Source organism: Lepidothrix coronata, unplaced genomic scaffold, assembly GCF_001604755.1.
Source record: "Lepidothrix coronata isolate B3197 unplaced genomic scaffold, Lepidothrix_coronata-1.0 Scaffold271, whole genome shotgun sequence".
In the NCBI taxonomy this organism is placed as follows: Eukaryota; Metazoa; Chordata; class Aves; order Passeriformes; family Pipridae; genus Lepidothrix; species Lepidothrix coronata.
This window is the reverse complement of record NW_016690451.1, coordinates 563,166-696,191: the sequence shown is the minus strand read 5'-3', so window position 1 is coordinate 696,191 and position 133,026 is coordinate 563,166. Positions and strand designations below refer to the sequence as shown.

The 133,026-nt window shown below is 38.2% G+C and overlaps 1 protein-coding gene and 1 long non-coding RNA gene across 3 annotated transcripts; one reads left to right on the top strand and one right to left on the bottom strand.

Moving 5' to 3' along the window:
* The first annotated feature begins 40,112 nt into the window (after positions 1-40,112).
* LARS2 (leucyl-tRNA synthetase 2, mitochondrial) lies at positions 40,113-126,654 on the top strand. Of its 2 annotated transcripts, none has more exons than XM_017836154.1 (21): positions 40,113-40,242; positions 43,127-43,377; positions 45,210-45,338; positions 54,595-54,686; positions 58,085-58,145; positions 65,865-65,954; positions 69,257-69,400; positions 80,263-80,370; positions 81,880-82,039; positions 85,397-85,501; positions 88,222-88,337; positions 89,307-89,590; positions 92,845-92,943; positions 95,770-95,907; positions 104,251-104,354; positions 105,522-105,704; positions 109,245-109,414; positions 110,400-110,477; positions 112,398-112,509; positions 120,826-120,953; positions 126,283-126,654. In XM_017836154.1, the coding sequence occupies exons 2-21, from the start codon at positions 43,144-43,146 to the stop codon at positions 126,460-126,462; spliced, it is 2,715 nt and encodes a 904-aa protein (XP_017691643.1). In that variant the 5' UTR covers positions 40,113-40,242; positions 43,127-43,143; the 3' UTR covers positions 126,463-126,654. The 2 variants fall into 2 exon arrangements, with proteins under 2 accessions (XP_017691643.1, XP_017691644.1); XM_017836155.1 differs by lacking the exon at positions 40,113-40,242 and adding an exon at positions 40,488-40,607 and having other exon boundaries at positions 126,283-126,643.
* LOC108507846 lies at positions 95,437-108,677 on the bottom strand. The gene is made up of 3 exons (XR_001878280.1): positions 108,217-108,677; positions 101,077-101,172; positions 95,437-95,530 (listed from the first exon to the last, which is right to left on the bottom strand). It is a non-coding gene; the product is annotated as an uncharacterized LOC108507846 (long non-coding RNA).
* Positions 126,655-133,026: the final 6,372 nt, after the last annotated feature.

Genomic DNA, 133,026 nt, shown 5'->3' with positions numbered 1-133,026 from the left:
ATAAAAGCCAGCCTCAGACATGCACTGACAAATGTTGAAACTCTTTGTAACAACTGAGCTCTGAATGGGCCCTCTGTATTCTGTCCCCAGCACAGTCTAGTGGAAGACCATATAAGGTCCTGGAGTGAATCCTAATTCTTTGATCAACCTGTCTGGTAACTCGACAGAACAGGTTGCTTCCCTCTGCCACTTCTTCCTTCAGCTTTAACCTATGATTCCAAGCACCTGGGAATACATCCTGCATTTGGTCTAAACAAGCAAAGAATAGCTAAGCACAGAATAGTTAAGTTAGAAGGGACCATTGGACCACTTTGTCTGACCCTCCCACTCCAATCTGGGTCATCTAAAGCAGGTTGTTCAGGGCCATGTCTGGTCAGGTTTTCAATATCTCAGAAGATGGAAACTCCACAATCACTCTAGGCAACTTGTGCCAGTCTTTGACCACCCATATTTAAATGGAATTTTCTGTATTTCAGCATGTGCATATTGCCTCTGTCCTTTAACTGGGTAACACTGAGCTACAACTCGGTGGATACCACTACAGTACTGAGCACAATGAGAACTATTTGTGGGGGTGTTTGTAGGTGGCCCTGTAGTCCAAAAAAAAAAAAAAATCAACACAGAGAAACAGCAGCAACAGTCATTCAGGATTTCTCTCCCCAATATTCCCAGAGGGTCTAGCTTCTTAATTAAATTGAATAAATAATTCATCTGACACCATAGACATTGCTCAAGATAAGCTCAGTGTTGATGGAGTGGGAACTAGGAGAATCATCACACAAGAACAATGTGAATCTCCTTGGTTGCTGGAGCTCCTTCTTTGCAGGAGAGGGGAGGCAGGGAGAGAAAGACAAAGTGAGCCACTGGAGTAACACTACCTGCATGAGACAGGAGACCTTCTGCTGGACACTTGCACCCTACTTTGGGAGCTGGAGGCTCTGCAGAGTGTAGGGCTCAATGTTCTTCTCTCCCATCCTTTGCCTGAAGTTTGTCATAAAGGTGAAACTGAGCCTTATTTGTCAGGAAAGAGTGAAATGATCCCTAAGGTTAGCAAAGCACTCAGAGACCCTTTGGGAAGAAAAGTGCTATGTAAATAGAAGCTGATTCCTACAGGTTATTAATAGATGTATCTGCAAAAGTAATGTGAAAACTACAAAGGAAAGATCATTCTGAATTAAATTACCATAATTTTTTCCATTGCTGTCTCTTTTCAGGAGACCTGGATTATACTGCTAACAATGACAGGTTTGAATAAGAGACAGGGTTTGTGTGGGCCAGAGGTGGGAACAGAGAAGGAGACTAATTATATCTTTTTTAACCTTTGCATACAGCTGGGCAGGATAAAAATGAATTATTCAACCAGCAACTGAGCTGTTATCCCAGTGGAGGCTGCAAAATGGTGCCCAGGTCATCTAGAAACACAATCTAACCTGTCCCATTTCTTTACAAATCATTAAAATCATTAAATAAAATTGGTATTTTCTGCATGCTTCACCTGAGGCTCATGTAATTATCTTATGGACAAACCAAAACAGATTTATCTTACTTGCAGACAATGCAGAGGGTGAAGAGCAAGCTCTGACACAGTCTGGGAGAACTAAAAGTAGCACTCTTCAGTGCACATTTGGAACCTAGGTTTAATAGGCTAAAGATAATGACACTGCTTTTACAGTCACTCAGTTGTATCACTTGAACACTTTATTGTGTGGTATTTATTCCACTTTTAATGCATTTTGTGACATGAAGCTTTGTTCCAAGGTCACAGATGGATAGGAAGGTGTACAGGAGCCTTTGATGCATGTATTGCTCAGTAAAGTGGCAGGTGTCTGACCAGAAAGAAAAAAGAGCCTCTTTGCAGGCAGAAATTATGGAGAAATGGAGGAATATGTTCCCATGGAATAAGAACTCTTTTCAGTCTACTTCTTGGCTTTCCTCCCAAAAATTCAATACAAACTACAGGGTAATGGGTTTATTTCTGATATCCCGTAGCTCTACCCCTTTAAAGGTGTTTTGACATAAATTGGAGTCATATCCCAAGCAAAGTATTTGACCATTCAGTCCTGAATTTTTCTGAATTCTCTTCCCATCATTTTGCAGTATCACCTGTGCCCCACAACAAATTAAAGCTCTCTGTATGACACAAAAGTCTTCTTATGAACAGAGCTTTTTATGTTGCTCCATAACACTTCAGCCTTATTGAATTCTGGAGGCTGAATGAAGTGTCTTTGAGAATCTGAACCATAACTTTGCTATGTTTTGTAATAGTTCCCTAGTGCTAATTTGCTCCAGTACAGTATTTATTAAGACTGACCCAGGACACTAAAAGGCTTTAAAACTTGCAGCTTGAGCCAATTTACCCAATTCAAGAATTTTGGCTGCTTTTTTTATTATCACTCTTTGTTGTCTCGAGCCAATAGCATAACTTATGTGTGTGTTTTGAAAGGAGGATAAAGAATATGTTGTATTTGATTGCTATTGACTTAGAGAAAAGAGCAATATATCACTGGAATAGCTATGCTTGATGGTATATGAAAGACTCTCTTAGCTTAAATCTTCATGTGGATAATCTGATAACTCGAAGATGAGTACAGGCCATTTCTTTGTCTTAAACAGGGTAAAAAGGCAGAAAATGAAGTGGAAATACTGTACTGAATAAGTTACAAGACAAGTTCTGTTCCTGGATGGTCACATTTTACTGAATTGAGATTTCCCCCCTTTCTTCCCTTTTATAATATGTGGCACATTCCAGTATTTACAGTCAAGAACCTGTGATATTGTAATTATTTAAACACAAAATTCTAGGTAACCTACTGCCGCCTGAGTGACTGAATGCATCCTCACTAAACTGCAAATAATGACCCAATTAAGCAGTAGTCTGTGCCAGTATCTGTAAGAAGGCTAAGTCAGTTTTTGTACATCATCCCAACACACCAGATCTCTTGATAATTTGGATATAGTGTATACTATCAATGCTCATATTAGGAATTTACCAGTTCTAATACCACAGTTGCTTCTCTAGAGGTATCTGTCATCCACTTGCTGACTTTTCTGAAGCCCTCATCAGTACACACAAGCATCCATGACAACATGGAACAGTCTTCAGTACTTATGTCTCCTAGATTTGACTTCAGGTCACACAGTTTGTGTCATCCTAGCATGTTTAGTACGGAGACATGAATGTGAATGGAACTTCTGAGCTTGTGAAGATCCAGCAGATTAAATACCTGTAGCTTATTTGTCAGACCAAGCAAGTGAATACAATGTAATGCTGCAATCACTTATGACACCTCGTGAGAAGTGAGGTCAACGTTTTAGTTCCTGTTTTTTGAACCCTCTCATTAGGCTGATCTTACTTTAGAAACAACCTTGGGACCTTCTGTGATAGCAGTGTTCTGATGGATGTGGAACCAGTAAGCCTTAAGGGATGGGATGTAATGCAACTATCTCCTCATCACGTGAAGGGGTTTGTGTTGCACATCTGTGGCCACTGATGCATTCATTCCTAGTCAAAGGAAGAACCAATGCAGTAAGCATTCTTATCACAAATGTAATCACTACTGCCCACAAGGATCAAACTTTACATAAGCAGGAGGAATCAATCAAGGAATCAATCTAGGAATCAGTGCCCATCCTCAATGCTATGGAAGGTTACCACAGTCTTGCCCCAGTAGAGAGGAATTGTGACTGTTTGCATTATATATCAAGAAACAGATGATAGCAGCAAAGCAGAATTAAGACAGAAATCACTGAAAACATTTTGAGGAACTAAGAAATTTGACATGTGTTTGACATTCTTGAAAGGGGGGAAAAAAGCACAGCAGTTGCCTCATATATGTTTATTTAATTTCTTTAGGGATCTTTTGGGTAAAAGTGTTGTTGTCTCTACCAAACCAGTACTCAGGGTGTGCAGGATTGTGCTGCCCATTCACCATTCCCACACAGATGCTTGTACACAGAAATACCTCATTTATTATACTTGAAGAAAATGATCCCCAAATAAACGAAAATTAAAAAAAATGCATGTATTTCACGTGACTTCGGCAGGAAGTTGCACTGAAATGAAATCACTGGATACTCCTTGCAGCACAGGTGCCATGTCCAAAACCAGCTCATTTATTCCTGAGCCTGGTGTTGATTTCTTTGCAGTAGCCAGCTTGTCTCAAAGGGACAGTGTAGAATGCACATGGACACAAGGCCTTGACTCCAGTTGCAAATGGCACTGCAGAGTAGGAGAAGGCCATGCAGGTGGAGCTGGATGTACATGCTGGGAATGGCAGGAATATCTTGCAGCCTTGACAACAGCCACTTGGTGATGTAGGGGCTGCTTGGGGACCAGCACCACTTCTCCCAGCCCCTGGAACGCTCACCATGGCTGACAGACAGTGGCTGCTCGTTGGTATTTCAGCAGTGGGGTTTTTTTCTGAATGGGAGGCACAATTCTGAATTTCTCCTTAAACTAACTAAATAAATATAATTCCAATTTATCGTTGCAAATCAAGACAGAGAAAGTAATACACAGACTATATGTGCACAGTTTCCCTTTAAGGAGACAGACTTTTTCCATTCTGGGCACCAACAGAGGCTGTGCACTTCAGCCATCTTCCTAGGCAGCATTTTTAACTAAAGTTGTAACTTATCCCAAGGAAGAATCCAGAATATATCTGAATCTTTCTTCCTTTTGTCAATCTTCTGCCCTGGGCAAGGAGGTAATGAACTAGTCACTTCAAAATAGTGCTCCCCATGAGCTAATTTATTTTGTTGTATTATGGAGCTTGAGGGTTAGTACAGACTGGGGATTTTTCCCGGAAATGACAGAATATTTTGAGCTAACTGATTTGAGACCTCAGTGGCTTTAGCTTTCCACCTGTTTGAAGGCTTTCTTCCTGCTGGAGAAACAAGTACAAGGCAAGGGCACTGCAGTAATGGATTGCATTAGAGAGACACACAGCGACATGAGATCTCACATGAGGGATGTGTTGGTCCATGAGATGACAAGACTCATAGCAAGGCTCCTAGGAGCATGAAGCCCCACCAACAAGCACCCCGTGCATATGGAGCACTGCTGCTGCATTTCTCTCTGCTCAGAATGCCAGAGCAGCTGTTCTGCTCAGCTCCAACAGAGCCAACCTGGACATGCAATGGTGGGGAAAGGCTGTGCAGCTAAGGAGATACCTGAGCCTTCAGCAGAAAAGGGGGAACATATTACATGAGGACTGACAGGTCTGGAGTAAATAACAGGAGATGGAAATAATCTCTTGTAGGGTGATGACTGTGAACTCATCACAGATCTGTTTGCTTGAAAATTATTCTTATAAATGAGCTAAATAGAAATCTGTTTTGCTAGGAAAGTCATCTGAAGTTTAGCTCCTCTCATCTCAAGTTTAGCTCCAGATTTACAGACAACAGGGAACCTTTCTACTAATTGGAATCTAGCAACAGTTGAGGCTAGCAGAATTTTTATACAAGATTTTTTAAGGAAAGCCTGCGCCATTTTTACCAACTAAATTTTTTGTGTGTTACTTGAAAGTATGTGAAACACAAAGGGTGAGAGTAAACAGCAGGTATCATCTGTAATCAATTCACTTCCATTTTTCAGACTTGGGTGCTTGTGGAACTGAAACTTTAGGCAAAGCTCATAAGGGCATGTAATCAAAGACATAAAAATGCCTGTAGGAATCTCAAGATTCCTTAGAAGAATCACAAAGTAGTATTATGAAGTCTACTTTTAGTTTGGGAATATGGGGAAAGTTTGTGAAACCCGAGACAGTTTTCAGGGTACTAAAATTGATGTCAAACCTCCTAATGAATTCAGGCTTCTCATTTCCATTCATTGATATTTTTATTTAGACCCACTCCTAAACGTTAATCCCTTTCTTCAGAGGAGGAAAGTCCTATCTACCACTGAACACACCTGCTTGTATCCCATCAGAATCAGCCACAAAGAGATAATCTAATTCTTTATTTAGATTTATGTAATCTAATGCCTATGTTTTTTCATTTCTTGATGGGCTCATATAGATTTTTTACATAGTGATTCTCCTGTTGTATATTTATATCAGACTATCCTGGTGTATATTTATATCACTCTGTATATCATCCACTAATACCAGCAAACATTCAGCCTTGAGCACTTACAGTAACTGCACAGGACATGGAAAGGAAATCTCTCTATTTATAGTTTAGTAAATCGGAAACCTACACGGTAACACTTGTAATTCAACAGTGGATTTCAAAAAATGCAAACGTCAAACCAGAGGAATCAAATCTAAAATTACAGATTATTTTGATTAAAGGAAAAATATGAAAAGATATCTCTGATTCACCTAGGTAGACTTAGTTTTGGAAAAAAAACCCCACAAACCCAAAATATTCTATGACATGCTTTTTCTGAGTGGAGTATCATACTAACTAGAGCCCCTTTTTATTCAGTAGTGGTGAGGTTCACGCAAGTTCTCCATCTTTCTTCATAGATTGGCAGCTTGATTTAATAGATAACTACAAATACTGCAGATTTGACTTGGAGAGGTTTTCTAAACAGGATCATTACTGTTGGGTGATCAAGACACTGTCAGCTGTACAGGGAGCTCCCAGTCTTCCTCTGTGCCAAGGTGTCCCATATAGGCCCATGGCGCTGGGCAATTGTTCTTTCTCGGTTCCAGCGGTGCTACCTGAAGACAACATTGATTCTACTCATGGCTGGCTTGAGGTTCACAGCTGCCCACCACCTGGAAGGGACCTGTTTGCCTGCCCCCTGCTCTTCTGTGTCAGCTCTGTTTTATATGCCTGTGACTATTGGCTCATATTCATCCTTAAAAACAAGAAGACCCCACCAAATATTTTTTCCTGAAGCGCGTGAGGGACCATTTGTAAGGTCTCTTCCTCTGGCAGAGCTGGAACTCTGTGACAACCAACACAGATGGAGTGACAGGCAGCTGGGAATGGTACTGCTGTTTGCAAAGTGAACTTCCATGTGCATGTATGTGCATATATGTATGTACATTTTATGGTCGGAGCATTTCTCCTTCAGAAGAAATATGTTCCATTGTCTGCAGTGAGCAGAACTCTGTTATCTAGTAAAGGGACTGTTTCTGCAGCAGTCAGAGGAAAACAATGGCTCTTTTTCTAAAGAAGATCTCTTTGAAGCCAATCCACTGTGACTATTCAGAAGGGTTAAGGAGCTTATTCTGTTTTTTTAACCCAAGACAAAGACTTCCCTGTATGAATCACCCCACCCCACACCCTAATATTTTTCCTACAGGATATCTGAAGAATGAAGAAGGATTCAGTTTTTATTTTTAAAATGTCCATTTCCTTTGGCTGAGCTGGGAGTTGAAAAACCTTCATTTGTGATTTCAATGCTGTAGGGCAACTAGTTTCCTCTAATTCTGCAAAAGCGAGAGATTTGCAGTCATACCTTATTTTGTATGTTTGTAACATGTTTGTAACTATACTTAGGAAAACTTGCATGACCCAGAAATATTTGTCAGTATTCAAGGGTATTTGCCAAACATCAAATGGATCTCTCTTACAATTTCATGACGATTTTCTGAAGTCCAGATACTGCTTTTTATGTTGGTTCTTGTAATAAGACATCTCACCTTCACTACTTCTGTAGTAGTGTGCATAAACACTTCTTTAGTATACATGTTACCAAATACTGAATGATTAAATTGCTAAGTTGGATAGATTCAGTAATAAATCATTTTACCAATTGACTAAGTCCTGCATTTATTTTCATATTCCATTCTAAGAGTACTTGTTATACTTATTTTTGGCAGTACACTGAAACCTAAGCCAGTGTTACTTAATTTATAACATGTCCTTGATATATTCTGGTCCATTAAACAAAGGAATGTCTTCACAACCTCTTCCACAGACAAATTATAGCACTATTTGAGTGTCTGCATTTGAAATATTCTTTCGCTGTAGCCCACGTAGGACATTCAGTTCCTCTGATCACACTCCCATGTGGTATCCAGATCACACTCTGGGTAGCTATGCCGCAATGGTAAATCCCGTGCTTGCTTTACAGAATAAGCTTGATTTTGAACTTCAACACATGAAAGGTGCAAATCTTTTCCTGTGCGTACAATCCTTATCTTTGGCTTGCAAAAGGAGACACAACCAAGAAATGCTGAAAGCAGGAAAATTTGCTAGATGCCAAATGTATTACTGCCAAGATCCCAAATATGTAAAATGCAAACAATTGAATATTCAAGGACATCTTTTCATAGCTCACATAACTCCAAACTGTTTCAATGTCTTTATTTTTCTATTATTAGGAACTTGACCTGTGTAAAATAGTGTAAGTTATTTCTACAGAATAACTGTAGGAAATATATAATTTCTTTAAAATCTTATTATTTTGATCAAAATGTGTAATAGTCATAACTATATGTTGAGAGATATATGTCCTTATCATAGAATATAAAGAAACTTAATTTTTACTAGTGAATGGGGCATTCAATTCTATTTCCACTCCTTTCCTAACAAATAGACATTTTCTTATTCAGTGCAGGCAAGTTGCATTGGCATTCTTGTTAGAGGGTCACTTCCTCAAAGGTATTTAGGCAACTCTGATATCAAAGGGAATCTGTTACCTAAAATATCACAGAGGATCTGGGGATAAACTTCTCACAAAAAAAATACAGGATAAAGCATGTTTCAATTCCACTAAATTTGGTGCCATTCCCCCATTTACGAATGCATTTACTGATTGCTATTTGCATAGTTGGTCAAAAAAAGCTTGAGGGGGGAGAGAAAAGGAAAATAGGGGTGAGAAAAAGCAGAGAACAAGAGCAAAGAGTCCTGGAATTCTGGAGAAAAAGGGAATCAATTCTTTGAGGATTGGAGAAAGCTGAAGGAGGAGTAGGAAGAAACTCCAGACATAGTCAAAGAAAAGTCCCTACAAGACTAAAGCTGAAAAACAAAATTTCAAATGTTAGCAATTACTTTCAAGGTGTTATCAGCTATCGCTAGTGTGTTGTCATGGGGAGAAAAAGGCGTTGCAGCATCAAAGGAAACAAGGAATGTAAAGAAGAAAGAAATTAGAGCAGTAATTTGCATCTATTTTGTGGAACAATCTTCAGAGGCACTTTTGTTAATTAGAAGGTTTGAGCTGCACATATTAGAGTACTGAGAGGCTGGTGGAAGTCTCCAGACATATTTTGAGGCTGCGATTTGTATGGTCACAGAACATTTTTATAGTCTCAAATTTATCAACAAAATGAGTTATTTTTCCTTCATCACTTGAAACTTGACAGTCAGAAGGGAAAATGACCAACCTCTTGCCCATTTCTCTGAGCAAACATAATACTGAAAAGCTCATACTTTCTTCCAGAACTTTTGGTAAGATGCTGGTAATGGCATCCTCCCTCTATCCACTGGAGTGTGACTATGAGTGTACCTAGTCTTAGTTGTGACCATTTGTTCTTCTCTTGTGTGGTGCGTTTTATTAACTTCTTATTATAGTTTTGTGAGTGTTTAGAGGTTTAGATATCTGTTCTGAAAAATCTAAATAAATAAAAAATACATAAAGGGAGAGAGAGACTAATTCCCTGCTCCACTGAAGTAAATGGAGACAGAACAGCAAGCAAATTTAGCGTACTTTCTGGTAGTGTTTAACACTTCAGATGTTACTCAAGTGGACTTTTTTATCATTAGCATCTAAACTTTCCAATTACAAAAGCTGAGTTCTTAAATCCATACATTTTATGAATCAAGAAAAAGTCTTGATTTACAGAGACTCCTTTATGTATAACAGTTACTGTAAAGCTGAGGTTTGAGTGAACCCAAATTTGTTTTTCTATATACTTTTTTAACCATAGACATAGAACTTTTCATCCCTTGTAAAGGAACTCCCCAAGTATGAATGCTTTTTCCTTCCTTTCTACCTTTTATTTCCTTTGTCTGGGACTTCCTCTGGTCCCCATGTCGTCCTTTCCGGGGTGTGTCTCCTGCTTCAGAATATAACGTCTCTGCCCCTTCCCTGTGTGCCCAGCTCCATTCCTTAGGTAGATAATTGCCTGCAACCATTTCACCTGAAAACAATAACTTCCAGTCCAGTCTCATATCCTTGCTGGAGTCAAATTGAGTCAGAGCCTGAAAATATCCCTGAGGTCAACTCCACAGAGGTAAATACAGGGGATTTAACTCTGTGTTTTCCTTATGTTTCAAACATGATATCTTAAAATTTTGGTCTTGTGTATGTTTTCACAACATATTTTCATTGAAAAGTATGAAGGTAAAAGCTCATTCATTCCCTTTGACTAATACCTATTCTTTGCATCCAGTAGCTATAGCAAATACAAAAGTCTTTTTTTTTAAATCCAAACAAGCTTTCACAGTTTATTTGCTTTTCCCCTCATTATTGATCTTTTGCTGTAACCATGGATCTATCTGTAATTCTATGTTTTGTGTGTATTAAACATTGTATTGCTGAAAGCACTGACCAAACTCATCTGGGAGCCTCAGCTGAAGATTGTTCAAAGGATGTGGCTGAAACAAAAAGGTGTTTCCACCACTCCATAAATAAATCCTCCTAAGTGTAAATTGTGACCATTCCTCTTTCCATCAGAGCAATTCAGGTTTTTCAGAAAGCTGCTTTTATGTAAGATTAGAGAGCTGTCTCCATGACATGATGCTCTGCTTCTCTTCACCATTAGTTGGGCGTTAGTTGTTCTGGCTGTAAATAGACAGGCACAGATGGTACCACGACTCTCCGAGCCTCCACACATCTTGCACTGCAGGGATTTTTGTCTTATTCTTGCTATATCTCTAGCAGCTCCTACTCTTTCCTAACAGTTTGTTGAGAAGAAAAAGGGAAGGCTAAAGAACAATCAGTCTCTTTCCTCTCTAGGATTGCTGAGGTGGCTTTAGACAGGACAGCAACATTCATTTTGATTTTTTTTCTTTGCTAGGGGAATGCAGTCATGGGCTCATCAATGAAGCAAAATCTCTGCCAGCTTCACTAGGTGAAGTCAGTCCTCTCCGAGACAGCTGAAGTGCCTGAGACAGACTAGATGCCCCAAAACCATTAAATTGTGAGACTATAATGGTACGTCCTCCCTCAGTGCACTACAGCTCTGACCACCATAGTCTAAGAACCATGACAGATATAAGAGAAGCTGGTAACTTGAAAGACTACATCAGTGCATAGGAATAGCATTTGCTGGAAAACAGGCTGGAACAATTAGCAACACTGAATCTGGAGAGGGCAAGGATAAGAAGGACGTGAGAGATTCATACTTCCCCCTCCCCACGCACTCCGTGGAGAAGGTAAAATGGGTGCTGCTCTTTAGCCTTTCATATAACAGAAGAACAAGATGTTAACTTAGAGGCAAAAAATTGAAATCTAATAAAAGGAAGTCAGTTTCATTGACAGTACAGTTAACCTGATACAATAACCATTGTATCCAAGAATTTAGCAAGGCTACAGAAAGGATGAGATGTTTGTATAAATTATTAAAGCATGAATTTAATATTTTCTCTTTCTCATCTAATGTAAGCATCAGTAATTATAAGCTTTTGTGTCTCTAGAAAAGTCAGGTTACTAACATGAGGATAAGAAGTAGTCTACCTTCTTACAAGCAGGTAAATCTCCTATTTGTTTACTATTTGGTTTTTCATCATCTTCCTATACAGTCATGGGGAATGGAAGAATCAGTGACATGGTAAATGGGTGGACCATTCACCTGCTCCTTGACAGCAGTTCCTGCATTTTCAGCTATGAAGCTACTAATAAGAAGAAAACTGGTAAAAGTTAATCAGTGTGTTCATGAATAGCTCCTAACTCCTGAGACACATTTGTTTAAATCTGTGTAACGTTTTTTGGGGGACTGTCCTAGTTACTGGAGCTGGGACCAGTTTATCACTGGGTTTGGGTATAACCAAAACTGTGTATTCTACACCCTCTATGTAATTTCTGATGGACTATTAATAAATGGATTGTTTGCAGCAGCTGCCCAGGGCACACCTGACACCTCAGGCTACAAGCTGGGTGTTAAAAAAAAACACTGCAAGACAGGGGAATGTTCTTTTGTCTTCACACCAATGACTCAACTGTGATAACTCCCCTCTGGAAAGGCATTAGCACCTTCACACCCAGCCTGAGGGGTCATCTCTGCTAATGGGCCACAATGAACTGGCATAATAGGCAGCTTCAACATCTAGACCATAAAAGATTCCAAAAATATCCCATGACTCACAGAGTTAAATCACCCATTGTGAAACTCCCCATCCTGGGGGACGTATTGAGCATTACCACCTGAACTTGAGCATACATAAACTTTGGGGGTTGGGACTTCTGGCACCACTCATTGGATCCAGAGGAGGACCAGAACTTCAACAGGACTGCTACTGCCACTCTCAACAAGAGTGTGATCATTACTTCAACAGGACTGTGACCATCATTTGGACCAACAGGTTTTCATTTCCTTTTCCTTTACACTCAGGGTGGCCATGTGGTGCTCAGCACAGGGGCCAACACTGTTCTGTTCTTGTCTCAGGGTGCTGGGTTATACATCTGTCTTTGGGAGGTTAAAACCAGTTTTTTCCGTATCTCTGTATTTATTATAATCTTTTTAGTAAATTGTAACTCTGACTTGTAATCTCTCTTGAGTTGGGTTCATTTCTCCTGCAGGTTTACTTTTAAATGAGGACAGGGACTAAGCTTTTTCAGATGCACTAATGCCACAGGAGTAGATATAGGAGTAACATCTGTAGATGCAGAGCAAATCCCTCTTCCCTGCCCCCCGCCCCAAAGAAAGACACTGAAATAGCAGCAATGCAGCCGTGAGCTGGCTTTGGTGAAATACAAACCTAATCCACTGGATTTCACGATGAAATGAAGGAGGATGATTTCCTTCCTCTTCATCCACCTCTTTGGTATGACTGCAAACTCATCCACCAAAACCCTGTAATGATACTGCTTGTCTTTATATAGGCACTGTGTAAACCAAAAGAGCCCTTCTCTTACAGGGAGACATATCCATGTACACCAGCCATGGGTGGTCCCTTGACACCCCCATGGGCCCAGACCACCACACAGTGGGCTCCTCTTACATGCTGCTGCTCTGTTCAGGGGAGTTTATCTACATCTATATTTATCACCCCATCACTAGTCTTATCTTAATCAAGACTGCAATATCCTGTAATAGGGGACAGGCTTGCAGGACAGAATAGTGTGATGAAAATATTGTGAGAAGGAACATCACAGCTCACCTCTTTTTAATGAAAGGATTGACGGAGAACAGTCCATCAAAAGGGTTAGACACCTAAGTGATAGATGAGTTTTCTAGAATTGCAGTGTTTTAACAAGAAAAATGAAAAGCACCTAATATTAAATAGAAACTGTGACTGTTGTATAGAAATAAATCTATGACAATCTGCAGAGGAAGCAGTTGAAGGCATGAAAAGACTGATGAGATTATAAATAATATCATATATTGCATTACACCATGCTCACACAATTTTTGTTTCCTCAGCTACTCAGTATAGACTGCTATCCGTTCACCCCTTATCTGCTGCAGACTTTGGCAATCTCTTAGCTCCCCCACAAATGAGACAGTTTGGATACTGACATGTAGAAATGGGAGGTTTCTCATTGCAGATCTCAATGTATATGGCAAATCTGTGTGAAATCCTGACTGCATGAATGGTTCAGGATATGCTAATCTGTTGGAAAAGGCAAGTGAGTTGCAGTTCTTTGCAAATGTGAAGACAAATAAATATTTAATTCACTTTCTGGAATCAGTGGTGATGACTTTTACGTCTATGGAGCAGTTGGTTTGTTCAGGCTTTTCTGCATTCTTTTTCCTAGAGACTGTGCAGCCGCTCCCAGGGAATATTGCAGACATCCTGCTGTGGAATGCAGGAGATGATCGATTCCCCTGTGCTTAGTGCCTTACAGTTAAAACCAGCTGCCTAACTAGAACATGTGCATTAGCTGGACACATGCAATTAGGATCAATACAGAACTGAAAAGGGAAATTTATGGGCATTGGCATCCAGTGTCATCTAAAAGCTACCCTTGCAGATCTATGAGACACTCACTCTACTCTCTCGCTTGGTCTCACCAGCATGCCCTAGGTTGCCTTTCAGAGTTGAAGAAAGAGCCTGTCATCTACCATGCAGTACTGCAACAAGGCTGGCACCCAGAGTGGGGGGGAGGGGGGCTTTGGGGGCTACTATGGAGGTTCTTTAATAATATTCCCATCTTTTTTCTGTTTTCTGCCACTGAACACCATGTTCTGCCAATGAATAGAGCAGAGCGTTAGAGCCAGGTCCACGTCTGCCACTTAAACCCTAATGCTTTGCCGCTGAAGCGAGCTGCTTGCGGGAGTTGCTAGGTAACTGTAACCTGCTCGCAGCGTATGCCAGCGAGCAAGATGCTTCTGATGATGTCATGATTCAGATTTGTATTTCATCTCTTAAAAGAGATGAAATTTCCATTTCCACAACAACAGGTGCTTGGGGGAGTTCTTCAGTGAGGCAAAACTTCTCTGGTCCAGCATGCTTATGCACCTTAATTTCACTCTTGTAAACACTATAATAAAGCAACGTAGGCCAGGGCTCCTCAAAGTGTAATTTTAGGGGAGAACTTATAGCTGTTCTGGCCTCTTTTTATCTCCTAGACGCTAATTCAGTGGAAATACAGACATCTTCATTGGCTACTCCACAGCCTGCATCAGAACAAATTGATGGCTTACTTTCTACTATTAGAAGAAAGATAACAGGAATTTCGTGATTATGCTTTTCAAGAACACAAAACCCCAAATACTGTGTTCCAGAAATAAACTGAAGCTGCTCCTCTCAATATGAACTACTAACTAAACATTATTTATTACTGAAAGTCTAGTTATGCCAATATGTGACAAATGTGTATAGCACATCATTGACAAGGCAGGTGAGAAAAGCTTCTCAAATGAAATGCTTTGCACATGCTGTGGTGAGTATAGGATTCATGAGCAGGAAATCTCAGAATTGTGGGAGATCTAGCAAGTCTGGACTTGAGAGGCTTCAGCCCTAAACCTGGGCTGAACAAAGCCTGCAAAGTGTGTATGTGTGTCCTCATTCCTAAGTCAACAGGGGATGCACTTGTAAAGCATGTTGTGTCTGAAGACCTTCTAGTGGCTCTTTGCCCTTATGGGAAGGCAGGGCATGAAGGCAGGGGATTGATTGTGGCTGTGTATGTTTGGCACCCACTGGGGCTCTGCAGATGCATTTCTCATTTTTCCTGGTTTCCTCCCTCAGATTATCAGTGAGAAACCTATCCATTTATCACTGAAAGCCATCCATTTACCTGGAAATCCTCTTAGGTTGGAGACTCTGCTGTTGTCTCTGAACAGGCCAGTTTACCAGAAGCATCACACTGGAGCAGTCGCTGGTACAAGCAAGGAGAAATCAAACCCTTTGTTTCCTGTCCTCTAGATTGTAACACTCATGCATCCTCTGGGAGCTATTGCCTTCATCCCTGATGCTCCTAACTCTATCTGCTGGTCATTCTCTCCCTGTTTGCCTGTCTGATTAGATCTTCTTTCTCTCTACTGCTGTCCCTTGCTGTCCTTCTCCCCCACACTCTTCCCTGTGTGTGCGAATTCCTAATCAGTGCAGAGCCGAGGTCCCAGGCGTGTGCTGTGCCAGGCTGCTGCGCCAATTAGCTCACGTTTGGAGAGTGCTGAGCAGCACTGTCTCCAGCGTGCTATTTTAAGATGCTCAGTCTTGATCACATATAAGGGTTTACCTGGCAGAAAAGGAACTGAGATAGAGCATACGGCTGACATTCACATAGGCTCGGGGGGGATGCCAGTGTTAAATGTACTGTTTAGCACGGGGAAGACCATTTTCTGCAGAGAGAGAGCAAGCAGGCACTCATTAGGACAGGCAGAGTCCAATGGGAAAGATCATATACCCCACTGTCAGCAAGTGCCTTAGTATCTTCACTTATTCAGGGTGATCAGACAAGAACTCCCCTCTCTCCCAGATGAACTGTAGGGAATCTTTCTGCTTTGTGTCACTTCCACAGAAATAATCAGGATTATTTGCATAAATATGCAAGTGGTAATCAAACCTGGGGAGTTCAGCTGGTTTATGGTACACTTTTTGTACATGCTGTGCATACAAAGCAAATAGATTTTTCACTCTGTTTAAACTGCAGAAGGTCATGAATTGAGCAGGGGACCAAAATAATGAAAAGCACATTTTTATCCCTGCTTCTTGGTATGATACCTCTCCTGTGATGTAATATGGTTACCGTCATGGCCAAAGAGCACAGCAGACCTGCTGGTCGCCTGGTATCTGTCCTGTTCTTCTGCCTGCAATTTTTTAACTAGCTGAAAAGAAAAAGTAAATGAGGACAATTACAATTGCCGATCCCATTAGGAGACTTTTCTTTTCATGTATATTTTACATACTGAGGCACTCTACTAAATCTGATTTACAAACAAGAGTTTATGAAGAATTAAGTGACTGAGATTCCTCACTCTTGACGTTTTCATTTTTGTTTTTTTGCTTGATTCCCTGCTTGTTCTGTTGTTCAGGCCAGAGATTAGCACACACTTCACAGAAGTTCCTGGTATTTTCCCAAGGTTTTCGTACAGCTATCCAACAATGGCAGAGCAGAGGGCTCTGGAGCTTTACAGAATGACCACATATATAACTGCAGCCATGTCAGTTTGCATATCATTAAAACTTGGAACTAAAGATTTGGTGATTTTCAGAAGAAGTGAAGTAAATGAAGACCAGCATAGGAACTGAACCAAAATGAGGATTTAAGTATCGTTATGATACAATTACCTGACACAATCCTGTCGTTTTTGTTTTCATAAATGACTTAAGTGCCAGGTAAAAGGAAGTCAAATACCTAGAAAACTTGTAATCATCTATTGAATTGTCTAAAAACCAGCACTTCCCAGTTACACAGTGTAATATTTATGACTTATGACTAGTGGTAATACTTTCTCAAGACAGACGATCAGATTGAACATAAAACAAATCAGGCATCAAAAGTTTAGGAGGGTATCATGAAAGTCCACAGTTTTGAGAGTCTTGTAACTTTCTGATGCAATCACTTTGGGGAATGAAGTTTTTCAATTTTGTCATTGCTTAGTTCCTTCTCGAAGACAATTCCTTCTAAATGTTCATAATCCTTCTAGCTTCATATCTACATTTGAAGAACACATATCAGCATAATGTTTTGTATGATTGACAGAGGTATCTGCTGATGAAAAAGTATGGTAATACAGAATAAGGGGTAGATTTAAGAGGGTACAAGTAACTCAGCAAATGTTGAGGGCCAACAATAAATGCTTCACTATACAAGTTGATGATAGCAATCTGATATATTCACAGAGGAAAAACATTTTTCATTGAAGGCAATTTATGCTATGTTGGTTTGAATAATCTGATTTTTCTAAACAAGTGGCATGTTAATAAATGTTTAATAAAATACCACAGAAATTATAAGCAGTGTTTGAGTACCCTTTCTTGGGAGTAAGGTTTTGAAATTTTTCTCCTAAGTTTTGTATTCTGTTCTCATCTTGTCATTCAGAGACAGCTTGCAGAAACAGCTATAATTTATTGTGCTCTAAAGAAAACAGCTTACCCAGATGAAGACATATTAGGATCAGCTGGGTTTAATAGTTCAATTTGAGTTTGTATTGTGACAGTTAGTTACCCTTTTGTTTTCGTAGGAAAACCCATGTCTGCCCTGGCCCATATGACATGATTTTCAGCATTTCTGTGGCAGCTGTCTCCCAGTGCTGAGGACTCGAGTCAGATCACCTCAGGCACGGAGCAATTCAGCCCTGCTCTGCTCACTTCTGACAAGGAGACTGGAAGCATGATAAAAGGTGCTTCTCCCCAACCTGCATGGATACTTTACACTTTCAGAAAAACAATTCTGTATGATAAAAACAAAAGTAAGTACCCTTCATTCCAGCTCCAAATATTGTTCATAGCTGTTTATTTAATAGCAAAGTTCTTCCAAACAAATCCTTTCCCTAGCCTGTCCCCCAGCGTACATCCCTCCAGGGAGCTGAAAAGCAGTGACAACTGGGCAGTCTCCCCAAAGATGCCAGTAGCCACTGCACTCCCAAACGCCCTCCACAAAGGCAGTATGGGCATGCCACTGCTCCTCCAGGCAAGAGCCACTGCTGAAGTTGGCTACAGCCTCCAAGGAAAATGATGAACAGTTGCATTTTATTTTTATACCCTGAGCTTTCAGTCTTTATACTGATAAGGGAACAGCTGCCTCTAATCTCTCTTCTAAATCCCAGGCCTGGTATGACAACCTCTTGGGCATCATGAGGATGCCATCCTGAACTGGCCAATGAGACCCAAATGCCATCTATTATCTTTATGGCAACTATGTGTGGCATTAGTTGTGGGTCTTTTTTGCTGCCTGTTTAATTTTCACAGTAGCAGTTGGGTCTCAGGAGTCAGCGTCACTTCTATTCCTAAATGCTAAGATTCACTCACCAGCAGCACGTGGAGGGTTGTTTGGGCCTGCTTTGACATTAAAGGTTTCATTTCCAGAGACTGTCACGCAATGATGCGAACTGCCAGGGAAATTTAAGCACAGATGATTAATGCATAGTAAGGTAATCTGTGGACCAGCTGAGCTGCTATTCCTCCAGAAAGGCTATGTTGTAATATCTCATTTAGATAAGAGCAGCGAGACACTATGGCCTTGGAAGTGCCATGGTTTGACTTCACCATTGCCATAAGAAATGTGAAGGAGAGATTTCTCAGCAGGGTAGGCAAAATTCAGCTCTTCCCACTATGGATGAGACTCGGCAAAGGCTGCACGGTGATCCTATGAGAAGGTGGTCTGCTCTGTCTATATGTAGATCTGGTCCTGCAAGAAAATAGTCTCCACACACATCAGCCTCTTAGTATATTTTTGCCTCTTGGAAAGTAAAGAGGGGACCTGCATTTCGAACGACTATAAGAATGTGGAAACAGATCTATCATGTGTGGAAATTCTATCAATTGGGGAAAATCTAAACATAGTGAAAGAAAAATTATTTCCATCTTCCCTGAGATTGGTAGTTAAGTATGAAAAGGCATTCCTTCTTCCTTTTGCTAACTTTTACTAAAAGTGAGGAATTCCAAAAACTTGCCCACCACATAGTTCTGTATGGGTCAGTGGAGGCAACACTGAGTAAACCCAACTCCTTTGGTGGATGAGTCAAGGCCTGGAAAAGAGATGAGAAGTATAGAGCAAGTGAGGTACAGCAGACTGGGAAGAGGTCATTTTCTCTTTTTGTCACAAAGCGAGTTTTATAAAGGGCTCCGCAATAGGTGCTTGTAGCCAGATAAGATTCAATACATAGTCTTTCTGATGGTGATGAATTACATTGGTCAGAAGAGATCCTTTTCCACTTATGCAATACAGAAGTCTTGGAAGGAATATTTTCTGTTAAAGTGACTGGAGAAGTACTAAAGGTGCAAGCTGACAGCATGTCTTCAGAGCTAGTGGTTTATTCATTTAATATTCCTCTTCCAGGGAGGCTGGTGTGCTAAACAAAGACCAGGCATTCTTCCTGCTCCTGGCTGTGGGCTGTGGTTTGCTCAAACACAGAGAGACCATTTTCACGTGTCCCCTTGCCCAGCCTTCACCCCTCAGAGAATACAGTATGTTAAAATGTGAGATATCCTGGTGATAGGAAGAAGAGAGATTGAGAAGAGAGATTAATGCTTAAAAACTGAATTCTCCTGACTTAGATTCACCAGCCTTCTAGTCTGAGTCTACAGCCAGAACTGCTGAACACAAGCAGTTCATTTGAAGATGGTTCTCTTACATAAACAAATATAAGCACAGATGTATGCAGGGAGACATCTACAAACGTTTGCAATTCACTGGAGTGACAGAGGACATAATTCAAATGATATGAGGGATGTTGAAATTATTTTGCAGTGAAAAGTGCAATAACTTCCGCCTCATAAAATTCCTACATATTTCACATGACCTCAGTTGTTGTTTAATAACTCACAATATGAATACTTTTAAGAATTTGTTAAAAGGTTCTTTATCTCCTTTATCAGACTAGGTAACAGAAATTAAAGCAGCTTCCATCCCATGTACAAGCAGGGCACCAGTCCGTTCCAAGTAGCATAACCTTGAGATGTCTGGTTTTCCTCAGGGCCATGCTCCAGTGATTCATCCACATTGTTCGGTCCATCCTACCTCCCTTCTCTCCCAGAGTCATTAGCCATTCTGCTCTACTGCAGGCACAAAGGAACTTTCCACTCACCTACACTTCACCTAAAAAAAAGCCAGGAGAGCCTTTGGGTCATGTATTTTCTGTGCTGAATATACTGATTTGTATAAATATATATTAGTTTTATTTCCTCTGCCAGCAGACTGTGCTGCCAAAAGTTTTTACTATTAATTGTGCTTGTACTGGGAGTGGTTCTGCTCACCTGTGGTATCCCAAACACCTCTTGCTTTCCAGGATGGGAAAGGATACAGGGGAGAGCAACTAAAGAAGAAGTGTCTCAGGGCCCTTCCACTAAATGAAGGCTGGATTAAAAGGGCAAATGCCCAACCTGCTGAATTGGAGAGAGAAAAATAAGTGAAGTTTTCAGTCCATCACCCTGTGATGAGTTCTGTAAGGGAAAAGGTCTCCGTGCCAGCGGGTAGAGTTCTGGGGCTTCTGTCTCATCTTGACCCTCCTTTATCAGTGTATTCAGATTGTTTTTCTTTAGACTTAAACAGTGAGGGAAGGTGGGAAGGGTAGAGGGAGAGGAAAAAAAGAAGAGAGGAAAAAAATTGACTTTTATTATTATTAATCATGGGCTTTGTCTATTATTCTAGAATCACCTTAGGATTAAGTCTTTTTAAAGATATGAAGAATATCTACCTCAGACATAATTTAATAATTTTCCCCTTTTTATTGCATTAGTAAATCTCCCCACATACCTTCCACTGAAAAGCAGATCACTCTGAAATGCATCACCTTGGCTAATACTTTATTTTCAACTGCATTGGTCACGCTTAAGTACTCTTGGTTCCTACTCTTCCCAAGTTTGTTGATATCAAGCAATATTAAAAGGCAAATGTAAAATCCTTTTACTCCATCATTGTAGTCCTGTTCTCTTAGGACAGTCAAAAGCTCAATCTAATTTACCTGCTACTTTTTTCCTCAATTTTTTTGTACCACATTTTTTTCTACAATATACTTGCATATCACAGGCTAATCTGAAAGATTTGTTCATCAAGCATAGCCTTTCACTAATAAGCCTGTCCAACTAGAGTTGTGGTGCCCTTATGGTTGTTCGATTGCCTATCTATGAAAGCTCATAGCTAGTCCACTCTGCTTGAACAAGGAGAAAGTTAACAGAAGGCACTTCAAGACCCTGCTCTTCTGCTGGCTTGTAAGGTAGTTCTGAGTTAGTATTTCCCAAAAAAAGTAATAGCTTTTATTTTGTCTCATTACTGTAGTCTTTCAAGAAGGGAGAGAAACCAGAGGGCGTCTGCCTTTGCCAGCAAAGAAACATCTCTCTGATTAGTAAGCAACTTGTTCATTAATTTCCATTCCAAAACAATGTTTTCATTACCCGATTTTGCTGCTGCAGCCACAATTAGCTTGAGAAAGATTGAGCTGTTTATGTGCAACTAAAGATGGATGTCCAAGACACTGCTTTTTTAAACAATTGGTTTGTATCGCTGACTGATTTTCTACTAAACAGGCAGTTACTTGTATGAAGCTGTGATATTCACACTTTGTCTCCTGCTCAATTCAGGAAATTTGTCTCGTGAGGATTAGACATGCTGCCATCTGCAATATAGACATTTCTATCAGCGGATATGACCAGGAAAACCTACTGTTTGTGAGTAATATCTTCTAAAAATAAGCACTGTCTCTTAAAAGTGAAACGGGAGAGTGACATGTAGCTTTAAAACTATTCTTCTAGTTTGCAGCAGAAAATAGCCCACATCTGTGACTATCCAGAAGGCAAATAGCATGGGCATGAAGTAGGATGCTAATCCCCTCCCAGTCCAAATACAGCTTTTGAACCTCTGTCCCACAACAGTGCTGAGACTACTGGCTGGGACCATTGGCTGGAGACTCTCAAATGCCCCCTTGGTCCCAGCTCCATTAACCTGTGAGGGGGTGTAAACTTCCCTTTTATTCACATGGTGGAGAGGACCTCCAATAGCAAGGGGCCACAGAATGACACAGACATTAAAGCTACTCAGATGGAAAGGGAAAGTCAGCATGGGTCAGACTAAGGGTCAAGATCAGACTGTCTCCTTATCCCATAGGACCAAGCTGGGCAGGCACTGAAACTTCCATATGTGCCTCTGAATGAGGCACAGACCTTCTTTCGCAAATTACTAACCAAGAGAGTAAATCAGACATTATAATTAGTAAAGTAATACACAGCAGCTCTTCTTGTCTCTCTCCTAGCACTATGTTTTTTGTGCCACTAAGAGACAAATAAATGGACATCAACTTCTTAATATACTTGCTCTAAGGACAGGGCTTTTACACTCCTAGCCATAGCCTTGGCTTTGGCTTCAAACAGGGTTGTTACCTTTGTAAATACTGCTTGGGCAGTAATGCATTAGGCAAAAACAGTAACTGCCAGTTATCATCCTTTCCCACAAACCCACAAAGGAAGGAGAATTTTGTCCCCTTTCTCAGAGACAGGTCATAAAAAGTTCCCTGATTCAGTCTCTTGCCACAACTGAGAGGGCAGAGACCTGTGGCCAGGAATCTAGGAGCAGAAATAGGACAGGAACCTTTTAGAAAGGCAATAAAAGGTCAACTACTTAGAGTTTGTGAAAACAGTAAGGAGTAAATAGTCCACCATTTAACTCCCTATTTCTACTGTTTTACTCAGTCATTAAGTCTCAGTGTGACGAATGAAAGCCATCATTCACAGAAATGCCTAGTATCTGGTTGGTCTGAGGGAAACAATTTCAGAGGTTTTTTAAGGCTACTGTTCGATTTTAGGGCAAGGCCAACCTTGTCTCTAAAAATTATGGCTTTCTAACAGAGGCACCAAAAACATCAGGCAACTTGAACTTCCAGATCAGAGAAGTAATCAGCACTGGCACTGAAAACATCTTCCCATGCTCCATGTCTCCCCGTCCTATTGGCAAGAGCTTAAGGACAGTCCATTATGCACCCTTGGTCAGGAGTCACATCAACATTTCTGGAGTCTTGTACTACACGAAGTCCATGGAAGAAAAATAATCCTCTTGTAATCTTAGCTAATGGGGGAACACAACGTAAAGCACTTCCCTGCTTTCTGAGAGCAGGACACACAGAGCTGATTCAATTTCCATCTTCAAATTGCCATTCTTACCCATACACATCTCCTAGAGCCAATCTAGTAAACAAATAGGAAAAAGTTTTCACAACAGGACTCTGAGCGAGCAGAGGGGAGTCTGCTGAGGAGAGGCAACTGTTGTGGAGCCACCCGAGGAGCACTGTACTGGTGCATTACCTGTGCTCTGGAGCGGGTGCAGCATCCTCCTGGCAATTCCGCTGATGAATGAGCTTCGGGGGCACTTTTCTTGGGTTTAAGCATGAGATGGCAGAATCTGATCTTTTAAATTAAGTCTGATTTCAGATAATTTTGGTCTGGGTTGCTTTTCATGACTTACCAAAGCTACAAAAGATGTGAAAGCAACAGGAACTTATTGGGAGAGCGTAATCTGGAGGGCACATGTATGACGCAATATAGCAGAGAGTTGGCAGACATTTGTGGAAAATTAGCAGAAAAAAGGTGATTGTTTGTCAAAAAGAATTTCTTTACAAAGTGATGATCTAAGCAAAGAACCCTGCAATTACTCTGGAAGAGGAAAGAAACACTGCATTGGCTGAACCTGCTCTTCATCCCCCCAGAAAACTGCTCTGGGGCAGCTCCTCCATAAATATTTCACTGCACATCTTGCTATGCAGCCTGCAGGCTGAGGTTAGTTATGTGGCCATTCTTGTCCCTAATGGTCTGATCCACTACACCCCATGTAAATCAGGAGAAAATATTCTCATGGGAAAATGGGGTCTTGAAAAAGGCGCTGAAATACAGCAGACAAATCAGCAGCAGTGTTGGCATGGCATAAAGGGCAGGGTGGATGATAATAGCAACAAAGAACTCTCAGAATCCTGAAAGCATGGCAGAGGCTAGGCTTTGCCACTAGGACAGTTGTTCAGGAGATATTTAAATGTTTTGAAGGAAAGCTCAGTAGGGCAATCATGCAGGGAGGTACTAAAAGGCTCTGTTTTAGTCGCAGCCCTGGGTGCTATGCACTAGCTGAGGATGCTGCTATAGAGCATGGCCTCTTCAGCACTTCTCCATGTGTCTGCAAGTATGCACATCCCCTAGTCCACCACCCTGTTACATATGGTTCAGTCCATACTGATAGGCTGTGAAAACTGAAGCCTGCTTCCCAGCATCTTGTTAAAAGGTGCCTCCAGCAACCTGCACTCTGGGTAGCTCTTGCTCCCCTCTCTGGCAGCCACCTTGGCCATTTTCAGCTCAGTGAGTGACTATTTTTCCTATAGAAATTCAAGCCTGGAGCTGGAAGATCCCACCATCCGACCTCACCCTTTCAGACCCCAGCCACGTTCCTACTGGCCACCACTGCATTCCCAGCAAATTCTTCCTGCATCGCTTCAGGTAAGCCATAGGGGAACACATTAGCCATCTTCACTCTACACTGGCTCTTTGGAGCCTAGACAGACTGCAATATTCTCAAATGTGTCCATTCTTCAATTTTTTTTTAATTTCTTCAACAATTAATTCTTGGTCTGTACCCTGACTCACTGAGTGCTGTACTTCTCTTAAGTAATGCATGCTAATGATCATCTCCTCTGGATTTTATAGCTAGTGGCAAAAGATGAAAGCCCAATATTGCCTATTATACTGGGTCTACAGTCAGATATTAAAAGAAAAAACCCTCTAAGATGACATCTGTTGTAACCAAAGTTCATATATTCCTTCATGAAAATTCAACTACATAAAAAAAAAAGAGACTGCAATAGATGGAGGATGATTCATGCTTAAATATACAGCCGAATGCCACTCAAAATTCTCTCTTTTCCCTAGTTCCTGCTGTTTTGTGAGTCCAGCAAAAGAAGAACTATGATCAGTGCTAACAAATCTCCATTTTCTCACCTTGCCCTTCAGCATTTCATTAAAGATAACAGTAAAATCTGGTGCTCTTTTGACATCACACAAATAGCATTCCCTGGCTCTCTTCTCTCTCCAGCGTGCTTTATCTTTCACCACTCAGCAAATCTTCACATGAAACTAATGTTTAGCTGCAAAAAAGAAGTGTATGGAGGATATACATGAATACAGAAAGTAGCGAGACTGTTGCTGAATGGCTCTTTTTGGAGAAATTGGCCCCATTTCAGTGGTTAGTGAACAGCTGCTTCACTGCTGAGATTTATCAGCTAAAGACAAGGTGATACTAAATCTAGCAAAAGCCATAGAGAGCTGTGAAAACTGGAGGGCTTCTTTCTAGCCATTCATTGGAAGGGCATGAGCCTATGCATTTACATCCCAGAGAAGAATGCCCAGGTGTGTATGAGTAGCAGATCTGCTCCCTGCAGCTCCCACTGGGAAGAATCTCTCTGCTGTGAAGGGGTGATGCTATGGAGTGCCAACTAGAAGCAAGCAAAGCAGAAGCCCTGAGGCAAGTGCCCAGATTGATGTCTGGCACAGTCTTCTGTATCGCTGAGCTGCAGAATTAGGTTGGAAACTTGAGAGAGGTGGTAGCATTTCTATACAGGTAGCAAGTGCTTCCTTGGACAATCTCTGATTTACAGCTGCTTCCTTGGACAATCTCTGATTTACAGCTGCTGTCTATCCATTTCTCTTGGTCATTTTGGTCCCACGGTCACTTTGGCTAACATCCAAAACAGATCTGTGTCTTCTGCTCCACCTGTGCAAAACCTCAGGCTGAGGTGGAAGCTGGAAAGATATGCTGGATCATAGGAGAGAGTCATGGCTAGGCTTCGCGAACGAAGATTTGGGAAGGAGAGAGTAGGGTGCTACTGAAACCATCACAATCTCCCCCTTTTAACTCCTGCAGAAGCAAAGTGAGGTGGGACCATTTTTACACGGGGTTATGTCTTCATTATTTGTTTCTGAGGAATTTGCTGTAATTCAGAATGAAGTCATTGCAGTTTTGTGGGAGAAGATTAGCCTCCTAAGACACCAACACATCTCCAAAGCAGCCACAACTGGATTGGGTATGACTTGGTGGCATATGACCGTAGGTTGCAGGAATGAGATGGGGAGTGTCACACTCATGTAGTTATCCTACAGAAACCACAGAAGAAAAAAAAAAAAATTGAGCTGGGATACCACAGACAGGAGAGCCAATGGAGAGAAACAGGCAGACATAGAAGCCATCGCCCAGAGGAATCTGGGACTGAGCTCTGTTTTGTGCAACACAAACATCTTGCTTACATTGCCAGTTGTCATTTGGCTTTCACGTGCCCATGAGTTTCATAGCAGGGCGTGATCCTCAGGGAGGATGCTTGAGGGGGGTCCTGTAAGGCACCAGCCCAGGAATATGGTGGTGAGGGAGGCCATGTCAAATATGGCACCAGGCACAGGAAGCAGGATGCCAGCCAGAAACCATGAAGACTACTTTGAAGGCAAGTCCATGTTTGGGGTTTTTTTTCCTTCTTTCATGTCACAGGATGTTCTCTCTCCTGAGGTTTTTATGGTTGCTCTGATAATTGAATGATTCTCTGTGGAAATAAAAATGTTATTTACAAAAATTCCTCACAAAAAAGTGACCATTAACTGCTAGCAATTTTTCTAAATCACACACTGCAATAACAACCAGAGCACTGATTAAAACCTGCAGATATACAGGGAAAATCACTCAAGGTTTCTTGCAAATTACAATTTCACAAGCTGGCAACCCACCAAAGCACCTCAGCTCAGGCCTGGCCAGTAAAAGCAGAGGAACAGCTTTTTCATGTGTTTCTCTATTAAGGTTTGGTGTTAATGGAACAGAATATTCCAATAACCTTTTAAAAGGTTGGACTAATTCATTTCTTTGGGTTTGAGAGTGTTGAGCTGCATTAATCTGGTTATTGCATAGTAAGTAATAAGGGAGGCGACATAGAGGGAAGCAAGGAGGTGGTTTAAGGTGTTTTCATGTGGCAGTTGGTATAAAAAGACAGATGAGCTGACCTGTGGGAAATTTAGCTTGCTGACAGGGAACAGACACCCACAAGGTTGTTGTCTCCCCTTTGCATCACCAGCCCCTGAGCCAGGCTACACCTGCGCAGCTCCAGTACTATCATCCTGGGATGAGAGGGATATGTGGGGATGAATAATTCAGCTGCAAATCAGCTCTCTGACTGCACTGCATTTTTTTTCTGGTTTGCTATTTTTAATTTAGATACTCCCACGTGTGTGTTTGGTGGATTAGAGACATACGAGAAGTAGAAGAAGGTGGCTGATGCAGGCAGGTAGCAGAGCCTGGGGGTGGCAGAGGTTGAACCAGTGCTGGCCTAGAGCAGGTCCAGTGCCACCTTCCTGCTGAGAGCAGCACGGGACTGAGCACCTCTGAGTCTTACTTACTTTGGTGGGAGCTAAAAGTGCTCAGCACTGCTTGCTTGGATTTATACCCCTGTGTTGGCAATCATATAGAAACAGAGGAGGTGTCCGTACAGTTATAGTTGGAGCTGGATGTCAGGGGATCCGGGTTCAGTTTTGAGGTCTGCTACTTAGCTCCTCTGCACAAACTTTGTAAATCCTCTTTCTTGTAGTTTTAGGTTTGTTAGTGGGAAAGTTGTTACCACTGCTGCCTTTGGTCTGCCTCACCAGAGGAGAGGGGAAAAATCCATTGCTGCTGGTTTATAGCTACAGAAGATAACTCATGTGGGAGCCTCTTCTGCTATTGAGTGGCATCTTCCTGTTGTATTTTTTAATCACAAACATCAAAGGAGAGAGTCATCAAAATGGTTTAAGAGGAAGTAGAAAGGTTTTAGCTGCAGCAGCTCAATGAGATGAGGGACTGTAGGAAACAACGGGATGGAAAAACCTGCCTATTTGGGCAAAAGCAAAACTATCATTATATGCTCATCTTTATGAGAATCCAGATTTCTGGAAGAGATTGGCTAGCATTTTGATTTGTACACTAGTTCCTACAGATTATAAAACCAAAGATCAAAACATAAAGAAAATCCTGTCATGTCTGAGAATCTTTCTTTTTCCCCTTGTTGTGTATACAGAATCCAATGATGAGATCTAATACTAATAATAACTGTTTTTACAAAGTCTAGACTGCTTTTGCAAATCCCTGGCTGGTAAAGGTATTCATGTCTTCCTGTGGACTCAATGAAAGCTTTGAAATTTATAGTAGCTTGTTCCTTGTTAGGTTATATGAAGTCTCAACTCTTCAGCTGTAAGTCACTGGATATGGGGAACTTCTTAAAAATGAGATAAGAGGTAAGCAAGTATTTGAAACCCAAAATGAATTAACTACTGTGAGATCATTCCATAGATTACTGCTAGGGTGGTGTAAAGTATTTATGTTTTTGAGGCATAATGTTCTGTGCTACCCCTTCTCAGCATCTACATAAAGTTCTTATTGAAAGAAAAGCCCTTCACTTCTTTCCCTATTTCTTGATCTTTGTGATCAAGAAAATCCTGGACTAATGCTTAATTGCTTAATTCCAGGTCAGGAAAATCTCATGGTTCTCCCAGATTTGGGGGGAAAAGAAGCAAACCAGAAAATGTAGTGACGTAGTGCATGTAGTGAACAGAAAGTGTAATGATGAAGAAGCCAATATCCTTTGCAAAGAAAGTCAAGAAATTTCTTGACTAATGGTTCGCAAAGCCTGGTGGTCAGTTTTAACCATGTGATATCCAGGGGATATCCAGGGGAGTGGACCAAAAAGCATTATCAGTTACATTCCATTCAGAAAGTAGGTAGTTGGACAACCAGCTAAATATCTAACAAACTCCATTTGTCATGCACCTTTGGCCTCCTCCTTCTCCTTGGAGAACAACAAACACCAAGTACACACCACATGGTGGTTTCTCACACCAAAATTTTATGAAGACTAGCTACAATTTCAAAACACAAAACAACACGCCAGACAAATGTTTCTCTTTCTTTCTTAAGACATGAATTGAATCACCAAAAAATTACTCTTGCCTGCAGCCCCCAAACAAGTCTATGAGCATTGGAACAGAATCTGGCTTAAGACACAGAGCCCTTGGAGGCATTAAGGCAGGAATGAATTGCTATATCATTAGAAAGCCATGACCGTTTGCTTTCCCAGGGGATATGAAGCATTCAGTTTGCCGCTCATACTTCACAAGACACTGAGCCATAGCACTGCCCCAGTGCCTTTTGCATGTACACTACAGACCATTTTAGGGTTTCTAAACTTAATTATTTTCTTCTCTCTAATGGCATGTCTAAAAGCATGATGTCAATTTCTTAGAAACCTTTTTACCCACCTAATTCTCCATCACTCCTTTCAGATTTTTGGAAAGTTGTTGGTATGTAAATTTTGCTTTCTAGTTGTTCCTCTCCAATTTTGTTGAAGCTCAGATGACTAAAGTGGCAGCCATTTTCAACCTGTGAATAAGCTGTAGTACAGCTTGGTATTTTGGTAGATTTCTATCATGAAAGCACTGTTATTTGATTTTACACCAGCAGTTTGGTAAGTCAGAGACTTCTAACAGCCTGTGGTAACCATCTCCCAACACATTTGTGCAATCAGTGTCTGCGCTGGCTTCTAGCTCCAGGCTCCCTCAGCAAACATAGAAGCTCCTTGAAACTCCACTGTATTAGGAAGATGTTTTGGAGACATCACCCAACACCCTTTGCCAGCATCGCTCCAGGTCATGAAATGCTCTCAAACATGCATTTGTGACAGTGGATGTATAGAGGTATATACAGAGGTATATATAGAGGTATAGCAGTGACACTCTCTCCAGCAGTGTCACTGCTCCCCAGCATAATGTCAGGCACACCGTGTCCTGCAGTCCAGAAAGTGCTGCTGAGTGATTGTCCACGGTGTCCTGTGGCAAGTGTCCTGTGTTGAATTAACACCTCAGCTGCAAGCAGGCAAGTATGTGAGAAGCCCTTTGGTTTTTACTACAGAAGTGAGGAGTGCTTCAATGGAAGCCTGAAAATGAGTAAGAAGTAGTTCTCAATTATTCTGTTATTCTTTACACAAACACTATGTTTTTTTTCCACATACAGCAAAACATTTACAAAAGAACAAGCACTAAAAATCCTGGACAGACCTTGAGAAATCTTAGCATTGTGTTCATGTAAAAGCAGTGCTAATGTGGGCTGGGGATTCTGGTTGTCACGCTACCTTCTAATCTTAACTCCTCTAGTGGGCTTTTGCATGTTAAAGAGTAGAAAACAATATTTAAATTAGCATAAGGTTAATAGTATAAGTATCTGGTTTGCAAAACATGTATAAAACCTGCAAACATTATATGCTCTGCTTAGACTTGGGAGTGTTAACAGGAAAAAATACATCAAAAAAAACCTTTAGAAGTAAGAATCAAAAGTAACAACCTGACTGTACGAGTTGTGTATACAGAGTGCATGAATGGTGTTTTGGTATTTTGTTCACTTCATGCAAAGCCTTTTTCACAAGTTCCAGCTAAACCAAAAAAGAAGTGGAATGTGGCTATTGAAGCAACCCTGTACTTCTCATGTAGGACACAACAACAGGACACACAGCATGTCTATGGGTCTGCATAACTAGAAGTGAAACTTGTCTTGAATTCCAGAGTATAACTTGGCATGGTTGAATTTATTTATGGCAACAGAATCTAAAATGAGCCATAGTCTCCAAAGACACACTCTCAACTGTTAAAAGAAGAGTTGGACTCATATAAAAAGTCTTATATTGTTGAAATATAACTACTTAACATTTAAAACATATTTTCTTTTTTTAGATATATCATACAAATCTCAAACGTCCTCTATTAAGAAGCAATATACTCCTCTTCCTTATACAGTTTTTATGACATCTTTTCCTATAATTTCAACTACAGAGAGAAAATGAGTGGCAGGTTTCATAATATCAAGTCCTGAAAAGGAGGTGTTAATTGGTATTTAAGAACTGCAGTACAGAGCATTCAAGTGTCCTATTAATTAACTAATCATTGGGAAGCAAGAGGATTTCTATCTAGTAGCAATAGATTGGAATAGCATATGCATTATAGCTATCAACCAAGTCCTTTCTATGTAATGGACGTAATATCTGTGTAGTCTACATGGCATTAAATATATCTGTTGATAGTCACATTAATAAATCAATAAAAACTGAGAAAAAAAAGTTAAATCATACTAAGTAATCATTAGGAAAACTGCCAGATATCAAACAGCATCCACAATGCATTACCAATCCTGTTTGCTTCCTTTCCTAAGAAAATTAAATTTAAAATTCCTTTAACAGAACTCAGAGATGCAAATAGTGCTAATGAAGAATATAAGGTATCTGCACTTCCATGAGACAGCGGGGTATCATAATAGCATCATAACTCTCCCAGCTGTAATATCAGCAGTATCCTAAAGCAGCACTATAGTCTGTCTGCTGGACTGTGAGCAGGCAGTCCCCCTGCGCACACCATCCCTGACACAGTGGCTTTCTGGGTCTAGTATCTAGTTACTCTTGTGCTGGTTCTGCTAAGGCTCCCCCAGCTAAATAGCCTTCACCCTTACCAGATCAGCACACAGACTGGGGAAAAACATCACACTTAATGTTTTGTGAAATTTCTCACGCTCAGTTCTCATGCACTGTTGTCTTTTCTGCAGCTTTTTCTCCTTGTCCATCCATAACGAGAAGCAGCAGATTAGTAAAGGAACATAAAATATTAATTTTAAAGTGCCAAGATGTCCTGCATCTTTCACATCTTCCCAACAGTCCATCCTACCCAGAGTACACAGCTGAGCGAGGTGCTGACAAAAGCTACCCTTGGGGGAGGCCAGCTCCCTTCTTTGTCTCTTTCTGTAGGCAACAGTGTCTGACTTAGGTATGCTGTGTTGCCACTCATGAACTTTCTCCCTTAGTGTAAAGCCTTCCTTAGCTAAAACAGGCCCTGGTGAACACAGACCCAAAGCAGGGGTCCCATACACAGCTCCTCACTGGCCTGGGACAAGGTGACACACACAGTCTAGCTACTTTAGGTATAAAATGGACACAACGCCCCAGTACAAGAAAACAGTCTGTTTATCCCTTTCAGCACTACCTACTTTATCACCTCAACCATAAGGAGTTGCCATGGCTCAATTGTAAAAAAACGCTGATAAAGAACAGCATTGAGTCACCAGCCATGACCATCATTCCTGAGTTTAGGTCATTCTTGAGTGAACAAGTGATTTTCTTACGTCAATAAAGTATGAATCAAGGTATGTCCTGTGCTGAAATTGCATGTCCTTTGCTTGAATCTGCTTTTTGGAACAGGAAGGCATGGAACATCCCCTCCTGCCTGTCTCTAGCAAGTCATTTCAATGGGAGTAAGAAACGCTGAGTGAGCTTATCCGGTACATCTGGTATGCCTGCAAGCCAGATTAGGGTTTTGCTGAAAAATGTGCAGAAGAACCTTCCTCCTGTTGGAATGTAAATTTTCGTTTTTATTAAAGCATAATGAGTTTTGGAGGGGGAGCAGAAAGTGATTTACAGAAATGCCAACTTCGCACTATATCTATGAGACCTTCAGGTTTCCTGCTGTACCCGCAGGGTGGATAGCATGGCTGTATCTGCCTTGCGTTGTGATTCCAAGCTAAATCCTAGTGAGCAAGGCTCCCTTTTTAAATGTTACTTCCTAAAGTAATTTTTTCAGGGAAATAAGGACTTGCATGACCAGTTACAGTATTTCAAGAGGCCACCTGCCTTACGTAACCTAGGCCAGGCCCTGGCTTTCCATGGAGATCGTGCCACATAATCTTTTATGTTAATGGGCTAGATTTTGTCCTAAAAGTTGCTAGAGTAATTGGAAGTGGAAGCAGTTTCCACTCCTGAAAAGTTGTTAGAGGACCTCTCTGATCCAATAATGAGAACCTGCTGTTCCTTTACAGTCTATGTTATATGGTTACTCGGGGTATTTTATTCTTTTCCTTAAACAGCTCTTCTCTGTTGCTGGTAGTAGGCCAACCAATATATTCTCAGAAAAAATTCGGTATCCTACCATAGCTTTTATTTTTCAGACTAAGCAGCACTTTATGTAATTTCTTGTGATATGTTTTATGGAACCTGTGCACTTGTTGCAGATTAATTAATCCTTCTCAGAGAAATGTGGCAGCAGCTGTGTTGCAAATGCACATTCATCCATGCCTTCTACAATGAAATTTTCACTTTCTGCTGGAAATACCTTGTCTGATATATGCTGTGAGCATGTACACATTCTTCATGGTGTCACTCCATGGTCAATTCAATAGTCACTCTGTGATCATCTCTGACACCTAGAGTTCTCTCCACCTGAGTCATCACTTGTCTCCCTTAGAAAAATTCCTCCTTAACTCTGAAGTGCATGCCATGATATTCTGTTCCAATCAAACACTTCTTCCCACTTTAGGTTTTAATATACAATAGTCTTCTTACATATTAGCTATGTCCCTTCATCTTCAGATTTGAAGAACCCACTGACTCACATGCTAACATACTTAATGAAAATATTACCAGCACTGGTCCTAAAATTGACCCTTGAGAAATTCACAGTAACTTGTTTCCTGATTCCTCTTCTTTCTCTTCCTCTGCCCTTTCCCATTAGTCAGTTCTTCCTCACCTTTCGTGTCCTCTGTTAACCTCAATCTTATTTTGCTTCATTAATATTTTCCCACTTAAGAGTGCATCAACTGCTTTGCTAAGGTACAAATGAGATTTACCACATTTTCTATTTTGGAAAACCCATTATCTCATTTAAGGAAAGCTATCAGATTATTCTGGCACCATGTTCCCTCGGTAAACCCAGGCTCCTTTCATCTTGTTTTATGTTTAACTAGAAAGAATAATTTAATCATTCTTTCTCCTTTAGTAATTATACTGTGTGTAGAAATACAAAAAAAAATGGAGCTAGATCACATTCACTTCCATTTGGAGCATGTTTATATGCATATAGATAGAAAATGTGCATATACGTATATGTATGTGTATATGAGTATTATGTGGTTTTATATATATACACAGACAACATATACATATAAATATGTGTACACAACAGCTTCCAAGTTGCACAGGTCTTTAGGAAATACTAGCATTTTAACTTGTCCATAAAATAAAGATTTAATAATACTTATTAATTATAAGATTTGCAGATTTTTTTTTCCTCTTCCACTCCAGTTCTTCTTCCAAAGCCAGCTGACAGCCAATGAGACAGACCCAGTGTGCAAGATGATTTTACCCAGCACTCAAACTGTTCCCTGCTGACAGATATCATGACAAAGTTCAAGTGCAATCTAGTTGTTGGATAATTGCAATGATGAAGTTTGTCCATCAGTGTAAAAAGCTGTTTTAATAGTCGCAGTGAACGGAAAACGTCCATTTGCCACCTACTTTAAATATGAGGGCCTGGTTCTTAATGAAAGAAAGGTTATTACATGACAAGGGTTTAATTTATGGGTACCTGTCTTATTATTCCTTCTTGTCCAACATGGTAGCACACACTTTTGTAATACAAAAATTTATTGTGAGTAAAGGTGGAGGAAGAAAGGTACAGCGTCTCTCCATAAGGTGACTCTCCAGATGGATGATCTTCTCCCCGACATATATGTAGAGGGATATGTACCACAGCACCACGGCAGCCTTTGCTAATAGCTTCAACAGCTGGAATTACCTGCCTCTCAGCACACAACTGACTTGCCATCTCAAATGACATGTTTCAAGAAATAAAGAAGAATGAAAAGCCAGGTTTCCAAAATTTGCATTCCTAGCTGCAATAAGGAGATGTAACAGTCCCAGATGTTCTGGAGTTGTGGATAGCTTAATGACAATATGGTATCACCAGAGCCCATCACCTCATAAAGATTAATCTCTTACTCCCCTGACTGTAAATTCAAAATTTTAAACAGTCTTACAAAAAAAAAACTTTTTTCCAGATTAAAAGCAAGAAATGTATAACTTTGAATGCTGCAAAAGGTTAGTTTTGCTCAACACTGTGTATAACTAGTTCAAACCAACAGCAAAATTGTGCTAATGCATTAGAATAAGATGGCCAAGACAAAAACACAGCACTGATTACTTCTTTTTAAAACTGAAATGTTGATGAAAGGCACAAAAGCAGATGTGTATTGACTCTGACAACTTCTCCCCACCTACATGCACACGCCTACTCACACACTTTAGTCTTAATCAGTAATAAGCTGCTGTCACTGGTCTAATACCTTTCTGTAGAACATGGAGGATGTGCATTTGGGGTTAGATGCACCCTTCTGCAAACACCCAACACAATACAAGTGCTACATAAAATCTCATCAGAATTAGGCTCACTTAGGTCTCAGAAAGGACTCAGTCCCATGTTCCAGCTGCAGGCTTAGGGACCAATGTCAGCCTGCTAAAACAATGCTGGTAAATATGATTCCACTTAGTCTGGATCTTGCATGTTTTCAAAATTCTTCCATATCATTCAGTAGTTTAATGAGTGGCACAGGGACAGGCACAGGTATTTTTCAACCAGACAGGGCCTCCCTGGTGACCAAGTACAGACCCCTGGATAGGGTGAGCAGGTCGCTGACTTTTATATAGCTGATCTCTTCTTCCACTGATGCGTTGTGTAAATTCTTTTTCATTTTGCCAAACAAGGACTGACGAACCTGTGTTGGTTTGGATGACAAGAACCCACTGTCATCAAGGCCAGTCCCCAGCTGAAGCGGGTGTCAATCGTATCAGGTAATACCTGTTAACAAGTTAACATAACTCACAACATACAGGTTAAGCTCCACTCCTAGTAATGCAACCAGTCTTGCCCAAATCTGTTCTTTTCTATCCCAAAGGTATATTCTACCTTCTATCTGTTTCAAGAGTTTGTTCTTCCATTACCAAAATATTTGAGAGCTTGTAAAACAAAATCTATTGCAAAAGTGAAGCTTCTATTATCTTCATGAGGTCACTTGGAACTCTTCCCTTTGAGATCTGGGCTTAAGTGGTGGATATGGTTTGAGAGGGTTTTTCTTACATTTGGTCCATTAATTACTTGGTTTTTTATATTCTCAAGTGATATTCTTCCCTGCAATCCAATCACCTGCACTTTTTATCTGACTTTGTGGTTTAAAGCAAAACCACTAAATGCACGTATATATAAACAGTGGCAAAATGAAACTCAGAAGCAAAATCAACACTCAAAGAGTTTAGTGGGAAAAAATAACCAAGCAAACTTTTCAATTACGTGAAATGGTTCTGGGATATGAAGTATGAAGGCAATAAAAATTATTTTGTATTCCAAATGCTGGAGTTTAATTCTTTTTTTGTAGGAGGTTGAAAAAATACTAGTCACGTTGTTGATGTAGGAGCAAAAGAGAAATGCCAGGAAACACAAACATCGATTCTGGTAACTATCAGCAAAAGCAAAATTATACTTGTATGGAAAAGTGGGAAGCATTTCTATTTAAGTAACAGACAGCTGGGGCACTTCTGCACATTTCCCATACAGGAACTAATGAATTACCTGATTACTCAATCAACCTCAGGCTTAACAGTGTGGATTAACAAAAACGCTAACAAACAAATTAGTGTGAAGTCTAAAAGAGAAATCGAGAGAGTATCAGCCATATGGAAAATAGTTTACTGCTATTAAGGCATATACAAATGTCACTATATCATTAATTTCTCACAATGAAAGGAGACTGAGCAAACAGCCCAGGTTAGGAAGCAAAACTCCACGTGGGGAAAGTGGGTATCATGGGATAGTGGGGGAGGTACCCTGTTTGGAAAAGTCTGAGCCATTTGAGGCCTTGTGTCCCTTGCTCTCTGCACCATGCAGGGTTACTGGCTAATAAGGGAGAGATAGATGAGTGAGTGGTGTCTCCAACCCCTGCCTGAGCTACAAGGTGTTGTTGAATTTAATTTTCATGCATATGGTGGGCTGTGCAGCTCACAGCTCTGATTCATGATTCCTGCAGGATTCAGCTCAGGAACCTGAGAGTTTCCCACCTCCAAAGAGAAGGGACCTGATGTCAAACAGTAGTCAGTCTTTGCTTGCAAATGAAAACCTCTTTACTTTGTGTGTGTAGTGCTCTTCACCTCAACTGAGGACACCACCATAGAGCTCAGACTAAGTGGAAGTAGCAAAATATTGAGACAATTATTTTATGTTGTCTTGAAAACATTTTGAAAGTCCAATCACTGCCTAAAATTTAGTTATGATTCTTTTAAATACATTTCAATCTCCGGACTGTTGAATTATCTAACATTAAACATATTGACCTACATCTCTCAAGCTCTGCCATCAAGATTATTGTTGATTGAGTAGCTAGACCTTTGTCTTATCTTTTTAATCCATTCATTTCACTAAAATATTGCTTTCTGACCCTGACAATCTACTTATGTATTTGATTTGCTTGAAGATGAGGATAATCTGTTTAGATTAATACTAAATTAATCACAATCCTAAATGCTTCCTAGAAAGTTAGATAGATGCTATACACAAAAGTAGATCTGTCATACCTGAGGAACATTCAGGTTTAGGCCCATCTGGAGCCTCCAGCTCTTCTCTGTTCACCATATTAACCAATAATCCAAACTGAGCTTGGTTAAACTCAGATGTAGCTTGTGATTCTGATGAAATGGGTACTTCTGGGAGGGGTTTATAAACCAAGTATTGTACCAAGTCTTGGCTATGGGTGCAAAATGGTGCAAAATGTTAATATAAAATGAAACATTTAATATAAAATATTAAAAATAAACGAGAGAAAAATAAACCCCCAAACCAAACCATTTTTTATTATTCCTTGTTTTCTTCTGGAAGGACTTGCTGGTATGATTTGCATTATCTGCTAACAAATACAAGCCAAGCATATTTGACACAGGTTTGAAATGTGTTACTTAGAACATGTCGACTTCTGTCAAGATATGACTGGGGATTTACTCTGAGAATATACAAAAATCTTGTGTCCCTTTCCACTGATTATATTGACACTTATTGTGCAGTCTGGATTCTAATAGTGAGGAAAACAACCAGTATCAAATGAAGCTAAATAAGCTGCAAGATTTTCTGTAAACAGAAACCGAAACTAGGTGAGAAAAACTGAGACCAAATAGAAACATATTCAGAAGGAAAGAAGAGCAAAAGTATTCTGAGTAGTATGAAAATCCATGATGATCAAAAATAATCCAGATATACATTGTTACTTGCCATTTGGGCTTATTTATTGGCTTATTCATGGTAGAAGTAGTAGTGAGATGTTTAGCTATTAAGATGTTTAGCTATTAAGCACTAACTGTTTGGTGTCACTGTTTCAAAAACACCAAGATCCCAAGTCAGCAGTAAGTCCCAGAAATGGCAATGACTAATTGTCCAATGCTGTCAAGAGGACAGCCAAAAGCACACCAAAGCTTTCCTCCAAAATCAGATACTGACTTTTTTTCTGTGGTCTCATGCAAGTCTGCTAACATCTGTGGGATAATTTTCCACTCATTCACTCAGACGTGTCAGGAGAGCACAGGGGTTACAGCCAGTGTGAGGGAAATCATCCTTTGAGGTGAACCCATGTCCCTGCTGGTCACAAGCTCTCATTTATCCTGGGAAAGGGTCTCAGCCAAGGACTGCCCTCCCTGTTCCCCCACACAACAAAATGCCTCATCTTCCCTCAGCCGAGGAACTCATACAGCAGCTCAGAGAGAGATTTGGGATGGAAGGTCTGATAAAGCAAAGTAACAATCATTTGCTGAAAGGAAGATCAACAGGAAAGCAAATAAAAATTATGCATAGTTGTGGTGAAACTCTACTAGTTTGTAAGCAGGGTAAGTGTCAAAGCTGCTGTCTGTTCATTTTCGTGGTAAAAAGGTATCCTTTAAGTATCCCTGACAGGTACACACAACCAAGCAGAAGCTTATACTCAGTAAATACTTATTTTTAGTTACATAAGAAGCTCCTACCTCTCTAGTACCAAAAGGTTGACTTTTCTAGGGATTGCACTGCATAAACAGAATGTGTCTATTTAAACTCTGTTGGAAACACAGCAGTGAAGAAAAAGGTCTAAAAATGAAAACAATCAACAGTTGCCAGCAGAAAAAGGGCACAATCCACCAGGAAAAAAAAAAAAAAAAAAGAGAGAGAAAAGAAAAAAAGTATTTCTTGTTCCTTGGAGGCTACTACAAGCTACTTGCAGTAATTAAAACCAACTCTGAACTGCACAGTGTTGACAACAGGGTAAGATGTTGTTTTCCAGGCAGAGGTAGAAATTAACTACGCTGTGCTAGATTGCCTTTCTTGACCTCTGTTTTTTTCTTTCATTAGTCAAAAAGACAGCACACAAAAAAATTAATGACTTTGTTTCAGAACCTGCATCTTTAAAAAGTACAGATGGGAAATAAAATTATTGAGAGTCAAAAGCTACTGAAATCTAGCCCTGAGCTATATGGTCACTTCCCAGGCTATCTGTATATGCTGTGGAGAGGAGCAAGATTAATCACACGGAAACAGTCAGGCTGGAGGGGAGGACACTGGGTCATCCGGTCCAACCTCCCTGCTCTAGCAGGGTCATCCCAGAACACATGGCATAGGATTGCATCCAGACGGTTCTTGAGTATCTCCAGTAAGGGAGACTCCACAGCCTCTCTGGCCAATGTGTTCCACTGCTCCGTCACCCCCACGGTAAAGAAGTTCTTCTTCATATTCAAGTGGAAGTTCCCGTGCATCAGTTTCTGCCCGTTGCCTCTTGTCCTATTGCTTGGCACCTCCAAGAAGAGCCTGGCTCCAACCTCTTGGCACCCACCCTCCAAGAAGAGCCTGGCTCCAACCTCTTGGCACCCACCCTTTAGATATTTATACGCAAGGAAAACCCCTGTCAGTCGCCTCTTCTCGAGGCTGAACAGGACCTGTGCAGCTTATACAGAGATCAATACCTGTAAATTAATTTATTTTCTTTTAATTTACTGTTGATCTACGTTCCCACATTAGATTCCGGGAAGTGGGAACCGCTCCTCCTTCCTTTCACGGAACTCCCGCCCCCGCCGGGCGGTGCCGAAGGAGGAGGTGGTGCCTGCGCCCCGCTCCGACACCGGGACACCAAGATGGCGGCGCCCGCGGCGAAGCGGGGGAGCTGAGGGAGGGCGCGCGCAGGTAACGGTCCCCCCGCCCGGCCGCGCCTCTCGCCCCCCGCCCGCCGGCGCCGCCCCCGCCCCCGCTGCCCGCGGCTTCCCGGCGCCCGATCCATTGGTCTCCCTGCCCGCGCCCGATCCATTGGTCTCCCTGCCCGCGCCCAGCCGGCTCTCCCGGCGGCCTCGTGCCACCGCAGCTCCCCCCTCCTCGACCCTCCCGCCGTCACTCGCGCTTCCGCGCCTGGGGAACTGCCACGGAGCTCCCCGTGCTTGCTTCTCCAGCGGCGGGACACCCCCACAGGGCTGAATGAAATGTGCTGGCGTTCGCCAGGGGGTTTTCAGTACCTTAATTCAGTCTCCCGTGTGGCTACTGCATCTTTTCAAACGGTCTGTGGGTCAGGGGAGGCTTAGGTTAAGTATTAGGGAAAGGTTCTCCACCCAGAGAGTGTGTGTGCACTGGAACAGGCTCCCCGGGGAAGTGGTCACAGCACCACGCCTGGCAGAGTTCAAGAAGCGTTTGGATAATGCTCTCAGGCACATGGTGTGATTCTTGGGGTGTCCTGTGCAGGAGTTGGATTTTGAGGGTCCTTGTGGGTCCTTTCTAGCTCAGGATATTTAATGGTTCTATGATTTCTTTCTCTGTCAGACCAGCCCCTTCCTCCTTTCTCCGCACACCTGCCGGAGTTGGACAGTTTTGGCTTGTAACCTGCTCCTTGTAAGACCCACGCAGCACTGCGCTAAGACGCCCTTAGGTGGGGCAGGGAGGGGCACTCTGCTTCTCTTGGTCCCATGCACAGAGGCCTGAAAAGGCAAAACAGCTTAGTTCCACGTCCTTTGGATTTGCTTGTCTTCTGTCCTGGCATGGCCTAATGCATGATGTGCTGATTATAGCATTATTTGCTGTTCATCCCGTGTTATGGTTGGGGGGGTGTCTGGGAGTGGGAAGGACACCGTGGGTCTCTTTCTCATCCTGGAATTACGTGTGTTCGAATGAGCTTAGCTCTAGCACTGTGACTGTGGCTGTAGCCACTTTCCCACTCACATTCACTGCTCTGACCCCTGCTCATGTGACCTGTATGGCCTGAGGTCACTCTAAAGGAGCCCTGGCAGGCGTGACATTGGCAGGTGGGCTTCTCTTGAGCTGTGCACAGGCATAGGTCTGTGTCCTTTCTGTGTCACAGAATCAACTGGATTGGAAAAGACCTCTGAGACCCTCAAGTTCAGCCTGTGACCAAACACCACCATGTCAACTAGACTACAGCAAACAAGTGCCATAGTCTAGTCTTTTTTAAAAGACTGCCAGGCACTGTGACTCCACCACCTCTCTGGGCAGCCCATTCCAATGGGCTTTCTGTGAAGAAATTCTTCCTAATGTCCAATGTAAACCTCCCCTGGCGCAACTTGAGACTATGTCCTCTCCATCTCCCTTCAATGAAGCATTATACATGTGTAACTGTTGTGCTTTAAAGTACTTATTTTGTAAATCATCAAAGCTGAAAGTGGCTTGCGTAAGGAAGCGCTCCTTTCCGTTGTAAATTAAATCAAAGTAATAGAAAGACGTAAGTGATAAGGAAATAATTAATAAAAATAAGCAAAAAACCTGCAAAGTAGTGATATGCGAATTTTGAGATGACTGTAATGTTATGGAGGGGGAGAAATTGGGTGTCTCCTGAATGACTCATGTGCACCTGCACTGGGAATCCTGAGTACAGTCCTGGGTTTGTTGTTACTACAAATGAGAGAGATTTTAGAGAGTAGCAAAAATTCAAAGCATTGATGTGACATAAGTGAAAAAATGTTCAGAAGAGTCTGCTTGGTAAGTAAGAGAGGGAAGGTGCAATTCTGTAGACAGGTAATGAGACAGGCAGTGAGGGTTTGTGTATGCATATATGGTGAATGTTAAAGGAAGTACAACTCCCACGAGTTTACTGGGGATCTGAATTAGGTGGTATAGCAATTATTTCTACTGATAATGTTGCTACCTTATGGGAAATGCATGAGTAAGACCTTTTCTTATCAGAATTTCTCTACACAGGGATTTTAGTGATGTAACTTTGCAATAAAAGTTATGAAATTACTGAAATAGCTAGCTTGGTACAAGCCAAGTGTATTGGCCAAAATTTGGAAAAAAAGCCACCAAAAAACAACCACAGAGGACAGGAAATATTGATGTTAAAAAAAACCCAATATTTTTTTTTAAAGAATTAGAGGTCAAAATGAGGAAGAAATCTCAGAGTAGGGGTCTCTTAATGCTGTATTTCCTACTGGAAGAAGTAAAATTGGTAAACATCTTGCTGAGACTGACCCCAAATATGTGGACTATTTGATCTTTCTCACATCTCAGTAGTTTTAGAAGATTTACTCTAAAGCATATGAGGAGTTAACTGGATTTTTAGTTGAAAGAGAATGCCTTAGCAAAGTAGTTGGTTCAGAATATCTAGTTGAAATCTACTAATTATAGTCATCCTCCCCCATCTCTTTTCAGTGGTGACAAATTCAGTATTTTTACAGGATAATTTCATCCAACTTCCTCTTCTCTCTCTTTCATTCTGAATTTTTACTAACACCCTGTTAGCCATCTTCTGTTAAGGCAACTGAGCTTCTTGAACCTTCAATCAACTGATTTGGCTTTTATGGCAGACTGAGTGCAAGAATTGTATTTTATTAGATAAGATGTCTTCACAGAACAGTTTTGTTCCATGCAAGGGCCACAGTTAGTTCTCTCTGCTAAAAAATACATGCTTTTATAATTCAGAGACGGGAATAAAATGCAAGTGCCATGGAAGACAGCCGAGTTCAAGTCAAGCTAAAATATGTTTCATAGCTACCAATTATTTTTATAATCATCATAATCACTGAATTCTTGTTATATATTGCAGACTGAAATACATATTTTTTCTTTTCAGATATCATAACCTTAAGAATGCAGTCGGTTTGTCAGAGAGTTGGCACTTGTTCCTCATGTTTGAAGAGACAACTAAATGGCTTCCTGGGATTAATTAAATGGCAGAGAAGACTGGTTCCTGCTTGTGTGAGAACTATTTACAGTGAGACGGGGAAATGGGAAAAAAGCTATGGGTTGGAGACAAGAAAAAGAGTTGAAAATTGGTGGCTCCCAAGAATAAAGGATCAGTTCTGCAGAATTTCAGAAACTGATGTAAGCATTATGAGAAATTTGGAGATTACCTATTTGATATTTTTGTTTTCTTAGAATGAAATTAATTGGAACTTATTTAATACAGTTGGCTTATACTGATTAGATTTCAGGGAAAAATACTTTTATGTGTTAGTAGATTATTAAAAAATATTGTTGAAATAGGTGGAAAAAATAATTTTAAAATCTTGAGGAAAAACACAGTGATAAGCAAAGTATGAACTTCCCAATTTAGGAAGTGTTTGAGTGATCAATTCTTTCTTTGTCTATTGTATCATATTTAGGAATTAATTATTTAAAGTATTAAAAGAAACATCTTCTATATGTGTAACTTTTATAAACAACTTTCTCAGGATTTTGTTCCCAATGTTGAGACGAATCTATTATATTACATACTGTGACTCATTAAAATCTATGTTAAGGGGAAATTATTTTTTAATATTTTCTGGTTTATAGTCTCATAGGAGTAATAAGTGCCTTGCAGAAAAAAAAAGTTTTCCCATGCAATAAAAGATGTTGAAAACAATGGTATCTCAGTCTCTGACTCTTTTTGCCTTCGTAGTTGTGCTCAGTCACATTGATTTAAAAACATTTTTTGCCCCTTCATGGTTTTTTGTTCATCTGTCTTAAAATGATCCAAAAAATCATTCTATCAAAATGTTGAAGAGAGAGAAGAACTTGCTTTTTCTGGGAAAGAAAATTGAGATGGAAATGGTGTGCATGTATAGTGTAGCAGAGTAAACATTGATTTAGGTGTGTATCTTTGATACCTGGTTATACATGTATATGTCAGTATCATATATAGCATACATGTGCTAAGTTCTAAATTGTATTTTTAATTATATTTTTGTTTTACCCTTACAGTTGAAGTAGATTTAATAACATCTCATATTAAGAGGCAAATAGTGTATAGTGAAGTATATATGAAATATTCAGATGATTTCTGATTTTGCAATGATTGGGCAAAAGTGATGAAGAAGTAATATTTGATAAATATGAATAGAGTTTTATTCGGAACAGTAAAAGCTCCCCGTAATTTTTTTCATTATTAACATAAGAAGAATAATGTATGAACTTATCAAGCATCAGTGCTATCAGTGATAAATTCAATCAATGGCAATCAAGATGTATTAGGAATAATTGGTGTGAGAGATAATGTTTGATTTCTTTGTAACTTTTGTCGGTTTACTCAAACCTAACTAAATGAAATTTTTACTTTCTTTTTATTATGTAAGATACTGCTTGTAAGATGTTTATGGATCTGAGCATACGTAGTGAAACTGAACAGTTTCAATTTAGTGGATGTTCATGCAATTGCTAATGATTTAGTCACTCTGAGTTAACTGCAGTTCAGCTGACAAGAAATAACTGGCCAGGAGTGAGTTCCATGTTTGTTGTAGATACGAAGTAAAACATTAATTATTTAAACTGTTATGAAGAAAATTTAATCTGCTTTGTTTTCATTTTTTTTTTGTGGGGCAGATTAAGAGCACTTAGATCATCAGTTGCAGATACTCTGGTAGGGAACGGTGATTGGTTAAGCTTCAATTCTGTTAATATATCTTTTGTTGATTATAAGTTAATTAATTTTCATAATATCCCAGTGCTGTATAAATGTGAATAGGAATTGATAAGATGGTGGCAAAGTCTGGTAAAACACCTCCATTTAGGGCCCAAAGAATTTGATCCAATGAGCTTTATCAGTGCTTACTTGCATCAGTTCCAGCAGAACCTTCTTTCTCTTCATGATACCTTGTAGTTATAATGTGCACATGTATTTATTCAAGTGAAATGCTAACTCATGTAGTTACTAGTTTCTAAAAATTTCTTTCTAGAAATCAAGACCAAAATTTTATGTGCTTTCTATGTTCCCATATCCTTCTGGGAAGCTTCACATGGGCCATGTTCGTGTCTACACCATCAGTGATGCAGTAGCTCGGTTCCAGAAAATGAGAGGGATGCAGGTAAGAATAGATCAGCAGTAGGACCGGGTTGGGGGGGGCTCATGTTTTGATATCATAATTGCTCAGGAAATGAGTATTTTCCAAAATCCATGAAAGTGAAGGTTTAGTTGGAATATATGCTACAGCTGCATAGAAAATGACCTGGGAAGCTTTGAATGTTGAAATTTGAGAGTTAAAGAGGTGGTGTTCAGAACTCCGTTGGTAACAGATGGTTAGAAACTGTCTCAGACGATACAGCTGATGCTGTTATCAGTTACCTGAATGTGCTGATGTATGGCATGGTGTCGATGTCGATGGGCAGTGTGGGCCACACCGTTTCTGTGAGAGGAGACTGCAGACCCTACTGCCCTCTGGATGGGACTCATGGGGAGGAGAAGGTGTAGCTGGCAAGAGAAAACTGGGACACCACAGAAGGCAACTGCTTTCACCTCTTCTGCTCCCGAGAACCAGTTGATGTCATTTGTCAGACTCAGAGGAGCACCCTGCCAGCTGGGAGGGAAACCCTTTTTCTTGACTGCTACAAGTCAGATGAACAGGATCATGTCACACGTCACATCATGTGGGTGTAACTAGAAGTTTCTGTTCTGTAGCGTCTCACTCCTTGGCTTGCCCGTTTCAGCCTTGCTCATACATACGAAACGTTGCCTTCTGAAGGTGCAAGTCTACGAGGTAGGCTAAGCCTAAGTTTCTTGCTACATCTGCAGGGAGAAATCCTGTTTTCCCTTCCATGTTCCTCTGTTTCCCAGTCTGCCCCATGCCTGTCATAGTTTCTTCCTTGCTCCCTTCTGTCTCTCCTTTACGTAGAAGGTGTAGCTGAGAACCTGGTCCTTGCAATCTGCAGTGGGATCCTAACTGGCGTTCTGCGGTAAAGGCTGGCGGGTAGAATTTGAAGGATGTAAAGAAGGTGTGGGAAAACTGTGGTCTAAGTGACAACCATATTGCAGAGGAAAGACATTTGGTAAGGGGAAAATGTTAAGAATCTGGGAAAGAGTAGGAAGGAGGAATATGGAAAGAGAAGGGAGTAAAAGGAAAAAAATAGCCATAGGCAAGAATCTAGGATGACACACTAGGAATTCTCTCTAATGTACAAGAGAGAAGGAGCAGCTCAAGAATATAGGAATCAACCCAGAAGAGTACAAAGAAGATGAAATGGAGAAAGTAATGTTGGTTGGTGGTTGAGGTACTAAGTGCAATTTCCTTGCCACAAATGCTGTAGAAGTGTAGCATTTCCTGGATTTATCACCATCCATGAAACTGATAGGTATCGTCACTGAATTATTCAGTGTGCTGCCTTTCCAAATACTATATATTTTATGCCAGTGATGAACATACCATGCACTGAATATGTGCTACTGCTTTAGAGAAATGCATTCTTGTGCTTTCAAAATTACAGGAAAAAGAAATAACTGCCTTAGACTTTAAATGAGACTTTAAAACGATAATGTCTGTTTTAACACTAATCTTTCCTAACTCCTCTGAATGACAGGAACTTGAATCTCAGTAAAAAAAAAATGAGCTGATGAGGCATTTGAAAGGACATTTGATTCTTGCTTGATGTTAAGACCATTGATGAAATGCCATTTCAGGATATAGACATGTCTTATCAATAGCCGTGAAGATAGCCACTAAATTTCTGTTCAGAAAAATGGAAACTTACTTTCTCTTGTACTACCTAAAATAAAGTGAAAATAATTGTCGACATCCAGTAGTGTGTTCTACTTGTAAGCTTTTGAATATAAGGTAAGTAAGCACCTTTTATAGAAACCTTTGGAGAAAAGTAAAAAGAAAATATAATTGTAATGAAATATAAGAGCCACTGTGCAAACAAGTTTTTATTTCCGTATTTGCCTGTTTTTTTCCAGAAAAGTTTTGAAAGGCTTTTCAAGTTTTTACATCTTGCATTTCAGCTTATTTTTATATTTCATGTAAAAATTACTTTGAAGTATATTGGAGTGCTTATAGAACATGCTGGATTTCTATAAATACTTGTATCTTCTGTTATGTTAACCAGTTTGAACATCTATTTTTGACTAAAGGTGGGCAGCCATAGAATTTAACTTTCATTACGATTAAGAGACATTAAAAATCTCTCAGATGATTTTCTGAGTATGTCAGAGTAAGAGATACTGTGTTAGTGATGTACATTAACTTGCTGGAACTTGTCTTAAAAAACTTTTTCTTCATTACCCATGCTAATTTCTCTGTCACTTAGCATTAAAGTCTTTATAATTGATTTTCTCCTGGCAGTTTGTTTATGAGCCTCTTGAAGTGTTCTCTGCCCTTTGTCACAGTTCTACAGTCTGCTAAAAATTCCATTATTGTGGTGGTTGTAGGCTATGACATGGATATATAATAAAATTTTATATTCCCAAGAAAAATTATTTTTTCCCCGTATTCAAGGAATTACTGGAATTCTTCAGTACATAAAAAGAAAGAATGCTTTAGAAGCGAAACTGTTAGTATGCACAATTTTTAAGTTTTTCCATTGATTTTCTTCCTCAAAATTCAGCTTTAATATTGCATGTTTCAAAGCTTAGGGACTTCTAATTTTTCCTCTGTTAAAAATCTAAGTAGAAAGTAGAAGTGAATCCATTTCAGGTATTCAAGGCAAGTTTAGGATAAGATTTCTTTCTGAGTAGCAATGTTGTTTAAGCTTTGCTTCCATCATTTAAAAAAAAAAAAAAAAGGAAGAGTCTCTACACAGAGATGTAGAACTCACCCTGGTTAGCAAGTCATAAAAATTGTGCTAGAAGCAATGAAGACAGGTTGAAAGTGTAAGGTAATGAGGAATGATGGGCTATTACCATGAAAATTACAAGCAAAACCATTCAGACTTTCAGTTCCCAGGGAAAACTTCAGGCTACAGTATATATTTGTTATTTAATAAACGGTGAGGGAAAATGTGTGTGGTGTGTACCTAGTTGAGAATATACGGTTGAGTAAGAGAGCAATTTATGTTGAATAAGATGGAGGTCTTAATGAGAAAACAGTAAATTAGTTTCACGTTGATTTAATCTGAACAGGCAAGAATTGGCCTATTTTTTATAATATTTAAGCAAGGATAAGCTAGAATACATTTACAAAGAGATTAGAGGTCCTTTAGAACTTCTTTGGAATGCAGTTGTGTAATTTCTTCATATAGGAGGTAGTTTATATATATATACACATACATACATATATATATAGGAAGAGTAGGATAGGAATAGTAGGTTTCACTGGGAAAGTTTTAAATAATTTGAAATTTTTTTTGTTTTTTAAAATGGAACGTTAATATTCAATTTTTTCATCTGAATAAGATCTGATTGTTTTAATTAAAATATTTTAGAGAAGCAATACACACTGAAATCTACTGCTATTTGTCAGAAACCTGTACTTTGCCAGCACTTTAAGTGGAAAAATGAGTATTCGTTGCACTTTTTCCCACCTTGTTCTTGAAAGAAATACTGCTTCAATATAAAACTGTAGATGAAAGCATTGTGAAGCATTGTCTTGTTCCAGCACTCCTCAAGGACCTGTAGGCAGTGCATGGGAAAGTCATGCAGTTGGATTGGGTTGCTGGATGAATGATTTGTAGAGTACATCTGTTATAAGATAACTTGTTTACATTCAGATTACTGAAGATGAAGTTTGAAGTCTTTGCGTGGGAAATGTAAGCCATATAGATTACTTCACATAGCTAGGCTCTTTCCAAAATGTGTTAAGGGTGACATTTTTCTTGAAATACAATTAAAACAATTTTTATGTATGAAGAGCTCTAGATCTTATTGAAAATATATTTCTTATAAAATGCTATGAAAAAGTAATTGATATATTTTAAATTACGAATTTGTATCTGGAACCAGTCCAGAACTATAATGTACAGTTTGTGGTGGTGTTTTCTTCATGTAAACTCTTCATGTGAATTTGCATGCATATTTTCAATTCAAATGTAGTTGTCTGAGACGTTAAGAGATTTCCTATTCATTATTTGAGAGTGCTGTGTACAAATTATAGAGATATTAATGGTGATTTTCGCTATGGCAGATTTCCAGTCTGCTGCTGCTCTGGGAACAAGTATTTACCATTACTTTTATCATGCTATCATTACCATGTCTTTGATAAATTTCAAAGTGGATAATTTGTGCCTCTCAGAGGACTGAGAATAATTCCCTTAGCGATCAGTAAACAGAGAGTGATTCAGTTCAATAGTTCTTGTGATATGTTTTTAATGAAATTGATACTACAGGGGGCGGTCACATGTGAGAGCTGTAGAGAAATGAGAATAATCATTGGACAATTCAGGGTGACATTCCTGTATGCTGGAATCACATTTCTTAATTTATACTTAAACTGGTCTTGATAGATGGGATTAGAATATTGTCAGTGATATTTCCACAATATCCCCAAATGACTTAAAGAGCGTTTTCGTTTTATCCATAACATCTCTACTTTTAAATTGAATGTATTTTCATTAATTGTTTTCCCTTTCAGCAGTGAATCTTAGTACTCTTGAAATTGCAAAAGTGAATGGTATTGAAGACAGACAGGCAAGTTTAATTAAAACTTTATAATTAATTCATCAGTAAGATGAATTATTTCAACCCATTTTCTGATCATCATTAGCTGCTGTTCTTCACCTTTTTTATGTGAGGCTGCTGTGTCCTTTTGTCAGGTTATTTCGTGTGGTATAAATCAAGTGGAAAATATTACAAGTATCGTGTGTGAATTGAATCTTATTTAATTTCAGTTTTCCTGTAGCAAGTACTGAAGGTGTTAATGAGCTCACTGTTTCATTTTTGAAAGAAAAAGATAAAACGAGATGTAATTTTAAATGCAATTATGTTAGACAAGAATGTGTGAGATTTAGGAGGCAAGAGACAACTTTGTTCTCAAAATGTTTATGGTAGTGTGTGGACATAGAATAATTTCTTTTATTTTGTATTTTGTGAGAATAAAAAATAAATGAGGGCATTTTATGTTTTGATAGAAATCTATGTGGGTTGATTATTTTTTAATTTGAAAGTACTTTCTCAGAATGCTAATATGAAGCACTGTGTTGAAGAAAAGCACTGAAATAGTCCTTGAGATAGAATAGAATGTACACACTGGTCAAAAAATTAATTATTTTAATCTATTTCCAGGTGTGCCTTGTCTGCTTGGGTTTTTTTGTTTTGTTTGGTGGTTGTAATTTTTACCCGTTGTGCAATGGTATTTACTACCTGGTACGCTTAAAAGACAATAGAGTCTGGATTCAGGTGGAGGTCTTGTATTTAAAATGTGTTATATCTGTAATATGTCAATTTACAAATCACATTTTCAACAAGTTCAGCCCAATTGTAGGCAGCCAGTGGAAGGAGCAGCTACCCTCATCACTAATTTGTCAGCAAGCCTCTTAGTTTTCATTTGTGGTTGCCTTTTTTTATGACATGTTCTCTAAAATAAATATATTTGTTTGGAGGGACTTTTTGACGCTGATTCTGCTGCCTTTCTTAAAATTTAGAATGCATTGATCTGGATGTAAGAACGATACATCAACTCCCTGGTCATAGTTCTGAAACATACTGAGCAGATCATGAGAGCAAACATGTTCTTTGTTTCCTTACAAAGATCAAGGAAAATTCACAGAATTGCCAGTCCTAGTTATGTTGATGGAGGCTTAGAACTGAGATAATTGTCAGCTCTGTGTTATGTAGCACACTGATCTCACCTACTAATTGTCAGTGTGATGAGCTGATCATTACAGCAGTGAATAGATGAAAATCCTCTCAAAGGAAGAGCTGAGATCTCAGAAATGAATTAATGGAGTTACTGTGTCTTCCTCCACTTGGTCCCACACTCACATTAAGAGCTCTAGCCATCTTTAACAACAGATTTTTGACTGTGCTGTGAAATGATTCTTAAAGAAATGCTTCAAGCTAATTTTGAGTCAGTCTTTAGGATCTAAAATGTTTCAAGATGCAACTGTTTACTTTTTTAATAACCTGTGTCTGAAAAGAGCGCTCGTGTGGTAGTTACTGAACACTTTGTTCCCCACACACTATTTAATTGTCTCCATGCAACTTTTTATGTTCCTGTGCAAAACGTGGTAAGTGGTAGAAAATGCCCCTCATTCAGAGTTGAACCTGCCTGATCACGTGAACTTCTGAGGATCTTAAATTACATAATCTGTGTTCAAGACTAACCTAGGAGTTTTAACCAGGAGTTTACCTATCCAATTCGTTGTAAAGGCAGGAAACACACAGCTGGCTGCCTTTGGTGATAGCACTGGCTATCATAAAATGGCTGAAACTATAGCCTGCCTTCTTTTACCAGGTATGGGCATCCTTAGACTTATGCAGGCCTCCTGCTTTACTAGATATAGTCATTATATGTTTTTGTTTCTCCTTGAGGCGTAGAGAAAATATTGTTTACACAAAGAAGCGATGCTTGGAAAAATGGTTACTCCAGTGATCAGAATGGATCTCTCAGTTGCATAAGGTTTAGAGACTGCTGTCAGAAGCAATCAAGTCAGCATTCAAGAAAGCAGATGACTTGTTTTTCTTCTGCTCACCTGTAATGGTAGAGGGAGCAGCCATGTTTTCTGCTAGTTAGAGCATATGACCAACCCATCAAGGAGCTACAAGGAATACTCTTTGGTCTTCAGTATTGCTTTCTGTTTTTTTCTTCCTGTTTTTGTTTTGTTTCGAACAGTTGAACTGTTCCTTTTTCATTTGTGCCAACTTTTGACGTGTTAGTTGTATATTTTCTTTTCCTCTTCCATGTCTCTTGAGATTTTCGACGTGTTTTATGTTGGATAAGTAGAGTTGAGATGTAATGCCAAATGCTGCGTGGAGACTGTGGCATTTTAGCTGCAGATTACAGCCAGAAGGAGCTGACCTGTTGTTTAGACAAATGTGTTTCACAAACCTTTCAAATCCATTCATGGCNACAATAAACTCGAAATAATTTTCTAAACCACTGTGCATGTTACATTCATCTCTATAGCAACTACATAAATAGATCTATCCTGGAGATTAATTTGGGGATATTTTTAATGTCTCTTTAAACTCCGTTTTCTTATTGAAACTTGAATTAACATACTTCTTCAGCCTTTTAACTTGAGGAACATTATTGGTCATTAAACCGAACTTTTAAATGTGAAGAGTGAATGTGATATTTTTAATAAATGCTAGAATTTGGAAGATCTGTGTGCACAGGTTACTCCTTCTAGCCCTGATGGTACAGTGACAAAATGTCTATACATTAACTGTCTGGATCATCTGTCAGCCCTTTTGGGATGTCTGTAGCTGGTAGTGAGGTTGTTTTTCCCATATCTTTTTGCTTGTGAGTGTGAGAAATGAGATTCTGCCTTGCTTTTGGCTGCCTGTCTATATCCAGGAGGTGTTCAGAAGCTAAATTTTACAAAAATTAACCAAGAGTGGTTTTTCTATCTCACTTAATGTGCATCAGCTTGTAGTAAAAGAAGGCAGTTGTAGGGATCACACAATCAACAAAAGGGGATTAATAGAGAAAATATGTTTTATACGTGGAAAAAAAAATCTGGTTTATTTCATCATGTCTGTCCAGAGACAGGTCTTTAGCAATAGTGTGGTCAAAAAGAACTAATATGTCCTTTAAAAAATCTGTTGAGATTTATAGTTTATGTAAAGTTTACCTGCCCTTTTTTTTTTTCTTGTATACCAGTAGTTTTGATTGCTAGGTGGGGGACTGGAGAGGAGAAGGGCTGGGAACAGGTGTGCTTCAACAGAGTGTTGAGAAGTGGTTTATGCTCCAATTGAGATTTACCATGTAACACTCCCCCCTCTATAATGTAGGGAAGTAGGAAGTTAGGACTCATATTTTCTGATACTGTGGTATGAGGAACAATAATTTGACTGATAATAGGGAAAATTTGTAACACAGGATAGCATTCCAATTTCTGTTAGATTTAGACATTAAAAATGTGCTGTGCTTAAACCCTTACTGTGCTGGCTTGGATCACACATGATCACATGTTAATACCTTCAGTTTTGTTGCTGCACCAGTACAGTAATGATATACAGCAGGTTTAGTTTTACATCACTATGGAATCAAGAATGCTGAGGAGTCACATCTGTTGAATCTTGTTACTTTTACAGTGTGTTCGTGCCTAGGGCATCTTTATAAACTCATATATGAAATATTTTTTATGAAAGATTACATTAAGTCAGAGGATTAGAAGGTAGGGGCGAAGAAGAAGAAAAATAATTCAAACCAGTGACAAAAGGAGCTCTTATGCTTCCTAAACGAACAGATTTTTCACATGAAGGTAGATTATGAGATTAGTATGGCTGGGATTGCTTTTTTATTGCTTCTTTGCTTATATGTCACTAAGGAACAAGTTCTTCATATAAATACATATTTTAAGGGGTAAAAATTTTGATTTCTTACAACTTGTAAAATGTTAGTCATGTTTTGCTGTTGTAGCTTTAATCATGATTATTGAATTTATAGCACATTTGTATGTTTAAGAAATAGGATTGGTTTTATCGGGTATCCAACATGTATGTGTTTAATGATAGCATCTTAAGTACTGGCCTTTTTTTTCCCTGGTTGCTAAACAAGGTTTTCGAATGCTTACTGTACTGTTAGATTATTTTTCAAAATCATTTTCATGCCAATAAGAAAGATATATCTCTATTTCAACAGAAATTATGTGTTATATTTTATAGTAAACTTTTCCCCCACTGTTATTTGTAGTCATGAAATACAATTTGTCATTTTGTAGTCTATCTTTACAAAAGATATTTCAATAAAATTTGACTAAAACTGTTTTCTTCATTATCTTAATTTTATTTGGTAGATTTAAGGTTATTGTAGGTTATTTTTCTTTTTTTCTTCTTCAACACAGAAAAAAATAGGATACACATCAAGTACAGTTATAAAAGTCAATTATTTTTACTTGCTTTCATTTTTAGAATGAGTATCAGCAGTAGCATAAACTGCTGATTTTGACCACCACAAAAATTTACAAAGAGTTCATTTTTTTCACCGTCAACCTGGTGTTGAAATAGTCATGAGGATTTATTGCGTAATACTTTAAGCTTCCTCTAACATCTTATTGCAGATAGCAAGTATGCTTCATAGTCATCTTTTAAAGCAAAGCTAGCCCTAGTTGGCAGGTTTGGAAGAGGTTCAACTCAGACAAAGCAATTGCTGAAATGCAAAGCATCATTCATTACTTGGAGTCTTGTGTGTGTTGCTGATGCCATTCCAGAAAGTTGCATAACATTGTGTTTTTCTTCTTTTTTGCTGACAGGTGATAAATCCAATGGGATGGGATGCATTTGGTTTACCAGCAGAAAATGCTGCAGTTGAGCATGGCCTTCACCCTGCAAGCTGGACAGAAAGGTAATTTTTAGTGAATTGAAGTATGACATTTCCATGGGGGATACCTCTACTGTGACCCCCATAAACCAACAAAACAGAGCAAAAACAGCGTAGAAGAAAGACAGTACAGAAAGAACCAGAGTTATCTGGGACCAAAGTACATTTTAAAGGACTGTGCAGATGATTCAGTTTTGAAAAATAAATATATTGGGATGATTTTCAAGGTTTTAATCTCAAGGACCTCTAAATTTTAAAGTGGTAGAATATCAAAAGAGAGACATTTCCCTAACACACAAATTGGTTAGTAAGAAATAAATCAGAATTTCATTATGGCGAGGTAAATCTTAGTACAGAATACATAGTTAAAGATTATGATCTACTGGTTAGATTTACTAGCAGTTTTCAGTACCATGCAAAAGAGGAAGGTTTTTTTGTTTCAGACTGAGTCTTAGAAAGTCCTAAGCAGCCGTTATTTTTGCTGATTTCTGTGAACATCTTGGGCTTTAGACCACAGAATTGGGTGTTATATTCCCCTAATATTCTTTAAAATAAGTAAAAGGTTATGTAAGTAAATACTTTCTATAAGTAAGTTGGAAACCAGTCTTGCTAAGTGAAGCTGTTTGTTGTGCTCTGGATGCAGTAATCTAGCTGTGGTACCTTTTTAGACCTTGATCCATTTCCTTCCTTGATAATGCTGTTTCTTTGGGTTTTTTTCATGCTTCTTGTCCCATCTTAAGATACTTGATACTTTTCCAGCCAAAATATGATGGCAACTGATTTCACTTAGGAAGAATGCATGTGGGCACTACACTCAAATTCTGAGTTACTTCTGCTCAAATTTTTAAAATTGCCTTTATGTATTATTTAGAAAGAGTATGCCTGAAAACCATTTGCCATGAAGACACAAAACCCTGGTTTTGTTCATTCGAGGGAGTCTGAAAAATCCCTGTGCACAATGTGTTGTGGGCTATCAGTTATATTGTAGCATGGTCAGTAAATCAATGATTTCTGTCTTCCTTTGATAAGCCTGTATAAGCTCAGCTGTAAAACACATCTGCGTATCTGTTACACGAGTGTCTCATTTTTACCTCAATTATCTTGATGGAAACTTCACCAGATAAAGCATTACTGTGATCCTTCCCTACCTGACAAATGAGGTTGTAACTTTGAGACAATGAGGCTGACATTAAATACTTGCTGACTGCAGAAGGGTTAGTGTTTTCCCCTTCTTTCTACTACACGGTCTACCTATTATACTGGCTTTGGCACTCGAAGGGCATCTTGCTGAACTGACTCAGTTTGCCAGCTCAGAGGAAAGCCATTCTGCCAGCTGACTGAGCTGAATTGGCTCAAGGGAAAAGCAGTGAGCATGTGGGGCAGAGACTTGTGCAATAGCAAAGAACCGTGTCAGCTCAGCCTGTGTCATCTTTGCAGTTTGTCTAGTTCATATCAAAAAGCATGTGGCAGGGCACAGCCTGAGCTACTTTCTGTGCTCTTCTCTTTTTCTCTTTTGTTGTAAATAGGTGTGTATTGTTCCATATACTTAAAGCAGTTCAGCTAGTTAGTTGCAAGGACAAGATGTTTTATACTGGAGAAAAGATTTGCTTTTAAAGTTTCCTTAGTACTGAAAAGAGCAATTATCTAGTTTTAAGAGTTAGCTATAACAAAAAAATTGAGAAAAGGTAGCACATCATAATTGGAACTTATTACAGCAGCATCCAAATAGAAAAAATATTTACATACCTAATTTTTTTTCGTTTATGCTAAGGAAAGGAGTTGGTTCATCATATAGGCAGTTTAAATTCTGACCACTGAAGTAATTAGTGTCTCCCGTTTTCTCCACTGCCCCTGTCCCAAATGTTTTTCATGCCTGCAGCAAGGATGAACTGAACTGAACATGAAGCTGTGGCATCAACCCTGATGTGTTTTAGTCATCCCTGGTGCAGACACAGCTGCCCCTGTAAAAGGGGGCACACTAACCATTTCAGTTTGCTTGTTTCAGGAGTGAGCAACCAAATTTCAGAGTATCTTGATTTGCTGAAGAGGTGATTTCAAATTAACTTAAATTGACTATTACTTCTTATATTCTCAAAGATAGGAAAAAACATAAAACAAATTGAAGACAGAGTTATTTATACAAACAGAAAATTTTGTTGGCATGAGTAAGTATAGCAGCAGAAGCTTTGTGAAAATTACTCAAATTTTATTTTTTTTAATCAGTACTTTGAATGGGACTTTAATTAAAGCAGCACTACTAAAAGTGTGGTTTCTTCCAGTGAAAGCCATGAGTCCATAAGAGGATTTCCTGGTATACCCAAACCATGAAAGATAGCTTACTAGAAAAGGCAGGCCTTTTCCAGGTACTAAATACTTGCATTTCTCAGTTATTCAGCAGTGCAAGTTTGCTCTGGATCAGAATTAAATACTTGATTTCATGACTGTCAACTTAGCCACAGTGGGAGGATAGGTACCACTTCATCTGACATAATGCATTTTAGTAGAAAGGTATAAGTCCATTAGAAATTTTAACCAATGTTACAGTATGTGAATGACTTCACACCAGGTCACTAATTAGTGTCGTGTAATTGTGGGTATTTTGGTAAACTGTATTTAGTAAATGTTCAAATTAAAGCTTCACTGTATATTCTGCTGTATTTTATTTTACATTTGTAATATTATTGATCTGGGGCAACATCTAGCCCTATCTAGCCCTACAGTTTCACCGTTGACTTAGGTTTTCTGCTGCCACCAGAAGTTTAGCTGTTCCTTGTTGCCTCCCAGGATATATGTTCCCACCACCTCCTTTGTGTTGGCTCAGCTGTTTTTGTGGCCCACAGTCTTGGTTTGATCAGCCTGTTGATCAGAGGGAAGAAAGAAAACTGGTGGGGGTTTTTTTGAGAACTTTTTGTGGGGAGTGTCTTCAGTTGAATGGGTAAGCTGATTCAAGTCATCCTATAGCCACACAATCACCACAGCCACAGCAAAACATAGCCAGGATAGCATTGTCAGGATAGAGCAGGATTAAGCTGATGGTAGAAGTGCATCCTACTGCATTAAGAAGATTTCAGAGGGTCCTTTGGCTCAAATGCAGTGAAGATAATTAAAAATAATGAGAAGTGGTGCTTCAGTAATGCTTCCTTCAAACTGCAGTGCCATATTTACTATTAAGTTGCATTAAAATCAAGAGAAAAAAAAAATCTATCTTGTATACATAGCCAGATTGGACCAGAATACACTGGGGACTTTTAAAATTATTAAAGATGAGTATTCTGAGAATTCTGAGATCGTAGTGTTTAGAGGTTAGCTAGTACTTTTGATTTCTCAGAACTTTTTAAGCACCTGATTTTAAATGTGATCGCACGATAGAAATATTTTAAGTTAATAATTTTTAATTTATTATTATTATTATTATTTTGCAGTAATATTCAGCACATGAGGGAACAGTTTGATGCACTAGGTCTCTCTTTTACATGGGAAAGGGTAAGATTTTCTTTTTAAATGGATACTGCTTTATTTTATTGTATGATGCAACACTGAAAACCATGGAATTTCACTATTTTATTTATGACAATATAAAAGTCTTTGGTAGTGACCAGTTAAAGTTGTTAAACTGTAAAATTGAGCTTTTTATCAGATTTTCCTCATTTTTGGAATTCTGATATCATCTGATAATATCGATGTTTAGGAGAATCTTTAAAGTGATTTCAGTTTTGTATTTGGATTTTTCTCTCTGCTTTTTTGTCTCTTTGAAGTATCAATTTTCTGTGTTAGAAGGAAGGCAATAGTCTAAACAGATATTTATGAAACAGCAATGCCTTTGTGTTAAGGTATGTATTTTTTGAGGAGCACTCTCTTCAATGTGTATGTCAAGGGCTTGGTTTTGATATTCCAAATTTTGAAGCATAAGCCTGCATTTTTGTAGATGTTCATATCGTGACCATTTTGGAAAACATAAATTTTATTTAAAACACTAGTGCTTGAGAATCAGGTGCTCACTTTAAAAAACTTCCCAAACACAGATCAGATCATAAGCTAATGTCATTTTCCAGTTAAAAAAGGAATTAATGTTTGAAGCAATTGTAAGGCTATTGCATTTACCAGTGAATCAGTCTATCACTGCCTTTATATTCTCAGCAATAACTGTTATCACCTTAATTTGATTTTGAATAGAGTGATGGAGATGCTAATCTTGGATTTTTATAGCAGTATTGTAGATCTGAAAAGGGAACACATTACTTTCTGACAGTCTGAGACATGCCATCTGTTTTCTTTAATCTTGAAGGTGAAGTTGTTTATTTGTATGTCTTACGTCTAAAAAACCATATTTCATCATGTCATATATATGGCAAGATTTTTCAGTATAAGCCTTTTTAGTAAGGTTTTCGTTTTCTTGGTAGCCAAAAAGTTGCTCTGAAAATAAAAGATTTGTTGTGGAAGGTTCACAGCACGCATGCTTGACAATTATTTTCTTATATTTGAAACTGATGGTATCAAGAAAATTCAGAAAATTCATCTCCGTGTATGGACTTCTGTTTAACCCTTCCATTCCAAAGAACAGATGGAGAACTGGCAGTACTGAAAACCATAGCAGGAAGTATAAGAACACAGGGAAAAATCATTTGTCATCTCTGTGCCTGTTCTTTGAAGCTTACCCTTGCTTTTCTAGTAAACCATGTTTTGGTTAATGAACTTTCAGGAGTCTCTGAATACTTGTGGAAAGGGCTCTGAAACTCTACAACGTACTCCACTTGAACTGTTGTGTAATTGAAATACTTTGAAATGCTCTAGGGACATGTAGTTTGTGGTTTTGAAAGGTAAGATTTTAAAACAGCTAAAAAGCGTTCCTTGAAACACAATACATTTTAGTTTTCACTCCTTAGCTAATCAGTTAAGTTTTATTTTACCTAGAAAGCCTATGTTACTAACTGGAGTAAGAGTGATCTGAATAGTAGCCATTAGTAATAGATATGTTTATTCATTGCAAAAAATGTATGATGCCTAAAATATTATATGATCTTCAAATGCACAGATATTTGAGCTAGCCATGAAAGAACCTGTGGAAATAGAATCCCTAGCAGACTGTGTTATCCAGGCTGATAAAACCTGCTTCTCTGCAAGGCTAATTAGGCTGGGCAGAGCATCTTACTGCCTCAGCTGTGCTGCTTCTGGGGTAACCCAAGCATCTTTGCACAGCAAAGCACTGTGCTGTGCAGGTACCCATCAAAAAAGTGAGCTCTTTGAGGTAAGGAGTATTTTTTTTTTTAGTATTCTCTACTTGTATGGTTCTAAATCAGGGGGCTTACAAAACACTGACACTGCAAACAAACCCAGTAGCATTAGTGACTCCTATGAAAAATCCAAGTAAGATACCTTTTATATGTGTTAGTTTAATTAACCAAAAGCCATTATACAAAACAGGAGTTTGTTTTTAATTTAATTTCACTGGTCTTGCTTAAATCTGCCCCTCCATTGTGCTAGAGGATAGTGCTTAGCAAATACATGCTGGAGGGAGCCCATTCCCCTAACTTAGATACCTATTTTAGTGTGTGGTGAATTGCCTTTTTAGAGTGTGAACCTTTTATGTTAACTGTCCCTGTCCTCTGTGGCCAGCTTAGAGTATATTATATGGCTAGGTGATGGGAAGGGAACTTAAATAAATGTTGCCATTTTAAAAATGGTAAAGGAAAAAAGAAGTGAGGGGGAAAAAAAGTCCATTTTGAATACCTAGTGCATGTAGCTGTGCTGAAGAATCTAGCTACCTAAAAAGTCATGTCTGGTGGTCAAGAAATTCCTGTCCAGGAATATGAAGACTAGGTCTAATTTTATTGCTTGATAAAATCATTATGAACAAATCCCAGTGCACCTGCGATAGTAGAAATTTCCTTTTATTTATCTGTGGGTTTTTTTTGTTGTTCTCTGTCTTATAAATCAAAATGTGCAAATATGTTTATGTTGCAGCAGTAAGTAAAATTATTTAATCAGTGAGGCACCACAAATAAGACATTATTAAAAGCTAATTAGATGATTTTGGACAGTCAAGTTACAAAGACACCTTAAAATTATTCTCCTGAACAGAAAATGTAAGCAAATGAAAAATGTAATTAAATGCTTAAAATAACTCTATAAGTACTTTGCTTTTAAATACTGATAGTAATCTAAAATTTTTTACCTGAAACATGGATGTATTTTAAGTGCCTCAAGTAAGAAATGTTGTATTTTTAAATCACTTCAAAAATGGTGTGATTTTGGGGAGATACTTAGAAAAAACAATAAGAGAGAGAGCATTTCTATTCTGAACATTTATGTTTCTCAGATGCAAGATTACAAAGCTGAAGTTTCAGCATGGAAGAAATGTCTCTAAGAGACATTAAAAACACCTGCAAAATTAAAAAATCCCCAACATTGCAGTTATGTTTTGATTTTAAGATACCAATAATCAGAGCATTCCTGGTGGTCAGATTTTTCAAAAATATCACCTCAGATAGCATAGCAATCTGCTTGCCACTTTTTTTAAAGATGATTTTCAAGGCAATTAGGCAGTATAATTTTCAAAGATTCATGTCATCAGCAACAAGGAATGGAGAGCATATAACATTTTTCCTTTCTTTTTCTCGGGAGTGCCATCAGACTGAATGCATGTTCCCAGCAAGCCATCAGTTCACCACTGTTGTTACTATCAATCTATAATTTTCTCATAGAAAGTAGCTCATTCTGCATTTCAATTTCTGCATTCCAAGTGACATATTTATTTTGCATAAGAGTACATTAAAAAAGACTAAATCTTTGGTAGATTTTCTTTGTGCAGATATTTTTCTGCTTAGATTTGAAGTTGTCATTCTTGTGCTCTGCCTGAGCATTCATAAAGCTAACAATACATAGAGCATTACCTATGAAATTTCCTTTTCATCCACATATCACTGATAATCAGTGATCCTACTTGTAATTAAATAAAAGAAGCAAACTGTTGATACAAGACTACTTTTTTTTTCAAGGAAGATATTCATGCTCTAAAATGTAGGCACTGAATGACATTTGTATTTGTAGCTAATAAAGCATAAAACTAAGGGCCTTTGAAATACAAATATTCAAATTAATTTAGAAATGTAGGTTGGTCTAGCTCTAAACCTCAGAAAATCAAATAATTATACTTTCAGATGAGGTGTTACATGCCCTTAAAACCAAAATAGGCAAATAATTGATTAAACTGTTTAATCTTCCCAAATAGAATTTGAAAAGAATCTGCCCAGATTTTTTCTGTTTGTCTCCTTTTAAATAAGTGCAACATGCCTATCTTTAGGATAGCATAAGACTGTGGTAAAATAAAATTATTGGCAATAAACTAGGAAATTACTTCTCTTCAGTTATACGTTATTCATAAGGTCTGGTGGATCTTAGAACAAATAAACCTTTTCATGCAGCCTGTAAATATTACTTTTATTTGAAAAAAAAAAAAGAAAGCCATGGAAGTAGCTTGAAGATGTAACTTTCTTCTTAAAAATACTAGCAAAAACCAGTTAAAAGGTCAGAGATTCATAGTAGAACATCGTAAGAACAGAGCAGATTTAGAAAAAATAATGAATTTTAAAACAGAGCATTTGAAAATGAGTTTTTCTTTTATTAAAAACACCAAAATCTTTCATCCAGTTTGAGTTGGGTTTTTTCAGGGTTTTTTTAATGCAGATTCTTTCCTGATGGTTTTCCCATATTTTTTTGTAGCTGAAAGGAATTTTTTTAAACCAGATTTTTTCATTATGAATGGCCCTTTAACGTTAACATGAATCTATTGCTTCCCAGTTGCAGTGCTATCAAATCTAAATTGTAATACTGCCATTTTAATCTGTAACTGAGAATTTATTTGCAGAAGTAAGTAAGATACCAACCCGTCCATCGTGGTATTTGTTAGGAACAGATTACTGTGCTGCAATAAATGGATTAAGCAAGGTCGTTTTTAATAAGGGTAGGGGTCTTTCTCTTCTAGGTACTTCTAGGTACTTGCCAGTACCTGTCCTTTTAAAAGCAGACTGTTCTTACAGGTGGTTTGTTTTAATTGTTGTGAGGAACTGATTTGATGAATGAGTGTCATTCCTGTAGGAATAAGGAGCACTAACAGTAACCAATGATTAAGAGGCATTTTGGTGAGAGTATCGGATACTCTTTTTGAAGCTGACAGGAGGAAAAGGGAAAATGGATGGGGAGAAGAGGGAGATGCTTTCCCTCCCATTTCATATTACCACCTGAAAGGCAGAGGTACTGGGTGATGACTAAATCTGTCACAGAGCACTGAAGAGCAAATGCAGTGGACAGTGAGCAGTATCTTACATATTTGTAAAAGGGTTCTGATTTTTTAGTAGGTGTTTTATTTTTGGAGAAAATATGTTAATGTCATGTTATATATATTCACTGAACTGTTTTATGATTTGGGGTTCTATATGTGTGCTGTTTATGCTAGTGCTCAGATCACAAATGAGAAGCAGAAAGTAACAGTTTTTGGCAGGGTGGAATGGCTCCAGCGTGCTATTTTTCAATCCCTTTTATAAACTCTTTTGTGTATTTCTGAGTTAAGTTAGTTATGTTAATGCTCTGCAGATCTTTGTCATGCTTATAAAGTATAAATAGAAACATTAACATTCGCTTTAATTTAAACATGATGGCAGCATAATGGAAACTTTTTACCAGACATCATTTATTTAATCAAGATCAGTAACTGGAATACATAGAAAATTATTTTTAACTGTAAGTCTTAATGTGCTAAATGATAGGAAAAAAAAGACCCAAAACATATTTTGGGATTGACAAGAGTTTGCTGGCTTGCCTTCAGCAGCTCATTTCACTTGATAGTGATGTAATTTCTCTTTCTTCATTAACTTCAAATGCTACTCCAAACCTTCATGGTTATGAAGTTAAATTATGAACTTGAGTGATCTTTTTGCAGCTCAATGACCACACAGCAGATTTTTTTTTTTCAGTGACACGGTCTGCTGCATTTCTTTCTAAAAAGTGTCAATTTACAACTTGTGAGAGACCACGTACATGGGATTCCATTCTCAGGAGTTACCTTGTATCTTGTAGCTCAAGTTTGTCTGGCTTGTAACATGCTTGTTTAGATTGGGACATGTAATCTTTTTGTTTCAGAAAGCACAGATCTGCCATTCAGGGCCAGAAGGACAAATCTCCAATCATTTTACAATTTTTATTTGACAACTCACTTCTGTTGTCCTACCCATTTGTCTGTTGCTCAGATAGTCTGACATTGTACTGAAGGGGATTGTCTCTCTTATTTTATGTGTCCAGTATTCCAGTGGTGAAACTCTGTTGCCTGTAGTGGCATCACATTGGCAGAAGAACTGTTGTCACTGTGTGAAGAAGCAGAGGGGGGAAAAATAATTACTAAATGGATAGTGTTTGGTTGGAGAGATGGAAATCAGACTTTTATCAAGTGGATTTTTTTCAGTGCAGAGCACAGGGAATTAATCAAGCAACTGTTTTTCATTACTAGGTCTTCACATGCTGTGCTGAAAACTTGCCATTAAATGTCTGTTTCTGATCTTGAAAGCCTCTTATACCCACTTTTGAGGCACATCTATTCAAAGGTCATATTAATTGTAAAAAGCAGTGTTTCAGCACTGGAATATAAAGTTCAAAGCAACTAGAATATAAAGTTGTAGAAAAAGAATAAAAATTTTATGCTAGAGTGTTTCAGATGTCATTTGAGTAGCAGATGATACTGCAGGAGTTGTGTGTAGTGGGAAGCTTAGATGATAGGAAAGCCCACGTGAAAGACATTTCACATTTGGAGCTATTCCTGGTACTTGATAACTATTTATAAAGGGAATAAATTTTATCAGTGGCTTACTGAGAAAGTTTTTATCAGTAACTCTAAAATCAAGAGGTATTTGTGTTGATTTGAAGTTCAGCCATCTTTCACTTCAATATGTACAAATGTGGTCAAGCAGAAAGTTTGTAGAAATGTTTCTTCTTTAAACAAGTGCAAGTTAAAAAGAAAAAGTTGAGGAGGGAAATCTGATCTCTACTGGTACATATTAAAGATGTAATGAAAGCTTAAATACTGAGTTACTCAGTTCTTTTCACTTTGGCCAAAATTTAAAGTAAGTGGGTGCGAGCATATAGGTTTGCATTGTGCCTGTGAAACCTGTGTTTGTGTTGAGATAACTGGGAGTATGTAATGATGGAATCCCTTAGTCATCTTTGTATATTATGATGTTTACTTGAAATGCAGTTTGTTTTTTTAAGAACAAACATTTAAAATATGGAACTTTGTAAGCAATTGGTCAGTAGGTTGTTTTTTAAATATTATATTCCACTTAAAACTTAGAAAATGTGTTTGAGTTTTGAAAAAACCTATCCATTATAGTTACTTGCTATTCTCTTAATTCCCTTTCCTCCTTCTTATGTTGTCTTTTATTTTTTTCTGTCTTTATTTCCCTCTTAACAGTCCCCCTCATTTGTGACTTCTTTTATGTCTCATTTTTTCCATCCTTCAAGCTAGAGCCTTCTCCTAACTTGAGCTGCCTTGCCTTGCTTATCGACCTTTGGATGTAAGATATCCTTTGCAAGTCTTTCATCTTGAAGTTTAGAATCTTACCCTGTATTCGATCCTATCTGCCCCACATGTTCTGTCTGACAGCAGCCCGGGTTCCTGTGTGGTGTTCTGTCCTCACGCATCCAATGTTTCGGCTGTAAGCTCCTTGTTCTGCTCATTTCACTGCAGCAGCTCCCAGCTGCCTCTGAGCAGTCAGCAGGCTCTGTTCCTGCTTTTCATTGCTGAGCAACAGAGGAAAAGGCTACCTGGCTAGGATGGCTTCTTTGACAGAGGTCTTTTTTTTTCTGTTTTTGCTGTTTCCCAGGTCAGACAGCTGTGATCATTTCCATTCATCTTCTGTTCTTATATCTATCAGCATTAATATTACAGGATTCTTATATTCCATGTTAGGAGGGAAACTTTTCTTTGCATATCAAACCCACACAAAGCCTGTGTTCTCTGATTTCGTGTACAGGTGAATATCACTAATTGTAAACATTACAAAAATGAGGTTTGTATGTGGACACAGACATGAAGAAACAGTTATGTTTTCTCTGTAGAATATATTATACACTCCTGGGTTAATTGTCTATGTTAAAATGATGTAAGAAAATACTAAGCATAGTTTCAGGAATTTTTATTTTGTTTAATTTCTACAGGAAGTAACCACTTGCTTGCCAGAGTACTACAAATGGACACAATATCTCTTTCTTAAGCTTTTTGAAGCTGGGATAGTGTATCAAAAAGAGGTAGGTACAAACTTTGAACTCTAATATTTTGCAGGTACACTAATTTAAGTTATTTGTGTCAGTGGCACATTTCCAGATTGTCCATTCACATTCATTTAGTGATTGTGCTCTATTAATTTTAAATCACTCAAAATAGAAATAATGTTATATATAACTGAATTTTATATGTAACTAACTAATAAACCAACATAAATGGCCATTGTAACAAGTCAAATCAGAAGTGTTTATTGTCAGAGATTTGCATTGAAGTGCAGGATCAGAATATAGCTTTTATTAGTTTGTTTCCTGGCTTTAATATATCATTTTCTATAGATCTTAACTTCCCTCATGAAAATATATGACATTGTGATCATTAGGAGTCTCTTCAGCTGTGAGATTATTTATCTGCATGACATTATTGTGATACTGTCTCAGAACTGATGGGATTGGATATGACAATTGGAGATTGGGTGCATAGCTGTCCTATTCCTGAACCCTATTTGTGATCTCTGAAGTGTTACAGAAGAACTGGATGCCATAAGACTATCACAGCTGTTTATCTGCTAGCAGTACATTAAGAAATTATAATATTTTGTAAATAACATGTATCAGGCTATCTGAAAAGTGAAGGGTTCAGTTAATTGCTTAAGTAGGAGGTAAAACAAAGATGTTAAATGAGTAGTCCAAAGAACTCACTGTATACCCAAGGCAATGCAGTTCCAAAATACCTGAACAGCTGCACTTAAACAAAGTAGCAATTTAGTGAATGTTTCTAACTTAAAATGGGAACTAAGATTTCTTAAATACGATTTGATATTTCATTTGTATTTTATAGAAACCAGGAAACCACATAGGATATAATTAGGGATGTACTCTAATTATGCTCTGAACCCAGGGAAAGAGACTGATGGTAAAAGGCACCGTTTAAGATGGCAGGGTGTTACTGAGCTACTTCTCCCATTTGCATAGGCAAGATGTACTCAGAGATCTTAAATGATAACCAGCAAAAAACCTCAATATGTGATATGTACTAACATGCTGGATTTGGTTGGAGGGGGTTTATTTTTTTCTTGTGTAATCATTTTAATTTGTAATAAAAAAAATTAAACCCCTGTCTTTGCCGTAACAAATATATTTTTATATGTAAATTTGTTTGCTTGACAAGTGACCTCAAGCGAATCTGAAAAGCACAAGGTTTGCTGCTTCATTCCAAGCAGTGATGATATACAAAATAAATTTTTCATGTAGGCTCCAAGTACTGTGGGATCCTGGAGGTGTTTGGGTACCAGTGATTGAATCTGCTTCCAACTTCCATCTGCTTTCAAGTCAGGGATCAGTTTGAGGACTTAAATCAGCATCTGTCAACCTGTAGGGGATATAATCTCTGGTGGATATGAACCAGTTGCTTTTTGGCAGGAAACAGATGGCAGAGAGAGCCCATAACCCTGGGTCTCTTTGAATAGTCGTATATACTTAAAGCATAAATTTATCTCGTGTTGTCAGTTTATCTGCAATATATACTAAGGAGTACTTTTGCACAGCTTTAAGTCTCCTTTATTACAATTTCATTTTGGGTACAATAACTCATAGCCTTACTGTGGCAATAAGAAGACAAGTAGAGCGTTAGCCTAGTTAACACTCCACGCCAAGGAGTATGTGTGTCTGACCAGAAATTACCCTGGCAGGGACACACAGTATGTCCAGGAGCTGCAATTATGGAGGATTAACAATGTCTGTCTGGGTGCTACAGCATTCATAGTGGACACCTTTATTCACCATAGCAAAATCCTCTTTCTTTTTCCCGCAGTACTGATCTAGTCAATATACTGTAGAGAATATTGACCTGGCCAGAAGTGGGTGTCTCATTGAGGATAATACCTGCCCTGACTCTGTGATTTTGATTAGACACCTGTAATCTGTAGTGGACCCAGAGATACCAAGCCCAGAGATACTCATGCTGTAGATACCTGAAGTTGGACGAGACAAATCCTATCTTAAAAGCATATGGTCTATATTGGCATAGTGAGGAGACTGAAATTATTTGTGTGCTCTGTATGCTCTTGCATTGTGCTTTCTTTGTGTAGATGACTTTCAGCAGCTTCCTGGGGTCATAGTTTTAGAGGCTGTCATTGTCAAGAAGTTGCCTTTGTGAGGTATAAGTAGGAACTAAAGATTTAATTTATTAGCCAAGTTCTAGATATTAGTCAAAAGTCTGTGAGAGATGGAAGGAACAAAACGTAACTTTAAAAATTCAAAGACAAGACCTTTCAGCTACTGATTTCTTAAATGGGCACTTCAGAAGATGATCGATGATAGATAAAATGTAACATGAACAGTATGAGGACAGTGATTAGTTTTTGATTGAGATACTAAGTCCTCCTCATCCCAAAAAATGCATTTGAGATTTTCAAAAGATCTTTAATGTATTAGAACTCTATGGAGCTACTGTTTTTCAGTCAGTCTGATTTAGCTCAAATACTAAATAACACTCAACATACTGGATTACTCTTCTTTATTGCTTTGATTATAGGTTTTCTCTCTTACTTTCTCTTCATTTTTTTTCAATTTAATATCTACCATTTAGCAACACTTTTGGAATGACTGGTAGGATTCTTTTGTAATCTTAGATCCTTTATGGTGAGTGATCAGCTAAATTGTTGAACACTGGGGAGGAGAGAGATTTTGATTTCTGCTCCCTCCTCAGTATATTATGTCTGGTATCTCAATTAACCCTCAAAAAACAAGGTTTGTACAGTTGAACACTAAGATTTATTTCACTTTGATGCATTTGTGTTGAGAAGGAAAGGTGATTCAAAAAGTAATTCACACAGCAGACAGAAGTTATGTGCAGATAATATCAACTCTTTCGCTTGAAACATAGTTGACCATTATACTACTGCTTTGTGATTATGTCCTCTCAAAGTGGACATCTTTTTTATTCATCTCCCTCAGTCTGACTCAAAACTTTTGGATTAGTAGTGAAGAGCTTTTAAGCATCAGACTATGTCATTTGCATTATAGTCAATCGGAACACTTACTTATTTAACAGCCAAGCAGTCAAGTGTCAGCCTCTCCTGCTAGCTGGATCAGTCTAGAAAAACGCTGCCAACTGCATTCTTGGGTCTTTTGAATTCTGAGAAGATGAATATTCAACACATCTTCAGCTGAATCCATGTTGCTGATTCAAATGGATGCTATAAAAATATAGAAAACTCAGGGGTCCAAGGTATACTTCTGGATAATTCTTTTGGTATCTGGAAAGTAAGATTCTACTTTTTAAATAGCTACTGAAAATATTTTTTTCTTCCTGTAACTTTTTTTAGGCCTTGGTAAATTGGGATCCAGTGGATCAGACTGTTCTAGCTAATGAACAGGTGGATGACAATGGTTGCTCATGGCGTTCAGGAGCAAAAGTGGAACAGAAATACCTCAAACAGTGGTTTATCAAAACGACTGCTTATGCAAAGGTATGAGAATGCAGTTTTTGGAAATGATGATAGCACTTAAAGAGGTGAATTTTCATCCAGAAATATTAATCAAACTGAATGTGGTCCTTTACGTTTGCATGTTTGTGTAATATATAATTGCATAATAATATATGCGACCCATCCCTGTGTATGTGTGTATATAAAAATTATTATCCCTGAAATCTTTATGTTCACCTCTTGAAGAGTCTAAATAATTGGTGTGGGATTAAATTTTGAAGAAATCAAAAAGTGAATTAGAGGTGAATGAATGAATTCTGAATTCGCACAATGACGATATTTACCAAGTGCTTTTCTGTATATTTTGAGTGTAAAGCTGTGCAGTCTTTAGAAATAGAAAATTGTTTGTCTAGTTGGCCTATTGGACCTGTGGGCTTGGCGCACAGCCTATCACCCAGCATTCATTTCCATCTGTGTTTGAACCATAGTTCTCTATAGTTAACTTCTCTTTATTGGAGATTCATCTGGACCTTCTATTTTACTTCACTTCATAATGTACTCTATTTGATTATCTGTAATTCAAAAAGTGTAGTTTTAAGTTATTTAAATATTCTTTTTTTGTTCTGAGCTCAAATTTTGATTGTAGTGGGACAGTATAACTTGCACACCTATGAATTCTTCAACAAAAGTTTTGGCTTTATGCTCTCTGAGATGAAAGTATCGACTTCCTGTTTTATCTAGGTGAAGCTTTTATTCCATCTGAGTATTTTGTGTATTAAGACTTCAAGTACAGATTGCGAAAGTTGTTTCCAAGAAAATGTTAAAAATTCATCTTTGATCCTTTTCATGAGTCTTAGATTCAAGAAAATAAATTTCCACTCATCCGAGGAGAAGAATGTCTCACTCTAGGTCCATTCATAATAAAGAGAAAAACTTTAGATATCCTGCATGGTGCTTTGATTCTTCATACACAGAGAGGTACTTGAGATGCATGTTTTCTGATTGTGCTGTCTGTTCTGGCAGTAAAGAGGGAACATTTGCTATAGCTGAAGGAAAAATGGATTTTGTCTGCACAATCACAAAATGATCACAGTGTTCTGAGCTTTTTTTCTGTGCCTTTGTCACCAGATTTCATGGTTTATGACCTTTGTGATATTTCAGGGTCTGCCCCAACTCACTTTTTCCCTCAGTTTGAGGCTGGAGCTTCATTAGAGTTTCTGCCTTTACTGATATGTCTTTTGTCTGTTATCTTTATAAAGGTCGTAGGAAGTAATGACTGGTATTTCTGGACTGTATCCATGCTTACACCAAATCACTTTTCTCTTATGTCCCTCTAAGAGACGTGAATCAGCCTTAAAGTTTTACTCATCACGACCAAAAGACAATACTGAGGAGCTTTTCAGTAACCTTGAAAATACCCTTGGTTTACAGGATTATTGCCTCTTGCTCAATATTCATACTATAGAAATGCTGTTACAGGAAAGGCATCATCTCTTGGAATTATCACGTCTCCAACACGTCATTCCCCAATAAGTAGGCTCAGTGGATGATAAGGAACTTTTGCCTCCACGACACCCCCTCATTTTCACCCCAAAGATGTCACCTCAGGAGACTACCATATCCTTTATCTGCATGAAGGGTAAATGTGCAAGTGACCTTTTGCTCTTGAATACTTTAGTGGTATCATGAGTGAGAGCTGCTTCTGCTTTTCATTTGGGGATGAACTTTTATATAAACCCCTACAAAATCTTAAAACATTGCTACAGAGGACAGTTGAGTACTCTATGGATCTCTGTAAAGGTTTCCCAAAATTTTGTTCTGTTCATGGCTGGTATTCTTAGGGTCTATGCTAGCTGATACAACCAGATCCATGAATGATGCCATATTGCTTTGAGCTCAAGTGCTTTGGCAAGCATTGCTTTCATGTTCTCCCACTTCTTGTACAGTGACAGATGCTACCAAGTGGTGGCAGGTGGTTTGGATTTTCCTTTTTACTCACCCTCCACTGACTCCCATTTTTTGTTGCTATGGTTCTGGCACACTTTCAGTCTCACTGTGCTTCTTCTGGCAAGGGCTTTAAACATTTGGTTGTAGAGGGAGAAATATTACTTTTTTTTTAATTGCCAAACCTTCAAATAAGAAGAGCAGATTACCAGGCTCTCCTATACTAAGTCAAATATCTGATATTAGAAGGATTTCATTCTTGGAAGGTTAGAACAAATAAATTCCCTTTTTTTGTACTTTTTTTTCTTCTTTTAAATTACAAGAGATTAGATAACATAGCATGTTGTGTCTTACTTTCTGAAGAAGACTGTTCTGGCTATACAGCGCTGGATGCCCATGAACTGCAAGCCACAACTAAAGACAATCCCTCAGAGGGAGACTGTATCTGAGCTAATACTGGGCAAGTCTTTCAATCTCTTAGAAACTCTATGCCCACATTGACATAATCAGGAAGCTTCACAACAGCATTTTGACAGAAGCCAAATAATAGATCTTAAATGCTACAACTTTGGCTCCCCTTTCCACATGTCTTGACTAATTATCCCTAAAACTTAACTTTGCACACATTTCTTCATTTCTTGTGGTAGTTACCGCAGTACTTTTCAAGGAGTGGTGAGAGCCATGAGTCCTTGCTTCGAAATATGTTTCTTTTGTTTCCTTTTTCTTTGGATTCAGGCTGTTGACAGTTGATCTGAATCCATATTGTCCTACATTGTTGAACACTATGGTTACAGCAGTCGCTTTTCCTAGCCTACTCCTTAAACCTTCTTCCCCACCTGTTTTCAAAAGCCCTTGCCAGGAGACCGGGCTTTGAGAGGGAGATGTTCATTTACCTTTATTGTTTATAGAGCCTTTCGTCTTGGAGTGGAGGGTTCAGATTTTACGGAGCTAGTCCTACTAGGTGTGGGATAGAGACATCTCCTTAACTTCAAAAAGTTAAAGATCTTTCATCACTAGTAAGATTTCAGGATGATAGCATTAGTGGTGATGATACCTTCACTTCAACACGATGCGTTATTTCATGTCTTCTGATTTTTGATTTCCTTAAAGAGATTTTCCTGGCTTACATAATGGACCAGAACCACTACCAGTACAGCTTCCTTTTCCTGAAATTCTTTACAGTTCAGAGACTTCCGATATTTGTGCTTCTAATGATAAATAAATACATTTAGGTTCTTTATGGATCTTGCTTCCCTTTTTTGTTGTTTGTTTGGGGCTCACCATGAATATGTGTATAGTAACTCCACTGCAATTATTTTCAGGTTCCTGAAGGCTCGGGATGCTATGCTAGTAGAGAACATTTATATCCAGGCTGAGCTTATATGGTGAAGGTTACTCATCATAAGCCATATGCCAGACTCCTGTAAAAGGGAAGTCTGAGAAGACATTATAAAGATCTGTGATGGGCCTAGGGATTTTAAATTCACAGTTGAAATTTTTTTGCAATAAAACACTAGTAGAAATAGAAGTTTGCCCTCCCACAACTTGTCTGGCCCTGAGCTCTTTATTTCCTGTTTCTGAGTCAATTACCTGTTGAACAACTTTCGTCCGGTTCTGCTTCTTTAGAAGGTGGCCAGAAGGTTGAGATGGTGTCAGATTAGCGTGGTCAAAATCATTCGGTATTTTCTCACAGGTTGGACAAGTTCATGGGCACAGAGCAGATTTAATCCTTCCTTGTGCAAGATGCTTTTCCTAAGTTTGGGAAAAAGTAGGGGGCTAAGTGGATCAGGCTCTCAGTGAGAGAGAGGCTCTCAGCCTAGTTTTCTGTTAACCACTGAATTTTAACTACTTTTTATTTTGAAATTAAAAAATGGGAAGGCACAAAGAGATTATCTGATAGTAATTTAATCCTTGCACCTTTTGGGGAAGATATGTATTTTTTCCCATTTTGGATACTTTCAGACTTAGAGGTTTAGTAATTTATGAGTGTCCCACTCATCTTTCTACAAAGTGAGGCCTTTGTCTGCTTTTGGTATATCATGGGGAAAGCCGTTTGATTCTGGTCACCTTCTGCTTGCACCTTCATTGGTGACTAATATTTTTTCTGAAATTTTACAGAAATTCAAGACCAAACGTCAGAAAGTTCCACCTTCTTTGCCCTTTTTCTGGAACAAGGCTTTCTGCAGATTTGTTCCCTATTCCTTCTCAAAGTTACACTTGAGTTTTCTGTAAGTTGACATAGCGAGAAAGTATGTTGGAAAATATCTTTACTTTTGGTAACTCGCTCCTCTCCTGTGTAAGAGGAAAATATAACTCTTTCATAACCTTGTTTTATAGACAAAGTCCATTAAGAGATATTTAATGAATCTGCTATCCCTTAATTCATCATGCAAATTACCAGCTAGCAATAATGGCTGAATATGTATGGATATAACTTATTTTCTACTTGGAACATCCACCAATTATTTTGTTGTAACTATTCAGCCTATTTATACTGTATATCGATAATCTTTCTAGTCATCCATGTTTCTCTCATTCGCCCATTTATCATTTGATGTTTTCTGTGTGTCTCACAACCTTAATAAAAATAAAAACTAATCAGAGTAATCTTCATCTGCAATGCTTCAAATAACAACAAGGAATTACATGATCAGTAATGGGCTGTGAAGTCATGTGTGTTATAGGAGTCAGTGTTTCATTCCCACACACACTATTTTTCAGATTTCTGTTCTGTCAAGAGGAATCATCTGTGGACTTGCCTTGATTTCTTTATTGTTACTGCACCAGCTCGTATTCCTTTCTTGCAATAAAAAATGCAAACAAAGCAGTGTTGGCTCACATGGCAATTTACTATCAGCAATGAATATTTTTCAAAGAGCAAAACTATTGACCATGCTTTTAAATGCTTAGCAGAAAGCATTTTGGTTATGTAAAGTCATAAAGTAACCACGACCCATTTTTTAAACTGTAAAGTACATACAAAATGGTCTAGCAGCTTTTATGGATTTTTAAAGAACATTTTAATTGTAATTTTTCTTTTGACAGATTTCTTTGATGAAAGTATAATGCCTATGCCTTAACTGATGGCATTATTATTCAAATTGTTGTCTGTGCATTTAAGATGTTTAAGCTAAAACATTTAGTTGCTATGGTTACCGAGCTGAATCTGTAGGCAGTTTCATTGGAAAATCTATCTGTAAATGTTAGTATTTTCTGCATGTACCTGTAAGTTGCTGTTATGGTTTTTTTCATGCGTGGTCAGCTGAGTCCTCAAATCAGAATCGGTAAAGTTAGTCTTATTATTGTCTCTGTTCTTCTGTTTTAACATATTTTGCTTTACAAAAATCACCCAAATAACTGGTAAATAATCTTTTCTTGAAGAAAAGTAAATAGAAACAACTTTAAAACTTCAAGTTTTGCCTTAACTCATCTCCCTTTTTTGCACAGCCTAGCATGTTTAATTCAAATACTGGGGAACATAACAGGACCAGCAAAATTATGCTGTTGTAATTTACAGTTGCCATACAGATAAGTAGTACCCTTTTGTAGATAATTTTTTTTTGTACAGACATTTAGAGACAAAGCTATCTCATATTCTATGGAGTGCAGGAACATAGGTGTTGGGCATGGTGCTGACTCTGGTGGGGGGAACAGAAGAAATGATCCGCCAGTTCTTCTCCAGCTTTTCTCTGGCTTTGTACTGCATCTGGTCTGAATAGATTTGGAATTATTTAATGTAATTGTGTTTTGCTTGATATTTTTTATTTTCTATTTTAATTCTTAGATACTAGGCAGAACAGTAATGAAATGCAATGAAACTGAAGTACTGCATTTAAGGATTTTAAGAGTCTTGTCAGTGCTTAGGCTTTTTCATAGCATGAGGTCATGCTTCATCACTGAGGAGAACTGAAATGCTGGCTGATTGGTTTTTCATTCTTTATGTGTGATTTTTTTTGTTTCCTACCCTTGGGATCTAGCTCACAGTTGTCTTCTTCCAACAAAACATAAACCTTGCATTGAAACTCTTCCTCTTGAGTCAGGCTGAGAGCTCTCTTCTGAACAGGGACCAAGAGCACTGCCTCCTCAGCTTGCTTAGCACTTCATTAATAAAAAATGACACCTCTTTTGTCAGCTTGGCAAGACAGTAAGTTGTTTGTGGATATCCAGACCAGGCTGGTCTTTTCACCTTTGTTTAAACACAGCATCTCATTTAATGATACAGCAATATCATCAAATCAATTTAAAGTTCCTCTTGGTATAAGGTTAATCAAAGCAGTGAATGCTTTGTACTACTAAAAATGATAACAAATATTTTTAAAGAGCTTTGATACTTAAGGAATCAATTACTCATCACAAAGATACACTTCATTGTATTGGAAAGGGAGTATCTTCACTTTGGTAATTTAAGCAGAGAACAGCCCTGAAGAACAAATCTGGAGAATAATGATGGCTTTACCTTGTGCTTTTGAGGAATCATTGATTTGCCTCACTTCTACATAATCAAACCATAGGTGTTTGTTGCCCATAAATTTTAGGGTAAAGAAATGGGAAAACTGCTGACAGTCCAGACATTTATGAGAAAAAATTTGAAGTGTAAACGGTATCTGTGTTATTGCTTCTATTTAATGTATGTTATCAATATTCTTCACACATGGGAAATAAAAGTCAAGAGTGACCTACAATAGTACAGACAGAGAATACTGAAGGAAAAAAAGTAATAAAACATGAAGAGATTAAATACCAGCAGAAGCTGTACCGCATAATCACAGTTGGAACTGTGCAGTAGAGTGCAAAATAAAACAGTGGGCAGCCTAACTTTAATTTCCTCTACTTTCGTTAATATGTTAAGTTGTATTAAACGATTTCATGTAATCTTTATTTTAATGTTTGGTTACTCCTTTGGGAGTTTGATCAGATAAAGTGAAGAATTCCATTTTGATCCAAACAGCTTGGATATTTATTTGACTCTTCCTCAGAAAAAAAGCTTTTTAATTTTATTGTAATTCAGCAGAATGCAATTTTATTTTGCTAATGAATTGAATTCTTTTGAAATACAACCTTTTGCTGACCTTTTTATTTTAGTCTTGTTTTCTCTCAAATGTGTCAAACTTCATTAAAGTGTCTTCATTGAAAAAAGAGTATACATTTGACTTTATAGCTTATATTTAGATTTTTCACTTTATTTCATTTACTGTTACAGAGGCATTGAAGTACTCTCAGTAAGTATGAAATCAGAGCAAGTATTGATCTACTAAAAATTTTAGTTCACAAAGTCAGAGATTGAATTTTTTAGATGCTCAGCAGAATCCTCCCTCTTGGAACTACAAGCAGCGGTTTTATGGGCCCTTTTTTGCCTGAAGATTGCTTAACTGAAGTTCTGTTTCTGTCATAATCTTCAGCAGACTAGACAGCTCGATATGTGAGATCAGTTTTCCACATGCAAATGCGTTACTTCTAATTTCAGACTTGGTCATCATTGTCTGCGATGAAATTTCAGCAAGCTCATCTTGATTTTGTGACTTTCTGATCATCTGAGTTGGTTTACTTTCATCTTCTAGCTGTGCCAGAACTTTCTGTATGTTCTGAAAGAGTAAAGCAGTCCTGTGAAACATTAGTTTATCCCGAATCTTCATCTTCTCCAGGTATTAGAGCCTCAAAGTCATTCTCATCCCTAAACATAGCTTTGATTTCTTTAGCTTTTTCCCGAGCCTGTCTATCTTTAGATCTGAGAGACTGCCAAAATGTATTTATGCTATTCCCCAACTTGTGTTTAATTAAGATGGGAGTAATTTCTCCTGTAATTAGACATTTGCATTTGAAGTTTTCTTGTCTCTTCCTGAGTAATGAAAAATGAAAGCAGAAGGACCTTGCTACCTAATGTTTCCAAATTTCTCACTATGAAGTCATCATCAGAAATTTGAAAATTGAGTTTATTTGATAATCTTATCGCTCTCTGCTTACTGGATCATAATGTTGCTGCTGTTATTTGGCCCCTCCAGAATCCAACATGGTTTTACTTCAGTTTATTTTCCTATGTACTGGGAATCTTTTTGTTGATTGTCTTCTCTGTGTTAACAAACCTGCTTAATAAACTTGTGGCATGATAACTAGGAGTTATATACATGTCATTAAAGATCAGAATTTTTGTTTAAGGGAACACGTTAAGGGGTTAGAATGTACCTTAGAGATCATCTAGTCCCAAGGCCCCTTGCCGTGGGCAGAGACACCTCCCACTAGACCAGGTGGCTCAGGGCCCCACCCATCCTGGCCTTGAACACTGCCAGGGTTGGCAAATTGCAGAATTCATGGGGCTACTTTAATGATTCGGATGATGTTCTACCAAACATGGCAGTGATTTTAAAAAAGAACATGGAAGCAAAATTCATGGAGTTAATATTTTACTTTCCAAACACTAGCTTGTGATAGTCAGGAATTTCTATGCCAGTGTTGGTCAAGAGTTTCAAATACCCAAACAGTCTACAAGCAATTTTTTAAAATTAATAATAGTTTTAACATATATTTATAGGTTTCTGTTTTTGCAGGGTGTAGTGCAATTGGATTGGAAAATGAATTTTTTTTTAAAGGGTTTTCCTTAAGCAGTTTTTTAAAAGCTCCTAATTTGCATGGACGACTTTTGAATGTACAAGTGCATTCATGTGTGTAAGAATTAATGTTTCTCTACTTTTCTGCTAGTGAGTATCCTAGGTTAATTTACCATTCAGAAACACTTATTAACATGCTAGCAGTATGCACACACTATATCTTTTGCCTCTGTGACACTAGATAAAGTGTTTGTGGTTTACATGTTCATTTTCTGCTTCATCTGCTATGTGTAGCCATTACAAGAAACCAAGGTAGTGCATTGAGCACAAAGAACTGTGAAACATAATTCCATATTAAAATTCTTTAAGGTTTTTTTGTTTGCATGGGGGATTTTTTTGTATCACACTATACTACTGTTTATGTGCAAACTAAAATGTGAAGGGTTTGTGTTTGCAAACCCTGCTAGGCTGGGTTTATATCATGCAGAATAAGTTTAGTTATCTTCGTTGAAGTGAAGTTGGCTCTTACTGTATTTAGCTGCAGGAAGCGATTGCATTATCAAGAGAAGAACTGGGCAAAGTTAAACTGTAGCCTATAGCTTATAATAAGGCCAGTGAATTAGAGTAAAATCATTATCACACTGGTATTGATGAATCTTGGTGCGTTAATCCTGCAGTGAAAAAACATCTAGAAAGTTTTGCTGGCAAGCAATTAAAGACTGTACAGTTTCAGCAGAGCACATGCACATTTGGCTGCTTCTGCCAGCAAAATATAGTGTAGATTTGAATGAATATCCAAGCAGGAGGATTTATAAAAATGTATTAATGTGTCCAGCCAGTTCTGCATGCATTGGCACAATTTCATTCTTTCTAAAATGCGTAAAATTCTTGCAAAGAATATATCCAAGTATTGTGTATATACCTCTCTATATATATCTCTAGCTACTCATTATTCTTTGGTAGGTATATATATGTGCATGGATGGTTCACAGCAGATAAAGCTCAGTACTTTCTGGAACATTACAATTAGTGAGAATATTGAGAACTTGGAATTCTCTGTGATATTGTATGCTTGCAATTGTGAGCTAAAACTGATTAAAGTTACACTATGGAAAAAAATCCCCTGCCATTCTTTTATTTATAAATCATCAATAAATCAGTTTGATTCTTAAAGATGTAGAAAGTAATAATAGTCCCAAGCGGTAGTGTGATGTTATGATTTACGAAGGACATGCCTTTTGTTTTATTTTGAATGATAGCTATACAACAGAGCAGTAACTAGAAAATAATTCTTACAGTATCTTTTATACATTTCATTTTGTAATTATTTAAGAATGTTATTAAAACACAACATTAAACACGTTCTTGAAAAAGAGTGAATTCTACATTCACTAATTATCTAACTACCTACTGTTTAGCTGGAGCAGCATATAGTAGCTACTGTCCATCCCTGCAGGTTGTTAGCAATTAATGGGATAATAAAGAGCTCACACATTTGATGTTGGGCATCACAGTTGAAGGAGAAATTATTCAACATGTTGCCTTATTCTTAGATTTTAACTGTAATAGTTCAGCATATTCACCATCTGTCCGAGTGACTCATGCCTCTGGCAGTACTTCTGCCAGAGTAAAGATTTTGGACAGTCATGGAGTATTCATAACAAAAATGTGAAGTGTTATGAAGTGAAAAATGAGATGAGCTATGAGTTATCTGTCCCTTTGTCTTCTCCTTTACTTTTTTATAGATTTCATTTATTAAAATCATACTGTTCAAATTGTTTAGACAAATATTAGTTGATTTGGAATAGTCTGTTATAATTCCATGCCAACCATCAGAAAGCACATAAATATGTAGATATATCTCTTGTTGAGTATAAATATATGTAGAAGTATATGTTGGCTGTTGGATATTATGGCTAGTGAAGGAGACACCACTTAATTTCTTCTCTGCTGCATAATATGGAATCATTTAGGTTGGAAAAGACCTTTGAGATCCTCAAGTCCAACCAGTAACCCAGCACTGCCAAGTCCATCACTAATCCCTGCCCCTAAGCACCATGTCTGTGGGTCTTTTAAATACCCACAGAGATGGTCACTCAAGCACTTCCCTGGGCAGCCTGTTCCAATGTTTGACAACCCTTTCCATGAAGAAATTTTTCCTAATATCCAACCTAAACCTCCTCTGGCGCAACTTGAGGCCATTTCCTCTGGTCCTGTCACTTGTTACTTGGGAGAAGAGGCCAACCCCACCTCACTACAACCTCCTTTCAGGTAGTTATAGGGAGTGATAAGGTCACTCCTGAGCCTTCTCTTCTACCAGCACCTTACCATTTTGCTGTTAGTTATAATTAAACCCATAGTATTAATTTCTATGCTTATAAAAGCTGAAAGTCCTAATTATTTCTTTTATTGCTTTAGGCTATGTTTGATGCTTTGTCTGATCTCCCTGAGTGGTACGGTGTTAAAGAAATGCAAGCAAATTGGATAGGTGACTGTGTTGGTTGCTCGCTTGACTTTTTGCTGAAGGTAAGTCAGAAATTTCAATTGCTGCTATCTTGGCTGGGCTAACTGTAACCCCTGAAATGCATGGTGGGAATGAATTTTCAGGTATCAAAAGCTTGAAAGCTACTAAAGGTTATTACGTTATTCATGCCCAGACCAGGACAGATTCCTGAAGAACACCACTTGTGGGTTGAAGAGATACTCCCTGCTATCCTCCTTAGGAAAGGGTTTGTGTGTTCAAATGGATGCAAATTGGCTGTGTGTATTTATGCCAAAATACGTGCCAACTAATAAGCTTTCCTGGAAGCCAGGACACTTAGAGAGCAGTGCCAAGAGAAATATAAACTGCACAAGTCAGCTGGGATCTAGCTGGGCTTTTGCTCCTCTCTGCATGGCATCTTCTCTGTCAGACTCAGGCTGACCTCAGGCAACCTACTTTGCTTACATTTGTCGATTATTTCATTTACTATATACAATAATAATTAAAATAATGCAAACCACACCATTTGGTAGTGATGGAGCTACAAAGAAGTCTAGATGGAAAGAAAGAAGATGAAGGAAAAATAAACCTGAAGAAATTTATAATTATCTTCAGAAGGACTTCAGATTTTCCTGTTTTTCTGAAGAGAGGCAAAAGGTTTCATTTATGTGATAGTGACAGAAAAGATTTTTTAGAGACTCTGATCGAATTTCAGCCCTTGTGCTTCAAAGCTTTATTGTGCTTATTTACTCTGCTCTAGCATTTTAAAAGTGACTTTTTATTTTAAAATACTGAATCTTTGGGAACTTCAAATTGAGACAGCTTAAACCTTCTAAATACCTCTGATTTGCACCATGCTAAAAGATGCCTTTTTTTATTTAGGTTGTTTTTATCAATTATTTCTGAAAATTTATATCAGTGCTTATTACAGAAAAATCTTCTAAGACCTCCGTACACAGTTAGTTGACCTAAGATATAAACCTTGTTGATAGTTCCAGGTGGTAATTCTTAAGCAGTCTTTGAAGTTTATTACTCATTTTTATGTCAAATTGTTTTAATGTTGTGCCACATTTTGTTGTTTTATTTCTGTACTTAAGTCGCAGCATTGACTTCATCGGAGTGGTATGGTGGAAAGCCATATGGTAGCTGAAAAAATCTTAAATTCTCTTTAGCTTTCAAAGGTAACATCTCATTTCAGTTTCCGGGAAACAGGGCATGCATATTAAAAGCGAATAGAAGGATTCCAGGTTGCTTAGCCAGGGATTGAATCTGGCTCAGTAGCACAATGCAATATTACATGTGAATTCAGAATTATATTTTTATTGATATATTTGGATAAACTGAGGCAAGACTGTAAAGTAACTTCCTAAAGGCCTTAAAGTAAGTTTTGTTGAGATTTGAATCTGGAAAATTCCTATAGTGGGAATGTGTCTGGCTTCAATATTCATAACTGTATATTTCTACAGGGTGATGTAGACTCGTTAGTTGTGTAAAAACAAAGGGGAATCTAAAACCACTGCACTTCCAGTGCTAATTTTTCTGCTCTTTTTCAGGTTAATGGTGAAGTAACAGGAGAGAAACTAGCAGCTTACACCTATACGCCTGAAGCCATTTATGGAGCTTCCCATTTATATATCTTACCAACTCACAGACTGCTGCATGGTAATAGCAGTCTCAAGGAAGTCTTTCAGAAGGAGTTCATCGCAGGGAAAGGTGATATTTTTCTCATACTGCATTTTGTTGTAGAAGAGCAACAATTCTGGAGAATGATCTTTAGAGAATGTGTGTCAAGCTGAGCAGGAGCTGTTCCTGTTGAGAGGCAGCAGGTCTTTTGATTCTTGTTATATGTCACACAGTGTCACACCAGCCTGTCCTGGCTTCAGATGTGGTGAGAGCAGCTATGCTAGAATTCTTCTTTTTATAATGGCTGTAATGCTTGTACCAGAAATGAATAGTCCAAATTTGACTGTGTCAGCCCATTGGAAAATCTCATGTCTGTATGGTAATTTGTCATTAGCACAAAGACAGCAGAACCAACTCTTGCACCAAGAATAATTCCTTCCTGTCACAGGGGATATAAAGAGAGCAATAGATCAGAAATACATAGCAGAGTGATCACGGATACATAGCAAAATAATGCTCTGTTGCGCAGATCCTTAGTTAATACAAGACTCTAATGGAGTGAATTTAGAGTATCCCTATTCATGACCTGTACAGGGGATACAAATAAGTGACAGTGGATACAAATAAGTGATAATTCTTTAATGTTGATAACTGCATTCTGAAGGCTCCTACCACCATTTACACTAAGCCTACACTAGGCCTGTATTTAGCATCCATGGCCTAGTATTTTTTTGTTGTCTGGAAAACCTGAAAATTACCAGAGTAAATACAATATATACTGAATATTTTGTATTTCTTCTTCAGGCTGGTGGTCAATATTTTTTTTTCTCCCCTAACTGGTAAAGATGAGGTTTCATTGTCTATATAACATCTGATTTCAACAGCAGTGAAGCAGGAATCTTGTGGGAAATTGTGTTGGTTGCACAGATCCTGCTTTTTTTTGAGTGCCTAATTTCTATAACCTTAAAAAGGTTTGCTTGCTAGTAGAAAAAAAAAACAGAGCCTGATTGTGTTGAATATATAAAGCCCTTGTCTCAGAGGTGAGCAAAGCTTGGAGAATTTTGGAGAACAAATTTGCAGTTCTTGCAGTTGAGCCAAATGAAAGCACTAACTTCAGAAACTCACATCCATGCATGTGCCTGTACCTTGGTTTTTGTGCTTTAAGCCAAACCACATAAGTGCAATGTGCTTTTAATAAGGACAACGGTATATTTTTTATCTTGGTTTTTAAGTAGAAATACTTGTAAAAGCTTTTTTGTGTCTGTTGCCAGTAAGTTAAACCTTTTGATTGAACTAAGTTAAGAAACTCTCAGCTGGGATAATGACGGCCGTAAGTCCTCAAAAGGAACAATTCCAGAATTATAACTCTGCTGTTGTGTACTCCTGCTACTTGTAAATATACTTCTGTGCATTCTTCAGTTGAAATTGGCCAATATTTCTTACTATTGAGGCACAGACTCAAAGGCACAGACTGGTATTTTCCAAAGAAGATAACATAAAGGAGAGGAATTTCTACATGAACTTTCAGCTTTGCATTTCAGCCATGGTACATAAGAAAGGCCAATGATGCCATTTAAATGAAAAGAAATTTTGGATGGGCTTGTAAAGAGCATATTTTCACATTAACCAAGATTTTTTTAAAAAATTCACCAGTAACATTACAATTTTTTATTTAATTAAGTATAATTGTTTTCTTTTCAATGATGATAGTCTTGTAACTCCCTTTCTTCACTGTTTTCTCATTTAAATAATTAGGAGTTTATATTTTTATATTTTAGAGCAGATTAAAAAAAGCTGTTTTCTCGCAAAGTAACTGAAAATTCTAATACCTTTACTTTTGGAGTATTGGTCCATATTTTAGGCTATTATTGTTTAAATAGATGGGAGCAACCAATTTTCAAACACTCAGTTTTTTACCCACAAAAATTTGTGTTAATTTAGAACCTGGTGAGTCTTCTAGTTTTGACGGTTCTGAGGTGTCTGAGATAAGGATTTGACCCTTACGTTGTTCATTATCTCAGTAAAATACTATGTATGCATTCTTTTACATTTGTAACTAATATCATCTCTTTTCGGTTATAATGATAATAATGTGAGCAATTGAGCATAGGAAAGAACACCTTCATAAACTGGAGTTATCATTCTGGGTTCCAGCATAAGCTGAAAATTATTGCTGGGTAGAAGGGAGAAGTTATTTTTAAAAGCAGACTGTCCTACCCACTCAGCTTCCTGTTCCTGACGCTTTTTGGTTGGTTGCTTTTAAAGAATGGAATTACTCCTTTTGTACTTTTTTTTAAACAGAGGAGGAAAGCTGCGTGCAGTGGCTTGAATGTGGAAATTTTCTTTATAATATAAATATCTCAGACATCTGAAATTTGAAAAAGTATTAGTCACAAAGAAATAAATATATCATTTGTTTAAGAAGAGTGATGAGATACAGCAGCCTTGTTCTCAAAATTGCTGTTACTTTACTTCATGCAACTTTTATGCATTGCAATACAAACCTAAGGCTTTCCTCAGCCTAGCTATGAAGATAGGTGAAAGAAAGCTCTTAGCAACCCATATTTTAATTATTGTAATTATCATGGCGCTAAGAACACCAAGGTCCATGTGTTCAATCCCCATATGGGCAATTCACTAAAGAGTTGGACTTGATGATCCTTGTGGGTGCCTTCCAACTCAGAATACTCTGTGAAATCTATTAAATCAACTTAAAGGCACTGAAAAAGTTAGAAATAGGTCCAAAGGGAGATCTGGGGTTTGAATCCTTAAAACTTAAGAGTATTTAGATTTGGGTTTCTTCTTGCTGAGCCACCCGAGTTGCACATTGTGCATCAATTTGAGCTTATTACACTTCTCACCCTTGATTCTCTCCTCTTCTTTCTCCTCTTTCTTGTGGACATTGGGTTCCTCATCTCTAGCAGTAATATGAATATTCTATTTGCAAGTCAATACATTACTTAGGTGGCTTTTTAACAGTGGTCGGTATTTCACATGCTTTGTAGTCCTTCTGTAAAAAATTAATCATAAGGATATATGTTCCCCTGCAGTTTCATCTGATTTTTTTGGTGGAATTTTGTAATATTGTATGCTAGTATAGAAATCGGGGCTTACTAAAGCCAATTAATACAACTTTGCAGAAGGCCTGCATTTTGGTCAAAGACTGAATTTTTTATTGTATTTCAAATCTTACTCTGTTTTTATTCAGGTGTTTATTATAAGTATGTTTTCTAATCATGAAAATTTGTCAGTCTGACTAACTGAACATTTTAATGTATCTGAGCTTTTTAGAAACATGGTTAAGTTTTTCATTTTATTTCTTTTTAAAAGAAAATTGTAATTTAAAATTCACGTATGTTTAAGATAAGCTGCATTCTAATGGTAAGTTATGTTCTTAGCATATCTTCTGTCATATTTTTCTTACCATATTATTACATTTGTTTTCAGACTCACTTACTTCAGTGACAGCTGTGAATTTGCTTACCAATCAGGAGATTCCTGTAGTCATCTCAGCAAAAACAAATTTTGATAATTTTCTTGATACTAAAATAGGTATGTGACATTTAATGTGTAAGTGGAATAGTATAGTCTTCAGTTGCCGTGTTGAAGCACAAGGTACAATTGCAATAAATCTTTGAACACAGAGGCTCTCTCCTGGACTTTGTAATTCTGTTCTTCATTAGTGAAGAAGGAACGGGAAAGTAGCTATGTGGAATCTGTCTGGGGGAACTTACAGGATGATAAATTTAAATGGAAGTATTATAGAATTAGTGCATTTAATGAGCTAAATTTGAGGATCTGCATATCTTAAGAGGATTGATTATCTACAATGCATGTGAGTTTGGCTGTCTCCCACCACCCTTAATCAAAACAGAACTGTACCGTTTTTTGACAAACAACCCTAACTTCTGACTTTTTTGTGTCTTATGTTTACATAAATTATGCAAATAATTATAGAGAAATGTTTCAGACAGTAAATGTACAAAACTTCCAAGTTTGACTTTTGCCTGATAATATTTGTGTTGAGGCCAGTAAAATAGTTCAGGGCAGGTAATAGTTATTTTCAGGTAGTCTTGGACAGTTATCTTGGATCCTTTATCTCTAAAGGAAACATTCCCATAATTTAAGGTACCTAATTTAGAGTTGAGGATCCATAAATGAAGGGGGAGGGGTGTTGCTAAAGGATGCTGAATCGCCTGTAGTGGGCTTGTGTTCTCAAAGTTGTCCTGTGAAGCTGCCTGTCTAGCTGCTTTCCAGCACTGGGAGCCTAGTCCCCCAACTTGGGCAGCTTAGTACATATGCTTAGATAATGATTGTCCTTATAAGCAAAATTAGAAATAGTACTAAGTTTTAAAACCAGTGTCTGTTTTAATCTACACCCACTGATCTTTTTGTTTACTTTTGTGCCTTGCCACGGTCTCATCTCAGCTGCATTGAGGAGGCAATTTTCTGTGCCAGTCCAAATAAGAAATAGTTATCTCTTCTTCCCTTTTCCCATTACCTTCCTTACCCCTCAACTCCCTTTTGTTGCCTTCCTGTTGCTGATACTTCTTTCCTGTCCTATTGCTGCTGCTTTCACCACTGCCTATATTGGCTAATCTTGCAGAACTGGACTGAATAAAACCAGCTGACTGTACAAAAATGTCTTGGACGACCCTCACAAGGCTAATGGAAATTATCCACTTGTATACCTTACTTATAACATGCCTGCATCTTACACTTTAGATATGACTCTGGTTTTGAGAAACAGAATCTTTCCTCATGTAATAGAAGCCAAATAATTGAGATACCTAATCTTATTTTTTCCTTAAAAGCTTCCAGCTTGCTTACTGGCACATACTTTGGTCTTATGGCTGTTGGAAACAGCCCAGCTCTCCCTGGGAAGGTCTGGATGCCAGCTGTTGAGTTTTGCCAATGTACATTAATAGCATCATCTTTTCAAAAGAAGGCAAACCAAAAAGTGGGACCTGCTTTTTTCCGTTTGTAGAGCATATTGTGAAGCCACCTGTTGCAGGCTGCAGGGCTCATTGTCAAATTAAGATACATACATTATTTTGTAATATAGCCTTGAAATGGCAGGAGTGTACATCTGCTGGAAAGATAAAATAGCAATTCCATATTTTGCTAGTTAAGGAGTTATTTATTCAAGGGAGTTTTGCTTGATTTTCTTCAGTTATCTGCTTCCAAACTTCCACGTGTTGACAGAGTGAACGTAGAGCAGGCATTTCATTGCCTGAACAAAGAGGATTGTTAAACCAGTTTTAAGTGAAGCAGTTTGTATGTTAATAATTCTAATGTGCTCAGCCAATATTATGAGAGTTTTTGTCTGTAGTTTTCACCAACTTAGTGTTGGCATTGGCTTGTCGGAATAAGGTTCTTTGCCTTTTAAAGATGACAGCAATTGTGCAAGATTGTTCAAACTATTAATTAAATTATCAGTGAAAGGGAAAAATATGTAGGAAGATGTATCTCTGTGGAAATAATAAATCTGTTAGTATCTCAATGTTATTTCAGAATACATGTGATAATAAAGCTAATAAATGTGAAAGGTAATCCTCCAGACTGGAACTAAAATGGATGACTGTCCCAGATAATAAGATGCAGCAGGAAAGATAGCATCAAGGGCCTTAAATACTGCAATTGACTTGAATAGCTGTAGGAAGTGTTCTCACTGGTTATATTCTGAATAGGAAATTGATGTTATTTGCATGGTTTTTCTGAATTTATAAACAAATCATGTCTTTGATAATAAGTTAAAGGGATAGTAATGTTAGAGACAGTTATGTTGTGGTACATTTTAATAAGCTATGAAGTTAGAGAGGGATTGAATTTACTGTTGAAACAGGAGGACTATTTCAGCTGTTTGTTTACTCTTTGATTCTCATATTAGCAATTAGAATTAAAATTTGTATTTTTAAAATGTATTTAGATAATATAACTGTATTGAAAATTCTGTGATTCTATCCAAATTTTGTTGCTTTATTTTTAGTTTTTTCAGAACCATCAAATTTTCAGCTTTTTCTGCAGTAGGACATTGATGAACATTAGAATTACAGAGGAACTGAGAAATGCATTTGTAATTATTGCTGTTTGAATTTTACTGCTTAAAGAATAAGAAAACATTTTTATTCTTAGATATTTTTCTTTAACTCCTGCAGGCAATCGTAAGTCATTATAGAGTGCCATAGAAATGAAATGCTTTTTCCTCAAAGTGATGATTGATATCCATGTTAGTCAATCCCTGAACTGATTAATTTTTTCATCCCTCCTAGGAATTCCTAGTACTAGTGCAGAAGATGCTGCAGTAGCTAAGAATCTGGGCATTTCTTTCACTGAAGTCATTGAGACATTGCCAAATGGTTTAGAGAAGGTCATTAATTCTGCAGAGGTGGGTATACAAGTATGGAGTTCTTTCCAACTTAACAGTACAAACTAAATCTGTTTTCTCAGGAGTGCCAAATACTTTGTATGATTAAAGGAATTTTTTTGTTGTTGTTGAGAATCAAGCCAAGCTTATGCTACCAAATTTCTAGGAATAATTTAATGATGAAATATGTTGCCTCTGCTGCAGCAATAAGAAAAGTTTTTTCCTTTTGTGAGGAAGATTGTACTTTCCTCTGTAATGGTTGGAGTTCTATAATAGAAACTGAATAATTTAACCTATGTTAAAAGTTGATTGTTATTTCATTATCTCAATAGATTTTCAAGTTAAATGATAATATATTAGTCCTTTTTCCACATATTCACTGCAATGAAATGTTTCAGCCTTTATGGTAACATATGTGCCTCAAGTGGCATAGAAATCTTAGCTTTAGGTATAGCTCTTGAAGAAATGTATTTGATAATAGACACAAAGCTTATATTCTCTTACACGCCAGATGGGATCTAAGTGGTTAAGGTATTTGTGAAGGCAAGAACAGAAAACCTAAAATGAGCACAGGAGAAAGCAAGTTGTTTTAACATTTGCATTTCCTCAGTTTCTACCTTATGTTGGTAATAGAAATCTGGGAGTTTCGGTATTCAGCAACTGATAAAGATATAAGCAGTAGATACAAATATATGCCAATAAAGGCTGAAGGCATCTACAAGACTCTTTCTCTGCCTTGTTCTATTCAGCCCATCAAAAATGTTATCCTTTAAGCAAGAGGGCTCAAATGAGTAGCTGCTATGTGAACAGTCTCTTGGACAGGAGGATGTTAAGCTGTGGGAAGGGGAAAATTATTATAATACTCATAAACTTAGACTCTCAGAAATTTCATTTATGACTTTTTTTGTCTGTTCTTGCATTTTTACTGACAGCAAGGATAAATTTTTGTTTCTTCTGCTTCTCTTTTTTTTTTTTTCTTTTCTCAATCAGATCACTGGCATGACTCGGCAGGAGGCTTTAAAAGCTATTACTCAGCAGGCCAAAAATAAAAGAATAGGTGGAGACCTAACAAGTGACAAATTAAGAGACTGGTTAATATCTCGACAGCGGTACTGGGGAACTCCTATTCCAGTCATTCACTGCCAGACGTGCGGCACCGTTCCTGTACCTTATGAAGACTTACCTGTGGTGTTGCCCAGTGTAACCACCTTCACAGGAAAGGGAGCCTCTCCTTTAGAAAGTGCTCCTGAATGGGTGAACTGTTCCTGTCCAAGGTAAGCCAATGCTGCATTTGCTGCAGTTGGGGAGAGATTGCTTTGCACCTGCCCATTTCTTGTGCTGTTTCCCGAAGTGTTGGTGACTGACCGCTCTAAGACAGAATACTACTCCAGAATGATGTTTAGTCTGACTCAGCGTAGGGATTTTTTTCTTATATACTCTATAAAACTCCTTTTTTGCAACATAAACACCCACAGTTATTTTTTGATAAACAAGCTGAAGCAAAACTCACTGGTTTTAAGTTGGAGGAAAGAAAAAAGGAAAAACAGAATGATTTTCTCCCTGCTTCCCATTTCTTAATAGTATTTCTCACTTCATTTACTACAATTATTTTAATTATCTTTCACCGCCAGTGTTCAAATGAAGCTTATGATGATTATTAAATTATGTCCTTTTGTTAAGGAAACAAACATTGTATTCATTTTCTTGCAATAGTCCAACAGTAAAGTGTTCCCTAAGCTATATAAATCTTGATCATGAAGAATTACATGCACTATACATAACAGATAACAGCATGTAATTCAGATTGAAGGAGATAGTAAGTATATGCACAGTGCTGTAATCCTTATTGTTTGTAGTCCAGCTTTTTAAGAAATAAAACAGCCTAAATTAAGTACTGAAAGATATGTTGTGAAAATCAGTTGTGTAATCTTGAGGGCTGCTTAGATACTCTGTACACTGAAGTTTGCATATAGGCTCTGTGGAAGGAACTGGTATAACATGAGGTATCCCAGAGAAGTTTTTCATCAGCTGTGTAATGCAGTGCTGCTGCTAACAGACTGACCAAATGGGAAGTATGTTACCAGGCTGCAGGCAGGGGAATCAGGCATAAAAAAGACAATATGGCCCTCTTGATAATGTAGGAGATTCATAACATCTATAACTTCATTTTAATTTTTAAAAGGTAGAATATCAGCAGGGTTTTTATTTCTTATTAAGTAGCTTATGCACAGCAGTTCCATGGTTTTCTGGGAACGTGTATTTTGACTTTTGTTGATAACGTATTTTTCACAAAACAGACATTTATTCCTGTGTTTCTGCATGGAAAATTTCTTCTCAGACGTGCCTATTGAAACTGCAGATAGTAGTGTATTTTAAAGTGCAACTTTTGCAGTGAAGCCAGCAGGTTTAGTAAAAAAAAAAACTGAAGCCACAGGTTTAGTAAAACCCCCAGAAATGGGGGTTTTGGTCTACAATTCTAATTTCAATGGAAAAATTTTCCTGATGTGACTGAAAGTCACTGTCTGCACTCCTGGCTTTCTCCACAACCTTAATTAAAAAATTATTTTGTTATTTACCAGGCAGTAATATACTTTTGATGTATAGCAAATACTTATGGTTTCTGTATAGTTATTGTGGCTGCTCTACTTAGAAGTTAATCAAGGGTATTTGTTGAGTCAGAAATAAAGTCACACAGGATTAATTTCTTAGCCTAAAATGTGGTAGTTTGCTGAAATTCACTTTTTTTCTTTAATTCTCACCTTTATTTGACTTCTTAATTCTCACCTATTTGACAGCTATCTTCAGTATTGCTTATCCACATCTGCTACAGTTTCAAATCCTTTGAGCTATTCCTTTTTGTGTGCATAGTCATTCTTGCTTTTCCTTGCTCTGAGAAGTTACATCATCCCTGCCTTTAGTCCTTCTCTCCAGTAATAGGGGTTTTTATTAGTTGCATTTAATATCTGGAATTAATAAGGAAAGCCAGATGGAAAGATACAACAGTCTGAGTATTTGAGTGACCATAATGTTAGCAATCATAAATGGGAGGAGATGCCCAAGTTTTTCATTGTTATACAAGTCCAGGTAGTTGTGTTAGTCATCTGAATATTGTCTAATGAGATTACAGTATTGTGCTTGTAATCACAATATTGATATAAATTGTATAAACTTTGAAAGATGCCCATGCTGTCTCTGGTAGTGAGCCATGTCCATTTAGAGCACAGAGACATGAAGCAGATATAATTATGGTTCAATGAATGTAAAGTATTCTTGCTTTTGACTGAAAAGCCATTCTTTTTCAATGCAATACAGTATTCTTTTACATTGGCCAAGTCTTTACTTATATGTACAATTTAATAAAATTATTATCCTACATTAAAAATCAGTTAGAAGTAAAATTCCTTTACTACACTATTCCCATTGAAAGAAGAATTCGCTGGTAGAGAAGGACCAGGGGCAGAGACAAAGTGAAGCAAAATGTTGTGGTGATCCTCTCTCATAAACTTGCCTTGGCAAGCCAAGCTGAAATATCAGACAGACAGGCAGATACATGTTGCAGCTCAGTCATCAAGCCTGATCAGAGACTAAATATGCAATTGGAAAATATTAAATAGCCAGTCCCCATTTATTATGTATACTTATTACACATACACATACAATTATAAACTGCATACATTTCTTACATATAGCCAATGGCATTTATAGGTGAGTGTCACAGGTTGCAAAGTTTCATTGACATTAGAATAATCCCACTGTTTTAACAGTAAGAGTTTTAGAAGGGATCATTTACAACAAATAGAAGTTTATTAAATGTGATTATTGGCTCCTGCATACAATTAATATTCAAGGAGAAATTACCAGAAAGTAACTTGAGCTTCTAAAATCTATTTTAAAACTGTTTCTCAGGGCTGCCAATATAATTACAATCAAAAATCAATTTGTGTAATCACAAATTAACATTGTGCTACAAGGTCTAGGAGAGATTTGCTACATCTCAGTGAAAGCTGAAATTAAACTAAGTTTATTTTTTCTAGAGATAATAAATGGAATCTGCAAAGACCTTTTTGTACAGATAAGCAGTGAGAGGCAACCACCTGCTCCTTCTGCTAAAGGTTTATAAAATTATTTGTCAGCTGGCATCTAACAAGTGTGATATATATTCAGTACCCATTAACTTTATGGCAGAGTACACTTTGCCGTGCTTTGTTTCTTTTAAAATGGCAATTCTAAAAAATCCCAGGAACTTATGATCAAGAGGGCTGTCCAGTGCAGTGCCATCTTCCGCTGTTCCAGGATGTGATGAGTGTTTGGGCTTCCTTTTGGTTTGCATTTTGTATGTTTTGGGAGGGAGAGGGAAGGAGTTGGCCCTGTTATTGATGTTGAATCTTTCTGAACATGTCACTTTTCAGATTGTTTCAGACCCCTTCAGTTTTCAATCTAAGTGTCTTTGTGGCCACTCTGTATATGGTCGTTTTTTCCAAGCTTGTCACTTACCTAAAAATAGCTTTTCTCTTTCTCTCTTGCTCAGGTGTAAGGCAGCAGCACGGCGAGAAGTCGATACCATGGATACATTTGTTGATTCTGCTTGGTACTACCTGAGGTACACTGACCCTCACAACACGGACAGGTGAGGGCTGCAGGCACAGGGCCATCAGGGGCAGGCCTGCTTTAGAGAAAAGAAGGGAAGGAAGAGACCAGACATTCCGGTGCTTCCAGCTTCTAAATGCCTTTACAGACGATGGTGTAAACTCTCACACTGCTCTCATTGTGTGCCTGCCCCCTGGCTTGAGCACCGCACAGGGGAGATGTTGTGGCTTAACCCCAGCTGGCATCTAAGTACCACACAGCTGCTGACACACTCGCCCTCCACTCCCTGTGGGCTGGGGAGGAATCAGGAGGAGAAATCAGCTCCCTGTGGGCTGGGATAAGAACAGTTTAGTAATTGAAACAAAGTAAAATATTGTAATAGAAAGGATAGGGAGAGAGAGAAAACTCAAGAAAAACAAGTGATGCGCAATACAACTTCTCTCCACCTGCTGACTGATGCCCAGCCCTTCCACAAGCAGCGACCGGTGCCTCCCAGCCAACTCCCCCAGTTTATGTAGTACATGACAGCCTATGGTATGGAATATCCCTTTGGCCAGTTCAGGTTAGCTGTCCTGACCATGGTTCCTCCCAGCTTCTTTTGCCACCTGCTCACTGGTAGAGCATGGGACACTGAGAAGTCCTTGGCTTAGAGTAAGCACTGCTGAGCAACAACCAATACCTCACTGTGTTATCAACATTATTCTCATACTGAATTCAAAGTACAGCTCTGTATCATTTAGTAGGAAGAAAGTAAACTCTATCACAGCCAAAACCAGGGCAATAGACTAGGAGCTGGTCTAAAAATGTGGCATTTCGTTGCTCCCATGCCAGGAGATGTACAAGGACAGGATGTGTAGACACTACTGTGTAAGCACAGGAGCTACAGGGCAAGGGGCAGAAGTTTGCACAAAAGCACATTATGGGGCAGGGCACAGAGGAAATGTTCAGATGAGAAGCTGAAAACAGTCCTTAGCAGAGGGTTCCATCAAGAATAACAGACGACCTGCCATGACTCTCTGAGACTGTGGTAAGTTGCATAGAGTGTATCCTCTCTGGCAATGGACTGAGCAGTTCAGTGTGTGGACAGACAGTGGTGTTCCACTGGTAAGAAGAGGAATAGTCCAGTGTAACATCCAGCTGCCAAGAACAGCACCTTCATTTCTCTCCTTTTGAATTCTAGTGACTCTTCCTACTTCCTTGTGCGCAGACCTCAAGTGAAGTGGCATCACAGCAAGCTCCTGCTGTGTCAGCACTTCCACTACATGCAAAATTAATGAAAGGAAATTTTTCATGTGCTATGCACTAGTGGCTGGAGAGTGTGGGAAGGCAGATGTAGTTATTTAGCTGTTTTTCTGCTTCATAGTCTGCTTTAATAGCGCTGCTTGATAGCACTGTTTTTTCCAAAGAGTAATTAGTGCAACATCCCTACTAAGTAGTCTGTGGAAGACAAAAAAGGGTTGCATTTTAAAATATTGATACCACATGTAGGGTTGTTTGGGCGATTTTTTATTTATTGTGCAGAGCAGTGTCTGGGAACATACTACATATACCCAATGACTTAGTATTGCTGGGCGAATTATTTTTTTTTTATATTTGCTGCACTAGTTTAGTTAAACTAAAGAAAAATCTTTTGCAAACACTGTTATTTTATGCTAATTTTAATTATTTTCTAGATAGCATGAATATATTATTATTATTATTACTGAGTTAGGCAGACTGCTTTCTCTCCAGTGACAGTTTGACAAGAGGAACTTTTCCGGAAGTTGAAGAAGAAATAGTCAGATGTAATATTCAGCTGTCAAAGTAACAGCTTAGAGTAGCTAAATCAGTTTTATATTGAAATGAGAATGTTCATATGGTCTGCTGCAATAAATTGCTACCTGTATTTGGTTTATTTAGTTAGTTTTTTTAGCTAAGCTAGGCACATGTAAACCCTTCATTTCCATAAGCCATATTTCACTGGTCTGCAATTTGCAAGAATTACTCTACTGATTTTGGAACCCTATGAACAAGTTAGTTTTGATTTGTTCCACTAAAGACATGAATCCCAGATCCATTATTTTCTTCTGGGCTGATCTGTGAGGAAAAACGTGTTGCTATTACAAACATGACAGAGGGAATAATTAGAGAGACTGACAAAACAAGTAGATTTGTTGTTAGAAACTGGTCATAAAGAAGAACTTCTATAGAAATGGTATTTTTGAGGCAAGAGCCCATTACAAGAGACATGGCAATATGTAATGAAGCAGTAAGCAATGCTAGGAAACCATGCAGATGACCTCCAACGGCATAGTAAATTTGCTGTAAATGACAAATTTACTGTCATTTCATCGAGCTCCCTTCAGTTGGAGTGCGGTGACACCTCTGACTCTACAGAAGGTTCTGTAGCCTTAAACTGCGTCATTGCCCCCTAATGGTAACAATGCAAACCTCCGATTAAAAAAATCAACTGTTTTTGAGTGGACATGCCTTTCGTCTTTCACTTTAATATATTTGTATGTAAAACTTGATAAATGCTTGAAAATGTAAAGCTAGCCACAAGGTATTTATAAAAGAAGTCGTTTAATGAGCAGGCAAATCTTCTTATCACTTTCTCAGGTACTATATGTGAAGTCTTAGTTGCTCACCTGAAATATAGGAGAATAGTCTCTTTGTGGATCTGCATCTCAGTGGAAATTAAATTTTTGTCTATAATAAGCATTTCACTTCTTAAAACATTAAAAATATCTGATAGTAAAATGAAAGTTTTATCACACATGTATTGCTCTTGGTAAACAGAGTTGTCCAGTCAAGTATGATGAGCTACTTTAGTAGCACTGGTCTTTCTTTTCCACATTGTATTTTTTCTGTAATTGTGTTTTTTCAGGCCCTTTAATAGTGACTTGGCAGACTACTGGATGCCTGTGGATTTGTACATCGGAGGAAAGGAGCATGCGGTTATGCACTTATTCTATGCAAGGTTTTTCAGCCATTTTTGCCATGATCTAAAGATGACAAAACACAAGTAAGCCTTATATATTTCTGTAAAAGTCGTCCATATTTCATTTAACTAGTGAGAGTATTAGTGAACATTGTTATGATGGTAGGACATTACATTGAATAAGTCTGAATTTTCCTACTTTGTCAGTACTTGGTTTCTCATAGTCAGTTGCACTTTCTGTATGTGTACATACATAACATTTTTATTGCAAGAGTATTAACTGGCTCAGAGCAAGTGATAAAATGCTGGTGTAGATTTTCAGCCTGCAAAAGCATGCATAAACTAGTAACTTCAGGGATTCTGACTAGTGCTATTATTTCAAATTAGGTAACTTCCTTTCAGTAATACCATTCATTTCAGTGGAACCATGTATATGTAGAAAACTAAGCGCTTCTGTAATTCACTGTAGTATTGAAGCTGAACAGTGTAAAACGTGTCTTGATAAGCAAAAGCAATATGTTTTTCTGCTGTCAATTTGTTTTAGAGGTAAAGTTTGGTGCAGGATGATGAGTCATCTGTTGTTCTGTTCTTTGGCCTCTCAGATAGGTTCTTAGCTTAACATCCCCATTTCCACTGAAATTCTGCCCTTTTGTACCATAAAATGTCATCCCAGTAATGCCTCAGCTTGGAGGATACTAGTGTCAGAACAATGAAATGCTGCCCCATGCTCTCTCCTGTTCTCCCAAACGAAGAGAGGATTGAATAAATTGAGTCAATATGAGTGACCCTATGAGAAGAACTGCTCAGTAATTTCTCAGCTGGCAACTCATATAAGCTCATTCTTTACTAGTATCCCCTCTAAAAACTTGATGTAAAAGAGGAGCCTACATATATATGGCACTGAACTCACTCAAACACAGTAGTTTTGGTCCAAAACTAGAATTTAAGCAGCTTTGAGCCGGAAAAAGATGGACTAGTTAGTGGAGCCAAGCAGAATATTTCCCCAAGTCATTTCATAATAATTTGATGAAAGTAGACAATGTGTTTTCATAACTCGTTCTTGCCTGCAAACAGTTTGCTGTAAATACTGTATTTGAAATTTTGGATGTAGACTATTTGTGTTCCCTCTGTTGCCTCTAGCTTGTGCAGCTGCAGCAGGAAGGCTAGTTCTTCTCTTACAGAGTGGACCCTTTCTCTCAGAAGCACTATTCCTTTAAGCAGAGAATTTCAGAGCTTTCCCTTGCAAGAAAATTTAGGCTTATTAATTCTACAAAAGACTTTACAATCCTAATCCATCAGCCATCTAGTGGAGCTGTAACACACAGCAGCAAAATGTTCTCTTGCTAGTCAAATTCTTCCAACTCTCTAAATGACATTAGCTGTGGCTGAAGTATTGTCAATATAAAGTGAGATTACAGTGCAGGGGAGATGTTTTTGCAAAGTAAGTGGTCCACTTTGGTGTGCAACAAAACAGGGAGGCTTTCAGCTTGACTGAAAAGGGACCCTCCACATGACCTTAAGAACCAAAAGCAGCACAAGGAAAGTGGAAGCAAGGATGAGCTACCACTGGAGAAACATGGAAGCATTGACTAGGCAGACAAAGTTGAATTAGGAAAGGCCATAGCTCGTCTAGAATTTAAACTGGCGAAGAATGCGAAGGCAGTAAGAAAGACTTCTACAGATACATTGAAGAGAACATCAAAGAAAATGTTGGCCTGAGGCAAAATCAGACAAAGAGCCTAAGCAGCAAAGGACAGCCTTTGCCTTGACATTTCCTGTCAAGATCTGTGCTTAGTAGGAGAGTTTGAAGGAGAGAGATACTACCCACTGTAAAGTAGGATCAAGTTAGGGATCACTTAAGTAAACCAGACACATACAAGTTCAAGGCACGTTTATGACAAGGTGACTGGGAGTAGCCACCATGGATTTACCAAGAGAAAATTATGCCTAACTTAATCTGCTTTCCTTCTATGGTGAGATGATTCCATCTGTGGATGAGGAGAGAGCTGTGCATATCTTTTACAACTTTAACAAGGCTTTTAACAAATTCTCCCATGGCATACTTGTAGTCTGACTGGGGAGGTGCAGGCTGAGTGGGTGGACTGCAGTATGGATGAAAAAGCTGTTTGGACCATCAGATTCAAAGGGTCAATGTTCAAAGTTAGCTGTTTGCAAGTGGTATTCCTCAGGAGGCACCACTGAGACCAATATTATTTTACATCTTCAGCAACAACCTTGGCAGTGCAATAAAGTGCTCACCCTCAACAAGTTCATTATCACTGCACACTGAGAAAAGCTATGCCATGCAGATGACTTTGATGAGGGGAAAAGCAGGTCTGAAATCTGAAGACAAGGTTCTGGATTGGACATGGAGCAGATTACCCACAGAACTAGGGCTGTGCCATCTGTGTGGGGAGGATTGCAACAGAGAAGGGCTTTAGGGATCCTGATGAACAGCAAGTTACATGTGAGTCAGTAGTCAGCATGACAGTCTGTTCCACTGTGTTAGCAAAACCATGTTCAGGTTTGGTTATCTCTGCTCATCGTTCAGGAAGGCACATCTAGGATACTGTGTCTAGTTTTGATGCGCCCCCCCTCTCCCTCTTCCCAGTGTGAGAGACACTGTCAAACTGGATGTAGGGGATGAGCATTAAGATATTCAGGGCGTGCAGCATATGTCGGAGAAAGAGAGTCTAAGGGAGTTGAGTGTGTTCCGCATGGAGAAGAGAAGGCTAAGGAGGGAATGTAATTCAGTCTACTGCTACCTAAAGGAGGTTTATAGCTCAGACAGAATCAGACTCTGTACAGAGATGTACAGAGAGGGGACAGGAGTAACAGTCACAGATTGCAGCGAGGTTCAGCTAGACAGAAGGAAAATAGTTTTGACTATGAAGGTGATGAGACTGGAATGATTTGACCAGAAACATTGTGGTATTTCCATCATCAGATATTTTTAAAACTCAGCCGAATGGGACCCTGAACAACCTGAAGTTAGGTGTGATGTGAGAAAAGAGTTGCACCAAATGACTTCCAATCTAAGGACTCTGTGATTCTGCAGCTGTATTAATTTGGAATGTGTTTTGTTCACCCTCGGCTGTGACAGAGCAGTAGCACAAAAGCTGTGTGTGTACCATAGACTGGTCTAAATATGGTAGATTGCAGAAGAAAACTCTTAACTTCCAATAAAAAAAATCTAGAGAAATAGCAGAAAAAAATCAAAATTGCTTTCTGTAGAAGCAGTTTGGAAGACTATGAAGAATTCCTTTAATGCCATATAGAATCTGAAGAACTGTGGCACATGTGAAGATATGTATGTTATAGCACTGCCCTGCGGGTTGGTTGTATGAACTGCTTTGACATGTGCTCAGACTGCAAGATGATTGTAAGAAATTCATCCTCATGCACAAAACTGTTTGCGTGCTTTAGCTCTATGCATGTTACTGCGTTAGGTGCTTTGAAGCCATGAAGTCAAATTAGGATTTTGTTTTGATATGGAAATTATAACTCCTTTATAAATATTTCCATGTGTTTTAAATGTTTTAGCGTTGGTCAGAAGCCACTTTTGCTCAGTCTTCTGTTTGAACTGCTCAAGGGCTAGCCTCAGAGATTGGAAAAATGTGATTAGAAACAACAGGCTTATTGTTAGGAAGCTCAAAGTCTCGGTTTCGAAACCCACAGTTCTGGGGGAAGACATTAAAACGTTAAAAAACACTGCCCCCTAGTGCATTTTCAATCTTTCTCTAGTAGCTTAGGTCTTGTTCACTGATTAAATTAAGAAAATTCTGCTATGTCTCAGTTAATGAGAGCTGCCACTGTTTAAAGTGTTATCTAGCATCCTTACAAATTTTTATGATTCCCCTATTTCTCTGTAGTAATTTTTCATTTTGATAGGATTTCTTGGTGGAAATTTTCATTGTTAGGCTCCTATCCTCTGACTTTCAAATCCATTGAAATATTTCCTGCTAGTCTTTAATTCTGTATTAATGGTTATTAATATAATAATGTGGTTGCAAATAGATATTAAAAATCCATAGTGTAGATTTTTAAAGGAATCTCTTCAAACATGGTGCACTGATTATTATTGTAGAAATATTTCAGGCAGTGTGTATAATAACATGGGCATTTACAGACATCACACATGCTTTCATAAGAAATTAAAGTGTTTGTAAGCATTTAAAATTGTACAGGTGTCAATATAGCTTAAATATCCCCTGAAGATGAGGCACAATCTTTTATTTTATTTTTTAAAGCATTGGACTGAAGATGGTGGAAACTGTTCCTCATTTCCTCAGTAATGACAAGGCAGAATAAATGGCACCCTCTGGGTATTCGTACATGTGATCTCAGATTAAGCCCAAATTGATGTCAATTTGATTTAGCAATCTGGTCTGTAAAGTGCATTGGTTCTATAATTAATTCACAAGCCAGTGAGCCCTCCCAGCTGTGACCACCACGGGGAGAGGGCCCAGGTAAGGAGCTGGGGCCAGCAAACTCCTCATCTGTTCCAGCTTAATCCACCATGGTGAGTGTGTGCTGACATACTTGGTTACACCTGCTCAACTGTATTACTGCAAGTACGAGTTACACAGAATCTGGTCCTTCTCTAGACATCAGTAATCAGTTCTGTCTGATGCGTAAGTTGGAAATGGAATCTAGCACATTCTCCCTGAAGGATTCCAAAAAAGTTTATTGTTGCCATTAAGTCAGCAGATTTGACTGTGATAGAGAGCAAATCTGCTGAGTAAGAAGGCACTTTTTTCATATAATGCATTACAGAATAAAAGAAGCTATGCGTGTGACAGAAATAGCTTATTCTGTGAAGGAAGGATGTTAGAGCTGCTCTGCATTCATTTGGGACCTTATCGCTAGTGCTGATTTTAAGTAAAGCACTCAGCTGTTGACTCTGTAGAATCTTGAATATTCAATATTGTATCATCCTTTTTCTGCATAAAATGATCAGCTTCCACATTCTCCAATCACTTTCACAAGGTTGCTGGGTTGTTCCAGCTAGATCTAACAGCAGGTTTCACAACCCTGTGAACTCAGCTGATAGTAACTGACCAAGGTCTTGTCTTTACTCCAGGGCACAGCATCAGGCTCTCTCGGCCTTTCTAAAGGTGCACGGTGCAAATACATGCAGGGAGCCCTTGCTAGGGCTATCCCTTCTTCTGAATCCACTATTTATAACTGTGGCAGGTTCCACAGAGTCCTTCCAGCCAGGTCATTTGTAGTTTTATTGAAAGTTCTGCTCACCTTGCACAGAGCGAAGCAAAGAGCATTGAGGACACGGCACTGAGCAGGAATTCCTGATCTGTCAGTCATACTTGCCCTACTATCCATTGCAGGGTCCTGTATATAGAGATGAGTCCGTCACAGAGATGAACTTGTACATGAACAGTACAGAAAGGGAAAAGATGGATTACACACTTCATGGCAAGCACAGCTGATCCTTCTTAGAGGTGTCAGACAGACTTCACAGGTGGGACATACAACATGATCAAAAGCTGCACACGACCAAGGTCTCAGTGCTCATACTTCAGCATGAGCACAAACCAACTTCACAGACCGGTGAAAGCTTATGCCGTTCCAGCATACTTACAGTCTGAAATGTGATTAAGCATTCAAAGAAACTCCAGACACCTCTTCATTTACTGTGCCAGTAATGTCAATGTGTCTAAGATGGCTTAATTTCCATTGTTCACAGTGGTTTAGATCAGGAGGTATTTATGATGCCGTGACTGGGTGCTGCAGTATTTAGATCAGAATTTCATCACCTGCTGTGCCGTGGCCCCTTGGCAGTTCCCTTCCACAACCAAGCAGCGCATTGCTGTCTTCAGAGGGGAAGGTTTGAGGTGTGCGGTTTTATCCATGTAAATCCAAGTGTAGCTCTGCATGTGAACATGAGATGGAGCCACCACAACACTGGCAAAATCACTGTGCATTTCGGGAGACATTCAGTGAAGAGCTTAATTTGTTTCTGAGCCCTGTGTTTATTAGATGGGCTCTGGCTTACTCATTTTGGGCATGTCTCCATTCTCCTGTGGTCTCCCACTAGGAACACGTGGTGGAGGGGTGTTTCCCCATACTTGGTAATGTATTTTGTATTGCATTTTTGTACTCTCTGTCAGCATAAACAAAAATAAGAAATGCTCATTCCCACATTCAGCTTTTAATAACTTGGCATATGATCTGAACTAACTCTTTGTCATTAAAGTGTTCCTTGAAAAATCACTTCCAGTGGAAAGCCCTATCTGATTTGGATGGTCTGGCTACCTCATTAGCTTTATTTTAGATAGCAGGAAGTGTAGCTATTTTAATAACTGTTTAAGATCTTAAACAGATTGAAGTACTGAATGACAGAGAGGGAAATTATTTTTATTTTTCTTTGGTGTAATGTCTTTAGTTTGTAGAAAAAACTTATCCTGAACTGTTATCTCCTGGAGCAACTTCCCACCCTTGTTGTTCATAGAATTACAAAGTTTTTGCTCCAAATTTTCACCTTCTAATTCTGTGATAATTTTTTGAAATTTTAGATGATTTTTTTATCCTATTTTTAAAATACTTTTTTTTGTTTGTACTGTCTAAATTTTACTCCAGTTCTCATCTCCTAAAGTTCCTTTACTTTGTTTCTAAACAACAAGATTTTTCAGGCAAAATGTGAAATGCTGTCTAGAAAATATTTGTAAGAGATGTTTGAATTGCTGCTCTTACTTAACATTGTTGATAAAACCAGGCAGCATGGCAGAGACTCATACTTCTTTGTGACTGAATGATACATCAGTATGTACCAGTACTTGCACAAGGAAGGTAACTCATGTTTAAACATGAATATTTTTAAGGTAAAATATGAAGCCTATCACTTTCTCCCAATTTAAGGTTTTGTTTTCAGATATATCCTTACATCAGAGTCATCAAAAGGGTTTAATAACTAATACTTGGAAGATATCTGCTTTAATATGGTGAAAACATTCATGATTGTTATATAATTTATTAATGCTTTAACTGTACTATTAAATAAACTACTGTGTTTTAAATCATGAGATAAATTGTCATATAATTTGTTGTCCTAACGCACATTTGTATATCCTAATAATGTAAAATACTAAATTAACTCCTTAAAAGTGATTAGTGTTTTGGATTATGACTTTTTTGTACATGTGAAGTAAAATGTGGAAGTCTGCTTTTACTATTTTTTCTTTAGGGGGATTTATTCTAACTTTTTAAAAACTAGGAAATAGTGATACATCCTTTTTACATAAGTTGTTTTGTACATATTTGAGGCTTTGTTAGGTGCAAGTGTGGAGAATTCAGATTGCTTAAAGTTGAGCACACGTGTGAGCATCAGGAGGTGCAAGTCAGTAGTACCCAGTGCTGATTAACGTGTCCTCCAGAATGATGGTCACTGATGTCTCTGTGCTGGAGGATCCCATGAGAAGGCTCCCACACTGTGTGTGCCTTTTGGGACTGGCTCCATACCTCCTCCCTGACCCCTGCTGTTCTTGAGGCTGCTGTTAGAACTGCCTTACTTTCCTGGATTATTGAGAGGGGACCAAAGGCTCTAGAGATTAATTTTGTTGTCTCTTTTTCTGTGAAAACAGGGGCAGACTTCTGACTTAATGCATTAGAAATGCGAGGTCATTAAAGGAGGTGGCTGCTATAACATATCTGTCAACCAGAGCAGTGTTTACTTAGAGTTTATTTCTTGCTGAGTGCAATATTTCCCTTCAAGGCTCTTTCTAGCCCTATCATACATGCATTTGGTGACAGTTTACTCTTCCTGATGTAAATTTTGCTAGAAAAGTAAAGTTTCAACATTCAAGTTGCTAAAAAATTGATGCACTGACATACAAACTTTCCAGCATTGCATACACTTTTTCTAGGGTATTTTTTTTTGTACAGCTAGGCCTTCGTGGCTAGTTCTGCGATGGGACAAGGCATGCAAGTGCTTATGTTAGAGAAACGATCTTATCTCTATAGAAAGAAATGTGGAGCAACATTTTGATTTGTTCAAAATACTGTGCTCCTCAGAGAGAAGCAAGAACTAAATATTTGTAAGACAGTGAGGCCAGGTACTTGAATGCTTTTATGCAAGTGATTTAGCTTGAAGTTAGGGAAATTGCACAGTTGGCCAAGAAATTTCTGTACATTATCCATATGCTAATTTGAAAAGTGACATTAGAATAACTTAGTACTAAATCAGGGTGCAAGAATGTGTGTGGAATGCAAATAAATACTTATACTTGCCAGCCAGCCACCATGAATAAATGCACAAAGTACTCTTTCTAAGGTGGCAACTGTTTATGATAGTCAGCTTGAAATTCTTGTTTCATTAAATACTTGTGCCTGATTGGCTCGACACCTGAGGCTTATCATAAAGTATGCTCTTGACAGCTCTTTTTAAGAGTTTCTTTTTCCTTCCATCCCTAGGGAGCCTTTTCATAAGCTCTTGGTTCAAGGTCTTATCAAGAATCAGACATTCAGACTAGCAACAACAGGCCAGTGTTTGAAGAGAGAGGAGGTTGATCTCACTGGTAAGAGAAACTACACGGGAAAATCGACATAGGTGCATCCAGGGACTTCTTCAGTGTACAGGTCTTAGTGCTGGGAAAATTTGAAAGAGAAAATGAATCCTTGTAATATTTAAATTTGTGAGCAACTTCTGTGAGCTTTGGATTCATATGCGCTGCTGAGTGCACAGAGATCCTACTAATCCAGCAGCTTTTAATTGCATCCAAACACAGAAACAGTGCTATGTTATTATTTTAGCTCCAGTATAGTCCAAAAGATCAAAGTCACTTTTGTTAAGACAATGATCAGCAGCTTGCTGAATGGAGCTTGTAGTCCCAGTAAACAGACAGCCTACAAAAACATCATGGCAAAGCTAACACAGATGCAGTAGATATTAGGCATGTAAAGGGTGTAGGAAACAATGCTGTTTCTCAAGTGCTTTCTGGAGCCTTCGCTGCATAAGCTGGACCAGCAAGTCCTGCCTATGGGACCTGTAGCAACAAAAGTGGTTTGGTCATATACACTTTCCTTAAGCACTCCTGTTGTGCAACCTTGCTTTTACTGTTCTTCTCCTGCATACAAACCCTGTAGTCAGTTAAAAAGCAAGAAACCAAACAACCCTCTTCCGTTTTTCCACTGCCTGCTATCCTGTTTTCTTCCAGAAAAGATAGGGCTTTTCTGTAGTAGATGGTTTTGCTCAGTTGCACCTTTTTCAGTGTAAATGCCCCATTCTTTCTCGGAATTCATGCAACAGAAGGCACATTCTTTTCAGGATAACTTACTGCAACTGAAACCTGTAAATCTGGTATTTGTAAAAGCTAAATGCAAGTCAGAATTGTACCAAATCAGTACACCTATCTAGGAGGTTTTAAATGTCATGGTTATAACAATGCTTAAATCTCAGGGGTTCTCAAGGTAGCACACAGGATGAGTGCTAGATACAGCTTCCAATGCTACGAGACTTTTTGTCATAACGTGGTGGAAGCATTGAGATATTACTCTTGTTCAAACATTACTGTAGGAAAAACATGGGAAGGAAGAGAGTGTTTAGAATGGGTGTCTTTCCTCTTTAATCTGTTTTTGGGAAAAAAAAAACACAAGAAATAGTTGTCTCTTCTTATGCTTAGATTAATTGCTGTTACAAGTAAGAAAAATTTGGTTTAATATTTTTTTTATGTCTTAATATTTAGGAACTGAACCAGTTCACCTAAAAACTGGTGAGAAGCTCCAAGTTACTTGGGAAAAAATGAGCAAATCTAAGTACAATGGAATAGACCCTGAAAAATTAGTGAAAGAGTATGGCATTGACACCCTACGTCTTTACATTCTGTTTGCTGCTCCTCCAGAACAAGATATTTTGTGGGATGCTAAAAGTAAGTTGGATTGTTTCTGTTGTTTGGTTTGTTGTGGTTTGGTTTTTTTTTCCTAGCGTGTTATATTTTAAACACAAAATTAATACAATTCTTGATGCCCAGGTTTTGGAACAAATTAATCAAAAAAGTGTAATAAACAAATTTTATTGCTTGTTTCTTTTAAAAGAGAGTGGGTCACAAAGCTGTCACTGAGAGGCAGGCTTGCAAGATCATTTCAAGCAGCTTACCTCTTATAAGCTAAAAGCATTATATGAAAAGTATTTAAGTGGTATTTTCTTCTGCAATCTTGGACTTCATTCTCTTTTTTTTTAAATTAGCGATGACTGATCAACTGAAAAGCTTTTTCTAATCATATCAGATTACAGATAAAACTTTTCAATATTTTGTTATTTCCATTTATTTATACACATGCAATGACTTGTAAACTGGACTATGAAATAGTTCTCAGAAAAATCTCATTAGAACATAATCAGAGTTCCTAGTAACTAGAATTTGTAGACATGGCATTTTTATGGGATTATTTCTTGAGTAAGTTAATAATTGCCCTCCTATGCACTATTTGGGGGCCTCTGGTGGTCTAGTGGTTAGGGTGCAGGACTCTCACCGCTGCGACCCGGGTTCGATTCCCAGCCCCCCGGGCAGATGGAGCTCGTCAGCCCTGTGTGGCAATCCATCTAAGAGAAGGTCACTCTAAACAAACCTACGTTCTGAGACCCTCACTGCCACTGTCCGAGTTTCACTCGGCCCCGGCAGATGAACCTCAGGATTAAAGGGTGGGCTCAGTTCAGCGCACGCTGTGTCTCACCTAAAAAATCCACTGCGCAGGCTCGAAGGGTTAATGACCTTTCCCAAATCTTCGCTCGCGAAGACTGGCCATTATTATTATTATATATGCACTTATTTACTGCTATCATGCAATTCATCATACTGACAGGTCTTAATTTCTTTTATCTACTGTGGTTCATGCATTTTAATGTAGTCTTATGCATTCATTTAAATCTGGCTTTCTTGTTGCATAAGGCTTTAATAAAACACTCCTGGTTTAACACCTGGTTTAAAAAGTTGTAGTTCTTTATTCTTTTATGTGTTAACTTCTTGCTACTTAGTTCAGCCTGCACTAAGCATTATTTCAGTTGGTGTCTGTCACCCTTTACATTCATGTATGTTCATTTATATATTATTGCTCTATTGTATGTACTGGAGGAGTGGGGTTTGACTTCTTAGTTGGCTTTCTGTCACTATCTAATCACAACAGTAGAGAGCTAGGCATATGAAAAGGTCTCTTAAAAAGAATTAACCACTTAGAATCAAGCTTCAACAGCTGCATCCCTGACGGTACACAGCTGAAGCAGCTAATTCAGTGATGCACAGTCTTTTTGCTGAATTTTTGGATCTTGAAAATAGAGTAATTATGTTATTGAGAGAATAGCATGTAGAAAAATCCTAGTTGCAAAGTGGTTGGTGGTTATGCATTTTTTAAGAAAGCTGAACACGTGCAGGTATAATGCTACCAAAAATGCCTTTAGTCATTCAAACCAATCTGTTTACCACTTGAGAAATACAAAGAAAGATTTCAGAGTCATGTCATGTTGAGAGTATTGGAAAATGTGAGCAAAAGGAGATTTTAGCAGCATCAAGATATTTCCAGGGGAGAAGAAAATCAAAAGTAGATGAAAAGCATGTCTTAAATGTTTAAGCTTTGGTCTAAATTTCTTAATGATAACAAAATTGTGAATGTTTAAATTGAAGAAATCAAGCAAGTTGTGTTGGGTTTGACCTTGGGCTGGTTGTCAGATGCCCACCAAGCTGCTCTATCACTTTGCACTTTTCAAATGGACAGAGGGAGGGAGAAAAGTACAAAAAAAGGTTCATGCGTTCAGATAAGGACAAGGAGATCACTCAGCAGTTGCCATCATGGGAAGAAAGACTCGACTGAGAAATTAGTTTAATTTCTTACAAATTAAAATTAATGAGAAATAAACACCTTCCCCCTACCCTTCCCTTCTTCCTGGGCTCAGCTTCATTTGCTCTATTGGGCATGGGGGAAGCTTCTAGCAGCTTATCAGAGAAGCCACTCCTGTAGCCCCTCACTACCAAAACCTTGCCACGCAAACCCAATACAGAAAATTGTCTAATTCAGAGAATATTAAACACTGGTTCTCAGTTGTTGTGATCCCTCTCTTCACTGGATGTATTTTGATAGCCTTTTGATGATTGCCCTTTGGACTGAATTCCTTGTCCTTTCAGTGGTGAATGTCAAAGCATGGTCTCATGTCATTCTCTGCCTTGGTGTGGGCAAAGAAGTCTCCCAGACTTTGCAGGTCCAGATGTGGTCAAACTTACCCAGCAGCTTATTACACCATTACTACAGTCTGGATCATTCCAAGCCTATCATGTCTAGATGATCTACAGCCTTCTGGTATGACTAGGAGATGGGAAGATTGGGGACAGCATAATTATCCCAGTCCCACCTATGAGAATTCATGAAGATCATGCGGACATAGTCAATCACCTTTACTGTTCCCAGATGCGCAGGAAGTCTTTCATCTAGTGCAGTCAGACAGATAATTCACATGTATTGCAGCCACTTCCATGTCTTTTACTTCTCCCGGTTTAGTAGTAGTCCAGGCAGTTCTCAAGTGCAGTTTCCAGAGCAGAATTGGAAGCTCTTGCTGGCTGGGACGTCACAGGATATGTTGAAACTGTGACATGTTGATACTGTGCATGCGGTGTGATGTAGTGCTGCACAGTCCAGTAGAAACACGGAACATCTGGAAGAAAGGGCACACCTCAAGCATACCTTCACTAGTGTCTCTGCATCACACCACATGGAGGACATGGCTGTGTGCAGCAGTAGCTTGGGGCCTCTCTGTAGCACGATCCTGAGGTCACAGAAACACATTCTTAGAGCAGCCACAGAGTGGGACTGATGCCTTTAGGGTCATGGTGAACAGCTTTATAGTCTCCACATCCCAAACTAACCTGTGTCCAGAGATGGTACCAAGGATCCTACTCTACTCATTAGCAGAATAGGATCTCTGTAGCAACAAAAGCATATGTGATTTCTAAAATCAAATTTTAAAAGAAATTTCTCAATTTGAAAAGTACATGTGTGCATACATGTGTGTGTATATATACATATATATTTGTATTCTTCCATGAGTTCGAAAAATGAGAGCATGTACAACTCGTTTGTTGAGTCATTAAAACACTAGATGAGCATTTTAACACTGACATAATGTTGGGTTATTTTACAGATTTTAGCAAATACTTCTGCTATATATGCTATGTTCTTGCTATATATATATTTTAAAGTCATTGCAGAAAAATATTTTTGTTTTATCTTATTGATTTTATTCCATTAAAGCAACCCGGAATTACTTTTAAAGGCATTTTTAATTGCATTGACATCTTTCATTTAAAATACAGGGGTTTTTTAAAAAAATGTTTAGTGTTTTTTGTCCTTTCTGCTTTTCTTTAAAGTTTTGGATTCATTAACTGTAACTGAAATTTGTTTCTGAAATCTTTCATTAATCTCAGCCGATGCTATGCCAGGCGTTCAGAGATGGCAGACGCGCCTCTGGGCACTTGTAACCAAAGTTATTGAAGCAAGGACTTCAGGAACCATGCCCAATCCTGAGCTTCTGAGTAAGAAAGAGAAGGCTGAAGCGAAAAATATCTGGAAGCAGAAGAATCTGGTGATATCTGAGGTTAAAAGAAACACTTACATAGTTTGTAACTGACCAAATAAGTTACTGCTTATGCTAAAACCATATGTTTGACTTACAGAGCCAAAAACTTTTTCCCCAGATGAGTAGTTCATTATTTTTAAGTGAATTATTCTCTGTATAAATTTATTTACCCACAAATTCTATGTGACAGAACTTATTTAAAGGATGTGCACCTCATTTAAGGGATGAAATGTTACAGCAGTAAAATGTTATCAATCTGGGATTCAAGTAACTCCATTTCCAGTAGCAAAACTGTAGGTGAGTGCTGGAGGTTATCCCTAAGGAAAGCTTTTGATCTGTTTGCTTCATACCTCATTATCATGCCTGCTGTTCCATATAGAATTATTTGGTGAAAATATATTAGAGTATCCTAAAAAAAATACTGAAGTGATTGTTTATCTCTACTTCTTTGTTGTCTCCTGCTGTGATTAGTGTCAATTCAATTATCGAAGACTCAGAAGGAGACTTAAATACCTGCAAAATTAGCTTAAAAGATTCTTCTGTGGATAAAAACTTTTGCCAGTTTAAACCCTGTTGTGAGAGACCTTCCAGATCTTTTAGCAGACTTTAGAATTATAATCTTGCAATCTATGAACAAGCTTTGACCAGCATAAATGGATTTACAAGAATGAAGGCCTCTTGTAGGGGCAAAGGGAGACTATTTTATTAAAGGAAATAAAGGATGATTGCTAATGCACAGTTCTCATTAGCATTGATTGAAGCTTTTAAAATTCTGAAACTGAGGAGAAGCTCAGTTCAATTTTTATATGATTTACTTTCCCAAACACGTGTGATTGCACATACGATGTGTTTGCGAACTAAAGTGATTTTCGTGTAAGAGGTAATATGCACATATTTCACAAATTGAGATTGATTATCAATAATACTTTTTCATTTAAAAAGCCAATATTCCATGTTTTAGAATTTCGAGTAATTAGTGACAGACCTTTTCTTCTAATTCAAGGTAACCGAGTACTTCACAAAGGACCATTTGTTCAATGCAGCTATTTCCCGATTGATGAGCCTCACTAATATACTCCATGTAAGTACGTGGTATTCATGAAGGTATTTTTCTCTCAGACCCTCTTCCTATTAGGCTTTATACAAAGCAGGAGCCTCCTGAACTATAGGTCCAGGTCATAAACAGTGTTACTGAGTCGAGAGCCTTGTTGAATCATTCAGTTCAAAAGCAGCACGTTCTAATATTACTGTAACCCTGAAATATATACACTTTTGCAGGAGGACCTTGATGATATTAGAGCCACTAGATTCTGAGGTTTGCATATGCATCCTGTAATTTTTGTTTAGTTCTGTTCTAGATGCATAGGTAGCTAGGTATAGGATGTTATAGAATCACCAAACATTCTGATTTTAAAGGGGTTATTCTTTGGAAGGAAAATCACACATAATTTTACATTCCTCAAAGACAACTTACACCACTGAACTGCTGACAAGTAAGAGAGTTTGCAAATCCTTCTTTTTTAAACAGATGTAAAAGTCTCCAGCATTTTTTATTTAGATTATGTTGTATATCAGCCAGTGGTGATATATGAAATGTAATAAACTATTATCATTACTTTTGTTACTACTTTTAGATCTGGTTGAGCAATCCTTCAAGGATATAATGGCAACCTGATCTAGACTAGAAATTAAATATAATTTTGAAAGTTTCAACTTCTTTATAGAAATAGCATTTTATACCTTATGGTTTCCAAGGAGATTATTGGCAAAATCAAGGAACTAAACAAAAAGTTAAGTAGATTATGCACAAGTGCTGTACTGAGATAACTTAAGCCTCAGATACTCTCGTGGTTTTTTTAAAAATTACATAAACAAAGATTGGTGTCCTACAGACAGCCAGATGTTTAAACGCTGACATATTTCTTGACCAAAGAAGTCAATGCAGTATCTTTGAAGAACAACCTTCTGTATAGCATACTGACACTTGCTGTTTCACTGCCATTGAAAGGAGGAAGGGGGGAAGTGGGCAAGGATTAAACATAGAAAGCAGATAGTAGCTTACTGAAATATAGTTTGCACTCACCTTGTTGCCCTCTGACAACATTTGTGGTCTGTGTCAAGCACATCACTGGTTTGGGACAATTTTCAAGTAGACAGGAGTGGGTGCTCTCCCACCAAATAATTCTCATAAGCTGACATGTACTGACATTTTTCTGTGCTGTTTCTTTAGAGGGGTGGATTGCAAAATAAATGCAGCAGCTGAATTTACCATGGGATGTAATCTCTCACACAAGGAAAGAAAAAGTTCATCCAACCACTTTAAGTACTGTATCTTTTCTCTGAAGTTACAGTAGAGGAATGAAGATTCAAATTTTGTCAGTCTTGTACCTTTTGCAAGAAATTGAACATTTTTTGTACTAGAGAAGAAGAACGCTTTACTAAACCAATCAGAACATCAAGCAGTAAAAGAATGTGCTGTGCTTTTCATTCCATAAGCTTCCTTCAGCTCTAAAACCTCACTTTGTCACTAAATTCAGCTTTACTTAAGTCGCTCTGTGATTCTGTACAACTGAACCTTATCCCAACAAAACCCATGCTGCATCCAGCACTGTTTGACTGTCTTTTACAAGTACTACACCTCTTCTCAGATAGCTCTGGTTTTATCTAAGATTACATTTCTAGAAATGGAAGCCCTCAAAATGATCTTGAGGACCACTGTTGTCCACATGAGTCTGTGTTCAGACTCCTGTGCTAGAGCAGATCCCCAAGGGTCTTCATCAGCCACTTCAGGATTACCTTCTAAGTGTTAGAGAGCACCAAGGATTGTGATTTTAATTCTCCAGAACTTTTCATAAGTTTCCAATTTATTGTGACGTGACACTGTCCTACGCAAGACACTGATTTTAGGTTTTATTACTGCATTTTCTTCTTAATTAAACTGCTTTCCCCTCCACCTCAGAATGTTAACAATTTGTTTTCTTTTCCTTGTCTTTTCACTTAGCAAGCTCCTCGGCCTCTTATTCTCCATAGCACAGAATTTGAGGATGCCTTGGCTTCCCTCTGCATTATGGTTGCACCTATGGCTCCACACATTGCATCAGAGATGTGGAAAGGTATTTATAGAAATAAACTTTATAGTGATGTTCCAGGAGTAAATACAAAAAGTTTGTAAAAATGTCTTTAAGTTAGTACACGAGTCACTTATCTCTGAATTCTTCATTTATCTTGTCACTTTCTGTCATAATTCCTAAACAAACTTGGAACTTATGGCAGTCCCAGGTCTCTCTTTTCTGCCTTTAGTTTCCATCTCCTCACATACAAAGGTTGATTTCTTGAAACCTTGAAAGGCAGAGAAAGGGAGAAGGAAAAAAAAATTCAGGACAGGACTGAGGAATTTATATGTCAACTGCTAGCTGCTCCTGAATATGAATGGCATTATTAGGAGCTGAACACCAGGACAGAAACAGTCCTTTTTCAAACAACTGTTTCAGAATCTTTGGACTACAAATATTTTCTTTCAGGAATTCAGGCAAAGAGAACCATGTCAGAGGGCTGTATGCTAAAAAGACTAAAGGAGTGCTCAATAAAAACCCTCTCTTGTAGAATGCTGCGGAGACTGAGGGACGTTATACTGCAAATTAACCTCTTGTGAAGAATGGGAATGGTAGACAGGACATCTTTTTTAAGATCTGTCACAGTTGTACAGGTCTGAATACTAAGTGGGCTCAGTTGTGTGGTGCTGCTACAGTTAAAGCCTGTGAAATAAGGGATGTGCATGCCAGAGTTCAGCAGTTGCTTTTAAGATTTACTGGGAAAAGTCCCAAGATGTATGTGGGAAGATAGGACTATATTCTTCTGCATTATGGCTGGCCACAAATTGCTATGTGGTTTTGGACCTAATGTTAGCTTTTGCTTGCTGTTTTAATGGTTTTATTTTCAACAGTCATCCTGAAACACTGTGCATTCAAGTGTTTACAAAGTAGTGTTACTAAACTGATTATATTTCAGTGTTGTGCATGGCCCTATAATAATGTTGATTGCCAAGGAAAGACTATTCTTTTTCAGAGCAATAACACAGAGGCAGAGACTATGGAAACAACAGGATTTATTAGGGAAAGTGGGTTGAGGTTTTTTGTGTGTGTGTTTTCATTTCCAGTGGTTTTAAAATGTCTTAATAGAGGCTTAAGTGTTTAGAAAAGAGTGGCATCAGACATGATCCATCTGGAGAAAGCTAATTCTGGTCAATGTTCTCTTATGCTACAAAGTACCAATACTGCTAAATGAAATTAGCACGGCTTTGTTTTCCACAGTGGTTGAGATGGAGGAGGAAGAGATCCAGGATAATTGCTTATATATACAGTGCCTTCTGAATTTGAATTGAACTTGAATGTCTTAAGGAATGCAGAATTATCAAATATGGTTGATAAAATGACAAAGAATACTAGGATGTCTTAATTAACAATTTGTCAAACATAAAGCTTAATCCTATAACATTTTGAATATTAGATAAGGGAGTCTTTTCTTACTACTCAAATCACTGGAGAATAAGAATTACAAATATTTTCTGTAGTATCAGAATGAAAAGGAAGCCTAAATAAAATTGGAAGTGTACTCTCCTTGGCTTTTGTCTGCATTTAAAGATATAATTTTACTTGCGTGGTCCAAAGACTATGCATTGGAATTCAGTGCAGAAGTCATAAAAAAACATTGTGTGGTGATTATTGCCTGAAGAATTTTATTACTAAACTTGAAAATCACAATCCCTTTTGTCATGGTGATCATTATGGTATATCAGAATCATTAAACAATTTTATTAGGAGAACATACACATTTAACTGCTGCGTTGTGGTAAGAAGACTGTATGTTGAAATAGCCAACATGTAGCCATTCTGTCCTGGGATTGGGATTTCTGGTGGAAAATGCCCAACTATAGCCTTAAAGATTCCCCAAATTCATGTTTTGAATTGCATTCTGATTCAACCAAGTCCTGTTGCACTTCTGATGTAACCAATTTCTTAAACCTTATGTGTAGGTAATGATGCATTCTTATTTTAAATAATTTCAATATGAAAACTAAGGTTTCTAAGTACTCTGTTTAGGGTTTTTTTGTGCTTTAACTCTCCATACACACTCAGATTAAGTCTTTCCTTTTTTATCTTGGCTTTGCATCTAAAAGTAGGGATAATGCTGCTTCCTGTCTTGTAAATTAGTCAGGAAAAGGAGTTTGTATATTGTTAGCTCTATAAATAGCACCTATCGCAGTGGACCCCCACTCTTTGATGGAAGCCCTATGTTTGCCATTGTAATGCCAATAATAAACAACACATAAGCAAACTATTTAGAATTAAAAATTGATATTTCGTTCTAAAATAACTGGTATACAGTCTTTACATTTTAGTGATTAAAACAAGCAGCATTTTTCTTTCTACAGGGGAAAATGAAACCGGGAAATTTGGAAACCCTTTAGTTAATATCAACCAGATAATTTTGCAGTTGATTAGGAATGCTGGTAGGAACATTGACTTGTCTTAACTCTGAACCACGTTACACTTCCTTGTGTATTCAAGCTTGTTTTTTGAATAAAAAGGATTTTCCTTTCTTATTGGTGTTTCTCATTAGAAAGTGTTGAGTACATAGTGAGATAAGCTTAACACTCATTTACTGCAGTCTTAGAGAAGAAAAGAGCATTCTTGATAATTTTTACTGGTTTTGTTGTACTTCACAGAATTAATAATACTTCCACGGTTGCATTGTAATCTCTCCTTTTATGCTTTTCTGATCACTGATTATGGCCAAGATACACTTAAGAAGAAAATACAATAGAATTTAAAACTAAATGTGAAATAATGACAACCTACAATAAAAGCCTGATTTAATGCATTTTATTATATTAATTCTGCCAAAGATTTGAAGACAATTAAACCACAAAACTCTAGAACTTTCTGGCTAAGCACCTGGAATGAGACTGTGTGGAGGTAATAAAATTACTTTTGACAACTGGAATCTGTTCTGCAGGTGCAAATAATAATATTTCAGTTTAAATGACAGGTATTCTGGAAATTGAAAAAAATTAACCATTGTGTTTTTCCTTTCCTAGTTTTGGAATAGAAAGCTAGGCAAAAGAGGCTATCATCTGTAAATATTAAAATCTTGAAGGATCTGATGTCAAAAATATCTGATACTTTTACTTTTATTCAGTAATTACATAAAAGATTTTCCTTTTGCTCAAAAAATAATGCTTAACTGCAAAATATGATACAATAAATTTGAAGTATCAAACACATTTTCTTACATATTTGCATTCTGAATGCATTTATATTTAAACAGCAAAAAATGCTCGATAATTTACTACCATTTCAATCTAAAAGCTATTTGACACAAATCACAATAAAATGTAAAAAAAAAAAAAAGTAAATCAGTGTTTTCTAATACAACAGCTTGTAAAAATTAAAACTTGGCTAAGTATATAAATAAGTATGTAGTTATCATCTTGGTTAGCAAAAATATTCTTTACATATAGATTTAACTGCAAATCAGTTGACCTTAATGATTACCAACTAAAGAAAATATTATGAAAATTGCGAAGATTATTTTAGGGTTTTAATTAAAGATGCTTTACTTGACATTTTAAGTAATGACTAGCATCAGTGATCTAAGTAAATTTGATTGTAATAATGCCATCCTGCTTTTCAAGCGTTTCATCCAAGTTCATTTGAAATTTTAGCTTTTCAGTCCGCTATGTTTTCTTTGTTAGCTTGTTGATAAACTGCAAACTTAGAACTGCAGTCTGATATCCCAAGGATGATTCTGATGTAATGTGCAAATTGTAAGTATAATTAAAGTAAAATTAGATTCCATGTACAGCAATTTTTGTTCATCTACAGCTGAAGAATTGTTCTCCCATGGGGTTTAGTTTATATGTGGCCATCTTGTTTTAATGCATCGGGTAGAAACAAAGAGTCCGGTGAGCAAGTTGAAGAGCACACTTCAGTATTGGCAGTAAACATTTCCAGCTTGAATGAGGGAAAAGCTGCTTGAATGCTGTTCTGTAAGTGCATTACCTTTCAGCAGCTGAACAATAGCAACCCAGTACTTTGATATTAGGTGTGTGAAGGAGTTCTTTCTCCTGTTTAGAGGAGGAACAGTTTTTGGTATTTTGGTGTGTCAACCTAATGGTCTTAATTGTGCAGAGAATACACTGGTTTATTGCTTAATAACATAAAAAGCAACTGTAACCCCTCAGTGTGGGAAGAGTTCATCCGGCTGATATCTTGGCAGTTTATGAATACTAACAGGATGAGGAAATCAGTTTCCTTCCTGAAACCTTGTGTCTAAGGAATATACAGACACCATTTGAGACTTTTTCTTTTAGTTTGTTTGTAGTAGTACAATATTTTGCTGTTCAGACAGGGATATGAAACTGCTTATTGTGAGTTGTTAAATTTTTATTAGAGAAGGGACATGAAAGATATGTACACTGACCATAAACATACATATATTGAAATGAAAGATAATTTTTGGAATTTGTAATAGTATAATTGTCTTAGCAATATTTTAACTGTCACTACGATAGCTCTTCTGCAAGAACATCTTTGAATTCAGTCCTCACTGAAGAAGGCTTCTGTAAAGAACAGAGCTGAGTGGAAGCTAATTGATGTTGTGGATTTTAGTTGGAAATCACAAATCCAAAAAGGAACATGATTTGGAATTTTAAAAAATAGGGTTTTTTTCCTCCAAGAGAATAACCCAAAGGGAACAATAGTAATTTCATCAAGTGGAGGAAGACAGATCCTTTTTAGAAGGTTAAAAGGACTCATGTGGAGTTTGCTAGGTCGAAAGCACATTCCAGAGTTAGCTTATAGTAACCCAGGCTTTTCACAACCTAGTTCTGTACTACTTTACCAGTAGTATGATACATTTTTTCTCAGAGCTGTCTGGAAACAGCTGTTGTCATTTCTTTGAGATTGCAGACTGTTTCACATATGACTGACAGACATACTCTTCCTGAGCTGCAAAAAAGTGTTTCAGTTATGCAACTTGCCTCAATTTGCCAAATAGGGAGATTCATTAAATAGTAAAAAGCATATCAAGAAAAAATAACATGGTAGCAATCCCAGAAAGATGCTGCAGAGGCAAGTAAGATACTGACCCAGAATGCATCACTGTTTGCCCTTACACACTCCTGATCTGAGCTTTTTAGAATCTTTTTCTACTTGTCTGCCATTGTGGCGGATTTTTACTTAACACAGATTTCTGTTGTTTCAATTTAGCTAAATCCAAAAGTTAGCAGCATTTGGGTAATGCACTCACATAGTTACCTTATACTTTCCCCTCTGACCTTATATTTTCTGTTAGAAAATCCCTAGTCCTAAACTCTGATACTGTCATTGTTTCAGATGCTTTCATTAACTTCCTTTTATCACCCATTAAGGCTTCCATCCTCCTTCCCTTTTCTGCTTTAACCTCTCTGTGCCAGTTCTTTCTCAATTTACTTTATAATCACAGCTTTCCCTCTGGCCTACATAATTTTGTGTCCACGTAGCTGCACAATTGCTGGAATTTTACAGATAATTTTTTACAGTGCTTTTTTTTCTGTAAGACTAGAGTTACCTGGCTGTCCTAACACCTTGCTGATACACAATTGCTTCCATGTCTTCCTTCTTAAATCTTTTTAAAATGAGAATCTGCTCTTCCCTGCCAAGAAGCACCTTAGGGAAGGTGTTATGCTTATGAAATACTCGTGTAATGCTCGTAAAAGATGGCCCTGAGCTGAAAAGTTGTTAGACTGGTCCTATCCCCTCCTCTCAACTCACTCATTTACAGTAATATAGTACACATTTAACTTGGTGTTTTAATTTACTTTCCAGTGCTGTGAGTTACTGGTTAGGGAAACCTTGTCCTAGCATTAGCTTGCTAGTCAGGAGAACTCCATTGAAGCAGATCCAACAGCAGGATCAGGGCTTCAGATTGAGCCACAAGTATTGTCTTTGATCTATCCTGTACAGATGGGTACATAGAAGTAAACAGCTTACAGTAAACTAAAATGTACTCAGTTGGTTTTCTTCTGCAGTTGTCCTACATCTGCAGAAGAATCAATAGCCATAAAAGCAAAATACATCAAAAAATATGAAGCAAAATGCACATTGCTTCATAAAATGTGCTTCATTAGACAGTTTCCAGTACAGTAAGACAATAACATGGGTTTTTCATATTTTCACAATGAAAATCTAGGAAATGCTCAGTTTTTAACATCTCAAACAGTGCTTTTGTCTAGTGTCTCAGAATCAAGTGGGAAGGCTGGAGAAAGGTACTGTCTAGGTCCTTCCAAGTGGACCATCACCATTCTGGCTCATGGCAATGAAGTTTCTGGTCTAGTGTGTTGAATTTTGAAAATACAAACCAAATCATTGTGTTTTCTGTGTTCTACAGCTCACAAAATGTGCATTAAGGCAGGAAGCAAAACAGGCAACATAACTAAAACCTTCATTTTGCCTTCCTGTCAAACTGTTTTCTGAAGCTTGTTTTTCTTGTACTTCTTGTACTTCTCTTTTTTCTATGGATGAGCTTGTAGCTCATTTTGTAGCAAGAAAATGAACCAAAAGATTGAAGTTTTGTTTCAGAATACATTTTAATTATTTTTTTATTAGTAGATTTATTAGGACTGACAGCCTCTACAGGAATTAAGTGATCCTGGTTTTGCTTTTGTAGACAGAAGCTCTTATATTAGAAAGTTGGTTTTAAATAGTTTGAAGAATCCTCTTCAACAGGAAAATGAGGAGTGGCCAGTGTGCATGCTCCTGCCACAAGGCATGTGATCAGTTGGAAAGAAATGAGCTCATGTGGATGTTCAAAAGCCAAAAAGGAAAGAATCTAACAGCTGTTGTCTTTAAAGTCAATGTGATAATGAATCATCAATGTGAAGATTTTTTTTTATCTTCAGTTCCTTCAGTTCTTTTGTTCTCAGTTTCTGAGCTACTGCTGCAAGAGAAAAAAATACGCAAAACCATATCCACTGAAGTGTTTTAATCAATTATTTACCTAATAAATAGTTGTTGTCAATAGGAAATGTGCACATTCTTGCTTGTCATTTGAAATAGCTCCCATCGGTCCACCCCACTGCCTCTTTCTGAGTCATTCAGCAAATAGCACGACTGTGTCTTTTGTCTGAAAAAGCGCTGACAAAAATCTGGTGGATTTTTCTGGAGGAAGTTGCATTCTCTTTATGTCCTTGTTTGCTGTTATTCACTGTATTAGTCTAAACAATCCACCCAAGTGAATTCACGTATGCACTGTGCATGTGTTTTGTTTGCTCCTGTGTCTGCAGTCGTCCTGTGATTTGAACAGCTTCAGGTACCTCAGTCCCAATCAAGAGAGAATCTCGTGTTGATGGGTTTTCTTTATGCTTTTGCTGGAGTTTCCCTAAACCAGATGAGATTTTGCATACATTTTGCAGTTCTGAACGAAGCATGTGCTTAGGAAAAGTATTAGTTTGTGTTCTTATTCATACACAGAGAATGTTTTTAATTTAACAATCCCCTGGCTTTGTGAGAATCTCAAGAGCAATCATCATCAACATTGATCATATTTGACAGTCTCTTGATAAGTGAAATTTTTTATTTTATTGTACAGCTGGAGTAAACAACAACATAAACCCCACTCGGGAGCTTTTATTCAATTAAAGAATGCAGCTTCAGAATGACTTGTATCATATTCTCCTATTACTTAAACAAATCAGGAATGAATTCTCTTGGGAAGAGCATAGCCTATTTAATAAAAGGAGATAATTTATACCCATTTTAGGAGTTTTTAAGAATAAAATCAAAGGATAAAGTGTTTCAGAATGTAAAAATCACAAGAAGGAGAGCAATCTGTGCAAGGCATTCCTTTGTACCACCTTTAATTTATGAGAAAATATAGTTCACAAAATCTAGAAAATCTTACAAATAGCTTGACTTGCAAATTTAGAAACTACCCAGCATACTACAGGTGGTAAAATAATAAGCCATAATTGTTTATCATTCTGAGTTGTTAGTAAAATTTTAATCAAACTGGTGGCGTTACTGAAAATAAATGCAGTATTATGATTGACTTCTAGAAGTAGAGGTCAGCTTCTGTTGCAGTATTACAATTTAAAATAATAAACAGTGGTCTTCTGTGCTTATGGCAACGTTATAGAGTATCAACTCAAATCTACAATGTGCCCACATTGTTCATGTTAATGTCCCTATGCATGGTATAAAACAAACACTTCAAAGATGTATATCTTTCTGTTTATAATGTGTTGTATGCTAATCTAAACAATGTTATTTCCTCCTATGACACTTGCTTTTAAAGTCAACTTTATCCTGATCTTATTTGTCAAACAAATTCCGAAGATTGAATGTTCTGGTTACTGTACCACTGAATGTTTGACTGTTTTCATTTTCCAGGTTTGGCACATATGGAGAATAAACTTTGTACTCATCATCACTGGGATGCTGACGTACTGCATCAGTCCTGGCCCAAAGTAGACCCAGAGTACCTTCAGCCATCAGATGTTGTGGAGATGTCTGTACTGGTAAGAGCATTTTGATTGATTTTCAGTAGTGGCCAGCTAATGTGTTATGAGCTGAGAGGATGATGGAATTTCCACTCTTGTGGAAATCAGTTCCCTTATTAGATGGCTCAGTGAAAGTTCAAAATAGAAGCTGCAGTTTCAGTTGTGCTGAGTAATTACAACGGTTTCTTAAATGAAAAAATGTAGCAGGTCTGAAACGGAGATGACCTAAATGTAAACCTTTCAGAGTGATTCCATATTAGTATCTGTAGAGATTTGACCAATGAACAGCCATGGGCAAGGACGATACAGTCAAAACTATGATCAAAATACAGGTCCCTCCAGATTTTTCTCCTGATAGTGCATTTATTAATTCAGCCCTGTGCAAAAATGTATAATTAGGTGACATTTCTTGTGGTACCTGTAGTGCTGTGGTTGCCTAATAGAACCTCTCATAAGCTGAGTTAAATTGTGATTTTTGCCAAACCATGTTTCCCATCTGACTTAGGATGAATCTCTGGCACATTTTAGGACACCGCATTTGCAGGAATGAGGTGGAGGAAAACCAGGTATCTTTGGGAATATTATAACTGCATTCCAATTTCTCTTTGAGCTCTAACACCTTTGTTGTCTGGGGAAAGAGCTGGCAGTTCAGTAGAAGAGTGGACATATAACTACATTTAGTTAACCTGTAATTTTCCAACATGTGTATGTGCACATGCACAATGTAGTTTACTGTCTTTTTTCCTATGTCTCTAGTTAACTCATTAGGTAGTGCACAGTAGCAACAAGTGCCACTGCAGGCGATAGAGGGAGTGCCTGGAGCCAAGTGCGTGGGATCCATGAACAGCTCTTCCATCAGCTGACTTAAGTTCTTCATGTTCAGGCATTATGATAGTCTGTAATTAACATAGTTGCATACTATTAGATCTGCAGGACTCCTGCCTTTTCCACTGTTCACCAAAGAATAACCTTTCATATACCATGCACACTAAACTTCAATGTTTTAAATTAAATTAAATGCTTCAACTTGAACACTTTTTGCGTTCCTGGATATTGAATGAAATGGAGCCCCTATAAGACATGGTCATGTGAAACTCCATGTTCTGTGTGTGTAAGAGAAACAGAAGCAATGCATTTTAGTTGCATTTTATTCTGTTCTCTCCTTTGGGAGAAAGAGCAAGGCAGTTGGGTTATTTTTGTTGAACTGAGTTTTTTGAGGAGGGAGGAGACTGGTTGAATTTAGGGGAAGTCATGTTTCTGTAGATTTCCTTAATCAAAGTATCTTTGCAAATAATTTCATATCTTTCTAGATCTCTCAGTCAGTCTATTTGAACAGAATGAGAAATGCTGCTAAAATACTAATTTTCCCAACATTAAACATATACCCTTCACAGAGGCCATGGAGTATGTATTTTTGAAGGAAATTTTCAATTGGCATCTTTTCCCAAACCAAGGAGAAGGATTTAATTGCCAGCTGGGGCTAATAGCAGACTTAGCCTTACAGTTACTGTGGATGAACTGGTTTTTTCCTCTTCCTGGCCCTCTCTTTCTGTGATAAGCATTTACTTATATCAGTAAAAATCTTCACTGAGGTATAATCACTTTACTCAAGCTTAAAATAAACCTTCACATCCAAGCACAGCTAGCAAACATCTTGAATTCCAGTGTTCAGTTTATAAGGAAGTCATGAATGAGAAATCGTGTAATTATAGAAACGTCTTTGCAGTTGTGGTTAAAGCAAACATGTTATTAAATATATCTTTGAAATAACAACTGCAACAATACAGGGAAAACTCTGAACTCAGTGTTTTTAAGACTACACAACCAAACATGAAAATGCCTAAACATTTCACTGATACTTTTTCTGCTGACATTAAAATTTCCTTTTCAAAAATAGAAAACAGAAAAAAATTAATTTTGCTTTAAACAGCCATTATGAAAATTATTTTTGTTTCTTTTTCTGGTTGACTTTATCAAAGCTGTAGCCTTGTGTAACAGTCTTGTAATAAGAGAAAAAGAAACTCCTGTGTTCTGAGTCATATATTCTTAGAAAAATATGACGTGTGTAAATACCTTTCTTAGTTCTGAGAAAGAAAGTGACTGGAAGACCGGAGAGACAAGTTGCTTTTTTCAATTGGGAATAATTCTAACAATAGTGCCTACAGAGTGTGCCTGGCTTTCTACTGTAAGAGCAAGGCAAAAGGGAAATATGGGGGAGCAGGGAATGTGAATATTATAAAGTCTTGTGGACACTGTAGGTTTTTGTATGGCTGCAAAACTAAATTGCCTTCATTAAACCAAGGAACACTTCACATATGGAGGGATTTCTTAGTTGCAAAGAGGCAGTGTCTCTTCACAAGGCTGTACAGTCAAACCGAGTCTTTAGGCCACAACCCTATTCTTCTCAAGACATCAAACTGCCTCAGGCTGCCAGGGATTTGCCTGCTGAGACATTTTGGTTTTATTTCTCTTCACAAAAAATACTTCATTATTTCCTGTCTGTGCTGGAGTTATTTCTTTCCATATTTAACCCAAAGCAGCGAAAGCAACCAACTAATTGTATCCTTGGCTGATACAATACAGATTGCCTACAAGAAAGACATTTAAATACACTGGATATGTGCAGTATCTGTTACTCTATATGTTATTGCGAAGTCAAGTATTTTTAATCATACTGTATGTTATTAATGCTGTGAAAAATCTGACCTGAATGTAGTGTGCATTTCATCCTATGAGCACACTTCTGACTAGCATTCCTCGCATTTTCTAGGTGGTGCAGAACTGTTAGCAGATGTGGTCTTAAAACTGATGTTTTTACAAATAAAAAAAAAAGTTGGTGTCATGTTCCTTGCTTTAACTTATGAGGGAGGCCTAACAGTGCACAGATATTTATTTTCTTTTTTACTTCTCAGAAGGATTATGCATCAGTGGTAAAAAAAATATTTGCATTGAATTAAAAATTCCTCTCTGCAGCCTCCAGGTGCTTATTTTTCAGTCTCTTGTTATTTCATTTCATCTTCTATAACTTCTCTAGTTCCCACTAGCTCCCTGTAGGTCCACAATAGTCTAGAATGTCAAATGTTTAAAAAAAAATAAAAGGTGAGGGGAAAGAAGAGAAGAAAAAAGCAACAGCTTCCTTCCTCAGGGGAAGAAAGGACCGAATACTCATGTATTTCTCCTCTTGCAGTTTGCCATGTTTTTTTAGAGAAACACAGCTACCAGCATCCAGCATCAAAGTTTCTTGTGCTGCCGCTTTTATCTGGAAATGCTGAGGGTTATGCTGGTCTAGTGAGATACAGAGAGAGAGATGGAGGTATAGCAGAAGGTATTTGTCCTGCTGAGAATCTAAGCCCTTGACTGAAAGGATATGTGAATAGGATGCTTGTTACACCACAGTGTGCAATTAAATCTGCAGATGCCTGTTTTAAGAATAGTGTTAAAACGCTTCATGATATCAACAATATAATGAAAGACGTGCTGCAAACGTGGTGAAATCATAACCAATCTGCTGTTTGATAGGAGTTTCGGACTCAGCTCACAGTACAGTGTGGGAAGATCGGGAGACATGCTGTGGGAAGGTACACAGTGCCAGGTCACCCAGGCTTCTCGACCTTTCTAGGAAAACACAACCACTAGCAGTCATTTATTTACCAAGTTGATTTAGACCGCTTGGCTTTTCTGTTGAGAACAGCACCAAATAGGCTAGTTGTGGAAAATTTCCCCTTGCCAACATCCATCCACTGGAACATATTAATTTGCACGATGGAGGACAGTGAATGACATTTTAACTTAGCAGGCATAGTTTTGAACTGCAGGCTGCGTGTCCTAGCAGCAAGCTGAGAAGCTTGCTTTATATTCTCACCAAAACTGTATCTGTTTGGATTTTACTGTTTCCTTTTTCCTGTGGAATGCATTTCTTCTCTGAAGTGTTCTGTCAGAAAGAACTACTTGTATTTATTTTTCACAAAAAGCTTTAAAAATTAACTCCTATGTGTTTTTCAAGGGATTTACTTTGCACCAGGTGCTAAAGGCAAAGTTTAAGACAGCCAGCCTTTTATGATGTCACATTATGGATGCACGTAGGAATAGTTAAACGTCTACCTACATTATCACTGCAAATTAATGTCAAGTCTAGTCAAAAAACAGAAGTAACTCATACCTGCTGCATTTGAGACTTCATCTTGTTCCTTAAAAATCTGTCCCAACTTCCTTTCTCAGAGAATTGCACAGATTATTTTCTTTTCAATGAAATACAAACTAGGTAAGTGAACTAGGTCTCTCTCACCTGTCATATGTTGCATACAGGTATCCCAGATAAAATCCAGATGAAAACTAAGTCATGTACATTTTTATGTCCAAGCTGCATGAAGCAACATATGTTTCTTTTAGATGGTTGAAAATTCCTTACAATGATGCCTAAAGGTCAGAAATCTGCAGTACTTACAGCAGATTTTTATGCAAGTAATGTGATTAACTGGATTTAAAAATTCAAATTATTTCATTTTCTAAAATGTGGGATTGATATTCTTCTCATTAATGCACTAAAAATAGTCCATATAAATCTGAAAGCTTTTGTAATAATTAATTTTACACCAGTTCCAGAAAGGTACTCGGTCAGGCTCTGTAGTCTCTGTCCATTATCTACTCTTTTACTGGATGACAGAAAGGATATATAAAACCATTTGATAAATTAAGGTAATTCCCTCCGAAGGCCTTGCTCAGTTTTACTTACATGATTCTGCCCTGCTGATCCAAAACCAGCGCGTAAGCTGCTCTGAAAACCAGCCCAGCACAGGAAAGCATTACCTTACGAGCGGTTGACATCTTTGTGGTTGGTGTTGCATTAAGGAGTCTTGCATTTAGTACAAGGGAAACACAGAACAGGTTAAAGCCTATTTTTCTAAAAATAATAAATTTTGCATTTGAATCTCTGGAAGGCATCTCTTAGCTGTAAATCCAAATTCCTGCCCAGAAGTACGTACAAACCAAGATTCCCACCGGAAAAACCATTTTATCCAGCTTATATAACTGTCACGCTTTTAAAATTAAAAGATCACTGCATTGCATAGTCATGTGCTGCTTGCTGTCTTCAGAACTAAGACATCCTGTGGCCACTTCTTCAATTTTTTTTTTAGTATCATGAGTCAGAGTTTCATTTTCTTATTTTATGATAGATGGAGAGAAGATACAAAGAATTTTATCCTCTACTCAGAAAGTGTGGTGTTGGAGGAGAGAGAGTTTGTTCCACTTTCCCTCTTGTGTAACGGGGGATTGGATCCAGGAAATGAAATTGTAGAAATCAGTCTAGTAACTTCTGTTTTTTCTTGTTTTCATGTCTGTTTTTCAGATCAATAACAAAGCTTGCGGCAAAGTTTCTGTGCCTCAGCAAGCAGCCCGCAATTTTGAAGAAGTCCGTGAGCTGGTTCTTCAAAGCGAACTTGGACTCAAGCATCTCCAGGGACGAACCATTAAAAAGGCTTTTCTGTCTCCCCGAACTGCCCTCATCAACTTCTTAGTGCAGGAATAGCAAAGGTTTTGCTGGGCTGTAAAAGGAAGCTGGAACCTTTTGAGGTGAAACCAAGTAAAAAATGCCAGTTTTGGTTATTTCAATCTCATGTAAAGGTGGGGAAGAAATCTTATTAAAATCAGGTTGCTGCTAAATCTTCGTTTCAATGCGGAAAAATATGCAGAAATAAAGTTTCTTATTGTATCATAATAAGATGCTGCTTGTCCATATTCTCTGGGAGAATGTGAAGAAAGTGCAGAAGAACTAAACAATTGTAACAGAATGTAAATTATATAAAGCTCGTGGGGGCTAGTGTCAGTTCAGGAATATATCCTGTTGGAAAGTTGACTTGGCATAAACGCAATTCCAGGACTAAACAACTGCCCTGAGTCTGTGCTACCCCAAATATTAGGTGTGCTTTGCTCCCTGTATCTCATGTTTGGGTACCCTACCTTTAACTAACATTTTAAGCTTTAAGAAAACATTACTACAGCATGCTAGTTTAAAAAGTAATTTCTTTGCACTGACCAATAGCCTTGGGCACAGCAGGTAGCCAGAATGGGGTAGTTTAAGACATTTCACACAAATTTCAGAGCCAAGCCAAGGAAAAGGTCAGATTATTTAGCCAAGCCCTGCTTTTGCCAGGATTCTCCTTCCTAGCTGGCATATTTGTGTTGGCATAGACATGAGAGGTTCAACTTCAGCAAAGTGCTGATGATTGTTTCTGCCTGGAACAGAATGAGAGTTACTTCCTACGCATGAGCCATCTCAGAGACTTTCGGGGGATTCAGGAAAGGGCTGAGTTGGCTGCTAGAAATGCAGCAGCAGGGAAGGCAGACAGCATGCTTTTTGCCTCTACTAGTTCTTGTAGTGCCTACATCGTAAAACTTGAATTTTTTTTTTCTGAGGGGTTCATTAAGTGAAAATAGCCATCATGTCTCTAAAAATCAATCTGACTTTCATAAAATGCAGAGCAGTTCTCATACCTCATTCCAACCCTGTTATTTGTATGGTGCACTGCTGTTATATCCACATGGAAATGTTTATTGTATTTAGCAAATGCTTGAAAAAGAGTTTGCAAAGAAACAATTACAGGATTCATTGTGAAAGAATGTCTTTTCTTTAACAGTCATTAAACTAACTAGTCCAATAAGCCAGCCATTTATGAGCCATCCTGACAGTTAAGAAGTCAGCCGTAACAACCAGCTAGGCAAATACAGAGATCTGTAGTAACTCTCCAGCCCAGCAGGCATCCAGACTCTGTATTAGATTAAAAGGAAACCAACAAAAATCTCCCCTATAGCAGTAAATAAGTGCAATAGATCCTAAGCAACTAGGATCAAGACAGATCACATTGCCATGTAGGTACTAACTAAGCAATGCCAATATTCATTTTGCTTTTATGCATTTTTGGTACCAAAGATGTAGCTACATAACAGAGATGCCAGGCTCAGCAAGCACATTTGGCATCTGTACTTCTGCAACAAAACTCTTCTGATTTCTGCTTCCTCCTGGACCACACTTGTGCAGATTTTCTCTCCAGCAGTCCTTTGACACAAGAATGACTAAGAAATGGAATATTTATAATGAAGATACGGTCTTTGCAGTTTTAAGATCCAGAAATCTGAGCCACAAAGGAATGCATTCAGACATTCAAACACAGGCCTTTAGTTGGAGTTAAAATAATTTGAATTCCAGTGTCTGCCTGACATATATGTTGTTATAAATTCATAAAACTCCTGTTCAGAAGCGCCTAAAAGGACTATGAAAGGGATCCTTTAAAGGCGATCCTTTAAAGTAAAATCTGTGGCACAGCACAGTCCTGCTTTTTTTTTTTTCTTTTCTGTATAAAAGCTTAACACACCCTGTGGAACCATTTTAACAGAGTTTTTCTTTGGGGGAAAGGTGACATGTTTGGTGTAAATAAAAACTTTTAAAATTTACAAGGATGCAGAAAGATGTTGTAAGCCCAGCAGCCCTGTAGTGCCTTTAAACAAAAGCTGCAGTCACTGCAGGGCCGGGCAGCAGCCCACAGTGTTTATTGCTGTTAGCACTTGTGGGTATTTGCTCTTGCCTGAGGAAGTGAATTGTAGATGTCAGTTGGTGATTCAGGCAAAAATCAAAATAAGGAATGGATTTGTACAGGCTAAAAAAGGAAAGGTAGTGACCAGAAATCGCACAAAAAGTATACGGTCAGAAATCATGCCAGTGTGTTTACAGTAAGTTGTAATTCAGTGTGGTCTAGAGGATACAAAAAAGGTGGTGAAAAAGTGAGTGAGAGAGATGATGCAGGCAGTGTGACAGAGCCTAATCCCCTGGTAAGTGTATGTTTGAAAGACGGCAGAGGTGCCAGCTGCAGAGCTGTGCAGTTGTCCTGGCAGCTGCTGACATTTCTTACAAGGTTGACCTGCTCTGAAGCGTGACTGCCATTTGTCTTACAATACTTTTAACTCACTGGTTTCCTCTGTGCCTAGATGGGCCTGGTAATCATACACAGGCTGTAGCCTGTTACTAAGCCTTTGTAAAATAACTTATCACAGAAGTCTCGTTTATTTAACAGTTGTTACTTGTGTCACACAGCATCTTTATGCTGGTATTACCACAGATTGTGTCCTCTTGAAGAGTTCAGAGGGTAAATAGCACAGGAGTTTTAAATCTGGAAGGGGGATACTTGAGAAGTGAGAAGGAAGGTGCCAGCGGGTGATCAGTCAAATTGCACTGTGTTCATTGGACACATTAAAAAGGAGTTGGTGCCACTGTCCTTATTCCATGAAATGATGAACCAAAGATGAGTGGGAGGTTTGCTAAACCCAGTGGGATGGACCCAGGACAAACTACTCCAAGAAAAGGATCCATGACACAGAAGGGGCATTTTCAGCATCCTGTGGATCAAGGTGATAGAAGATTGGTCATTGCACTGATCCAACCTGTATTGAATTTCTATTTTTAGTAATTTCAAATCTAAAAAATAATTAGGGGCACACTTTCTAACCAAAATGGTTCATGCAACTAAATTTTGATAAAGTCCAGCCTTCAGACATTGATTCCAGAAAAACAAAAGCTAGTGAAGTCCTGAAAGGTCACTAAGTACTTTTCCAGTGCCATTGATTTCATGAGAAAGGATCTCAGATCCCGGGGTGATGGGGGCACTGAAATGTGCTGGAAGACACCACGGTGTAGAAAAATGTGTTACCTGTCACGAGTGCTTCATAGTCAGCTCCAGTGACTGAGGTGACATGGACATGCCAGTGCTGCTTTGGAGCAAGGCAGTAGGGCTTTTTACATCACATTAACAGGCACTGTTACAGCTTAGGTCACTAGTTAAGACAGTTCTCTAGCCAGATTGTTCCACCTGTGCTTTGAAAAAAAACCTATACAGGAGTGTTGCTCTACAGGCATGTATTTTTCCATGTCCTTCACCAGAGCCCAAACATGGAGATTTGGTGTGAAATCAGCTCTGTGTGCTCTCTTACCAGATTAAAGTAATGCCTCAAAATTGACTTTGAAAAGCCTGCTTGTTTCTTCTGGAGGGAGAATTTCCACAGATAATGCAGGTCATACAGTCTCTCCTTCTTCAGTGTAAAGCCTCACAGAAAGCTATTCCTACTCTCTAAACCTGATACAATCAACATGAACCAGAAAGAACGTTAACTAGTGCTTTGCTGGTCGTTCCTTCCTAGGGAGGTTTGCAGGACATGAGATTTTTCTAAAAGCTTGGCTATAAATGAGTACAGGATTGGGGGTTTTGTTTGTTTGGGAGGTTTTTTGTAGTTTTGTAATACTTACTGCAGTTTACAAAGACAGGATTGGCTTTATTTATGTATATTTACTGACTCAGAAGAGTACATACACTGGTTTTGCTGGATGCTTTTTCTGCTTCTGTGTTTCTTCAGTCCTCTCCTATTATGACGTGAGCCGATTTTGTATCAAAGGACAGAGCTGTAAGACAAGTGTTCAATGTGCAGCCAGGTCTATCATCACAGAACCTGAGTGGTGAATATACTCACTATCCCGCTGACTTCTGTTAGTCCAGGTGACATCTGCTTTCACTTCAAAAAATGCTGCTGGAACTACACTATGAGTTTTGGATTTTTTTTCATGGAAATGGGGTTTGTGTCTCAAGAGAAATGAAGCTGATCACAGTAGATCAGAGGGAGATTTTAGCAAGTCTCAGCCATAGCCAGAGAAGAACTCAACTGGAGTATTATCTCTGTGCAGGAGGGAACAGGATCAGAGCTCTCATCTGCAGCCCAGATGATAAAAGAGATCTTGCCTGACATGTGGAGGAAAGGTGGGATTTTTTTCCCCTTTCCTGAATAATGTGACTTTCCGGTACCACAAAGCAGTCTGCAATGCACTAACCCCATCTGTTCCAGGGGGCCCTGAATCACACACAACCTTTGAGTCTCATGGCACTTCTCTCGCTGAAGTCAGCCTTGGGTTGGGTAAGTTCAGGTCTAGTTTAAACCTTGGAGAGTTGTAAACCAGCATCATCTCCCTTACAAAGTTAGCTCTAGTGTTCTGTGTAGTCAGAGAATTTGAACAGGTTTTCCTGGCTTTGTAAGTTGCTAGTGCCTCTGAATGGGAGTATTTTTGCCTGGATGTAGCAACACTGCAGAGAGAAGTCCTCATGGCTTTTGTTCTGCCAGCCTTTACATTGGCCATGAGACACTGCAAACTCAAGTCCAAGTCAACAGGTGAACCTGTGAGAGGTTTTGATCTCAAAAAGCACCCTCTAATACTGAAAACCGAGGATATTTCCTTGCGTGCTCATCTGCCTGGGCCTCTCCAATTTGATCTCCCTTTTGGGCAGCTGACTTGCTCACTCAGCAAAGGAATGTATAAACAGAACAGGCTTAAGTATAATATGAGTTGAATATTCACGTTCTGCTTGTGCTGGGCATAAGAAGTTCTTTTATTTGAGGAGCCTGGTCTTCCTCAATATAAGTCTAAACAGAACCTATACATTTATGTGAGCAGAAATGTGTGCCTTTGTGCTTGCTCTCTTAGATACAGCCACGCTCTCTGGGCTGGCTGCAAGGGGACGGCCCACACTCACATCTAAGGCTCTGAGCTTCCTTATCTGCCAGTAGTTTTTTACACGTGCCAAAACCAAGCGTAAAAGGTCCAGGGATCTCCCAGCACACCCACTTCCCACTGCCAGAAGAGACGCACAAGCTGCCGAGCAAGGGGAGTTGCTTTTCAATAACTGCGTTTGTTGCCAACAATATGTGAAGAGAAATACATACAGTCATAACAGCTGTAGGTGATCCAGTCCACTGATCAGGAATAATAAACACAGGACACACAACCGGGGCAGAAAAGAGACTGATTTAATAAAGGAACTTGACACATTATTGGCAACAGCAGCCTGGGTTTGTTTCTGATGAAGATTAAGAGAATTGGCATAACAGGAAATTGTTTTCTGCTACAAAGGGAAATCAATTGTCTTTAAACACACAGCGGTGTAATTAGCAAATCTTACTAATTGCCACAAAACAGAAATACAAGTGTGCGTTGCCGGACTGGCTAAGCCAAGAAAGTATTGTGAAAAAAAAATCTGTAGAAGCTTTTAAAAGTGAATATTTTTCTTAAGTACGTCTCCATCTCTGGAGATCCACGTGGCTGGATGAAATAGCAAGGGTGCAATAAAAACATATACTTCCCAATTTTCCCATGTGAAAGAGCATTTAAAAACATCTGTTAGTCAGAGAGCTTCTCTTAGGACATGCACAGAAGAACGGGGTGGATGCACTGACTGCATCTGGCAAATCCACTTGAAGTCCACCAAGCCACGTGAGGCCGATGACTGATGGCAGGATGTCGTCTGACCTGTGGAGTGCTTCCAGCCCAGCATTACTGAAGGCCACATATGTTGGTTAAAAAGGTCACAGTGCTGTTTGTGTTAATGCACTGATAAAGAGGCAGGGAAACAGAGCTGGAAAATTCTCCAGGCAAATTCTTGTTCTGATAAAAGGCTCTTTTCAGTAGAAAATGGAGAAAACAAACAATTCCATATTCTTTTGAGCAGGGGCAGAAAAACCAACAGAGCTATCTTCATTATTTTGGTGCAACTCTAGCCACCAAAAGCATCTGGCCCCATGGAGAGACGGCGAAGGAAGAGCAGTGTCTCCACCACCACTGATGGCACCTGGAGAAGCTGAAGAAAGGAAGGTAAAGGTTGTTCTCTGCCCTAGAGCAGCAGCCAAGCACTTGGCACCCAACTCTGGTCTTCCTCATGGAGACAGAACTGCTACAGCTTGGGGACCTGCAGCCTCTTTTCTCTCTGCTGCTTCCTGGAGTCCTCTTTGGTATCTCAGTCATTCCCCATGGTTCCTCTTACCTTCCCAAGGTGTGGCCTGCTAGGTAACCCTTCCTTGCCTCAGTTTACCCACATGTGAGCGGGCCTGCAGCACTCCAATGATGCTTGCAGGTGCAGCTATTTAAGGAATATGACCCTGAAAGCTTTCTGTGAAGCATCCATACCTCTTCTGAAAAGCAGCGTGGAAAGCTGTCTCTGTACTGCCCTGGCCATTCTGTGCCCTTAGTGTTAATTAAATTAATGTTTGTTAATACTCTTAACAT

What these genes read in the sequence shown, in the direction of transcription:
- LARS2 (XM_017836154.1), top strand. Translation starts at nt 43,144, where the DNA reads ATGCAGTCGGTTTGTCAGAGAGTTGGCACTTGTTCCTCATGTTTGAAG. An exon ending in GTGAACTGTTCCTGTCCAAG is followed by an intron (nt 89,591 to 92,844) that starts GTAAGCCAATGC and finishes TCTCTTGCTCAG; the next exon opens with GTGTAAGGCAGCAGCACGGC. An exon ending in GCCTCACTAATATACTCCAT is followed by an intron (nt 110,478 to 112,397) that starts GTAAGTACGTGG and finishes CTTTTCACTTAG; the next exon opens with CAAGCTCCTCGGCCTCTTAT.